At 33.3% G+C, this 115,642-nt stretch overlaps 9 protein-coding genes and 3 long non-coding RNA genes across 16 annotated transcripts; 5 read left to right on the top strand and 7 right to left on the bottom strand.

The window, feature by feature from the left end:
* Positions 1-20,422: 20,422 nt before the first annotated feature.
* Positions 20,423-21,505, top strand: LOC128292772 (uncharacterized). Its single transcript, XR_008282684.1, has 2 exons — positions 20,423-20,478; positions 21,159-21,505. It is a non-coding gene; the product is annotated as an uncharacterized LOC128292772 (long non-coding RNA).
* Positions 21,506-22,856: 1,351 nt separating this feature from the next.
* On the top strand, positions 22,857-25,041 carry LOC108450645 (uncharacterized). Its single transcript, XM_017748363.2, has 2 exons — positions 22,857-23,240; positions 24,351-25,041. The coding sequence occupies exons 1-2, from the start codon at positions 22,996-22,998 to the stop codon at positions 24,556-24,558; spliced, it is 453 nt and encodes a 150-aa protein (XP_017603852.2). The 5' UTR covers positions 22,857-22,995; the 3' UTR covers positions 24,559-25,041.
* Positions 25,042-26,837: 1,796 nt separating this feature from the next.
* Positions 26,838-28,015, bottom strand: LOC108452413 (auxin-responsive protein SAUR68). The gene is made up of 2 exons (XM_053027484.1): positions 27,753-28,015; positions 26,838-26,973 (listed from the first exon to the last, which is right to left on the bottom strand). Exons 1-2 carry the CDS (start codon positions 28,013-28,015, stop codon positions 26,838-26,840), a joined length of 399 nt encoding a protein of 132 aa, XP_052883444.1.
* A 1,588-nt stretch (positions 28,016-29,603) lies between these two features.
* LOC108450504 (NADH dehydrogenase [ubiquinone] 1 beta subcomplex subunit 2) lies at positions 29,604-31,311 on the top strand. 2 transcript variants are annotated; one of them, XM_017748160.2, is made up of 4 exons: positions 29,604-29,878; positions 30,502-30,547; positions 30,642-30,704; positions 31,149-31,311. In XM_017748160.2, exons 1-3 carry the CDS (start codon positions 29,775-29,777, stop codon positions 30,702-30,704), a joined length of 213 nt encoding a protein of 70 aa, XP_017603649.1. In that variant the 5' UTR covers positions 29,604-29,774; the 3' UTR covers positions 31,149-31,311. The 2 variants fall into 2 exon arrangements, with proteins under 2 accessions (XP_017603649.1, XP_017603648.1); XM_017748159.2 differs by having other exon boundaries at positions 31,143-31,311.
* Positions 31,312-60,717: 29,406 nt separating this feature from the next.
* Positions 60,718-65,864, bottom strand: LOC128293164 (uncharacterized). Its single transcript, XR_008283260.1, has 4 exons — positions 65,752-65,864; positions 63,737-63,805; positions 61,743-61,828; positions 60,718-60,978 (listed from the first exon to the last, which is right to left on the bottom strand). It is a non-coding gene; the product is annotated as an uncharacterized LOC128293164 (long non-coding RNA).
* Positions 65,865-69,485: 3,621 nt separating this feature from the next.
* On the top strand, positions 69,486-72,460 carry LOC108452157 (cytokinin riboside 5'-monophosphate phosphoribohydrolase LOG5-like). Of its 2 annotated transcripts, none has more exons than XM_017749915.2 (7): positions 69,486-70,571; positions 70,671-70,768; positions 70,880-70,910; positions 71,005-71,104; positions 71,228-71,298; positions 71,410-71,553; positions 71,728-72,460. In XM_017749915.2, the coding sequence occupies exons 1-7, from the start codon at positions 70,458-70,460 to the stop codon at positions 71,824-71,826; spliced, it is 657 nt and encodes a 218-aa protein (XP_017605404.1). In that variant the 5' UTR covers positions 69,486-70,457; the 3' UTR covers positions 71,827-72,460. The 2 variants fall into 2 exon arrangements, with proteins under 2 accessions (XP_017605404.1, XP_017605403.1); XM_017749914.2 differs by having other exon boundaries at positions 69,489-70,577.
* A 5,076-nt stretch (positions 72,461-77,536) lies between these two features.
* Positions 77,537-78,745, bottom strand: LOC128292800 (uncharacterized). Its single transcript, XR_008282726.1, has 2 exons — positions 78,676-78,745; positions 77,537-77,854 (listed from the first exon to the last, which is right to left on the bottom strand). It is a non-coding gene; the product is annotated as an uncharacterized LOC128292800 (long non-coding RNA).
* Positions 78,746-89,798: 11,053 nt separating this feature from the next.
* LOC108452791 (lysine-specific histone demethylase 1 homolog 1) lies at positions 89,799-92,452 on the bottom strand. Its single transcript, XM_017750581.2, has one exon. The coding sequence runs from the start codon at positions 92,372-92,374 to the stop codon at positions 90,038-90,040; it is 2,337 nt and encodes a 778-aa protein (XP_017606070.1). The 5' UTR covers positions 92,375-92,452; the 3' UTR covers positions 89,799-90,037.
* A 195-nt stretch (positions 92,453-92,647) lies between these two features.
* Positions 92,648-95,896, top strand: LOC108482949 (ATP-dependent zinc metalloprotease FTSH, chloroplastic). The gene is given in 6 exon segments (XM_017786064.2): positions 92,648-93,797; positions 93,800-94,158; positions 94,458-94,704; positions 94,786-94,969; positions 95,164-95,335; positions 95,454-95,896. Coding segments are annotated over 6 exon segments (2,097 nt in total). The 5' UTR covers positions 92,648-92,884; the 3' UTR covers positions 95,676-95,896.
* Positions 95,897-96,000: 104 nt separating this feature from the next.
* On the bottom strand, positions 96,001-100,353 carry LOC108452795 (serine/threonine-protein kinase BSK1-like). Of its 2 annotated transcripts, XM_017750586.2 has the most exons (10): positions 99,607-100,353; positions 99,370-99,505; positions 98,896-99,029; positions 98,686-98,791; positions 98,071-98,156; positions 97,410-97,598; positions 97,079-97,243; positions 96,883-96,996; positions 96,685-96,753; positions 96,409-96,529 (listed from the first exon to the last, which is right to left on the bottom strand). In XM_017750586.2, the coding sequence occupies exons 1-9, from the start codon at positions 99,967-99,969 to the stop codon at positions 96,718-96,720; spliced, it is 1,329 nt and encodes a 442-aa protein (XP_017606075.1). In that variant the 5' UTR covers positions 99,970-100,353; the 3' UTR covers positions 96,409-96,529; positions 96,685-96,717. The 2 variants fall into 2 exon arrangements, with proteins under 2 accessions (XP_017606074.1, XP_017606075.1); XM_017750585.2 differs by lacking the exon at positions 96,685-96,753 and having other exon boundaries at positions 96,001-96,529; positions 99,607-100,351.
* Positions 100,354-101,130: 777 nt separating this feature from the next.
* LOC108452793 (nitrate regulatory gene2 protein-like) lies at positions 101,131-105,581 on the bottom strand. Of its 2 annotated transcripts, XM_017750584.2 has the most exons (5): positions 104,302-105,580; positions 104,046-104,218; positions 103,135-103,358; positions 101,713-102,492; positions 101,131-101,537 (listed from the first exon to the last, which is right to left on the bottom strand). In XM_017750584.2, exons 1-4 carry the CDS (start codon positions 105,233-105,235, stop codon positions 101,742-101,744), a joined length of 2,082 nt encoding a protein of 693 aa, XP_017606073.1. In that variant the 5' UTR covers positions 105,236-105,580; the 3' UTR covers positions 101,131-101,537; positions 101,713-101,741. The 2 variants fall into 2 exon arrangements, with proteins under 2 accessions (XP_017606073.1, XP_017606072.1); XM_017750583.2 differs by having other exon boundaries at positions 101,131-102,492; positions 104,302-105,581.
* A 4,780-nt stretch (positions 105,582-110,361) lies between these two features.
* On the bottom strand, positions 110,362-111,780 carry LOC108451784 (uncharacterized). The gene has a single exon (XM_017749463.2). It carries the CDS (start codon positions 111,569-111,571, stop codon positions 110,672-110,674), a length of 900 nt encoding a protein of 299 aa, XP_017604952.1. The 5' UTR covers positions 111,572-111,780; the 3' UTR covers positions 110,362-110,671.
* Positions 111,781-115,642: the final 3,862 nt, after the last annotated feature.

Genomic DNA, 115,642 nt, shown 5'->3' with positions numbered 1-115,642 from the left:
GAGGTAAAGAGGTATACAAAAGAAGTTTCTCTAGATCAACTTCGACTTTTCCGCCAAAAGTTCAGAGATGATTACGTCGACTGTTATAATCCGAACGATCGAATAAAAGTAAAACGACTCAACAAGATGTCGGAGTAACTAAGAAACCAGAGCTAGTGCTAGTAGTGTGCAAAATATTCGAGACTTAGATGTAAAAATTGTGGTAGATTTCATATTGGTGAGTGTTGGGGAAGAGCGGAGCTTGCTATAAATGTGGTGGAACTGATCATTTTATTCGGGATTATCCTCAATTATTAAAAGAAGATAGAGAACAAGGGAGAAGCAAGCAAATACTCATCGAAAGGTAAACGTTGGGTCAAAGTAGTGCTCTGGACTGTTCATTCGGGAACGAGAGATCTGCACTCGATCGAGACAAGAGTACTGCTGCGTACATATGCTATCCGGCAAGGGAAGAAGCTTCGCTCCGGATGTGATAGCTGGTAATTTCTATCTTTTGATGATTTTGTGTATGCTTTAATTGATCCCGGATCTACACATTCATATATTTACCTTTGCATTAGTGTCGGAAAATAAAATGATTTGTTGAGTCCATCGACCTTGAATTGCAAGTCACTAATCCACTAGGGCAAAGTGTGTTGGTTAATTTAATATGTCGGAATTGTCCTTTGAAAATACAAGGTTGTGAATTCTCTGCTGATTTAATGTTGTTACCTTTCGAGAATTTGATGTTATTCTTGGAATGGATTGGTTGATTGAACACGATGCCATAGTGAATTGTAGAGAAAAACGGATTGATTTAAAATGTCGATGGGAAATAGTTTGGTGAGTTTGGGGATAAAAGAATGATGTCGAATTATTTCACCTTTATTTCGAAAATTGATTCGGAAAGGTAATGAAGCATTTTTAGCTTATATTCTTGATACTCGGGGTTCTGAATTGAAGATGGAACAATTGTCAGTTGTTAATGAGTTTACTAATGTGTTTCCCGAGGAATTACCTGGTTTACCCCCAGATCGTGAGGTTGAATTCACAATTGATGTAATTAGCATGCAGCTCAATATCAATAACACCATATAGAATGGCACCGGTGAGTTAAAGAGTTGAAGACACAGTTGCAAGAGTTATTGGATAAAGGGTTCATCGGACCGAGTACATCACATTGGGGCCTTTTGTCTTATTTGTGAAAAAGAAAGATGGTTCGTTGCGATTGTGTATTGATTACTGAGCGGTTGAATAAGGTAACAATTAAAATAAATATCCATTACCTCGTATTGATGATTTGTTTGATCAAGCTGAAAGGTCTTTGCAGTGTTCTCAAAATAGACCTTAGATCCTGGGTATTATCAATTTGAAGGTTAAAGAGTGTGATGTGCCAAAGGCGCTTTTCGAACTCGGTATGGTCACTACGAATTTTTGGTAATGCCTTTTGGTTTAACGAATGCCCCTGCTGCATTTATGGATTTAATGAATCGAATTTTTCAGTCTTATTTGGATAGATTTGTGGTGGTATTTATTGATGACATATTGGTCTATTCAAAGACAAAATCCGAACATGCACAAAGCACTTGAGAATTGTACTACAGACTTTGAGAGAAAAACAGTTATATGCGAAATTTAGTAAATGTGAGTTTTGGCTTCATGAGGTTGGATTTCTGGGTCATATTATATCAACTGAAGGAATTCGTGTGGATCCAAGTAAAGTTTCGGCAGTGGTGAATTGGAAAACACCGAAGAATGTAATCGAAGTCGCGAAGTTTTCGGGATTAGCAGGATACTATCGCCGTTTTGTAAAGAATTTTTCCATGATTGCTTCACCAATGACTCATTTATTACGGAAGAATGTTGAGTTTATGTGGTCGATGAATGTCAAGAAAGCTTTGATCGATTAAAAAATGTTAATGAAGCTCCGGTCTTAACTCAACCGAATCGGTATACCGTATGTTGTGTACTGATGATGCATCTTTAAGTGGTTTGGGTTGTGTGTTAATGCGATCGGAAAGGTGGTGGCTTATGCTTAACGGCAATTAAAACCACATGAAAAGAATTACCCTACACATGATCTTAAGTTAGCTGCAATTGTTTTTGCCTTAAAATTTGGAGACACTATTTATATGGTGAGAAGTGTTATATGTATACGGATCACAAAAGTTTGAAATACTTAATGACTCGAAGGAACCGAACTTAAGACAGAGACGGTGGTTAGAGTTCTTTGAAAGACTATGATTTGGTTATTGACTATCATCCGAGGGAAAGCTAATGTAGTTCTTGATGCCTTGAGTCGAAAGTCATCCTTGTTTGCACTTCAGACAATGAATGCTCATTTGGCTCTTAATGAAGAAGGTGTTGTATTAGTAGAATTGAAGGTAAAACCAATGTTTCTTCAACAAATTCAAAAGCTGCAGAATGAAGATCCAAAATTGGTGCTGAAACGGCAAATGGTTCGGGATAATTTAGATTCAGAGTTCAGTGTTGATGATGAAGGTATATTGCGCTATCATAATAGGATTTGTGTTCCAAATAATTCTGATTTAAAGAATGATATTCTTTCTGAAGCACATAATAGTATGTATTCTATTCATCCGGTAGTACAAAAATGTATGGTGATCTGAAAAAGACATATTGGTGGCTGGTATGAAAAGAAATTTCGAATTTATTGCAAAATGTTTGATTTGCCGCAAGTTAAAGCGAGCATCAAGTGCCAACGGGTTTATTACAACCCATTATGATTCTGAATGGAAGTGGGAGCATATTTCAATGGATTTTGTGTCGAGGATTGCTGTGACTCCAAGAAAGAAAGATTCGATATGGGTGATTGTTGATAGATTGACAAAGTCAAGACACTTTATTCAAATCGAGCAGATTTTCACTTAATAAGTTAGCGAATTGTATGTGTCGAGATTGTGAGACTACATGGAGTTCAATATCTATCATTTCGCATCGGGATCCGAGGTTTACTTCAAGATTTTGGAATAAATTGCAAGAAGCCTTAGGCACCAGATTGAATTTTAATCTGACATTTCATTCTCAAGCAGATGGACAATCGAGCGAGTGATTCAAATTTTAGAAGATATGTTAAGATGTTATATACTCGAGTTTGGTGACAGTTGGGAAAGGTATTTACCGTTGGTGAGTTTGCTTACAACAATGGCTATCGGTCTAGTATAAAAATGACACCATTTGAGGCTCTTTATGGTAGAAAATGCAAGACTCCATTGTGTTGGTGCGAATTGAGTGAATCAAAAATAGTTGGGGTTGATTTGATTCGAGAAACCGAAGAGAAAGTCTGGATTATTCGAGATAGTCTAAAAGTCGCTTGGATCGTCGAAGTCATATGCGGATTTAAAACGAAGAGATATAGAATATGCGTGGGTGATCGAGTATTTTAAAAGTTTCACCATGGAAAAGGGTGTTACGATTTGGTAAAAAGGAAAATTAAGTCCAAGATTCATAGGGCCATATGAAATTGTGGAAAGGGTTGGTCCTGTGGCTTATCGTTTGGCTTTACCTCCGGAACTTGAGAAGATTCATAATGTGTTTCATGTGTCTATGCTAAGGCAGTATAGGTCAGATCCTTTACACGTAAACTAAAATTGAGCTTCAACCAGATATGACTTATTCAGAAGAACCAGTGAAGATTTTGGCTCGTGAAGTTAAGGAATTGCGGAACAAAAGAGTACCATTGGTTAAAGTATTATGGCATCGACATGGTATGGAGGAGGCAACCTGGGAAACAGAGGAGTCAATGAGATCACATATCCAAATCTATTTTCAGTAACAAATTTCGAGGACGAAATTTTTAAAGGGGAGTTATGTAACCTAATTTTTAGTGGTGTCGGAAATGGTGATTTGAGATCACTAAATTCGACAAATAAGATTGAACAAGATAGTAATTTAATATTTATGAGTCAAGTAAGAATTTAGAAGAATTTGTGAAATGGTGAAATTAGTGAATTAAAAGAATTTATTAGGTCAAGCGGGTCAAAAATGAGGTATCAAAACCTCAAAGTTGAAAATCGAGCTATAAATATTTTTATAAATATTTATGGAGTGTCATTGAGTTAGTATTAAAGTTTAGTTAGAAAATTTTAACGTTTGGATGGCTAATTAATTAAAAGGACTAAATTGAAAATAGCACAAAATTTGTTAAATTGTGAGTAAATAGCTTAAGTATTTAAAAAGATGGATTTAAAGAGCAATTAGACCCAAAGGTTAATGGCTGGACGGTTTGGGTATGAAATAAGCAAGAAAACAATGTGAACAAGGGGCAAAATTGGAAATAGATAAAAGTTAATAGTTAAATAATGATGTAATTGAAAAATCTAGACATTTCTTCATATTTTCTCAGCCAAAACGCCATAGAAGGTCTGGAGAAAGCTGGTTTTCATATTTTTACATCATGTGAGTTTAATTCTTGCTTTTTCTTGATAATTTTATGTTTTTATGACTTTTACAATTAGGTCCACTTGTAGAATTCATTAGTTTTTGATTTTATGGGTGAAATTGGAAGTTACCCTGGATGGATAAGGAATTTTATGATGAATTATTATGAAATTTAAGTTCTAATTTCATATTAAGGTGGTTTTATTAAGTGATTTTGATAGGAAATGATATTTAGGACCCAATTGTGAAAAAGTTGTGAATTGAAGGTTGCTGTTGAAATTCAGAATATAAAAGGTTTTGAAATAGTTTATAATGATAAAATAAAGTGTTAATTGAGAAAAATTAGTTCAATTGATGGGTGAATTGAGCAGGACTAAATTGTGAAAACTGTAAATTTTGGGGTAAAAGTGAAATTTCGAAATTTGAACAGCATAAATTGTGAAGTGAAATAGAAATCAAATAAATGCTAATGAGTAGAAATATTTTATATTATAGATCAAGAATCCAAAGAAGAACGAGGAAAAGAAAAAGTTGGAATAGTCCCTAAATTTCAATATCTTCTACAAATTAGCGGGTAAGTTCATATGGTTGAATTTAGATGTTTATTTGTGAATGATTGAAGTTTATAATGTGTTACTATATACTGAATTTGTTGTGGGATTGTGTAGATTTTGTTAATGAAAGAATAAATGTGGAAATGCAAATTAGGAAAACGCAGGATTGAGTACGTTCAGTATCGTGGACGTGTGATGAATTGATTGGATAAGACCATGGTTGTTCCATGGCAAAGTGTGAAATGTAGGTATGGTATTATCCATCTTGAAATGTGAAATGTAGGTATGGTATTATCCATCTTGAAATGTGAAATGTAGGTATGGTATTATCAAATCCATCTTGAGTTAAGAAATGTAGGTATGGCATTTCCCATACCGAGTTGAAAAATGTAGGTATGGTATTTCAATGAGGAAAACCATAATGAGTTGTGAATCGTGGCATTGAGCAACGACGTACTCAATTTCGTAAGCCATTTCCTAATTTGATTATAAGAAATAAAGAGAAGTGATCCAAATGAAAGAGATTGAGTAGTTATTCTTGTTGAGCTCAACTATGTGAATTATTATAACAATGGTTGTGAATCGCAGGAAACTTTAGTAAATGTTTTGGTATTGTTTGGAAATATTATGTTTGGTAAGCATTACTTTTAACCTATGAACTTACTAAGCTTCAATAAGCTTACTTGTGTGTGTTTAATATTTTTATGTAGATTGACTTGAAGTGAAGTGGATCAACACAACAAAGCACACTATCCAGATCAATTCCGGTAGCTTTTGTTTTATGTTTGAAGATTTATATGGCATGTATAGAGTTTAAATGAAATGAAGTAAAGATGTTATAAACTAGTTAACAACATTTTGTACTAAAGCAGTTTTTGGTTAGTAGCAGTAGTTTGAGTTTGAAAATTTACCATAAATCATGAAAATCTAATTAGAGGTTAAGTAAAATATGAAATTAAATCTTATTGAATCTAGTTTCACATAGAAGAAACGGTGTAAGCAAAAGGCTTTCATATCAGGAGATATTTGAATTTTTGTGATACAAGGTCAGAGTGATTTTGAACTCCCCTGTTCTGATTTGTAAAAATCATTAAAATTTTTAAACAATTAATTAGGAGTCATACTATATATGTATGGATTCCTTATTGAGTCTATTTTTAATAGAAATAAACGTATTGGTTATTTGAATTCTGTACATGGAGAAATTTGGTTCATAGTGAACAGGGGTCAGAGCAGCCGAACCCTAAAATAGGGGAGACTTCAACTAATAAACTGTACTAATTGGCTCAATCAAAAATTCTAGAAAAAAATTAGTAAGTAGATATATGAGCCTAGATTTGGGGAAAATTTACGGATTTGGATTTCGAGTTTTGTAACTCGAGATATGATTTTTTTTTCATCTGTAACGCAGTTGGACAGCTTGTCTGGAAAGTGTGATATAAATTGTTTGAATTTGTTTAAGTGCTCAAATAAGTTTAGTGATGCCTCGTGCTCGACTCCGGTGATGGTATCGAGTAAAGGGAGCGTTACAAATAATATTAAAATCAATATTTTTATAGTTAATAAAAATTAAATGTGTGAAAATAATATTATATATATATAAAGATAATATCAATACATTGATAATTTAAGCTAAAATGTATATATTTATTTGTTTATAATATTTTAATATCAGTGTAATAGTTATTATCACTTAATTGAATTTTCATCTATATTAAATTATACTTATCATTTTAAATTAATTATCACTTAATTAGTATTACAATTATATACCAATTAAAATTAATATTTAGCACTATAAATATACGGCATTTTCATTCAAATACATATAAAGATTTATAGGAAAAAAGCACTTTTTAGCATTGTTTAATAAGTTTTGTTTCCATTGCCAAAAATATATATGATTTTCATTATTATTTAAGATATTTAGTTATTATTATTTTATATTTCATAATTTTATTATTATTTTATTTTAATAATATTTACATAACTGTAAATATTGTTTACCATTGTGTTGTGAAATATTATGTCAAAAGTAATATAATATTAAAATAATGATTCTTTGTAGATGAAATTTTAACTCATATTTGAATGTCAAGTTATTTTGCTATTGATTAGTTTTCAATTTTTATTTTCATTATTTTTAAAATTTATTTTATTCTCTCAATTATTTTTTTCAAAATAGTGGACTTTTATTATAACTTAGATCAATTCAAATTTTTTACAGATTTAATAATCTAAAATTAAAACAATAGATAGACTTTTTTACAAAAAAATGTAGAAAATAATTAGTAAGAGGAATTTATTATTTAGTCGATAATATTTTTAATTAATTAAATTTTAATTTATTTATTTTAATATTAGATTATTCTATAAAAATTTTAGGTTTAAATTTTGATTTTTTTAAATAAGGTGAAAAGTTTTTTTGAAAATAAATAAGGTGAAAAGTTAAAAGGTAAGGATAAAATGTAGAATAGATTTTTCTAAATTTTATACTCTATATTTTTAAACAATTTAATTATCTTTAGTAATTAATTTTAAGTAATATATTAAATAAATTTTATAACAACTAAATTTTTAATATTTATTTTTCAATACTAAAATTTTCAGTTTATCAAAAATACCGTAATTAAAAGTATATTTTTAAAAAATTATAAAATACATTATCCAATAAATTTTAAAAAATAAATATATAAAATCACGTACAAAACACATTTCATGTGAACTGATATAATATAAAAGGATATAAAAATATAAAAAATATTAAACACAATAATTAGCAAAAACTACTTATCCATTCCTCAGCCCCTGATTCTAAATTTGTTTTTCGAGCAAAATTACTAGGACGAGATATTTAGAATACATTTAGGTAATAACATATATTTTACTACATATTCTATCACTATATATATATATAAATTATGTATTTAAGAATAATATATAATAAATAATAAAACAATAACACATTAAATATATATCATATTAAACTTAAAAATTAGATTAAGTTGTGAACAAATAAAATTTAAACACGTAAACATATCGTATTAATAATATTAAATGCATTATAAGTATTTATCTTGATGTTGTCATTAATCTTTAGTTGGTGTCGAGTTAACTTGTATCTCTAGTTCAATTAACAGGTTTATCAATACTAAAAATTCTATTACAAGCATATGCGTGTGGAAACTACATATTTAGAACATAGGATTTGTTTAAAACAACATACAATAAATCATGGAACGTAGTGTTTAAAACTAGTTAATAATAACACATGCAATATGTACAATATTAAAAAAATTAGGTTAAATTGTTAGTGAAATGAAATCTAAACATATAAATACATCATATTAAAATCATTAAATAAATACAATTATTAAAGGTAATAAAATTAAAATGTACAAAATATTTCAAGATGAAGTTTTAATTGAGCTGCCATTAAAAACTGTCATGGGTCAAATGTAAATTATTTATTTATTTAAAAAATAAAAGATTAATTTTCATCGAATAGTATAACTTTTAATTACGGAATAATAGTTGGTACTTGATTGACTTATAACATCAATTTAGTCGAAGACTTAAACAATAGTATAAATATATACAATTGATGAATGTATTAAAGTAGGTATAAAATAAAATAAATTGTGTAAAAATATTAAAACAAAATATTGATTGAGTAGTAAAATTAAGGTTTAATCAAATCATAAATGATATGAGTTCAAATCCTTTTATATGTATTTTTTTTGTTGAATTTTTAAAATAAAAAAACTAAAATACTTTCAAATAATATGATTTATTTTAAATGTAAAATGTCATTAATGTCATTTTATAATTTTTAAATTGATGTATAAGAGAATTTTACAGTGAACACACTAAATTCTTTTACTCAAGTATACCTAAAGACCCTTTTGGATGATTGGTACGTTTACTTGTGGTTAGTATAAAAATAACGGTAGCGATGAGATTAAATACATTAACAATTCTGCAGCATGAGACAAAAAAAAATAAAGCTAAATGCACCACACTAAAAGTTAACATCCATTAAAATGAGCCCTAAATATGCTACACTCTCAAAGTCACTTTTACAAATGGGGATGAGGGTGCCAATGTATTTATAGGCAACTGCATATTGATTTATAAGTCCATGTTCACTCAAATCTGTAGCTTAAGATCATCCCAGCTCCAAAATATCTCCCTAAGGTGGTGTAATATCCCGAATTAAGGCCTAATCGGAATAGTGGTTTCGTGACCACAAATCCAAGATAAAAATAATTATTTTAAAATTATTTTGAGGTTTATGATATGATTGCATGATTGTGTGAAAATTTCGTGATGAAATTCTATGCATAAAGTGCTTAAGTTGAGATTAGGGACTAAATCGAATAACTTGAAAAACTTGCATTCTAGAAGTTTTTAGTATGAAATTGCTTTGAAATATTAATTAGGAGGACTTAAATGGTAATTTGACCAATTTTAAGTTCATGGACAAAATTAGGACATGGAAGGAATTTTTGGAAAGTTTAGTAGTAAGGGCATTTTGGTCATTTGGATATTAAATGAAATAAAAATAGGAAAAATAACCCAAAATGATCATCTTCTCCATATTGTTCTGCCGATTTTTGCTCTCCTCCATAGCTGGGGTTTCTTCAACTTTCAAACTTCATAGTAAGTGATTTCAAGCCCCGTTTTTAATAATTTTTATGTTTTTGAAATCCCGGTAGCTCGATTTAGCTTATGTTAACAATAATTCAACCTATGGTTCATATTTGGAAAAATACCCATAGGTGAAATTTGTGTATTTTGGTGTTTTATGACAGAATATGAGGTTTTAAATTTTGTTAGACAACTTCTGCTACTCGGTTTTGAGTGAAAATGAGTAAAAAGGCTTAATCGGTAAAAAAAATATTTAGTAGTCATAAATACATGTTAGAGTGAGAATTTGATGTTGCCATAGAAGGGAAAAATGATCAGCATGTCATAAAACATAATAATAAGGGATGAAGTTTAATTCCCGAGCCTAGGGGCAAAAGTGTAATTATGCAAAAGTTTAGGGGTAAAATGGTAATTTTGCCAAAGTTCGTATTAAGGACTGTTTTAATGAATGTATGTATTAAATAAGATTAATTTGGTATTATAGATCAAGAGAAATGAGATTCAAGTCGTGGTCGGGGGAAAAACAAAGTTTACGAGGAATAGGCTCGATTGTTAAAAATTTTGTACCGAGGTAAGTTCATGTGTAAATAATGTAGCATAATTGTTATTTTTAAGTTATTGATGTTAAATATAGGATATGCTGATTCTTATCATGAAATATATGCTTTGTGGTTATTTTCGAATAAAATGCAAATTAAGTGTATTATTTGTTAAATATAAAGTGCCACCGAGTATTGGTTTCGGTATTTTACAGAAGATGGCAAGGAGACGTGTTCGAGGAAAATCCCGTTTGAACCTTAGGAATAGATTAGGATACAAGTGACATGTCACTAGGATGGTTGAGCATCCGAACTCGTTGAGTTGAGTCCGAGTTCGTGAGATGTAACTAGGCATCCGAACTCGTTGAGTTGAGTCCGAGTTCACTTATGGATGCGAACGCCTGAGCTTGTTGAGTTGAGTCCGAGTTCACTTATGGGCGGGTTACAGGGTAGTTTGGCTACAAATGTGGCACTTATGTGCAAATTATCCATGTATCCGAATTATATTCCAATGTGTTCAATGGGTAAAATTTCTAGTGAAATGGAAGAATACTTAAGATGCAAGTGACGTTTTGGTAAGTGTTGTGAAATGGACACTTTGGACAGGTATGTACTTAACCCTCGGGTTGAAAATAGATACAACAACGATAAGGTGGTAAGATGATGAATGATGTTTAAAAATGTGATATATGTTTTGGTGATACCATACTAAGGTTGTTTGGTATAATTGTATGGTTATGTTACTTGTTATTTGCTTATGAACTTACTAAACATTTATGCTTACTCCCTCCTTTTCGTTCATTGTAGTTTTAACAAGCCGGCTTGAGAATTGGGATAGGTCGAAGACTCGTTCACACTATCCGAAGGCCTAAATTGGTAAAATGGCTTGTGTGTTTTGAATGTGGCATGTATGGCAAAATACTCACTTTGTTTAAATGATCTTATGATATGGCTATGGTTTGGAAAGAAAAGGGTTTGTAAATGATTAGCCATTGGAATGGCCAATCTAAGTCATATTTGATGTTATGTATGTTTAAAATGCTATTTAGTCCATGAAAATCCTTAGTAAAGTGAAATCGCCATAAAAGCAGAATCGACAGCAGCAAGAGTGATGTAAATTTGAAAAATCACTAAAATGGTAGAAATGGAATTAAATGATGAGTAAGTTATGAAATTTAATCTTAATGAGTCTATTTTCATATGAATTGAACAAAACAGGTATATGAATTATATTTTATGAGATATTTGAATTTTTGTGAAACAGGGCCAGAGTGATTTCTGGATCCCCTGTTCTGACTTTAGAAATTCACCATAAATTGTACAAAAATAATTAGGTGGTGTATTTTATATTATTAGAATCCTTATTGAGTCTAGTTTCAGGAGAAATAAACGGTATAGTTATTGAGACTCTGTACAGGGAGATATATGATTTGTAATACACAGAGGTCAGAGCAGTCAAACCCTGAAACAGGAGAGACTTTAACTAATAAACTGTACTAATTGACCCAACCAAAAATTCTAGAAAAAAAAATTAGTAGATATATATATGAGTCTAGTTTAAGGAAAAATTTACGGAATTGGATTTCGAGTTTCGGAACTCGAGATATGAATTTTTAAGTAACTGTGACGCAGTCTTGTCCGAATTTGTTTAAGTGCTCAAATAAGTTTAGTAATGCCTCGTGCTCGACTCCGGCGACGGTCTCGGGTGTGGGGGCGTTACATTTGGTGGTATCAGAGTAGTTTTAGTCGGTTCTCAGACTAATGTGTTGTATGTACGGGTTTTGCTATACATTCCATATATATATATTGTGATAGTGTGACGACTTCTGACCTTTTAAATGATTTTTTTTATAGTAAATGGATCCCGATCCAACTGTGGCTGATGATGTAGAGAGTAATGCACCAGCTCCGACTGAAGGGGCGGTGCCAACTGAAAATCCACCTCCTACTGTTGGTCAAGGAGGAGGAGAAGGGGCTCGGGAAACCTTTCTCCAAATGACGAATGCTTGGTATACTGAGTTCGTTAGTACGAACCCGAATGCACAACCTCCCCCACCTCCCCCGATTCCTCAACCTGTACCCCCGATGCCTCAAGGTGTAGATCTGATGAAATTTCATAGAACTCCAGTTTACAGAATCCGTAAACAAGGGGCTGAAGAATTCATGGCAAATATTGATGATGATGCCGAGAAAGCAGAGTTTTGGCTCGAGAATTCTATTCGAGTATTTGATGAATTGTCTTGTACACCTGAGGAATGCTTGAAATGTGCTATATCATTGTTGAGGAATTCAACTTATCATTGGTGGAAGACATTGACTTCAGTAGTACCGAAAGAGAAAGTAACTTGGGAGTTCTTTCAAGAAGAATTTCGGAAGAAATACATCAGTGAAAGATTTGTTGATCAGGAGCGTAAAGAGTTTCTTGAATTGAAGCGGGAACATGGCGATTCTTGAATACGAAAAGGAGTTCGTCGAGTTAAGTAAGTATGCTAGAGAATACATTCCTACAGAGGCTAAAATGTGTAGGCGATTTGAAGACGGACTCAATGAAGACATCAAAGTATTTGTTGCGATTCTTGAATTAAAAGAAATGGTAGTACTTGTTGATCGAGCTTGCAAGGCTGAAGAACTACTTAAAGAGAAGAAAAAAGTAGAGGCTGAGACTAGAAATTGGAAGAAAAGACCGACGAGTAGTTCATTCTCACAACAATCTAGGAAATCTAGAAATATGTATTCTCGTCCTCAGATTTCGGCTGGACAATCATATGGAAATTTTAAGAAGCAAAATGTGGGTCTTAAATCTCAGACTACTTCTGCAGCTAGTGTGGGGAATTCGAGATTTGTTAAGCCCAAGTGCCAGCGGTGTGGTAGAAATCATTTTGGCCCATGTAGAGCAAATGAATGTTTTCAGTGTGGTTCTCCGGATCATTTTATTAGAGACTGCCCAGAGAGAGTTGAGAAAGAAAAGTTTCTGAGTGTAAAAGCTGGTGGTGCAAACTTGAGAGAAAGATATTCGAGAAAAGCTGGAAATGAAGCAAGCAGCAAGAATGTAGCCAGAGATTCAGTAGCTAAATCTGAAGTAAGGGCTCCAGCTAGAACTTATGCCATAAAGGCACGTGAAGATGCTTCATCACCCGATGTGATTACTGGTATATTTTCTCTTTATGATGTTAATGTTAATGCTTTGATTGATCCCGGTTCTACTCATTCATATGTATGCATGAAACTGGTGTCTAGTATGAATATACCTGTTGAGAACACAGAATTTATGATTAGAGTGTCGAATCCACTAGGCAAATGTGTGATAGTTGATAAAGTATGCAAGAAATGCCCTTTAATGATTCGGGGTCATTACTTTCTGGCTGATTTGATGTTGTTGCCGTTTGATGAATTTGATATTATTTTGGGTATGGATTGGTTGACATTGCATGATGCTATAGTAAATTGTAAAGAAAAGGTTATAGAATTAAAGTGTGAAAGTGGTAAAATTCTGCGGGTTGAATCAGAAAAGTCAGAGGCATTATCTAGTGTAATTTCTTCGATGTCGGCTCAGAGATATTTGAGGAAGAGTTATGAAGCTTATTTGACGTATGTAATTAATACAAAAGAAGTTGAAAAGAAAGTTGAATCAGTGCCGGTTGTGTGTGAATTTGCGGACGTATTTCCAGAAGAATTGCCAGGTTTGCCTCCAGTTAGGGAAGTAGAATTTGGTATTGATTTGATACCGGGAACAACTTCGATCTCGATTGCTCCATATAGAATGGCACCAGCAGAGTTGAAAGAATTAAAGTCGCCGTTGCAAGAGTTGACTGATAAAGACTTTGTGAGACCGAGTTTTTCACCTTGGGGTGCTCCCGTGTTATTTGTGAAAAAGAAGGATGGTTCTATGAGATTGTGTGTTGACTATTGGCAATTAAACAAGGTGACAATCAAGAACAAGTATCCGTTGCCGAGAATTGATGATTTGTTTGATCAGCTGAAAGGAGCAACATGGTTTGTAACACCCCCTAACCCCAAACCGTTACCGGAACGAGGTTATGAGGCATTACCGGACATATCAGACAACTTACGAATAATTTACAATTAATATAACTTTCATAGTATAATATAATAATTAAGTCCCTATCTTGAACTCTCGAAGTTCAAACACGTATTAAAAGTAGAACGGGACTTGTTCGAGTATTCCAATTTTTTTTATAAAATTTTGTGACATTTGTGCTTATTTTTACCTAAACCTCCTGCAAATTCAAACCAAAACAACCAACACCAATATTTCACATTCATATACTAATATTTATATTATTAACAAAATTTTAATTTAATAACTATTATAGCATCATTCAAAATTGATTAAAAACTTCATTCATTTAACAACTTGATGTTCATGTATCAAAATATCATGTACTTTCCTTACCATTTCATTTAACCATCTAAATTTTATAATTCATCCTTCACTACCCAAAGTAATATACATATTCAAGTGACTAAATAACACCTATGTACATGCCACCTTTACCCAAAAGAAAAATATACATCACCAAGTTTGTGTTGGAGTCGGGATTGTTCTGGATGCTGAGCCGGGACACTTGACTTCTACTAACCTGCGCACGGAAACAACCGTACGCTGAGTATGGATATACTCAGTGGTATTACTATAAATCAAGACTATTTAACATTAATAAATTACAAACATCAACCATAAATTTTATAATTATTTAAACTACTTTTATATAAAATTATTTTACTTCATAAATCTTAAATTCATAATTTATTTTTCTCATACTAACTCAATTCATAATTTAGTTCATACATTCTTTCTCGTACTTTTCAATAGTGCTAAAACAAATAATCTCATTTTCAAAATTTCATTTCAATTATTTACCCTATTAACAAAGCTCGGACTATGATGATCGGATTCCATCCAAACACACCAGAATGTCCAACCCAAACACACCCGGAATATTGTAAATCCTCCATAACACACCGGTATAATATATCCTCCCAAACACACCAATAAGGCATTAAATGCCTATTCGGATAAACCGAAGTATATAATAACAGAAACATCCTCTCGGCCGAACTACAATCTCTTCATCACATCACAAATCCAATGGCATGCCATTTGTATCGAATCTAGTCCGACAAGTTAATAGGGTATTATTTTATTTTTTTTCTAATTTCAATTTCATTTACACAAAAATTTTCAATACTCATTCAATTCAAATATTTATTATCTTAATTCATATACAAATCAATTTTCACACAAGTGTATACCATCAACACCATACATTTGTCACAATTTATTTATTTTCAATCAATACACTTTTCAAATAATCACATATTCCATAATTCACTTATTCAATTCAATTTGAATCAATTTATATCACTTTCATTTTCACTCAATATTCATATCGATTTCACATACTTACCTCAAGTCTTATTTACCATACATAACAATTAAAATTTCAGCAATCAATAATAATTAAAATTTGAATTATAGTAATACACATCGTAATTCTCCCTTTTTAGTCCTCGATGACTTTCTCCTTTCCTTTCGATGCTGATGCTTCCGGTTCTTTGTTGGCTACGAAAATAATAGTAATTTACATTATTATTTACAACATTAATTATAATAAATAATTAAATTTCTAAACAACTCCTACCTTATTCCCAATTTAATCCTAACTAAACTTAATTATTTTCTTAATCCAATTCACTCTCTTTTTCTATTCAAATTTTGTCTAAACTTATATTTAACTATAAAATTTCCAGCATATTTTTCTAATTTCGAAATTTCTTCAATTTAGTCCCTACAACATAAAACTTATAGCCTAGTTTACAATTTAATCCCTTAATCAATTCTAACTTAGAATTCATTCAATTAAATCCCTAATTCCATAATTTTCCCAACATGAACCCTACTTGGAAACATATGAACTCTTGACTATCAACTTAATTTCATCAAAATCTTGTTTCAAAGCTCCTAAAACATCAAAATTAACTAAAAAGGACTTAATTGACTTACCAAATTAACTCCAAGCTTCAAATCCTTAGTTTTCTCTTTTATTTTTCTTTCCCTTTTTCTTTCACTTTTTCTCCCCTGCTTCCTGTTTTCAACTCTGTTTCTATTTCCTTTTGTTTCTTTATTTCTTTAATTCTTTTATACTTTATTATTTTATTAACATAATATAATATTAATATAATATATTAAGTAAATTAATAATTATATAACAAGTGTACATATTTATATTATTACAAATGTCATTATCTAATTTGCTTATTAAATAAAAATCTCATGATTTAATTAATACAATTAATAATTATAAAATGTTTTATACTTAAATTATAAGTAATTAAATATTTAAATTACAAATGTACCCATACAATTCTTACACATGTATATTTTATTACCATACAATTGTCTTCTATTTAATTTATTTATAATATATTATCAATTAAATAATCATAACAATTTAATATAAAACCATAATAATAATAATCATTATAATATATAAAACCTAAAAAAATCTTTGATTTTATTTCACCAATATGCCACCTCATTTGTAGTCAATGGCTTAATTGTCATTTTAATCCTTTTTATTTTCTATTGCTTTATAATTAAACTTTTACCCTTTATTCAATTTAATCCTTTTTATTACTTACTCTAAATTAAGTTAAATTCACTTAATTAGATCCTAATTAGACACACCACTAGGCTCATAAATATTTTTAATAATTATTTTTAAACTTATTTCACTAAGACGGAGGCCCTATAACTCACTTTTCCGGTGCCCGTGAATTTCAGGTCATTACATGGTTTTCAAAGGTTGACTTGAGATCTGGATACTATCAGCTGCGAGTAAAAGAGCTGGATGTGCCTAAAACTACTTTTAGAACAAGGTACGGTCATTATGAATTTTTAGTTATGCCATTCGGGTTGACAAATGCTCCTGCTGTGTTTATGGATTTGATGAATTGCATATTTCGGCCATACTTGGACAAATTTGTTGTGGTGTTTATTGATGATATTTTAATTTATTCAAAAGATGAGACAGAGCATGCTGAGCACTTGAAGATAGTTTTGCAAACTTTGAGAGATAAGCAGTTGTATGCTAAGTTCAGTAAAAGTGAATTTTGGCTTCTAGAAGTTGGATTTTTGGGTCACATTGTTTCAGGTGATGGTATACGGGTTGATCCTAGTAAAATTTCAGCTATTGTTGATTGGAAACCACCGAAAAATGTAACCGAAGTTAGAAGTTTCTTGAGGTTAGCTGGGTATTATCTGCGGTTTGTAAATGGATTTTCTATAATTGCTGCTCCTATGACTAGACTGCTCCGAAAGAATGTTAAATTTGAATGGACGAAAGAATGTCAACAGAGTTTTGAAGAATTGAAAAAGTTATTAACAGAGGCACCAGTGTTAGTACAACCCGAATCAGGTAAAGAATTTGTGGTGTATAGTGATGCTTCTCTAAATGGTTTGGGGTGTGTACTCATGCAAGAAGGAATAGTGGTGGCTTATGCTTCAAGGCAGTTAAAACCTCATGAGAGGAATTATCCTACTCACGATTTGGAATTGGTTGCGGTGGTGTTTGCTTTGAAGATTTGGCGATATTATTTGTATGGTGAAAAGTGCCGGGTATATACCGACCACAAAAGTCTTAAGTACTTGATGTCACAAAAAGACTTGAATTTGAGACAACGAAGATGGTTGGAGTCGTTGAAAGATTACGAGCTTGTTATTGACTACCATCCGGGAAAAGCGAATGTGGTTGCCGATGCTTTAAGCAGAAAGTTGTTATTTGTTTTGAGAGCTATGAATACTCAGTTAAAGATATCAGGTGATGGTTCGATTCTAGCAGAGATAAGATCAAGACCGATGTTTTTACAAGAGATTTCTGAAGCTCAGAAAAATGATAAAGATTTGCTAGTCAAGAGAAAAGCGATTGTGAAGGCGTCACGGGATCGATTTGAATCGGTTCGATGGTTGTTTGATGTTTAAAATCGGATTTGTGTACCAAAAATGATAAGTTGATTCAAAAGATTTTGCATGAAGCACATAATGGTTGTTTGGTAGTTCACCCGGCGATACAAAATGTATAATGACTTGAAGAAAATGTCTTGGTGGAGTGGGATGAAAAGAGATATTTCCGAGTTTGTATCAAAGTGCTTAATTTGTCAACAAGTGAAAGCTAAACACCAAGTACCTTGGGATTACTCCACCTATCATGGTTCTGAATGGAAATGGGATCGATTACTATGGATTTTCTATCGAGTACGCCATTAACTCCGGGAAGAAAAATGCCATCTGGGTAATAGTTGATGATCGACTAAATCGGCTCATTTTATTCGAATGCGTCTGATTATTCTCTTAATAAGTTGGCTGAATTGTATATCGGTGAGATTGTTAGACTTCATGGAATACCATTGTCAATCATTTCAGATAGAGATCTGAGATTTACTTCACGGTTTTGGCAAATGTTGCAAGAGGCATTAGGTACAAAGTTAAATTTCAGCACTGCCTTTCATCCACAAACTGATGGACAATCAGAGAGAGTAATTCAGATTCTTGAAGACATGCTCAGATGTTGCGCATTGGAAATTCAAGGTAATTGGGAAAGGTACTTACTGTTGGTAGAATTTGCTTATAATAATAGTTATCAGACGAGTTTAAAGATGGCACCTTATGAAGCATTGTATGGTCGTAAATGTCGGACGCCATTGTATTGGACTGAACTCAGGGAAAATTAGATTTATGGAGTTGATCTAATAAAAGAAATCGAAAAAAAGGTGAAAGTGATTCGAGATTGTTTGAAAGCTGCTTCAGATAGACAGAAATCTTATGCGGATTTGAAACGAAAGGAAATCGAGTTTCAAGTTGGTGATAAGGTATTTTTGAAAGTGTCTCCATGGAAGAAAGTTCTTAGATTTGGACGGAAGGGCAAATTAAGCCCGCGTTTTATTGGACTATATGAAATAATTGAAAAAGTTGGACCAGTAGCTTATCGGTTAGCATTACCACCTGAATTGCAAAAGATGCATGATGTGTTCCACGTATCTATGTTACGTCGGTATCGTTCGGATCCTTCACATATAATTTCACCGACAGAAATTGAGCTACAACCGGATATGACTTACGAAGAAGAACCGATTAAGATTTTAGCTCGAGAGGTTAAGCAACTAAGAAATAAAAGTGTCGCTCTCATGAAAGTATTGTGGCAAAAGCACGGGGTAGAAGAGACTACATGGGAACCTGAGGAAACTATGAGAAACCAATACCCATACCTCTTTACCGGTAAGATTTTCGAGGACGAAAATCCTTAAAATGGGGGAGAGTTGTAATATCCCGAATTAAGGCCTAATCGGAATAGTGGTTTCGTGACCACAAATCCAAGATAAAAATAATTATTTTAAAATTATTTTGAGGTTTATGATATGATTGCATGATTGTGCGAAAATTTCGTGATGAAATTCTATGCATAAAGTGCTTAAGTTGAGATTAGGGACTAAATCGAATAAGTTGCAAAACTTGCATTCTAAAAGTTTTTAGTATGAAATTGCTTTGAAATATTAATTAGGAGGTCTTAAATGGTAATTTGACCAATTTTAAGTTCATGGACAAAATTAGGACATGGAAGGAATTTTTGAAAAGTTTAATAGTAAGGGCATTTTGGTCATTTGGATATTAAATGAAATAAAAATAGGAAAAATAACCCAAAATGATCATCTTCTCCATATTGTTCTGCCGATTTTTGCTCTCCTCCATAGTTGGGGTTTCTTCAACTCTCAAACTTCATAGTAAGTGATTTCAAGCCCCGTTTTTAATGATTTTTATGTTTTTGAAATCCCAGTAGCTCGATTTAGCTTATGTTAACAATAATTCAACCTATGGTTCATATTTAGAAAAATACCCATAGGTGAAATTTGTGTATTTTGGTGTTTTATGACAGAATATGAGGTTTTAAATTTTGTTAGACAACTTGTGCTACTCGGTTTTGAGTGAAAACGAGTAAAAAGGCTTAATCGGTAAAAAAAATATTTAGTAGTCATAAATACATGTTAGAGTGAGAATTTGATGTTGCCATAGAAGGGAAAAATGATCAGCATGTCATAAAACATAATAATAAGGGATGAAGTTTAATTCCCGAGCCTAGGGGCAAAAGTGTAATTATGCAAAAGTTTAGGGGTAAAATGGTAATTTTGCCAAAGTTCGTATTAAGGACTGTTTTAATGAATGTATGTATTAAATAAGATTAATTTGGTATTATAGATCAAGAGAAGCGAGATTCAAGTCGTGATCGGGAAAAACAAAGTTTACGAGGAATAGGCTCGATTGTTAAAAATTTTGTACCGAGGTAAGTTCATGTGTAAATAATGTAGCATAATTGTTATTTTTAAGTTATTGATGTTAAATATAGGATATGCTGATTCTTATCATGAAATATATGCTTTGTGGTTATTTTGAATAAAATGCAAATTAAGTGTATTATTTGTTAAATATAAAGTGCCACAGAGTATTGGTTTCGGTATTTTTGAGAAGATGGCAAGGAGGCGTGTTCGAGGAAAATCCGTTTGAACCTTAGGAATAGATTAGGATACAAGTGACATGTCACTAGGATGGTTGAGCATCCGAACTCGTTGAGTTGAGTCCGAGTTCACTTATGGGCGGGTTACAGGGTAGCTTGGCTACAAATGTGGCACTTATGTGCAAATTATCCATGTATCCGAATTATATTCCGATGTGTTCAACGGGTAAAATTTCTAGTGAAATGGAAGAATACTTAAGATGCAAGTGACGTTTTGGTAAGTGTTGTGAAATGGACACTTTGGACAGGTATGTACTTAACCCTCGGGTTGAAAATAGATACAACAACGATAAGGTGGTAAGATGATGAATGATGTTTAAAAATGTGATATATGTTTTGGTGATACCATGCTAAGGTTGTTTGGTATAATTGTATGGTTATGTTACTTGTTATTTGCATATGAACTTACTAAACATTTATGCTTACTCCCTCCTTTTCGTTCATTGTAGTTTTAACAAGCCGGCTTGAGAATTGGGATAGGTCGAAGACTCGTTCACACTATCCGAAGGCCTAAATTGGTAAAATGGCTTGTGTGTTTTGAATGTGGCATGTATGGCAACATACTCACTTTGTGTAAATGATCTTATGATATGGCTATGGTTTGGAAAGAAAAGGGTTTGTAAATGATTAGCCATTGGAATGGCCAATCTAAGTCATATTTGATGTTATGTATGTTTAAAATGCTATTTAGTCCATGAAAATCCTTAGTAAAGTGAAATCTGCCATAAAACAGAATCTGACAGCAGCAGTGATGTAAATTTGAAAAATCACTAAAAATGGTAGAAATGGAATTAAATGATGAGTAAGTTATGAAATTTAATCTTAATGAGTCTATTTTCATATGGATTGAACAAAACAGGTATATGAATTATATTTTATGAGATATTTGAATTTTTGTGAAACAGGGCCAGAGTGATTTCTGGATCCCCTGTTTTGACTTTAGAAATTCACCATAAATTTTACCAAAATAATTAGATGGTGTATTTTATATTATTAGAATCCTTATTGAGTCTAGTTTCATGAGAAACAAAGGGCATAGTTATTGAAACTCTGTACAGGGAGATATATGATTTGTAATACACAGAGGTCAGAGCAGTCGAACCCTGAAACAGGGGAGACTTTAACTAATAAACTGTACTAATTGGCCAGACCAAAAATTCTAGAAAAAAAATTAGTAGATAGATATATGAGTCTAATTTAAGGAAAAATTTACGGAATTGGATTTCGAGTTTCGGAACTTGAGATATGAATTTTTAAGTAACTGTGACGCAGTTGGACAGCTTGTCCGAATTTGTTTAAGTGCTTAAATAAGTTTAGTAATGCCTCGTGCTCGACTCCGGTGACGGTCTCGGGTGTGGGGGCGTTACAAAGGTGGTGCTGATCAGTCTCAAGTGGTTTAGAGGTATTCTAAAGGATTCTCCCATGCATTAGTCTTGCATGGCTCATTTTAATTCATTCCGGAAATTTTTTACCCTGTTTGACATTATAGTGTTGTTTGAATTAGATTGGTTGGACAAGAAATCAGTTGAGAGATCGGTCCAGAAAGTGGCGTTGAATCGGTAAAAAATTTGTGACACATGACAATATGAGTTTCATCCATTAAATCTTAATTATTAATATATATATTATAATTACTGCATATATACTCCAAAACATAACATAATATTTTATTTTTATTTCGATAGATAAAATAAAATTATTGGTGAGAATCCAACTTTAACATTCATTAAACCAATCCAATATAATTTAAAACGAAGAATAAAAGAACAGTTATAATTAAAACACTTTATTATTACATTTTCCAACTTAAACCCTCAACTTACATAGAAGTATAGCATCAAAATGTAGCTGACCCATACCATATATAAAGCCCATTAAGCAATAGGCCGGATGGGTGGTCCTCAGATTGAAAGCTCAAAATCAAGAAAAAATTGATATTATTTGTAAATTTTAAAGGTTAATTTTTTAAAATTATGATTAAATTGATATAATATGTAAAAATTAAGGGTTAAATCTATTATTATCTCAAATATTTAACTACCACGTCACCCTCCCTTAGTGCAATTAACCGAAATGGACCAAAAATAACAATCTCAATTAGTTGGATGATCATTTAAAAAAAATCATAATTGAATGACCAAAAAAGAACATTAACATAGTTGGGTGACCTGTGGTGAAGTTTACCCAATAAAAAAAAAAAAGAGGGCAAGAAAATCAAGGGGAGAGAGAGGGTCTACGCATGGCCAACGCAACGAACCGAGGCCTAATTGAATCGATTGAGCATTGATGCTCTCCCTTGCCCTTTTTCTAGCTCCAATTCGCATCTTGCTCTGCAAATTCTCAAATTTTAACGATTTTTTAATCTCCAAGCACCAAGAAAGTACAAGGCCGAAGGGTAGGGAAAGAAGAAAGGAAACGATGATAACGCGATCCAATTTAGCAGAGCAGTTGAGAGAGTATCAGATTCGATCTAAGCACGATTGGGCTTCCGTTTCGTTTTTCTCTTCCACGTCTAATCTTACGTCTTCTAGGTAAACCTAATTCCATGATTTGCTTCTCTGTTTTTTTGGTATTTTAATTTTTCGTAAAATTTCTCATTCGAATTATGTTGAAATTATGACTGTTTTACCCTAGTTTTGATTCGTTGACAAGATCTTCGTGCTTTACGGTCTGCTTATGATATTTTTTTTTAAACCGAGCTTCGATTTACCGATTCACATACACAGGCTGCTTTATAGGATAATTAGGATAAACAGTAATTGGGGGAAAAAAGCAAAGTTTTTTGGAGCAATTATATTATCTTTTGAGAATACATTGAAATTTTAGGTGGTTAAAAAGTATAGGAAAATAATGTTTGAAATTGTCGATTCATCTTAATTTTCATCAGAAATAGAAATAAGCTAGCTGAGAGAAGCCTGTGCCGTTGGGGATAAGCTTAGAATTAGAAAATTCCTCCAGTGGTTGTTTCTTGTAGCTTCGTGGGAGTTAGCTGTTGTTACGAGTATGGCTTTTGATGAAAGCTGTGACAACAGTTTTAACTTTAGTTTTAATTTTGTTATTATATTGCTAATCCTTGCTTTTCTACTTGTGTGGTTGTATATTATATTGACTGAAGTAACTGAATGATTGTAAGAGCATACAATGCTTGTTTTTATCTTGCCATTGATTCAGCTGTTATGGTTGTTTATCATGTATATCTCCAGTCTTTCTCCCTAGATATTATGAAGCATCTACAAGAGTAGATTGCTTTCCAATCTGTTGGTACTTGGTTGCTTAAAGAATTGTTTCAGATCATGGAGGATTAGGCTAGGGGTCCTCATTATTGAGAAGTCTTGACGCCAGAAGTTGAAAATACTAAACTGTTGGCATTGAACATGTGCTTTGCAACATGTGTGCATTTGATTGTTGTGTTACTTATGCATGTGTACTAGTTCCAACAAGTTTTTGTAGGGTTATGATTTGATTAAATCAGTTGTATGAGGCAGGAGATTCTGACCTTTTATCACAGAATGTGACATAGAGAGTACTTGCCTGTGTAGTTTTTTTTTTATCCATTCATTTTACCTTTGTCCCGTTTGTTCTTCTATGTCTCTGGATTAGACCAATTCTAATCATTGTGCTTTCTTGTTTTGTGGTTACAGGGTCGATGTTGTGGTCTTTGTTATATGGGAACTGGTTATTTTGGCATTCCTGGTTTTTTCAGCTGTTTCGTTATATTTTAGGCATATGCAACTTGCCTTTATCCTAGTATGCATCACAATGCTATTGCTTCTCTGCATGAAAATCACAAAACAAGTTAGATTGGCTAGGAAAAAGAAGAGAAGGATGCTTCTTCCTTTATCAATGTAGAACTACTTGAAGCTTGAATTTGTTTAAAACAGACTTGTGTAAATTTAAGATCTATTGATCATTGCTTTTGGCCTGAGGCAAGCCGGCTGTGGTTAAAAGTATGTAACTTGGCCTGAGGCAAGCTGACGAAGGACAATCATTTCGATATGAGCACCTCAAAAGTTGGTGAACCATTGGGGAGTCTAATGAGTTGAGGTGGAAAGTTGGGATTTTCTAATTGAACTTGTAGCAGTTAACTTTAAGGTACGGTACGGTTCTCACTACTTATCTTTTCCTTGTATTCATGGTTGCGAGAAACTAAATTTTAGATGCTAATCCCGGTGGGAATGTAGTTAAACAATATTTACTTTATTTTGTAATGTGTTTAGACTTGGCCGTAGTCTAAAAGGCATAAGAGGATAGGAGTGGATGCTGTGAGTGATTGGAACATTTTTGCATGTAATTTGCAATAGATCAATAGTATACTTTGATTGAAGAGTTAAATACTTCGTTTATTTGGTTTTTACTACGATGGATCCGTTTAAACTTCTTGACCCTTTAAATTTGTACAACGGTAAACAAAGTAGTTTTACATCTAAATTCTTGTTGCTTGAGTTGATTAAATTTGGTCAAATATCAAATTTATCGGAGTATTATTTTTACAATGTTTTAGTATATGAGTTTATAATAAACTAATTCAATTGATAATATTTAGTTATTCTCATGAAATAGTTTTTGCAAAAAGAAGGAAAAATTATAGTTTATTTTGAAGAAATTTTATTTTTATAAGAGTTTTTACTCAACCTTTTATTTTCAAGTTTAAATTTATATTAATTATTTTTATTTTAGGTCTAGTTACTATTTATAACAAATAATGTTTTTTTCCGATAATTATTGCATGAAAAACCTAGCTTTTTTCTTCTTCTTCTGTATTAACTACTTATTTATCTGAAAATTATTTATTTGCATTTATGAGGATATTGGATATTAGGAAAGCCAGGAAATATGAATAAGCAAAAAACAAAATAGAGTAAAATTGGAATGAAAATAAGCAAATGTATTTGATAAATAAAGTTGTGAAAATAGATAGGTACATTGATTTACTTTCTCTATTTAAAGAGTTAAATCCACACTAATCACTTGTCACATATCTTTCCATGAAATACATCATGTTCACAAAATGAAACAAATAAACACATTTACCACTATTAATTCCATTACCTAAGTTAACTAAAAACGGATAAACACGTCCTCCACTTACAAGTTTCTTCATACCACCTGCATTTGAGAATTCCATTCAAGTAATCACAAAACCTCCCTTTTATACTTTCAAACTTCTCTAATGAAATAAAGTTGATAGTTAAAAGAATGATGAACAATCGAAAAACCTAGCTCTCTATACCATAAAAGAGAGCAAAAACTGGAATGGAAATACACGCAGGTATTTGATAAATAAATGGACGTATTTAAAGAGTTAAATCCATTAAGTCATTTTTCACATATTCACCACTACTGACTAAAATGAAATAAATAACTAAACTTGCTACTAACAATAGTCATATGAGCATGCCACTAAAAGACTTAGAAGCTGCACTAAATTTTGACTTTACTCATTCACTTGATAACATATTCAAAACCTAATGAAAAACATGTACATTCACATATAATCTTCATCAAATAAATAAGAGCTTCAACCAAATTAGCAAACTGAAATCTGAAATGAAACTCCTAATTACTCGAGAAGTTTCAGTCTAGTGAGGCTTGAAAATACTTCAGTTCTAATGAGAACAGTACAATGAAGTCAATGATCAAATATGCAACTTTCAACCCTCTCCGCATGGTATCATAGATGGTTTCTTTACTCTGGAGGGAGGGCATCGTCGCCTGTTTAAAAACCAAATTAAACATCATTTACCAACATTTTTTCCAAGCTAGCAATTTCATAATATACTGCTGCTGGAAGCCCCCAAACTCGTAGCTATATGAACAGCAGCTTAATTATTTTTACTATTTTAGTAAAATAGAAAACGTTATGTATATGCGTGCAAAGTTGGAGCATGAGGACAAAGTGTTCATGTTGTTATGCAGTGCTTCACATATAAGAACTGAAACCATGCTAGCCAGGAATGGTGACGGCCACCGGAAGTACAAAGGCTCGAATTCCAATTCCAGGGCATAGAGTGTGAAGGCTACCATTTCTTGACTCCGTGATGGAAAGCCACGCATCCTGAGGGTCTGAGCTTGGGTATCCTTCTTAATTGGATCTTGGGATGGTTTTTGGGTTCTATTTACTGGCATCTTCATGTTCCACTGATAGCAACAGTCAATTTCTTAACGGAGAAGATGAACTGTACTTCATCTGCTTGGACGCCATGCGTCTGATAAGGAGGAATAGAAGAATCATCTTCAACTACTTCACCAATCTCTATTTGTTCTCTTCATTCACAGTTTTTAACTTATAGATCGGCCAACCGCTAATTTACATTAGTTTCATGCAAAGGTTGTAACAAGCTTGAAACAACGTAATAGAAGCAAACACAGTTTCTGATCGATTATGTTCATTTGTGGTTAACAAGGTTGAAGAAGACGACGTTCGTTGACCGGCGCTATTTAACTCCTTGTTTTTTCCAAGTTCTCTCTTTACTCCCATTCTTTTTGTTTTTCTCATTTTAAATATATAACGAAGCCTTCCATTGCTAGCTGAAGTTCTCTTCCGCTTGATTTGGACCAAGTTTATGATGATAAAAGCACATATGTGAACAAGCTGGCATGCATGTTAGTAATAAACATTCTTATTTATCTACTTTCAAGTTATAATCAGTATCAGATCATCAGAAGTTCGTGAAGAGATATCTACATACAACTAAATTGATTTGCTGTGGGAGGAGAACAACCTTTTCTTCATTCAAAAGCCAAAATAACAAATATATATATATATATATATATGGTACATTAGCTCCAGTATGGTCTTCTCTATCCATCTAACCTTCCAAAAATGGAGTTCTTTTACTTATATTATTCATTTTTCGGCAGAAGACACTCAAACACCAATGTAACTTATATTTACCGTACAAACAAGTAGATTATTTTCATTGATGGTCAACCCTGGTCTTGAGAAGCCATTGTGGAACAATACTGATTCGAGCCCAATAAAGAAAAGCAATTTCTTCTCCAGCGTTTAAGAGACTTAACTTTGGAGCAAAGAAAGGACATACTCTAACACTGCTGCATCGCATGGCAAAGTTATAGGGCCATCCTTGGGCATTCCGAACTCTTCCTCCGACAATCTTAACAGCTCTTGGAAAATCTTGGTGCGGAGATATGCCAAGGGAACAACGAAACGTCTCTTGTCCGAAGAGTAGACAACAAAATGGCCTGCTCTTTCTGGCTTGCGGTTGATAGATATGGTTCTTCTTCCAAAGCCAGCCATCGTTTTCCACTTCCTTGCGAGGGCCACCACCAGCTTCTTCGACCTCATCATGGGAATAGTAAATAAGCACACCCTACCCTGCAGTGGCTGTCAAACTCAAAACAAGAAGTGGTCAGGTTTTTTGTGGTATCAAACTTGTAAGCAGGTTTTGATACGAACGACTGTGCCTGCCACCACGTACAGAACCAGAATCTGTACGTGTGTACGTATATGGTTCTTTTATAGAAATCTAAGTTTTGAGTGTCAACAAAAGCCGTGTGCTGATTGGATAGGAAAGAAGGATATGGACGCGGGTTTGATCTGAATTTTCCTCAACATGGGGTGAGGGTCCAAGCACTCCACATGGATTTTAGTCCCTACGGGCTTCTGCTTCAAGAAATTGCGATTCTAGATGAAAATACATTGATAAAGTACAAGTGTAATATAAAGTCTTTTGTCTTAGATAAATTGTTTTAGGAAGGGATGTTTTTTCAAGTTTGATCTAGTATCTTTAGTAAAAAGCCTCTCTGCCCTTGTAGAAACAAGTGAGAACCCAAGTTCCTGGCTTTCTTGTAACAGGTGATGTATCAGAAGAAATCTGATACAGAAAGGTCGGTGTGGCTGAATAAAGTATAAAACCAAACATAATTTAAACCACTACTTTAACCACATCAATGGTGAACCATATCTAATAAAACAAACTAAAATCATTAATCTATAAGATATGTTATGGGGCGAAGAGAAATGGTGGATGTCCATGTCCATGTCCATGTCCATGTGCAAACATACCTGCAGATAATGCTTAATAATTCAGTGCTTCACTCGAGTGTTTTCGAGAAGCGTGAAGCATCATATCCAACTAACTTCCAATCATGAAACCCCAACCTTTGATCGTCCAACACAAAAAATCTACGCCTTAATTATAGAACTTGCCGAAACCTAGGAGCCTGCAACGGATTCCATTACTAATTGGCCAAAATCATAACAGTTCAAAACTATCCAGATTCAGGGTATTCTCCCTTTTTTGTCCCTTTGGTTTTGGTATTATAGTAGACCTAAGCAATGGCATAACGTAATTATGCTACCTTACTTTGACAAAGTATTGGCATATGGAGCTGATTACCAAGCATTCCTTAACGAGATATAGCAATAGCACAATTAAAAACGCTTATTTCAACCAAAAAGTAGTTGAAGAAAGTGGAAGTAAAATTTTTTTTAAGGAATTTGTAATCAAATATATTTTAAATTTTTTTTATATGAATATCACTTTTGTCTCAATAAAACTATATCCAAAAAGTAAAATGATAAGTACACTTGTGGTTAAAAAGGGAAAAAAAACTTATTTTAAGACATACTAATTTGACTTGAGAAGAACTAAGCTCAAACCATAAAGTGAATGTGAAAAAAAAAAAAAAAACCTTATTTCAACACATAACCGTCTAAGGTTGATTTTGCTTTGAAACATAACAAATTTGAAGGCGTTTAGCATATTCTTTTGTAGGCCGACGACATTTTGTATTTCGGCTGAAGAAAAGTCATAATTTATTGGGCTTGGGTTTCAATACATTTGTTTAGCATCAGTTAGAACAGGACCCAAAAGCCCAGTACCATAAACGAGCTCAGGATTCTGTCCAACACATATAAGAATCACGCCTTCACTTGTGCATTGATGGACGATTTTGCATCCAACGGTTGTGATCGTTCAAATCAAAGCTATAGGCAATCTAGTGATCAACTCCACCGAGTCGAGTCGCGAGCCCCAATTCCTGCTTCGAACATTTGAGACCATTTCTGGTGTTTTACGGTTTGATCACAGTGAGAAAGACCGATGGGAGGTGGCCATGGAGGGAGCACAACTTACAAAGGTGTAACTTTGCACCACCCAAAGAGATGGCACGTCGTTACCGGCAAGGGCTTGTGCGTTGTCATGTGGTAATCCCCCCCCCTTTAATGTGATCTAATCTGAACCATCACTTGTCTTCTTTTGCATTAATCTGCCATTGTAAATCTGCCTTATGGAATAAAGCACGCTTAACAATAATCCCATTCCACGAACTTCGCTTTATTAGATTCAGTTTATCGAATGAATCTGTTTAGCTTTAGCAATTGGGAAATTGGGTGCAATTTTAACTAGCACAGCTGAAGAAGAAGAAGCTATATGGACATGCCTTTAGAGGGAAGAGTTAATACAGTAAAGGCTTGAATTTGGATCAAAATCAAATTATTTGGATTCTCAGAAGGCTCTAGGTCTTAGGTTTCGCTTGTTTTCCAGGTTAGGCTTCAAACTTTTTATTTGTTTGGGTCCTACTATGCAGAATTCGTAAACTATGCAAGGGCTATTTTAAGACTTTTTTAAACCATTTTTAAGAATAAAATCAAAAGCAATCTTAGGTTTCATGATCCATGGCTTTTGTGATTTTGCTTCTAATAATTGCTGCTCCATCATCCTTTGGATCCATGGATAATCATAAGAAAATTCATGGCAAACATTGAAAAAGATGATACTGCAATGCTGGTGGATTTTTTGATGTTTCTCAAAATCTCTGGTGTTTCAGGTTTTGGGTCCTGTACAGGGCTAAGCAGGATGGTCCTGTAGTGTTGGTAAGAAGTTTCTCTTTTCAGTTGTCTTCATAATCAGCCTTATTCACAATAACCTTATTTCATTCTTAAGTGGACTTTGTTTCTCGACTTGTAGGGTTGGCGACACCCTTGGGAGGGCCGTGATGACCATTCTCATGGCCATGGAGACAAGCATTAGGTAGTGCTTTTCTTTTTATGTGATTGCCTAGCATGATTTACTTAGTTCCTTTTTGTGTAATTTTGCATTTATGATAGCTAAGTTTAACACAAGTGGAAGGGAGGTCATTAATTTGTTGATGCTTGAATCCTTGATTTTTTATTTTTTCAGTAATTTGAGTTTATTACTGAACTTCAAGTTGTTACACAAAGGTATATGACCATAGATGTGCTTCAAGTCTAGAACTTGAAGGTTTAATGGTCTGTTGATTTTGGCATATGCATGCACAAGAATCATCATTAAAACATGAATAGAGAAGAGATAAATCTCGGACTCGCATCGGCATTATTATGAGATTTTAGAACCTTTTAATGGTTATTTCTTTTGCCCCTTTTTATGTGTTTGTTGCCATGAACAAAACTTGTTCTCCATTTCAATGATCAGTGACATTGTGTTTAGCTGCAGCCTGAAGAAGCTTATCTGCTTATGGGTGCCTGGCACAGATGCTGTTCTGGAATGTCTTCTGTTTATTTTCTTCGGTGTCAATAAAGTGATGGTGAAATGGGATTGTAAGCAAAATGAGATGAAAACTGAAACTTCATTTATGCATTATGGTTTTCCTGTTAAAGTGTGGATTTTTTATGGCCGAATGCATTTGTTTTATCGTGCACCTCTGGTTTGGCTGAATGTAAATTTTGGCCGAATTGAAGTTTTCTTGATATTTGGTCTACAGAATAATAGAAATTTGCCGGTTTGATTACCCTTTAAAAAAAAATTTATTGAAATGGGATCATGACCGAATATTAATAATGGAATCAATCTCATTGCATAAAGAACTTGGTAAGAAAAAAACATGGCATGGTATAGGTAAGGATAGCTTTGATAAACATTTCATTTCCCCTTGCAAGAGTAAACGAGAAGTCTAGTTATTTAACTGATCCCTTAATCTTTGAAAACAGCTCGCTTATTACGACCCATCAATGTTTTTCAAGGCAAATATGACCCGAGCGACCGGAGCCTCACCATATAAAACAAGTGAGTAATACTAGGATCACGTCTGCTCACTCTAGTGTTATGGTGTTAGACCTTTCGTCTCGCAATTTGTGTGGCCTTAGGCGATTTGCTCGTCCAAACTCGCTTAAGTTAATTTTTACACCAAAAAATGAGGATTCCTTAAGAATTCTTCCAATGTATCAATTTGTATAGCAGAAGCTATTGTGCCAAAAGAAGCTACAAGTAAGCAAAAGAAAGCCAAATAAAGAATGCACACAAGGAGTTTGAGTAAATGCTCAAGAATTCTATTACTCTTTCAAGATACATTTACATCGACGGACGAGATTAACAATATCTCATGATTTAAGGGATTTACAAAATATGTCTTATCAAATCTAATCTAATCTTTACAAGATATGATTTCCTCTATCTTTTAAGATTAGTTACCCAAAATAGCTTAAGTTACCATATCTTCGCTATCGGGCCACCCAGGCTTCAATTTGATAGGCTTCTCCAATAATTTTTTGAATCGAGCCAATTCTCGTGGGCTGAATGAGCCCCATCTAATCGATCAACCTCCATGGGGCGCATCTTGTGCCATGGTCACGGGCTTGGAACTTTGGCCCGTGACATTAGTGCCTTGTAAAGGGCCATCTTTTCGAGTCATATTCAGAAATAAAAGAAAATAAATATGAGTTCAAAGGATCTCATTGTCTAAGACCAATAGAACCACAATTTTGGCCATTAAGAACCGCAGAATAACAAACCAAACATAAACAATGCATAATTATGCACACCACAAAATATTATCATTATGTTCTTTATGAAATGTCTTCTCCCATTGAACTTTAAAGTGAATGACCTCCTATCTGCAATATGTCAGCCTGGAAATTTTGCGAAATTTGCAATTAGGTCACTATTTGTTTATTCACAGTTCAATACATGACTAGAAACAAAAACTAAAAATGAACTTTATCTTCTTTTAAAGAAAACAAAATGAACAAAATAAAAATAAAAATGGACAAAATAAAACCACAATAATTAGAAGATTTCCCATTTCTACGAAAACCACTATATCAATGGAAAGTGGAAATAAGAAGATTCGACACTTTTCTCGTCATATAGAGGAAGTGAGACGGAAATTTACTAATGAAAAGAAATATGTTACTTTATTTTAGCATTAAAAAAGAAATTTTATTTTTTAGTCCAAGATTTCTCATCCCCTCTTATATCTAATCCCTCATCAAAGCTTTTTCTATATGATAATAAATTTAGGTATACATACATACATCATGAAGTGAACCTTGATATCAACATAGGACTTAACATCATAACCTTTTTATTTTTAAATGCCATAGAAAAGGTTTATTAAAGATTTAATATTTAATAATTTAACAATTATAAATTATATAGTGTGATATCTCATTAATGTACTAAATAAATGCAGGACTTATATTAAACAAATATCCTCACATTCTTAAATTACTAATAATTTATCTATACACTTATCATGGGTTGAACTTGTAAGTGCAAAATTTTAAGTTTGGGTCTGATTCAACTCAAAAAATTGATTTAAATTTTTGCCCAAATCTAGCTCAGATTAAAATTGTAAAACTAGAACCTGACCCAACCCACCTGTATTAAAATTTTTTTATATAAAAATAAATCCTAAAAATATAATACATCAAATATAATAAAAACATAAAAACAAATGTTTCTCAACAAATTGAAAATACATTTAAAAATATTTATACTTAAATAACACTAAGATAGCTGCAACTTAGCAAACAAATGCCTCCAAAATAGTAGCAAAAATAAAAACAAAACAAGAGTTATACAAATATTCAAACAATAACAATAAAACAATAGCAATATAATAGCAAAATAGCAGTAAACAACAACATAAAAAAATTTTAGGCTGATTCGGGCCGGGTCTAGACTAAAAAAAATTTATCCGAGGCTTGACCTGTTTAAAAAATGGGCTTTATTTTTATCCAAGCCTATTTTTCGGACCTATATTTTTGTCCAAACCTTTCTACTTTTTGAGCGAACCTTCAGGCCTGAGTAGGTGACCCAACCCATGATCAGGTGTAATTATCTATGTAATATGAATAATTTATTTATCAATTTTAAAGATTCTTTCATATGTTGATACCAAAATGCGGTGTAAAAGTTTGAGGCGGTTCACTCAAGGAGAACAAAATGTAACAACCCATTTTCAGTGAAATTGGAACAGTGGTTTCGGGACCACAAATTCGAGTCCGTAAGAAAAAATATTTTAATATTATTTCATAACCTGATTATGATTAAAATATTGCATGAACATTTTGTAAAGAAATTTTACTGATTTTATGTTTAATCTGATAAAAGGACCAAATTGCATAAAATGCAAAAGTTGAATTCTAGTAGCTAAAAGGATCAATTAGTTATGAAATTCAAAATTTGAGGTCCTTATATGACAAATAGAACAATTAGCGGGGTTCATAGATAAAGATGATTAGTCATCCATGGAAATTTAATTAAAGAAAAGGATGAAATTAGAAAGTAAAAGATGAACAGATGATAAATTAATAAAATAAGAAAATATCATCGTTTTCATCATCTTTTCCAAATTATTTTTATGGAAACCCTAGATAAGAGAAAATAACTCAAACAAGCTATTTTGGCTTAATTAGGTATGAATCCTTGTCTCGTTTTTAATGACTTTTATGTTTCTGATATCGTAATAGCTTAATCTAGCTATCTCGGGGATTAATTTGTAAAGTTATCAAAGTATTAGGGATTTCTCATTGATGAATATGCATGAATTATGAAATTTATGGTAGAAAATGAAAGGTTGTTGATAGATAAACAACTTTTGTAAAGTGAATTTTGTTGAAATTGTGATTTAGGGACAAAATTGTAAATATGTAAAATTCATGGAAAATTCTAAAATTTATGAATTATATAGGCTGTAAGTGTTATATGTAAAAATCGGTTAGGCTTGGAATAAGGATTAAATTGCATAAATTTTATTTTTCGAGCCTAGGGACAAAATCGTTATTAATTGAAAGTATAGGGGCAAAATGATAAATTTACCTAAGATGTGAATTGGATTGAATTGAATATTAATTGTATTAAATTGAGTTAAATTTACTCGTATAGATCCGAATAACTCAAATGCGAAGCTAGATCGTGGAAAAGAAAAAGTATCGAATTAGTAGATCTTGCGAACATGAACACTGGTCGAGATAAGTTCGTGTAACTAAATTGTGTATATTTATATGTTTGAATAGAAGGATGATATATGTGAATAGTGTAGTTGTTATGTACATGAAATTGATTACATATATGACAATGCCTGACAAATATTAATTCTTGTTTGAATAAATGAAATTCGATTAGATATAGAGTTCCTGAATTAGTTGTGTCCCTCCATATGTTGCAGATACTGTAATACCCCGTACCCGAGACCGTTTCCGGAGTCGAACACGAGGTGTTAACAGACTTAATTCATTACTTAAATAGCTCAAACAATTTATTTTTAAAATTTTCAGTCAAGCTAACAATCTGCGTCATAGTCGCTTAAAAATTCATATCTCGGGTTAGGAAACTCGAAATCCAATTCTGTAAATTTTTCCTGAGACTAGACTCATATATCTATTTACTAATTTTTTTTATAGAATTTTTGGTCAAGCAAATTAGTACAGTTTATTAGTTAAAGTCTCCCCTGTTTCAGAGTTTGACTGCTCTGACCTCTGTGTATTACGAATCAGATATCTCCCTGTACAGAGTTTCAATGACTATGCCGTTTCTTTCTAATAAAACTAGACTCAATAAGGAATCTGTAAATATAAATCATGACTTCTAATTATCTTTGAAAAATTTATGGTGAATTTCCAAAGTCAGAACAGGGGATCCAGAAATCGCTCTGGCCCTGTTTCACAAAAATTTAAACATCTCATAAAATATAGCCTATATACCTGTTTCGATTCTTCCATATGAAAATATACTCATCAGGCTTCGATTCCATATATTATTCATCATCTAATTGTATCTATACTATTTTTAGTGATTTTTCAAACTCACGTCACTGCTGCTGTCTGAATCTATTTTATGGTAAATTTTACCTATTTCATGGTTTCCATGGATTAGCTAGCAATTTACATTTAGCATACATAACACCAAATATGATCATGATAAGCCATTCCAATGGCTAATCATTACCAAGCATTTCCATACCACTCAATAACCATATCATAAGACCATATATACAAAATGATTATAATGCTATACATGCCATACTTAAAATATACAAGCCATTATGCCAAGATGGTATACGGATAGTGTGAGCGAGCCTCCGATCGTTCCCGATTTCCGAGCTGGCTTGTCAAAACTACAAGGAATGAAAAGGAGGGAGTAAGCATAAATGCTTAATAAGTTCACATGCAAATAGCAAGTAACATAACCATATAAGCAAACATAAAACATCATTTGCATAATCATCACCAAGACATTCATATCACATTTTCATTTATCATCTTATCATATTGTTGTTATATCGATTTTTCAACCCGAGGGTTAAGTACATACCTGTTCAAAGTATTCATTTCACAACACTTACCAATACGTCCCTTTCATCTCGAGTATTCCTCCATTTGAGTAGAATTTTACCCGTTGAACACATCGGAATATAATTCGGATACATGGAAAGTTTGCACATAAGTGCCACATATGTAGCCAAGCTACCATGTAACCCGCCCATAAGTGAACTCGGACTCAACTCAACGAGCTCGGGCGTTCGCATCCATAAGTGAACTCGGACTCAACTCAACAAGCTCGGATGCCTAGTTACATCTCTCGAACTCAGACTCAACTTAACGAGTTCGGACATTCGCATCCATAAGTGAACTCGGACTCAACTCAACGAGTTCGGATGCCCAAATATCCTAGTGACATGTCACTTGTATCCTAATCCATTCCTAAGGTTCAACGGGACATTTTTCCCAATCATATGTCTCAACCATCTTCTATGGAATGTCGATACCGATACTCGGTAGTATTTCACATTTTCCAAGTATATCACATAATTTGACATATTATCAAACAATTGTCACAAGTATGATATTTCATAATAATTATCATATCATTTAAATAAAATTAAAACATTTAAAACAATAACTATGTTACCAACGTTTACATATGAACTTACCTCGTATGCGAAAATGGCTACTTTTACCATTTCATCCACAACTTGGTATTTTCCCCATTTTAGCCCGAATTTCAGTTTTCCTTGCTCTATCATTTAAAATATAGTCTAATTAGGACTCACATTATTCAAATTGACCCAAAATCATATTTTGGAAAAATTAAAATTTTGCCCCTAAACTTTTGCATATTTACACTTTTGCCCCAAAGCTCGTAAATTACACTTCAGCCTATTTTCTTATGTTTTATGACATGCTGATCATTTTTCCCTTCTATGGAAACATCAAATTCTCACTCTAACATGTACTTATGACTATTAGGTATTTTTACCGATTAAGCCATTTTGCTAGTTTTCGCTTAAAACCGAGTAGCACAAGTTGTCTAACATAATTTAAAACCTCATATTCTATCATAAAACATAAAAATACACAAATTTCACCTATGGGTATTTTTCCAAATATAAACCCTAGGTTAAATTATTGCTAGCATAAGCTTAATCGAGCTACCGGGACTCCAAAAACGTAAAGAACTTGAAAAACGAGGCTAGAATGGACTTACAATCGAGCTTGGAAGCTTGAAAAACCCTAGACATGGTTTCTCCTTGCTATATTCGGCCATGGGGTTGAAGATGAGCGAAATTGGCTTTTAATTTTGTATTTTAATTCATTTTACCCCTAAATGACCAAAATGCCCTTACTACTAAACTTTCCAAAAATTCCATCCATGTCCAATTTTTGTCCATAGACTTAGAAATTGGTAAAATTGCTATTTAAGACCTCCTAATTAATATTTCAAAACAATTTCATACTAGAAACTTCTAGAATACAAGTTTTGCAAATTATTCGATTTAGTCCCTAATTTCAATTTAAGCACTTTATGCATAAATTTTCTTCACGAAATTTTCACACAATCATGCAATCATATCATAGACCTCAAAATAAAATCATAAAATAATTATTTCTATCTCGAATTTTGTGGTCACGAAACCACTATTCCGACTAGGCCCAAAATCAGGATATTACAGATACACCATAGCTCAAAAGAGCATCTCGTTTTTAGCCCTCTCGAGTGTAACACCTCTTACCCGTATCCGAGCCGGGAGAGGGTTCGAGGCGTTACTGGACTTAAACATAAACATTCATACAAATCGGGCCATAAAATTTGGTCCAAATCAAATTCATCCAATCACATGCATATCGTCCTTTATACAGGCCGACGAGGCCTAAAACATATGTTGAAAGTGGTTCGGGACTAAACTGAGAACTTTGGAAAACATTGGAAAATTTTTTGAAAATAGAGGCATACGCCCGTGTCCAAGGCCGTGTCCTTCACACAACCATTCACATGCCATATTTTCCATACTTTATCATTACACACTCATTCAACCAATTCATGCCTCTCACAAAATGCATCACCATAACATATAACTTAACTCATATTAGCCAACATTGATGGCCTTATACAAAGTGAGTTATCAAATATTAAAGGCCAACATTTTAGGCCAAATCAATTATGACATATAACAAAATAACCAAGTCCTCTATACATGCCATAATTCAAAATATGAATTTCAAAATACCAAAAGAATGATGATAGTATGGATTGATCTCTGACGATCTCCGTACCCCGAGTTAGCTTGGTGACACTATAAAAGAAGGGAAAATAAATGGGAGTAAGCATATAGCTTAGTAAGTAGGTATGTAAATAATAAACAAATAAATCCTCAAAATATGTTTTCAAAATAATACAACTACACATAGATCCGCTATTTACTCAAGTTCAAAACAAGCTGTCTATTCGAGTCACAGTCACTAAATTATTTATATCTAGGGCTATGGAACTCCAAATTAAGATCTTCTAATTTAAACTAGGCTCGCATATATTCTTACCATAAAATTTTCAGAATTTTTGGTTTAGCTAATAAGTATAATTTATTCTTTAAAGTCACCCCTGTTTCGCTGTCTGATAGTTCCGACCCCTCTTCACTAAAAATTAATTATCTCCTCATACGGGATTCAGATGATGTTCCTATTTGTTTCTTTTGAAAATAGACTCATTTAGGATTTTAAACATATAAATTATAATTCATAATTATTTTTTTACATTTTTTAATGATTTTCCCAAATCAGAACAGGGGATTCCAAAATCATTCTGACTCTGTCTCACAAAAATTCAAATATCTCATAATATGAAATTCTTTTGCTTACATTGTTTCCTTTATATGAAAATAGACTCAAGCTTTAATTACATGTCTTATTCAACCTCTATTTCGATTTCCACCATTTTTGGTCATTTTTCAAAGTCACACAACTGTTACTGTCCAAAACTGTTTCATTACTAAATTTCACACTTTCATGTTTTCTTTGTAGTAACTTTCATTGTAACATTTACTCCATATCAATCTTACCAAAGTTCGATCACATATAGAGCACATTGCTCATAAGTTTACACATATGTACCTTCACTTATTCATCACATAGTCATATTCAATTACACCTAGTCATTTCCCGTTAAACACATCGAAATAATAACGGATACCTGGTGGCTTGCACATAGTACCACCCTTGTAGTCAAAGCTACCTTCTTCACAAAGTGACATTCACATAGTACCACACTTCTGACCAAAGCTATCTTCCTTCACAAAGTGGCCTTCACATAGTACCATACTTGTGACCAAGCTATTTCTTCTCAAAGTGGCCTTTACATAGTACCACACTTGAGTCACTAGTGACAATGTCACTTGTATTCTATTCTGTTCCTAATGTTCAACCGGGAAATTTCTCACTTTTTGATACTTGTCAATTTCATTCAATATTTAGCCACATTTCATAAAACATAATAAAATGTGATAACGTAAGTAAAAACGATGCATTATTTACATACAAACTTACATTGGTGCAAAATATGAAGAATTTGTAATTTAAATCATTTAATACTCACATTATTCAATTTAGTCCAAAAATCACACTACGACAAAATTACATTTTCCCCCAAAGTTTCACATATTTATAATTTTGCCCCTAGGCTCGTAAGATGAAAAGCACTTATTTTTCATAAATCCTAAGCCTAGCCGATTCATATTCCCTCTTATAGCAGCTCGCATTTTTTACTAAATCACATTTTCTACACATAATTTTATAACATTTACAAATAAGTCCTTTTATGCAATTTCATAAAAAAATCACTTTGTAAAAGTTGTTTATCACACCCTAAACTTTCATATTCTTCCATAAAACAACAAAATACATGTATATCATCCATAGGTAAATTTTTAAACACAAATCATAGCTCAAAATAATGGTGGAAATAGCTAAATCCAGCTATGAGGATCTCAAAAATGTAAAAAAAATCATTAAAAACGAGGCTAGAACGAACTTACAATCGAGCTTGAAAGCTTGAAAAACCCTTGCCATGGTTTTCCCTTGTGAAATTCGGTCATGGGGTTGAAGATGAGTAAAAATTGGCTTCTAATTTTGTTTTTAATTCATTTTAATTATTAAATGACCAAAATGCCCCTAACTTAAAAATATTCTATTTCACCTATTTCATGTCCACTTTTGTCCAAAAAATTAACCAATGGTCTAATTACCATTTAAGGACCTCCAATTTAAAATTTCATAGAAATTAGACACCTTTAGCTTCTAGAACTCAAGTTTTGCACTTTTTACAATTTAGTCCTTTTGATTAAATTGAGTGCCCAAATGTCGAAATTTTTGAACACAATTTTCACGAAATTATTCCGTGAAATTGTAGACCATAAAAATATAATAAAAATAAGATTTTCCTCATCAGATTTCTGGTCCCAAAACCACTATTTCGACTAGGCCCAAAATCGGGCTATTACATCGAGCTTTCCATTATATGGTTCTTGCGAGCTTCCCGTTAATAACTCTTCGGAGCATACCAATTGGTCGTGATCCTGCATGTGTTGTGGGCACACCGCAACACTTATGAGCGTCCCGTTATATGGCTCTTTGTGAGCTTCTTAATTAAAGGCTCTTTGTGAACTTTCCGATGTGGCTCACTTGAACTTCCCTATATATGGCTATCTGAAGCTTCTCGTTAATGGCTATTCGGAGCTACCCGTTATTGGCTCGTATGAGGTTCTTGATTATGTGTAACAGCCCGATTTTGAGCCTAGTCAGAACAGTGGTTTCGGGACCACTATTTCGAGGCCAGATAAAATTATTTTAGTATTATTTTATGTGTTATAATATAATTTTATAAGTGCATGTAAAATTTGGTAAGTTAATTTTAGCAATTTCTAGTCTAATTTCGAAAAAGGACTAAATTGCGTAAAAGGTAAAAGTTGTGTTTTAATACCTAAAGGTGTTAAATTGCCTTGTATCTTAAATTGGGGGTATTTAAAGTGAAATTAGGCCATTGAAAGTGTGATGGTCGGCCATGGGAGACAAAATTGTTGAAAAGTCAAAATTACGTGAAATTTGATCACCAATTTTGACTAGTTTTATTATTAACAAATCAAAAAGAAAAAGCTATCATTTTTCTCTTCTCCTTCATCGAAATATGCAGCAAAGAAAGGGCTTTGAAGCTGGAAAATTTCAGCAACATATTTCCCTTGCTTGTAAGTGATTTTAATGTCTTTGCTTGATGATTTTTACATTTTTGGAACCCATAAAGCATGAGCTTTCATATGAGGGGTATATTTTGCAAAATGATGAAGAGTCTAGGGGTTTACCATGAGAGTAAATGTGTTGTTTTCTGTGTTTTTATGGAAGATTATGAGTCCTAGTTGTCTAATAAACAACTTTTGTGAAAGAAATTGCATGAAAATACCTTAAAAAGGGGTAAATTGCTAAGTTGTAAAATGAGTTGTAAATGTGTGAAATAGTTGAAATTATGAGTTGCTATAGTTATGAAAATGGTTCATCTAGACTCAAGGAGTAAAGAAATGTGATAAAAATTATTTTACGAGCCTAGGGGTAATTTGGTAATTTTGGCAAAATATAGGGGCAAAATTGTAAAAATTGTCCAAGTGTGTCAATTGACTAATTTGATCAGTACATTGTTTCAATAAGTTGAATGTGATATTTTAGATGATGAAAATCGAGATTTGGACCTAGAACGGAAAAAAATTGATTAAGGGATAATTACATCTTTTTTTTTCACCTTTGTGGTATCGAGGTAAGTTAATGTGTAAATAATGTAGCATAATTGTTATTTTTAAGTTATTGATGTTAAATATATGATATGCTGATTTTTATCATGAAATATATGCTTTGTGGTTATTTTCGAATAAAATGCAAGTTATGTGTATTATCTGTTAAATATAAAGTGCTACCGAGTATTGGTTTCGGTATTTTACGGAAGATGGCAAGGATATGTGTTCGAGGAAAATCCCGTTTGAACCTTAGGAATAGATTAGGATACAAGTGACATGTCACTAGGATGGTTGAGCATCCGAACTCGTTGAGTTGAGTCCGAGTTCACTTATGGATGCGAATGTTAGAACTCGTTGAGTTGAGTCCGAGTTCGTGAGATGTAACTAGGCATCCAAGCTCATTGAGTTGAGTCCGAGTTCACTTATGGATGCGAACTCCCGAGCTCGTTGAGTTGAGTCCGAGTTCACTTATGGGCGGGTTACATGGTAGCTTGGCTACATATGTGACACTTATGTGCAAACTTTCCATGTATCCGAATTATATTATGATGTATTCAATGGGTAAAATTCTACTCAAATGGAGGAATACTCGAGATGAAAGGGACGTATTGGTAAATGTTGTGAAATGGAAACTTTGAACAGGTATGTACTTAACCCTCGGGTTGAAAACTCGACATAACAACAATATGGTAAGATGGTAAATGAAAATGTGATATGAATGTCTCGGTGATGATTATACAAACGATGTTGTATTAATTTTGTGAACAATGATCATGAATGAGTAATTTAGCCTTGACAGATTTGAGTTACTGCAGTAGTGTAACTTTGAAAATACACTAAAAATAGTGGAAAATAAGTTAGAGGCAGAATAAAATATGAGATTAAATCTTAATAGGTCTATTTTCACATGAAAGAAACAGGGGAAGAAAAAGAATTCCATATTGTGTGATATTTGAATTCTTGTGAAACAGGGTCTGAATGAATTCGAGATTCCCTATTTTGACTTTAGAAATTCACCAAAAATTTTACAAAAATTATTAAGAGTCATACCTTACATTCATGGATTCCTTATTGAGTCTATTTTTAGGGGAAATAAATGCCATGGTCGTTGGAATTTTTTACAGGGAGAAATTCGGTTTGAAGTGCATAGGGGTCAGAGTGGTCATACCCTGAAATAGGGGAGACTTTAACTAATAAACTGTACTAATTGGCCCAACCAAAAATTCTAGAAAAAAATTAGTAAGTAGCAATATGAGTCTAGTTTCAAGAGAAATAGACGAGAACATTATTCGAGTCTTGTACTATGAGATAATTGAACTTTAGTACAGAAGGGTCGGAACTATCAGACAGTGAATCAAGGGTAATTTTGAGGAATAAACTGTACTATTTGGGTGAACCAAAAATTCTGAAAATTTTATGGAAGAAATGAAAATAAGTCTAGTTTTAGGGAAAAATTAACGAAACTTAATTCGAAGTTTCGTAGCTCCAGATATAAATAATTTAGTGACCGTTGCTCAGAAAGACAGCTTGTAGTGAACTTGAGAATATGTTGTAAACATTGATAAAACAAGTTAATGAGTGCTTATTGTTTTCATATGAACTTACTAAGTGAAAGCTTACCCCCCCTCTTCTTTCCCATGTTTTCTAGAGTTTCTAGGTTAGCTCAGGTTGGAGGCCGTCAGACATATTATCACACTGTCAAGCTAACACTATTGGTGTAGTGATTTCAAGTACTTTGAGCCTATGGCATGTATAGGAGTTTAAATATTAGAGTATGTGATATGGCTTTAATCATATGTGTTGGCCTATTTTGATTATGGGGTTGTAAATCTATTTTAATTATGCATGCATGTGCTATAGTATTATGTGATGAGTTTATAATGATTATAGTATGAATGCGGTAAAGATGTGAGTAAAATCTCTGATATCTATTGCATGTGAAATTGCCATAATCATGACATGTTAGGAATGTTTAAGTACCTAATTTTGCCATGTTGTATGTTATTGTATAAGTATCGTGTATCTATTGTGAGTGTGACAAAATGGCTTGGAAAATAGCCTTGTATTTGTCAGTTTTTGGACACGGGTTTGGGACACGGCGTGTCCCTAGCACACAGGCGTGTGCTCTATACCCTATGAGCGTATGAAGCCTTGATGCAAGAGATTTTCTAAGTTTTTCATGAGTTCTCGGTTGGGTCCCGAACCACTCCGGATGTATGTTTTGGGCCTCGTAAGCCTGTATATGGGACAGATTGTATGTGAAAATAAAAGTTTTTAATTATTTGAGATTTTCTGGCCCTGTTTAGTATGGAAGTGTTAGGAAAAGTCAGGTAGCACCTCGAACCCCGTCCCGGCGTTGGATGCGGGCGAGGGGTGTTACATTATGGCTCTTATAGACTTCCTGTTATAAAGCCTGGATAAGCTTCCCATTACATGGCTCACATGAGCTTCCCGTTATATGGCTTGAGAGAGTGTTTCCTGATTATGTGCTCAAATGAGCACCCCTGAATATGAATTGACGGATTCCAGATTTGTACATTTCAAATGTACTACCTGTGTATCCATTGATATTTGTAATAAATTTAATGGGTAAAGTTCTGACATGGAATAATCTGAATTTGAAATGAATTACTATGGAAATGTACATGTTATATGGATAGATGATGTGGAAATCTTATGCATATGAAAATCTTTACATGATGAGCTCATTGTTGTTTCTTGATGTTTTCATGAATTATATGACTAATAAGTTTCCTTGAGGTTATATATATGTTTAGGCAAATTGTCAAACTTCTTTGGATGAATTTTGTATGCTTACCTTAAATGTAAATGAGTGGTAAGTTAATTTCCTGTTATGCAAACTTACTAAGCATTAAAATGCTTACTCAGTTTTATAGTACTCGAAAGCTCGTAAAGGTTGGAAGTTAGTTGGAAGTTGGTTAGAGCCACATCATACTATCCCTTGGAATTTTCGGTATATAAAGCAAGCTAATTTTATATATAATGGCATGTATAGGTTAAATTGGCCAAATGATGGCATATAAATATTTGGTTGAAAATAGCCATTGGAATGGCTTGTAATGGATATGTCTAGATATGTGTAGCCTTATCATGTTTGGTATGTGTTTGAGATGGTTAAATGATGGAAAGCTTATAGATATATTGATGGTTAGTTTGAGTTAACATATTTGGTAAAATTTGCAAATAAGTGAAATTGGTTAATTTAACAAGCATGAATACTTAGAGACATGTGATAATATGTCATGTATAAATCTTGGACTTGGCTTGGTTTAAATGTTTTGGATTGGCTTGGAAATGTGTTAAAGTGTTAATGTAAGTGTAAGGCAAAATTAGGTGAGAAATAAGGCTTGAAAATGGCCTTATTTTGTCCACACGGGCAGAGACACGGGCGTGTGGCACACGACCTAGCATATGGGTGTGTATCTTGGTCGTGTGTCCCCTGTATATTTAAAATTCAAAACAAAATGTTTAGGATTTTTCACATTGCCTGGCACATGGGTGTGTGGCTTGGCCGTGTGACCCCTGCATCTACACACGGTCTAACACACAGACGTGTGACTTGGCCGTGTGACCAAGTCAGAGAGTTACACAGGTATAGATACGGGCTGGGACACGACCGTGTGCCCTATTTTGAATGCCCATACGGCCTGAGGCATAGGAGTGTTTCTTGGCCATGTGAGCCATACGGCCTGGCCACACGGGCATGTGTCCCCTGTGTAACACCCCCACGCCCGAAACCGTTACCGGAGTCAAGCTTGAGGTGTTACTAAACTTGTCTTACCTTTTAAACAACTCTAAACCACTTATTTTAATTTTCGGAATAAACTGTTTTTCTGTGTCATGGTTGGTTAAAAATTCATTTCTCGAGTTTCAAAACTTGAAATTAAGATCCGTAAATTTTTCCTGAAACTAGACTCATATATCTATCTACTAATTTTTTTCTAGAATTTTTGACTTAGCTAATTAGTACAGTTTATTAATTCAAGTTACCATTGTTTCAGAATTTGACTGCACTGGCCTCTACTTACTACGAACCACTTCTCTCTCTGTACAAAAATCATATGACTATACTGTTTGTTTCTATTAAAACTAGATTCAATAAGGATTCTAACCATATAAATTAAACCACCTAATTATTTTTGTAAAATTTATGGTGAATTTCTACAGTTGGAACAGGGGATCCAGAAATCACTCTGGCCCTATTTTACGAAAACTCAGATACCCTATAAAATACAAAACCTTTACCTATTTTGCTTATTCCATATGAAAATAGACACAACGAGCTTTAATTTCATATATTATTCACCATCAACCCATGTCTCTACAATTTCTTGCGATTTTTCAAAATCCTGTTATTTCTGATACTTAAATCTGTTTTTAAGTTACTTTCACATTTTTCTTAGTTTTCATGTGATAGTTACTACTTAATCATACATACTATTAAACATGTATATCATCAGCCACTCTATTAGCTAATCACTAGCAAGTATTTACACATCATTCATTGATCATATCATATCAAAAGAAACCAAGTTCCTATACATGCCATACACAAAACGAAACGTCTAACTATACCAATGTGATTTCTTCGATAGTGTGATCGAGTCTCCGACGTTTCCTTTGATCCCTGAGTGGCTTGATAAAAACTCGATACAAAATGTGACTAAACTTTACAATTTAGTCCTTTACTTTTTCTTCTCCCCGATCTACTCCCGAATTTCGCTCTTCTTGATTATGGAGCTTGAAAGCTTGAAACAAACCCTAGCTATGGAGAACCCTTGAAATTTCGTGCTAATGAAGAAGATGATGAATTTTGTGTTATTTTTTCCTTTTTATTTCATTTAATATCCAAATGACCAAAATGCTTTTCCTTATTAAACTTTCAAAAATTCCATCCATGTCCTATTTTGTCCATGAACTTAGAAATTGGTCAAATTGTTATTTAAACCCTCCTAATTAATATTCCAAAGCAATTTCATACTAAAAACTTCTAGAATGCAAGTTTTGCAAATTATTCGATTTAGTCCCTAATCTCAACTTAAGCACTTTATGCATAGAATTTCATCACGAAATTTTCACACAATCATGCAATCATATCATGAACCTCAAAATAATAATAAAATAAATTTTTCTACCTCAGATTTGTGGTTTCGCAACCACTGTTCCGTTTAGGCCCTATTTCGGGATGTTACATTTCTCCCCCCTTTAGGGATTTTCGTCCCCGAAAATCTTTCCTGTGAAGAGATTTGGGTACTGTTTTCGCATAGCCTATTCGGGTTCCCATGTAGCCTCGTCTACCCCATGTCTATTCCATAGTACTTTCACAAGTGCAATACTTTTGTTCCTTAATTACTTTATCTACTAATACATGCTTGCCTAATGGATTCGATACTTTAATCACAAATTCTGTAGATTCTATAGGCATACTTGTACTAGACATCAATTTCTTGCAAACATATGAATGAGTTGAACCCGGATCAATCAAAGCAATGACATTAATATCATATAGAGAAAATATACCCGTAATCACATCGGGAAGGATGCCTCTTCGCGCACGAATAGCATAAGTCCTTGCGGGGCTCTAACATCCGGTCTCACACCGAATCTCTTGAGGTACCTCATTACTTGTTCCTACTCCGGTTGCCTCGATGATCGCCTCTAGTAGAAGCATTTCGGATCTAGCACTCTATGTTATCTCTCGATTAGCCACCTCGGACATTCTCGTACAAAATGATCCGAGCACCGCATTTATAACAAACATTTTCGCGCCCGACAAGGACCATAATGAAGTCTACCACACCGTGAACACCCCGATCTACCTCGTCCAACATTACCTACACTCGCATCGAGGTGTTTCGAGCCTTGAATCCTTAAATCATTGCCTCTATTCGACTAGAATACCCGTTTGAGAAACTAGATCCGTAGAAAACTCCTTTGGTCTTTTGGATGTAGCCTGGAATGACCTGCTCATCTGTCTCTTCTTTGTATCTTGTGTCTATAACGTCCCCTAACCCTATACCGTCGTCGAAACAGGGTTACGAAACATTACCGTCAAGCAGATCCGATTTAGTCATTAATTAAAATAAATATTCATACTCATCCTAGTTTTAAGATGTCGTCCCTTTAATGGGCCCTCGCGGTCCAATATGGACAGTAAATTCAATTTGGAACTAATTTAGAATCAATACGATTTTTTTTTTTTATATTTCAAAATTCATACTATATACCGTTGCCAACCATAATTTACTTAGTTCATCAATACTTTTACAACTTAAATGACTCTCATTAAACATCCTAGGTACATGCCATTATCAATACTCAACATACTTTACCTCATTGAATTCGGGATCGGCTCGGAATTTCGATTCGACGATCTAGCCTTAACTTAACTCGCAGACGAAACAAACCGTATCTTGAGTATACACCAGTGGTATTTTTATAATCCGAACACTTGATAATATAACAATTAAACTTAAAATCACAATAACAAATATAACTATTCATTTATTTATTTTATAGATAAGTTTCATTTACTTACCATAAAAATTCTATACAAGCCATGTAACAAACACAACAACATATTTGCTCAATTCTTTTCATTTGCTTACCGTATAAATTCTTTACAATATATTCACAATTCATTTGTATCCACACTTTACTTCTTAACAATATACCATTTTAATTCATTCTAACATCAATCATCATCCATTTGAACTTCATTCATTTCATGAACCTTTTGGTTCATGTTTTCAATCTCATATCTCAATTTCAATTCTCAATTCAATTTTTCATTTCATTCCAATAACTCAATCAATCAAATTCACTCGATTTATCTTTTCACTTATTTACCCCTATTAACAAGACTCGGACTCTGATAGATACGTGGATTCCTCCCAAACACACCAGAATATCCAACCCAAACACACCCGGAATATTATAAATCCTCCATAACACACCAATATATCATAGCCTCCCAAACACACCAATAAGACATTAAATGCCTCTTCAGATAAACTGAAGTATATAATAACAGAAACATCTTCTCGGCCGAACTACAAATCTCCTCATCACATCATAAATCCAATGGCATGCCATTTGTATCCAATCTGGTCCGATACTGTTAATAGGGTATTCGATTCACTTTCTCAATTTAATAAATCTTTCATCAATATACCATTCTAATAATCACATATATTCACACATTTTCATAATTTCATATATTTTCATTCAATTCAACAAATATATTTCAATTATTCACATTAATTCATAATTCAATACAACTCAATTCACTTTTCAATATCAAATATTCAATTATCACAAATCTCATATATTCATATCAATTCCTCATATTCCAATCAATATAATTTTTCAATATAACATTCATTCAATATTCAAATTTTTACATAAATCATATATATAATGTATATTTCAATCAATATAAATTCAATCAAAATGATTTCAATCAATATAAATTTGATAAATTCATCACATACCAAAATCAATCCATTTCGATTGTAAAACATCATAATTCTAACACTAACAATTTTTATATGTATATAAATATAACAAATAATGACTGAGTTCGGATTGTAGAAATACAAACCGTAATTTTCGAGCTAACTCCCGTCGACTTTGTCCTGTCCTTCCTTAGCCGAGATTTTCGGTACCACATTGACTACGAAATTAATACAATTCATAACCATTAATACATTACTAATTTATATCTTGAGTTACAGAATTCTAAATTAAGATCCGTTAATTTTTCCTGAAACTAGACTCACAAATCTTCTTACCATAAAATTTTTAGAATTTTTGGTTTAGCCATTAAGTACAGTTTATTCTTTAAATTCACCCCTATTCTGCCCTTCTTCACTAAAAATTAATTATCTCATAGTACAGAACTCAGATAATATTCCCGTTGATTTCTCCTAAAAATAGACTCATTAGGGATTCTAAAAATATAACTTTAACCCTCTAATTATTTTTCTCCAATTTTTCGTGATTTTCCAAATTCAAAACAGGGGAACCCGAATTCATTCTGACCTTGTCTCACAAAATTCATTATATCTCATAATTTACAATTCAATTGCTTAAACCGTTTCTTTTATAAGAAACTAGACTCAATAAGATTTAATTTGATATTTTATTCATCCTCTAATTCAATTTCTACAATTTTTGGTGATTTTTCAAACTTAGACTACTGCTGCTGTCCAAAATAGTCTTAGTGCAAAATGTTGATTTTCTACTTTTAATTTCAATTTAATCCTAACTACATTCACTTAATTTTCTATCTTAATTCATACTTTATTTCTACTCAATTTTTAACCAAACTTAGACATAATTATCTATTTTTCATCATAAAACCATAATTTCGAAATTCTTTCAATTTAGTCCTTAAAGCATAAAACTTATGAATCACTTTACAATTCAATCCTTATTTCATTTCTAACTTGAATTTCTATCAATTTAGCCTTTAATTCATCATTTTACTCAACATGAACAATATTTATAAATCTAATAACTTTCAAAATATCAATTTAATTTCATCAAAACTTTGTTCTAAAGCTTTTAAAACATCAAAATTAAGTAAAAAGGGCTAAATTAACATACCTATTAAAGTTTAAAGCTTCAAAACCTTGATTTTCCCTTTTCTCCCTTTCTTTCTTTCTTTCCTTTCTTTCTCCCCTGTTCTTCTCTGTTTCGTTTGCTTTGTTTTTCTTTTTCATTTCTTTTATTTCATTTATTTCTTTATTTTATTATTAAACTATTATAATATTTATTATTTATACATGTGTATATTTATTAGTACACATGTATTAATTTTTCACCTTACACTTGTCATAACTTTTATTTATTTAATTAATTAATATAAAATAATATTAATATAATATATTTTAATTATTATTATTTTACTTATATAATAAGTAAATACACATGTATAATACATGTGTACCATTTATATTTGTACACATTTAACTTATTTTAACCATACATTTGTCACCCTTTTTGGCTTATTTCTTATTTAGTCCCTTCACTTTTCTTTATTCTATAATTAAACTTTTACACTTAATTCAATTTAATCATTTCCACTAATTACTCTTAATTAAGCTAAATTTACTTAATTAAAGTCTAATTAACCATTCAATTGACTTCGTAAATATTTTTAATAAATATTTACGAATCTATTTTTTTAGAAATGGAGATCCGAAAATTCACTTTCTCGATAACCGTAAAATTTGGGTCATTACAATTCTCCCCCTCTTTAATGAATTTCGTCCTCGAAATTTACCTGAAAAGAGGTAGGGGTATAAAAGTCTCACTGTTTCTTTCGGTTCCCATATTGCTTCATCAGTATTGTAACTTCACATTGCAATCTAGTATCTCAATCGGTTCTTCTTCATACAATGAATCAATTTAAATTTCAATATCCCTTGTCAAGCTAACATATAAGAGATTTGACCTACATTTTCTGAGCATCACAAATTTTGTGTAGCTTCGGAGGTGAAACCAATCAATTCATTACCGACTAACTCTTTCTATAATTTCAGGTACCCAAGCAGAACGAGAATCCGACCTCTCTTTTTCAATCTCTTCCACTCTTATTCAATTTCACAAATCAAACAGCCTTGTATTTTTAATTTCTCACCATATTCAATCAGATACTGTGAAGTCTTACATTTCAACATATAGAGCTTCATGCAGTGCGGTAAACTATTATTACATACCTCAAACTTCTTATATTTGTTCTAGAGTCAGAATATAAACCATGTATTTCAATCAAAAATAATAAAAATTACCATACCATGAATCTAACGATCTCAAAAACCCATATTTCAGACAGTTCTTAAGTAAGAAATTTATTCATACCAGAACAAAATATGCAGACTTCACCATACCTTTGATGATCATTCAAATATCATCTTTCTTTTCGCAGATAGAGATGATTTCAATCCAAACCCATATAAATTCTATTCCATTTCCATTCTATTATCATCATTAGTTGTAACAGTTCTGAAGGTATTTGTATCTGATATAAACATTTATATACAAGTTCAAACTACTGCTTTTCATTCCAAGTCATCACCACATTTGCTTCGAATCACAGTACAACTTATTTCTTCCAAAATGCATAGACATGTTACTACTATAAATTTCATATAAAAATCTTCTGTATAAGTTTCTGAATTCTTTGGTACAGCTTCTATCTCTACATAACAGGCAATCATTAGATTCAATCTGAAATATTTAATCAAAGGTCATTTGTATACTATACCCATTTAACCGATAACTCGTTATCACATTTTTGAACTTTGCAGACCTGTTTTAAACAAGTCAGTTTAACTTTTATCTCAACTACACTTGAGCCATCATCAAGTAATAATACCCCCACTCCCGAAACCGTTCCGAGAACCGACTTTCAAAACATCAACTTAATTTCATCAAAATCTTATTCCAAAGCTTCTAAAACATCAAAATTAAGTAAAAATAGCTAAACTGACTTACCTATTAAACTTCCAAGCTTCACACCTTAAATTTTCCCTTTTCTTCTTTCTTTTTTCTTTTTCTTTCTTTCCTTCCCCTGCTCTCTGTTTCGTTTGCTTTTTTTCTTCATTTCTATCCTTTTTTTCTTTCTTTATTTCTTTTATATATATATAAACACATATGTATTTATACTTAAATAATAAGTATTATTTATTTATTCATGTGTATATTATTAGTTCATTTGTATTTATTTATAACCATACATTTGTCATTATTTAATATTTTTATCATATAAAATCTTATAATATAATTATTTAATTAATAAATATCTTTTATAAAATAATAAATATTTATTTAATATCTAATACATGTATTACAAATGTATGTATTTTTATCCATACACTTGTATATTTTATTTACTATACATTTGTCTTTATACTAATTTATTTATCATATAAATATCTTATAATATAATTATAATAAATTAATTTAATATCATTTATTACTAATAAATATATATTATAATTAAAATCTAAGTAAAAATATTAGATTTTTATTTTATATGTCACTCACTTATGCTAAATGGCATAATTGTCATTTTGGTCCTTTTATTTTCTTTTAATCTATAATTAAACTTTCACAGTTTATTCAATTTAATCTTTTATCCAATTATCCTTAATTAAGCTAAATTCACTTAATTAAACTATAATTGACCACTCAATTAACTTTTAAATATTTTTGATAAATATTTACGGATCTATTTTTTTTAGTAACGGAGACTCGAAAATATAATTTTTCGATAACCGTAAAATTCGGGTTATTACAGACCATGTATATGTAACACATTATTTAATTAATTACTTTTAAAAAATAGTGGTTAATTAAAAAGTTGTTTGTGTGTTAAGAAAAAGTCTAAAAATATTTTTTATTTTTTTCTAAGCCGTTTGCTTCCTATCTTTTGTTTTACTCAGCGGCGGTGCTAGCCTTCGGGCTGGTTATCACTCGTCTTTTTCCTCTCCCGTTAACCTTTCCTTCTTTATTCTTCTCATTCACTGCACATGTCTTTTCTCTTTTCAGTTTGTAGATATATTTTGTGATGGACAAATGATGGTGCTTGTTTTTCACTAAAACTCCACCGGCCACCAATAGTTTTTCTTAGAAAGTCGGTGACTTTTCGTCAACTTCTTAATTTGTTTTTGTTTTGAGAGTATTTTAGAATAATAAATGATTTCACCTGTCGATTTAGATTCGTGGTCTAAAGGTTTATATTTTTTTTGTTTTTCCATGGTTTAATAAGTTTTCAGTTTTAGAAGTTTTTGTCTGCTCTTGTAGCACGTTTTTTAGTCTTGCTTATGCATGTAATGGTAGTTTTACAAGTGATTTTAGGGATGATTTTATTGTCATCCTCTCTAGTTTGGTAAATGCTCAATTCTTTTGTCAATTTTTGCTCACCGTTTTAGACCATTCGAGCCTAATTTCCTTATCGTATTAAGTGATTGTAATCACTTTAGATATGTCGTACTTAAGTTATGATAAAGCCATTTGTCAATGTGTCATAATGTTCTATTGATGCTGAGGCTAAAATCTTTGTTATGTTGATGGAGCTTGTCCTTCACCATCTACGATGAATGTTTGCTGTTTTTTTCTTTGAATTATATTGTTTTATTCATTAAATGAATTAATTTACCTTTCAAAAAAAAGTTACTTGTAAAATAATTATTATTTTATTTAAATAAATAATAAATATGTAATAATAATATTTGTAATTTGAGATAAGTCAAGTTGGAACCCTAAATGCTTTAATTATATAAATAATAATTAGCAAGTGATAAAGACTTTGACTTGCGAAGTTTATGTCACTTGTCACACGTATGACAGGTCATCCCCAATGATCAGGATCTCCCGTATGCATGCATGTAACACCAACATAAACAAACAAAGCCAAAGGGTTTTGGGGCAAAGGGCTTCCATTACCGTTGATTTATTGCTTGATGGCACTGTTTTGGATTTTGAATCTTTTAATTTATTTCATTACTTTTTCAACCTTGCCACATGGCTTTTCTGACTCAGAATATCCTCGTCTTTTTCTTCTTTTCGTCTTTACCTTCTTTTTCTTCTTTTCGGCAATGCCATTTCAATCTTAACTTTTTTTTCTTTTAATCATTTACTACCATTTATATAAGTGCCCCCCATTCCCCCTCTACTTCCTCAAAAGCAAAAGTACATTAAAAAAAATGCAGGTCCTGATTGATTTGAGGTATACATTCCCTCCACTGCTGAATCTGATATGGTTTTTTCTATTTGTAGCATCCGAAAATGAACCTTCATTTGATCTACTTGCTGGTGCCCTCATTGGCCATCAGGTTTCAACCATGATGCTTGGGTTCTTATCCTTGTTTGTTGCCATTATATTAATGGTAATCTTCCTCTTCTTCTCTGTTGAATTCCCTCTCACTCCCCATTCTATTAGCTTGAAAGCTCGAGGTTTCTCCATTGCCTTGTTCATTTCACTCCTTGCCTCCATCTTTTTCCCCCCTTTAAGCTTCTGGGTTACCTATTTATTCATCATTCTCACAGTTCCTTGGCACAACCGACTGTTCCATCAATTTATACGCTTTATACGATACTTTTTTCTCACAATTCAATCCATTCCCACCATTGTTATCAACACTACGCAGAATAACGTCCATGAAAACCCAGCACAAGCTCCTCCTTCTCAGGTCTTTGAGCTCGAAGTTTGAACTGTAGCATTGAAGGGAAATGTTAGCCCTTAAAGGGGGCACGTAAAGTTCTCAACTTCACTGCATGTAGTTGATAAAAGAATGACTATGAAATAATTTTGAAAACACTAGACATATATATACCAAGCAAAAGAAATCACGCTATTGTTTCTTTATCTGTTTTGGAAACTTTTTCATCCCTACATATGTATTATAGATACTTGTGGAATCTTTGGCAGCCACCAGGAATTCTTTTTCAAATATTATGACTTTATATTATATATGATGTCTAATAATAACTAATAATAATTGTGGGTCTTGGTCGAAATAATACAATTGGGATTATGAGAAGTTTGATTTTTCAAATTCGAGTTTCAATATGTGTAAATATAAAGTGGAATATAAATATTGTGCATGAGTTCTTCATTAAATTATTTTAATTTAGATCTGAATATATTTAGATTATTTGTCTAATTCTAATGGTACTGATTAATTCAAATCATAATTATTCTAATATATATTATTTGTGATAGTACATGTATCAAATATTTACCTAAATAGGCTTAAATTGAGCCTCAAACATTTTGATGAATCCAAATTTAGACATTGATTTGATAATTGGATTATATTGATTGGATCAAGAACTAATTGGAGTATCAGTCTAGAGAGAAGATTAAATCAATTGACCTATAAATCGATACGAATTGGTTGAATCAACAATTGAATTAATTTTCTTTATTTTAAAATTTTTTATGCATTTTAAATAATTTATTTGATCAAGAACTGGTTTAATCACCAATAACCTAACTGATTTAATCACCAATTTGATTCTGAAAACGAAAAACCCAATTCAAAATAATAAATATTCATCCACGTTAAAGCCGAGCTAAATTAATACCAAAATTAATTGGACTTGAGATCAAATAACGAACTTAAACCATAAGCCTAAGTTGATTGAGTATTCACATCCGATCTACTTATATATATTATTTTTGTAACACCCCTAACCCGTCTCCATCGTTGGATTAGGGTTACGAAGCATTACCGTACAAATTAGAACATTTATCTTCAAAATAGAAACAATTATGCAACTTAATATAATCATAGTAAAAATACTCTTATGGGGCCTTAAATTGAGCCTTCAGGGCCCTAAAAATAATTTGAGAACAATCAGGGGTCAATTTGAAACAAAACAAAAAATTTTAGAAAAATCTTGAAGATAGAGAAATAAGGGTCACATGGCTGTGTGGCCAGGCCGTGTGTCCACCCGTGTGGGTATTCGAAATAGGCTCACACGGTCGTGTCACAAGTTGTATGTCAGATCGTGTGTGCATTTGATGTTGAGTTACTCGGCCGTGTCTCAGATCGTGTAGCATACTGACTTGAAACACATGACCATGTAGGGTAACCGTATGTGGCACACGGTCGTGTGACAGCCTGTATGACTAATCTGATACTTTGATTCTTTCTCGATTCAAATTCGATTGTTACATTTCTTGATCTAGATAATAATATTTTATTCAATTAATATAATTCTAGCACTTAAATAATCTGCTGAATTCAATTAAGTCCTTCCATAATCGATTAACGAAATGATATTTTAAATATTTAATATGAGATAATATATATATATATATATAGTTTAAAAACCTAATTAAAGTATTAAGCGTTTTCTCTTGGGAATAAAAATCTGCTGCCTCGTGCCTTGTTTGCCATCTCATAAGCGGGCAATATGCAAAATTATTATTGTTTGTTTTTTACTTTTAATGATGGTTATTAACTAAAGATTATATTGTCCACTTAAGTGATGAAATGGAAAAGGAGGCATTCATTGCTTTACAACAAGGCGGTTTTTTATCATGCATGCGTGACAGCAAAATGCACAACATGACTGTGTTCAAAACCACGATTCCGTTTTCTTAACGGTATCCCAAAATATTTTATTAAATACTTTCAAACCATTGAACTAATTAAATAGGTTTTTTTTTTTTTGCGGTTAGTGACAAATGATGTCAGTTTTTCTAATAAAAAATATTTAGGGAAACGGGGTTAAACTCTTTTATTCCCACCAATTTGTTATTTTTCATTTTATATTTTCTAATTAATTAAAGAATGTATTTATTTCATAATTACTGAAAAATCTCATACTTTTCATTTAATATTTTGAATTAACTAATTTCATGATTTTATATTTTGGAATAAATTGCCCATGGAAAAGAAATATGCATTAACTTTAGTAATTAGAAAATGACAACATTTTCTTTATTTAATCAGCTTTTTTTAAAATTTCTATGTTGGGTGATGTGGTAACTGTTAACTGCCACGTTAGCATAATTGTTAGTCACCAAAGATCAAAACTTTGTCAGCTCTGGTTGATCCAAAAGACAAAAGCCATACATACACCCGATTGAAACCTGGTATAAATAATACAGAGCACAACAATTGGGCAAATAATAATCAAAACGCTTTTCATATATGAATTTGAGGTACATCATCCTTGTTCTATTGAACCTCTTCTCTCTGTTCTTCACATCTCCAGACACTCATGGGACATCGTAATTGTTTTACACCAAAACAATGATATTCGGTACAATTATTTCAATTGTCACTTAAATTTTGGTTCGATTATTTTAGTTATCTTTTAAATTTTGATTTTTTTAATTATTTCAATAAAAAAATCGAACCAACAGAATGCACATCCCTATTATCTAGGGATGACCAACTTGTATTAAAAATAAGAGTCAATTATATATTAAGGGTCACTAAACTATTAATAACTTTACATATTGATCACTTTAAAAGTTACAAAGTGATCATTGAACTATTCAAATAGTTTGGTGACTATTTTGTAACTTTTAAAGTTGAGCAGTCAAAGTAAATAGTTTTTTATTATGTTTTGGTTATTTTAACGTTTTTAAATAATTATTTTATTGATTTTTATGCTTTAAAATAATTTTTAATTTTTAAAGCTTTTAATTATTATTAATATACTTTTGTAGATCTTATTAAAATAATTGAACCGAATGACCGATTTCAACTTTATCCTGGTTCTTACAGATAAAAGAAAAACACAAAACTATGACAAAGATTCGAGTAAGAAGTTAACGTCTTAAGGATAAAACCCAATGCATTTAAATTGGGAAAATTCTATAAGAAGGCTACTTTAAAATGAGCTTGATGAGCTCTAGAAAATTTTGTAAGAGATTTAATATTACTTGGTTATAAGTAACTTTGTAAAAAACTCAATAATTTTAAAAAAATTGAGTAATTTATATAATAAAATATTTAATAATTAGATAAATTTTAAATTTACATGTGAATTTTAATTTAATATATAATTTTATATTAGTGTAATTATATACATTAAATTTTAATTATAATTAAGATGTATACATTAATCTTGTCCAACAACAATAAAACCACAAGTTTTGCCATTAAAAACCGCAGAATAAGAAGCTGAACATACACAACGCATAATTAGGCTCACGCACCAAATCTGGTCACTATGTTCTTTATGAAATGTCTGCTCCTATGGAACTTTAAAGTGAATGAACTCCTATTTGCTATACGTTTAGCACTTCATAAGCTACCCACATATCAATACAATTCCCGACAAAACCTTTAAACCTATTTACCAAGACGAACAAAACTAATTAAAAACGTTATATTTACTTACTTTAAGGAAAAAAAAAGGGAGTATAATAATTTTCCAACTTTTCAATTAAAAATGATACATTTTCTATTCGATAATATGAGCTTTTTGGTATTTTGTTTGAGTGCGAGAAGATTCATTGACATAAATTTTTTCACAAACTTTGAAAAATATTTTGTAAAGAGTATATTTATCAAAAGTTTATATAAAATTAAATATAATGTTTTGGTTAGAACTAGAAGTCAAAGTTAAATATTTAAATTTGTAATGTCTTAGGTTTAAATCTCACTATATATAACATGTTATTAATTTTATATAAAAATATTAAAATGATAAAAAATATCATCATAATAATTTAACATAATTATTTTTAGATAATTTTTCAACTACTTTAGTATTTGATTGACTCATGATACAACTTATGTTGTAAGCTTGTATTGCTACATAACTGATAATGCAGCGTAAACAATGTTTCCTCTTGTAACATACATAAGATTTTAAATTAGGCGAGTGTAACATCCCTCGCCCGCATCCGACGCCGGGACGGGGTTCGAGGTGCTACCTGATTTTTACTAACACTTTCATACTAAACAGGGCCATGAAATCTCAAATAATTAAAAACTTTTCTTTTCACATGCAATCTGTCCCTTATGCGAGCTTACGAGGCCCAATACATGCATTCGGGGAGGTTCGGGACCCAATCGAGAACTCATGAAAAACTTAGAAAAATCTCTTGCGTTAAGGCTTCACACGCCCATGTGCTCAGGCCGTGTGGCCAAAAATAGGCTAATTATCAAGCCTTTTGTCACTCTCACACCACATGCATAGATACATACTTATCCAATAACATACAACGTGGCATAAATGAGCTCTTAAACATCTACAAACATGTTATGCTCAAGTTATTTTCTTATGCAATAAATTTTATAGAATTTACTCATATCATTACCACATACTAGACATAACTATCATTACATCACAAACCATTCATGAAGCATTATTAACTATTTACCAATCACTTAATCCTGCATTAGTTACTAGCTCATCAATGAATCTCAATTCAATCTCGAGGCATACACGTTGTAAGCCACATCACAAGAGATAATAACATATGTAACACCCCGTACCCGAGACCGTTGCCGGAGTCGAACACGAGGTGCTAACAGACTTAATTCATTTATTTGTACAGTCCACTTTAAAATTTCCAGACAAGCTGGCTAACTGCATCACTGTCACCTTAAAAATCATATCTTGAGTTCCAAAACTCGAAAACCGGTTCCGTAAATTTTTCCTGAAACTAGACTCATATTTCCATCTACAAATTTTTTTCTAGAATTTTTGGTCAAGCCAATTAGTACAGTTTATTAGTTAAAGTCTCCCCTGTTTCAGGGTTCGACTACTCTGACCTTCATGCATTACGACTTAGATATCTCCCTGTACAGGGCTTAAATACTTATGCCGTTTGTTTCTAAAGAAACTAGACTCGAAAAGGAATCTGTACATATAGGGCATGACTTCTAATTATCTCTGGTTGATTATTAGTGAATTTCCAAAGTCGGAACAGGGGATCCAGAAATCGCTCTGGCCCTGTTTCACGAAAACTTAAACATCTCATAAAATACGGCTCATATGATCGTTTCGTTACTTTCCTATGAAAATAGATTCATCAAGGTTCGATTACATAATTTATTCACTATTTAATTTCATTCCTACTATTTTTAGTGATTTTTCAAATCCACACCACTGCTGCTGTCAGCATCTATTTTTAAGGTAAACTTTACCTATTTCATGGTTTTCCATGAATCAACTAGAATTTGTCATACATAGCACCAAAATGATCATGATTAACCATTCCAATGGCTAATCGTTACCAAAAATTTCCATACCTCTCAATGAACAACATACAAAACGATTATAATGCTATGCTCAAAGTATATATAAGCCATTTTCGCATGGCTATCCAAATATATACATTACCAAAAAGTACATGACTAACAACAAAGGGCAGTCCTATACATGCCATTTTCAAAGTTCAACTAAAAGAGTACCAAAAGGGCTTTGATAGTGTGGACGACTTCGACTTTGACACTCCCGAGTCCGATAGCTGATGAACAAAATCTATAAAACAGAAAAATCAAAGCAACGGAATAAGCATTTAATGCTTAGTAAGTTTGAGTAATGAAATTATGCACATCTGAAGTATAGCATTCATATGACTAAACGAATAATTTCATATACACATATGCTCAAAATCATACTTACTTCACATTTCCAACCCTTATATTCATATATATGGGATCAACTTAACTAAAGGCCGGAAGCTTGTTAATCGATTGAGCGAATACTATTTAAAGGGAATCATCTATTCCAATGCATATACGAAACATACCTCATCGTTTGGATTTTACGAGCGTATTAATTGAAATTATTACAGCGAGATCGCTCATTCTCAAACCAAGTACCTTCGGGATTTAGCCGGATATCGCAACTCGCACAAATGCCTTCGGGACTTAACCCGGATATAGTAACTCGCACACATGCCTTCGGGTCTTAGCCCAGAAATAGTCACTAGCACAAATGCCTTCGGGACTTAGCCCGGGTATAGCAACTACTCGCACAAATGCCTTCGGACTTAGCCGGATATAGTAACTTGCACAAATGCCTTCGGACTTAGCCGGATATCATCCGAATAATTATGTACATATGTCCACAAATCATAACACATTTTTATTTCGTTTTCATTACTAGAACTCGAGACACAAGGCACTTATCTACCATTACCATTTTCGCTCAAGAGCCACATACAAAGAGCATGGTTTTGATTCGCTATATAACATGATCTAAACGAATCATGATCTAAGTTCCATTACTCGAAAACTTACCTCGGATATTTTTGAACAGTTGCGGGTAGGCTATTCGATCGCTTTCTCCTTTCCCTTGTCTGGTCTAGTTCCTCTTTGCTCTTGGGCTTAATTTAAACAAATGAATTTGTTTAATCATTTCGAATATTAAAAGCTTCTTTAAAGCATTTAACCCTTATACTCAATAATGAAACCAAACCATATACATAATTATTTTATCACATCACCTTAAGCACACATATTAACTATCATACATCCATTTCGCAGGCCAAGTTACAAATAAAAAAAATTGCATACACACCAAAAATTTAATTACCCATTTCGACCTTAGAGGGTAACTTCAATGCAAATTGTATATACAATTTGCCATACACGTACCACATTTTTAACAAGCCGAAATTACTCCTACATGTTATCCATTATAATTATTTCATAGATATAAAACATAGCTGAAATATCTTTAGCCTAAATACGTATAATAATACCCAAATCCTCAGCTATTTTAACGAACACGACACAAAAGATTAACTAAAACTCCATTCAATTTTAAGGTATTAACCCTACTAAACTCTTATCATGACCATACCTAATCGAATTCAAGTAGAGGATTAATTACAGCCATGTACACCAATATATAATTATAACATGTTTTAATATCTTATATATCTCATTCGGCCCTAACCACACAACTTAACTTTTATATACAAATTCTATCTCATGATCAATTGTAGCAATTTACACATAGGTTACATATTTGTCAAACCATGACCGATTATGTATATAAATTAAATATTTCACATAACGCATAACTCAATGACCAAAATTTATATAACCCTAAATGTCTAAATATGAATATCCCTCAATTCTCTTATAACTTAACCCTTTTTCTCCTTTTATCCTAATATCCATTAGCATTTAGTTCATCAAACCAACATTTAATCCTATTTCCTTTAACACAATTGTATTTGGCAATGACCACATCATTTAACCAACTAAAATAATAAACCACAACATTTAAATTCATCTTATTCTTCTCCCATTTGACCGAATGAATATTTATCAAATGCAACTCAACTAACAACAACATTTTTCTTTCTAAAATGTATATACACTCATACGGCCACTTTCAATTTGTACTTTTCAACCATGAATTCTACTCATTCAAACATCATTTAAGCTACTTAACAAGTAATTAACATCCCAAAAAAAAAAACTTATCAAAATGACACCAATTTAGCACTTGCCGAATGGATATTTATCTATTGACTCATGAAATTAAACCATGGGTTAAATAAGCTATGTACTTATCAATTTAATCTCATAGTCAATTAAAAAGAAAAATCACAATGCATACCTTAAACTAGGATAGCCATGGCGAATACCTTGGTTTTTCCTCTTCAAAATTCCTTTCCCCATTTCGCAATCAAGAAGAAAGATGAGCATGTATACTTTTTTTTATTGTTTTACTAATCACTTTATTTTAAAATAAAAATAAAGCCATCCCTTGTTATAATTCTAAAACAAAACATATATCTTACATCAAACATCATTTATGGCCGGCCACTAAGGAAAATTTGGTGCATTTGACATGCAAATCCCTCATATCATCACTTCATGCATTATTTAGTACTTTAAAATTTACCTATCACCCTTTCAATTTTTATCACATGAGTCCTATCTTAAAAATTTCACATACAAATAACCAAATCAAAGCATGAAACTTTCACACATGATTTACACATATAATAAACACATAATTTAATAGTTAATTATTTTTATGACTCAGTTTTGTGGTCCTGAAACCACTTTCCGACTAGGGTCAATTTAGGGCTGTCACAACATACATGCATAAGAATAATCATATGGGCCCATAGCGTCATTAGCCGACATAGGCCAATTTACATGACTAATACTACCTTAATAACAAGCCAATGCCTTTGGCTAAATCATAATATTACATACTCACATTAAAACCCTACACATGCCATAGACTCGAATCACTTGAGTTTACTTACTCCGATAACGTTAACTCGATAGGGTGATAATATCTCTGACGGCCTCCAACCCGAGCTAACCTGGAAACTCTAGAAAACATGGGAAAGAAGGGGGTAAGCTTTCGCTTAGTAAGTTCATATGAAAACAATAAGCAACTCATTAACTTGTTTTATCAATGTTTACAACATATTCTCAAGTTCACTACAAGTTGTCTTCCTGAGCAACAGTCACTAAATTATTTATATCTGGAGCTAAGAAACTCCAAATTAAGTTCCGTTAATTTTACCTGAAACTAGACTCATTTATCTTTCTTTCATAAAATTTCCAGAATTTTTGACTTAGCCAATCAGTACAGTTTATTCCTCAAGTTTGCTCCTGATTCACTGTCTGACAGTTTCAACCCTTCTGCACTAAAGTTTAATTATCTCATAGTACAGGATTCGAATAATGTTCTCGTCTATTTCTCTTGAAACTTGACTCATATGTCTACTAACTAATTTTTTTCTAGAAGTTTTGGTCAAGCCATTTAGTACATTTTATTAGTTAAAATTTCCCCTGTTTTAGGGTATGACTACTCTGACCCCTGTGCACTACGAATCGAATTTCTCCATGTACAGAATTCCAATGACCATGCCGTTTGTTTCCCTTAAAAATAGACTCAATAAGGAATCTATGAAGGTAAGGTATGACTCTTAATAATTTTTTTACAATTTACGGTGAATTTATAAAATCAGAACAGGGGATCTCAAATTCATTTAGACCCTGTTTCACAAGAATTTAAATATCACACAATATAGAATTCTTTTTCTTCCTCTATTTCTTTCATGTGAAAATAGACTCATTAAGCTTTAAGCCCATATTTTATTCTGCCTCTAACTCATTTTCCACTATTTTTAGTGTATTTTCAAAGTTACACTTCTGCAGTAACTCAAATCTGTCAAGGCTAAGTTACTCATTCATGGTCATTGTTCATAATATTAATACAACACCATTTTATCCATCATGGTAAGAACACATATTATGCATCATAGATCATCACATATCAAGGCATTCTCATAGGATTAGTATACATACTTGCACAACTCGTAATATAACTCGAGTGCATACTCACCAATGACTTACCTCATTGGGACTATCATCAACTCTTTCCTTGGATTGCCCGTTGAACACTTGGAATACTAATTGGATACTCGGAAAAGCCTTTGCACATAAGTGCCTCAATTGTAGCTAAAGCTACCTCATATCTCATGACATTTCAATGCTCATTCTCGAGCTAGTCATCTAGACTCATAATTCCTAGTGACATGTCACTCGTATCCTATTCTATTCCTAAGGTTCAAACGAGATTTTTTCTCGTCTATTAAGGCTTTGTCTTATCATATTTCTATTAATCACATACACATTAATATCTGTACAATTCATGTAATGATAACATTTAAATACATGTATAGCATGGTATTGTTTACATACGGAACTTACTTCGATACCACAAAGGTGAAAAGGACATACTCGTCCATAAATCGATTTCTTTACGTTCTAGGTCCAAGTCTCAATTTTCATCATCTATAACATCATATTTAGCCTACCAATCAGTCACAATATTCATATGGGTCTAAAAATCATATTTTTACAAATTTTCATTTTGACCCCTAAACTTTTGTATATTTGCACTTTTGCCCCAATGCTCGTAAATTAATTTTTATCAAATTTCTTTACTCCTTGAGTCTAGATGAACCATTTTCATAACTATAGCAACTCATAATTTCAACTATTTTACACATTTACAACTCATTTTACAACTTAGCAATTTACCCCTTTTTAAGGTATTTTCATGCAATTTCTTTCACAAAAGTTGTTTATTAGACAACTAGGACTCATAATCTTCCATAAAAACACAGAAAACAACACATTTACTCTCATGGTAAACCCCTAGACTCTTCATCATTTTGCAAAATAATCCCCTCTTATGAAAGCTTATGCTTTAGGGGTTCCAAAAATACAAAAATCATCAAGTAGAGACACTAAAATCACTTACAAGCAAGGGAAATATGTTGCTGAAATTTTCCAGCTTCAAAACCCTTTCTTTGCTGCATATTTCGGTGAAGGGGAAGAGAAAAATGATAGCTTTTTCTTTTTTTATTTATTTATTAATAATAAAACTATTTTGTCTAATTTTGACTTTTCAACTATTTTGTCTCCCATGGCCGGCCATCACACTTTCAATGGCCTAATTTCACTTTAAAGACCCAATTTAAGATACAAGGCAATTTAACACCTTTAGGTATTAAAACACAACTTTTACTTTTTACGTGATTTAGTCCTTTTTCGAAATTGGACTAGAAATCGCTAAAATTAATATACCAAAATTAACATGCACTTATAAAATCATATTATAACACATAAAATAATACTAAAATAATTTTCTCTGGCCTCGAAATAGTGGTCCCGAAACCACTGTTCCGACTAGGCCCAAAATCGGGTTGTTACAGGCGAGTGGTTCAAAACCATGTATTTGATTCTTTTCTTTCACGTACTATGGAGATTAATAGATGTATTTGATTATTTTCTTTCACGTACTATGGAGATTAATAGATTAAATAGGGCTTATTCGATCCACTTAAATTGATGTGATTCGTAGAATATGTGGAGAAGCCTGACTACTTTAAGCCTTGGTAGATCAGGGAAATACTTGACGTGCTTTGTTTTCTTGTGGCATTTTTTGTTCTTTTGTTACTTTTTTATTTTGAGTTGCTTTCACTTTAATTTTCGGTGTCTTAAAGAATTTTTATAAAAATTCTTATTTGTCGAGAATTAGGTTGATATTGGCAGATTTGAAGAAAAGAAATCACCTCAAACCGTATGAATTGTGAGACAAAAGTTCTAACCCCGTGACAGTTGGTAATAGATTTAAAAATTAAAACCTTGGCTTTTATTGACCCTTTTATTTTCTTTGCCCAAAATTTTTCTCTTTCTACAATCTTTTCTCAAGAAAAAGACAGTCATATCCTTCAACATCCTTGAGAACATAGAGACAGAAAAATTAATCAACATAATTATAATTAATCATGAATTAACTAATTAAACAATAAACCAAATATTAAATATTAAATAAAAAAATTCTTAAAATTTTACATCTTACTATCTATTATCGTGAAGAATAAATTTGATATTCAATCCTCGATTGAATAAATCTAATCAAATACGGATGAAAGCTTTTTATAAATTTCGTGGCACATATGTCTTTTAACACACGTTCAACTCTTGCTGTGAATAATTTTAAACTTCTTTTCTTCTCTCCTGCAGTTATCACTTGTATAAATTTCTTAACCAAATATGTATAAACTCTTTGTTTAGCTGAACAGATGAGGTAGAGAGTTGAAATCTAAGGATTTGGCTTTGATTCCTTTCAGTCACACAGGATTTAATGGTGTGTTTTTATTTTTATTTTCATAATTTTATTTGAGTTACGAAAAATTATTTTGAAAAAATTAGAAGAGAATCATATTAATAACATGTTATAAAATAATGATAAAAAGAGTAAATAATAAAATGATTAGGAGAGCAAATAAGAATATATGAATTTTATCAATCAATGAAATATTTACAATGTTTTCTATATTTATGCACATAAAAATATAATTAATATAAAATTTTATTTCTAATAAATATTACAATCTTAATATATATAAATGCATTTTAATTTTGATTAATATCTATTTAATGATGAAAATATAAGAAATATAATTAATATAAAACTCTATTTTTAATAAATATTAAAATCTTAATGTATATAAATGTTTTTTAATTTTGATAAATATCTACTTAATGATGAAAATATTTTATTAAAAGTCTCAATTATGAGGATAGAGCGTTGTATGTGGCAACACCAGAACGTTGCCTGCACTGCCGCAATATATCAAACCCAGACTTGCATTTAGTTATCTTTCTTTGCCCATGACTTGTCATTCACTCACTTATTATAAACCATTATTTCATTACCGACCAAAAAGCTTAATTTAAACAACTTTTCTCCAAGAGTCAGTCTGAAAGGCCCCTGCAAAAGGTTCCCCCTTTACTCACTACTTTGTTTGCTTGTAATGGGACATGGCATCCCATAAATGAAAACCCTGGAAAAGTTGTACACGTAATACCAAAAATTAAGTTTTCAGAAATTCTGAAGAAAAATCAAGAAAAGTAGATGTGCACGAAAGAGGCATATATACTGGATCATACGCAGTTTTCTGCTATATGGATGGATATAAAACGACGGAGTATTTCATATATATCACATAATTAAGTCAAAGTGATGTTGTCATTATATTTAGACAAATATCAGTGGTTGCTAAAAACCAAAAAACCTCTTGTTATTGCTTTGCAACGACAAGACGTGATGAATGAAAATACTAATTATCTAAAATTATTGTACAATTTGGTGGAGTTAATGAATTAATATTTATTCCCTTGAATCCGATAGTGTTGGTTGTTAGGGTGGAGCCCCTTGCTGCTCAAGTTTGAAGTAGAGGAGGCTTCCCTACTATTGACGGATTGGCTCAGAAAGTTTGAAAATTATGTTCAGGATAAGACTTGTCATCTCTTATTAATTCCTTGAACTATAAATTCAACTTAGCAAACCCTTTTTTTCTCTTTGCAGAAAATGACAAGTACATGCATGCAGATGCAATTCCTTTTTCCAATGCTTTCCTTGTACAATATCAACACTGCTTCAACACTACCGAATCTTATCATGTTTCTCCCAGGCTGAATACTTAATTTGATTCATCAATTCTTTTCATGCTTTTTCAAACTCATTTATTACCTTCCAAAATTTTCAGAGTTGATCCGATCTAAGTAACGAAGGAGGAAATTAGAATTAATAAATATTTTTTTTTGAAAAAAAAAAAGAAGCCAAAGAGTATCATAACTTGTAATTGTAGTGATTATATGTTGCTAAATCTATTATTGTTACATGGTACATATTCTATTTCATTATTTCTTTCTCTTCACTATAAATAAATAATTTTGAAAATCATTATTATCATCGTAGACAGTAGATGCATCCATTCCCATCACACTTCATTCCACCCGGCTCTATTTTAATTAATTTATTATTATTATTTTTTAATTCAAGTAAATATTTAATAAAAAATTTAAACAAGAAATATATAAATTTTCTATAACATATTATTTTATTTTATTTTATTTTTAATAATTGTATATATATGAAATAATAAAATAATAATCTTCTATACATACCTACTTCATTCCCAAAAGGAAAAAAAAAAATTCACGAATTCTGAATTGAAGCGTGCTGGAATTTTACCTTTAACCTAAGTTTGTCGGTTGTAAAGTTGGGAAAGGATAACCAAGAAAATCTTATCTTTGACACTTGTGGCAATCATAGTCGATCGTAGTACGGAACTAGTTGACGCTCAAAAGTTGAAAGATGGGCCTCACGAGCATTAAAAATAGGCTTAGGTCAAATTTGAAAGATATAAACAAACGGGCCTCCTCCAATGTGCCAGCTACTCCCCTCATAGCGACCTGCCCTCCTATCTTTTTCGTGGACCCTTTGAGCCTAATTGTCCAATGCATGTTCTTCTCTCCAAGAAAATCTAGGCCTTAATTTTGCTTCTTTTTTCTTTCTAAGGTTGTTTTAGGTAGGTTTTCTTGCCTAGATTTTGTATGAAGTTATTCTAATTTGGGATAGATCTCAAAGTTTATTCTTACATTCCTAGTCGAAATTAAGGATGAAGAAAAGAAAAGGAACCAAATCTATAGGTCCCTACGCTATGACTTCATTATTATAGGCCGAAGAAGGAAAGACATAGGTATAGTTAAATTTGCGGGCTATAGTTTTGTGCATATGCATGCAGGCGTAGGGCTTCATTATGCAGCTAAGACGAAGACAAAAATAATACTAGGGGATGTCGATTTGTTGCTTAATAATGGCCATTGCCCACACAAGTGATCCAATCATTGGTTTTAATGACACGCTGTGCTGGGAACAGGGGAACTCTTACCAATGAAATTTAAATTGCAGTGTAATATCGCCATTTGCCAATGACGGGTAGCCTCAAGAATATACACAAGGACAATCAACTAAGTTTCCAAGGTTTCATTCAAAAATATGTATGGAAGTGTATTTTTAGGGGAATCATGGAATAAATACTGTAATATAACTTGTCATACACATGAACAAATTTCAAATTGCAGTTAGACTGTCTTTCAATTACTTTGGTTATTGAATAGGTTTACGCTTAAATTTGATTTTTTTTCCCTTAAGTACGTATTTGGCATCATTCCAAATGCTCCAATTAATTAACTCGTCTTGCATGGAAAGAAAAAATGGCATCATGGTTTTGCAAATTTCTAGATTATATCCTCAGGAAACGGAGAGGAAAATGTCGTGCAACGTGGAATAAAATCAATGGACGAGAGTTTAAGAGCGGGGGAAGAATAATACTACTAAGGAAAACCCTGTCGGCGAATTTGGTAAAGCAAAAAATTTCGGGGTTTTGAGGCACCACATGATTCCACGTGTAACGAAATTATCAGCACTGCAATAGAAATAGGGGGGATCCTATATATAGTGTATTCCCACATTCCTCTTTGGGTATTGTGGCTCCTTCTATTGCCCGAAGAATCTGCCTGTCGTTGCTTTAGGTTAAATCAATCAAATAGAAAGAGCAGTAAAAAGAAAATAAACACACTCACCGAAAAGCAGAGAACAAAAAGAGAGATATGGATGAGAATAAAGCATTGAATTCCAGCAGGTTCAAAAGGGTTTGCGTCTTTTGCGGAAGCAGCTCCGGCAAGCGAAACTGCTACCGTGATGCTGCCCTAGAACTGGGAAAAGTACTGGTATTCTACTCCACTCTTCCCTCATATGCCTTCTTCGCTAACAACTTTTGACTAAGCTCTCAATATCCTCGTGGTTTTGATTTCATGTTCAAGGTGTCCCGGAAGTTGGATCTTGTTTATGGCGGAGGAAGCGTCGGGTTGATGGGTTTGGTCTCTCAGGAGGTCCACCGTGGTGGAGGACATGTTTTAGGGTACCAATACATACATATAATATATATATGTACCTGGTTGGGATTTGATTTTCTTCATCATTTACTTTCTACATATACGCTGTTTGTTGATTCTCTTTTTTTTTATCGCAGTATTATCCCCAAAACTCTGATGAACAAAGAGGTCTGTACAATCTGTGATACACCCCATTTGTTTTTTCGTCTTTCTTAGTGTAAAGTCCGTTTTCAAACCATGCTATTTGTTTTTGGTTAAGCAGATAACAGGGGAAACAGTAGGAGAGGTCAAAGCCGTTGCGGATATGCACCAAAGGAAAGCTGAGATGGCCCGCCATTCTGACTGTTTTATCGCCTTACCAGGTCTCTTTCAACTTTCAATTCTCTCTCTCTCATTAACCATTAATTATGCTAGTCATTATTCATGAAGTATGCCATTGTGAGTAATTTAATTACTGTTTATTTCATATTAAATTAATCAATCAGGTGGATATGGAACTCTTGAAGAGTTACTAGAAGTCATAACATGGGCTCAGCTGGGAATCCACGACAAGCCTGTAAAGCCATTTTAAGTCTCATCATCATCATGAATCAACCTAATGGTTGAAACTGGAAACTATTACCAATGTTAAAAAAAAATCTGGTTTTGTTTCATGTGGTGACAACAGGTTGGCTTGATTAACGTGGATGGCTACTATAATTATCTGCTCAGCTTCTTAGACAAAGCCGTGGATGATGGCTTCATTAAACCCACCCAACGTAGTATCATTGTCTCTGCTCCAACTGCAAGAGAACTTGTTCAAAAACTTGAGGTGGGTCTATTTTCAACGTTTCATATATCGTATATATATCACAAGTCAATTATTCAATTATTGGGTCCATTTTACTAGAAAGTGATAAATACTTTTTATTTATTTATTTAAGTATTGTGTGTATATATCTGTTCCTAAAAGTTAGGATAGTGTTTTGTTTGAATATATATATAGGAGTACGTGCCAATGCATGATGGAGTTGTTTCTAAGGCAAGGTGGGAGGCTGAACAATTGGAGCTCAACTCATCTTTGCAAACTGAAATTGCTCGTTAATTAAAGGACGACAAAGGTCTCTCTTTCATTTTTTTTTTAATTATTATTTACGATTTAGTGGATCTGCAAATGTAAGTAAGCATTTAGGTAGGGTTTATATCCTTTCAAATTTTGCTTCTACTGTATTACTCTCAGGGATAGAAAGGAGAAAAATCCATGGGATGAATAATAAATTAATCAAAATTCCTTGCACTGGTCCATGGCTATTGGTAATTTTCATTCATTGCCATATGCTGCTTCCTTTGTAAAAGTTGCCAGGAAATGAACACCAAGGAAAAACCAAAAAATAATTGAATTATTGAAAAACAGCTTTTTTATTCTCTTTTCCATGCCTGCTGCTTCTGTTCTACTGCTGTTGCAGATACCCCATCTCGTTTGGATGAAATGATTTCATCATGGAGCCTTTTTTTCTTAATTTATTTGTTTTATTGTGCACTGGTTCAAAAAATTAATGGACCCAGAAAGAAAATTTCAGCTCGTTGTAACAGTGAATAATAGAGCTAAGCAGTTGTAGATGTTCCAGTCTACCAGAAGACGGGAACTGTAGGGGGAAACAAATTAAAAGCAGCTTGGCAAAGCCACTGTTATATGCATTTATTTTTCCTTAAATTTTATATTATCTTACTTTCGTTCACTGTGATATTTCCTATCAAAGACAGATGGATATCTTTAATTTGATTGGAGACAGGCGGAATACTGACAGACAATGATGACTGGCCCCAAAATTATTATCTAACTAAATTAAGGCTTGGCGGCTTAACGAACCGCCAAACGGCAAGTTGAATAAACCCTATTGTGTTACGGCATCATGTGACTATATAACATAAAAATCTTTAAAATATATGAAACTGCATTATAATTTAATATTAATAAGATTTATTTAAATATTTTATAATACTAAGCGGGATGGTTTTAGTTGAAAATGCACAATGTTTTATCCTTAAGAAACACAAATTTATGTATCCTTGTATATTATTAGAAATGAAGGGTGGCGGCCACTTGCACAATCTTTCTTTTCTTTTTTCTCCTTAGAATTTCTATGGCTTTCAATCTAGTCTGTTATATTGAATTTTCTTTTGTTTTTCTCTTTACTTGGCAAACGGTGCCAAATATTAATTGGTAAAAGAAAAGAAAAGAAAATTTCTAAATCATGAAAAGTAAATAATTTATTATTATTTAAAATTTATAAGTAAAATTAAAATACATATAAGATATTCCATTAATCATGAAATACAGAATTAAAATAATAACTAGACATACAAATTAAGAATTTAAACAAAATATGGAATCAATATTACATAGAGTGCTTTCATTTATCTCATTTGGCAAGAAAGTAGCTAATAAGACATCTTTTGGATGGCTAGGTGGATTCGACACCTATAATTTATATATGATAAATCTTAATCTTAAAATTTCTATATTTATAATTCGTCAACATATATAATTTATTATTATATTTACATTGATAGTTGAAATTAGTTAACAATTTTTCATTTGGAGTAGGTATATGATTTCGTTTTAAATTTTAAAACGATGATAATTTATATTACTTTAAATCCAGTAGAAAGTTTTCTTATAATCAATTTACAGTTCAAATATAAATTTGGGGAAAAGAATTTTCAACTTCTTTGATATTTTGTTATGCTCTCTTTTTTTTTTATTAAATATAATGTCAGAAAAGTATAACAATAAAATTAAGCCTTAAAATATTGATAAAAATAAATAAAAACAATAAATTTGTCATCTTTGAAACAAGGGAGCTACCCTCTACCGCTACGGCTTCAGGCCACGCGGCATTTAAGATAGCGAGACCTGCAATAGAATTCATTGATTTTTGTTTCCATCTCATCTCACTCACCACCAGTCCCCTTCTTTTACGCGTGAACTTTTTTGCATGTCAGTTATTTGTTTGGATCAGTCTTTTTCAACCCTCTTCCTGCTTTCTTCTTGCATCAGCCCCCCAAAAAAAAAAATTGCCTTACATTTTTGGATTTTCCGTATGATTAATCAATTGATGTAATTTATCTTATATGTTGATTAACAAACAGTATTATGGCAATTTTAGCACATACAAAAGAAGAAGCACTTCCTACAAAAGCGCACGACAGAGATTCATTGTTCGCATAAAGGAATGTCTAGTGGGATGTGTTTGGGGGGATCCAGCTAATGATGGGGAATCCATGTTCAATAGGCTCAATGGATCCCCACCTGATAAGCCTGACTCATCATCATCAACCTTTAAATTTAATATACGGGGACCTCTCCACCCCATACTCCAGGTCAATAAATGTATGCACTAGGGAACTCCAGATTCAGTATGTCTTTTACATTGGGAAAAAAGTATAAATGGGATAAATGCCAAAGGAGTCGAGACAAAGGGAATGTTGCAAGAAAATACGTCTCCGTCAAACACCACACCATTTCTTGTCCTCCACACCACCCTTCTTCCCCCGGTCCCAATGAAAATAACCCAACTCATTTTTTTTTTGCCCTTTGAAAGTGATATTTGCATTGCATGGTTAGGCTGTGTGGGGGCTGCTTTCGGAGTTGAGACTGGGGAGAGTTGAGCAAAGTTTTTGGGATTCTTTAATGAGGCGGTGGTCCATATGGACCCAGACCCAGTCCAGCTGCAAGTAGTAGTAGCTGCTTGAGCCCCTACCTATGTAATTAATGCCGTTTCGCTATTTATCTACACTCCGTCGTTACTCAACCGGTCGTAACTCGTAAGCCATAACGTACTGAAATGAAGGGAAAAAAAAAGAAAGCCAAGGCTGGCGCCTGGTGTCCAATACCCACCCTTCAATTCTACGCCATAATTATGCATTGATGAAATGCTTCAAGCTTTCTCACAATCGTCTCTTTCCTTGTTACTTTTTCAAGTTTGAATAGGTAATATTGTTTAATCAAAGGTTTACTACATTATTTAGTATTTCGATTTGACTTTTTAATTTTTAAAGCCCTGCTTGATTATTTCTATGTTACTTATATTGATATTAATTTAATAAAAATTATAATTAATTAATAATATTAATAATTATTTTTCTTAAATATACCCTAAAACACGGATACAAAACCACAGTATTAATTCTTATTTGGTAACAAATTAAACACAACATTAAATATTTTTTCAATTAACATTAAATTTATTTTATTAACAAAATATAAAAATATAATTAAATTTTATTAAATCAGCCTTAAAATTCAAATTAAATATTAAAAATTAACATCACTATTAAAATGAATAAATTTTATAAAATATTAATACTATTTAAAAAAGAATATCATATTAAAAGGCCAAATTCGAATCTCCAACCAAAATTATAGATAAAGAGTTCATTAGTAATCTTTTAAATTTCAATTTAACTCTATTTTTATCAAATATTTCATTGAAGTCCAAAATATTTTAATTTTACAAGTACAGCTTGTTATTGAAAAAGTGGGACCAAATAATTAGTTTATTTTTGAATTAAATAAAATATGACATCATTATAACCGCACAATTACGTTTATTTAAATAAAAAAAATAAACTTGAAATGAAATCTATAAGTTCTAAAAGAAGTCAAAGAGATGAGGAACAATTATTCAAAGCAGAACTGCAGGATAAAAGTTAACCACTGGATTTCCCTCTATTAGGTGACGTGTCACTGTTAACAACTTTTTCAGTATTTGACCAATGTGTCATGGCCCATGGATGCGAATGTCAATTAAATTAAAACAAAAGCCATAATAATTTATTTGAGTCCACTTTTTTTTTATTAATATTTTAGCTTTTACTATTATTTTTTATATTTTATATTTTTAAATTTATATTTTTTTGTTAAATCACCTAAAATGAATGAAAAATTAAAATTTTTACTTTCTTGATATTGCATATGCTAGATTAACATGAGATGATACATTAATATTTAATTAATTTTTAATATTTTTAAATTTTTAAAAATTAATTAATATGTATATATCACATCAAGAGAGTTAACAAATGTTAATTTTTTTACCTATTTTAAGAGTGATTTGATCAGATGTGTAAATTCAAAGGTTAAAAAGACGAAATATTAAATGAATGATTAAAATGATATTTTTTATAAAATTAAAGGAAAAATGAAATCATTATGTAAAAAAAAAAAAAAGGTCAACTATTGGGCATGCTCCCTTCTTTCCTAGGAAATTTGGGGTTGGTCTCAAATCACAATCTCGTTACCGACTTTCAACAAGCTTTATCTGGAGCGTCCAATAGGGGCCCAATGTTACTTCATTAGGATTTCCACCAACCCACATGATAATAACGACTACTGCAATTTAAGAGGTTAAGACTTTAAGAGTCACAGCATAACCCAAGATGCCATTCAAAACTAGACTTAATAAAAAATCACGTTTTTAGTTATCTGGCTCAATGAAACGTGAGTAGCCAACTCTAGTTTCTGCCCAATAGCTAAATATGATATTGTACTTAACTTTTTTGTATGGTCGTTTTGACTTATGATAACTGAGAAGGAAAAAAGTTTGAAAGGGGGGTATTTTACAGTTTGATCAGTACATGACAAGCTCGTTATTTAATGCAAATGTTATTAGATCTTTTTTAGGTTAATGAGAGAATATGTTAGATCAATTATTATAGTTTATATTGTCTGTTGAAACTAAATTTGAGGAATGACTGCAGGTCACACAATGTCTACAATTTTGGACAAGTGGTTTAGGTAATATGGTGATTGTTGATAGGTAGACATATTTTGATGGAGTTCACATATAGAGAGGTTTGATGAAGTTATTTATAGTTTTTTGGTGAGTCCCTCATTGTATATCTATCTATTTAGTAGATATTTATTTTTTATGTCATAAATAAGGTTTAACATGTGTGCTTGCAATTAATTGAAGGATGTGTTGTTATACTATAATTTTGTTTGATATGTTGGCTATAGTTTTTTTGGCAAAAAATAAATCCTTTTTAAGTGAAGGTATCGAGATCATCTTTTAATTGTGATAGAAGGATAAGTTTGGATCAATAAAACTCTCTTTGGATTAGTATTTTTCTTTAATATGTTGAAATTTTTAGTTTAATTTGCTTTTTATTTCACTATAGTCTTGTTAGGATTTGGGAACCGTCAGCCCAAGTGTAACACCCCCACGCCCGAGACCGTTGCCGGAGTCGAGCACGAGGCATTACTAAACTTATTTGAGCACTTAAACAAATTTGGACAAGTTATCCAACTGCGTCACAGTTACTTAAAAATTCATATCTCGAGTTCCGAAACTCGAAATCCAATTCCGTAAATTTTTCCTTAAACTAGACTCATATATCTATCTACTAATTTTTTTCTAGAATTTTTGGTCTGGCCAATTAGTACAGTTTATTAGTTAAAGCCTCCCCTGTTTCAGGGTTCGACTGCTCTGACCTCTGTGTATTACAAATCATATATCTCCCTGTACAGAGTTTCAATAACTATGCCGTTTGTTTCTCTTGAAACTAGACTCAATAAGGATTCTAATAATATAAAATAAACCACCTAATTATTTTGGTACAATTTATGGTGAATTTCTAAATTCAGAACAGGGGATCCAGAAATCACTCTGGTCCTGTTTCACAAAAATTCAAATATCTCATAAAATATAATTCATATACCTATTTTGTTCAATCCATATGAAAATAGATTCATTAAGATTAAATTTCATAACTTACTCATCATTTAATTCCATTTCTACCATTTTTAGTGATTTTTCAAATTTACATCACTGCTGCTGTCAGATTCTGTTTTATGGCAGATTTCACTTTATTAAGGATTTTCATGGACTAAATAGCATTTTAAACATACATAACATCAAATATGACTTTGATTGGCCATTCTAATGGCTAATCATTTACAAACCCTTTTCTTTCCAAACCATAGCCATATCATAAGATCATTTATACAAAGTGAGTATTTTGCCATACATGCCACATTCAAAACACACAAGCCATTTTACCAATTTAGGCCTTCGGATTGTGTGAACAAGTCTTCGACCTATACCAATTCTCAAGCCGGCTTGTTAAAACTACAATGAACGAAAAGGAGGGAGTAAGCATAAATGCTTAGTAAGTTCATATGCAAATAACAAGTAACATAACCATACAATTATACCAAACAACTTTAGCATGGTATCACCAAAACATATATCACATTTTTAAACATCATTCATCATCTTACCACCTTATCGTTGTTGAATCTATTTTCAACTCGAGGGTTAAGTACATACCTGTCCAAAGTGTCCATTTCACAACACTTACCAAAACGTCACTTGCATCTTAAGTATTCTTCCATTTCACTAGAAATTTTACCCGTTGAACACATCGGAATATAATTCGGATACATGGATAATTTGCACATAAGTGCCACATTTGTAGCCAAGCTACCCTGTAACCCGCCCATAAGTGAACTCGGACTCAACTCAACAAGCTCGAGCGTTCGCATCCATAAGTGAACTCGGACTCAACTCAACGAGTTCGGATGCCTAGTTACATCTCACGACTCGGACTCAACTCAACGAGTTCGGACATTCCACATCCATAAGTGAACTCGGACTCAACTCAACGAGTTCGGATGCTCAACCATTCTAGTAACATGTCACTTGTATCCTAATCTATTCCTAAGGTTCAAACGGGATTTTCCTCGAACACATCTCCTTGCCATCTTCCGTAATATATCGAAACCAATACTCGGTAGCACTTTATATTTAACAAATAATACACTTAATTTGCATTTTATTCGAAAATAACCACAAAGCATATATTTCATGATAAAAATCAGCATATCATATATTTAACATCAATAACATAAAAATAACAATTATGCTACCTTATTTACACATGAACTTACCTCGGTACAAAATTTTTAACAATCGAGCCTATTCCTCGTAAACTTTGTTTTTCCCCCGATCACGACTTGAATCTCGTTTCTCTTGATCTATAATACCAAATAAATCTTATTTAATACATACATTCATTAAAACAGTCCTTAATACGAACTTTGGAAAAATTACCATTTTGCCCCTAAACTTTTGCATAATTACACTTTTGCCCCTAGGCTCAGGAATTAAACTTCATCCCTTATTATTATGTTTTATGACATGCTGATCATTTTTCCCTTCTATGGCAATATCAAATTCTCACTCTAACATGTATTTATGACTACTAAATATTTTTTTTACCGATTAAGCATTTTTACTCGTTTTCACTCAAAACCGAGTAGCACAAGTTGTCTAACAAAATTTAAAACCTCATATTCTGTCATAAAACACCAAAATACACAAATTTCACCTATGGGTATTTTTCCAAATATGAACCATAGGTTGAATTATTGTTAACATAAGCTAAATCGAGCTAACGGATTTCAAAAACATAAAATTATTAAAAGCGGGCTTGAAATCACTTACTATGAAGTTTGAAAGTTGAAGAAACCCCAGCTATGGAGGAGAGCAAAATCGGCAGAACAATATGGAGAAGATGATCATTTTGGGTTATTTTTCCTATTTTATTTCATTTAATATCCAAATGACCAAAATGCCCTTACTACTAAACTTTCCAAAAATTCCTTCCATGTCCTAATTTTGTCCATGAACTTAAAATTGGTCAAATTACAATTTAATACCTCCTAATTAATATTTCAAAGCAATTTCATACTAAAAACTTCTAGAATGCAAGTTTTGCAGCTTATTCGATTTAGTCCCTAATCTCAACTTAAGCACTTTATGCATAGAATTTCATCACGAAATTTTCACACAATCATGCAATCATATCATAAACCTCAAAATAATTTTAAAATAATTATTTTTATCTTGGATTTGTGGTCACGAAACCAATATTCTGATTAGGCCTTAATTCAGGATATTACCCCAAGTGACTGATAGGATCTGGATTTCTGACCCGAAAGAAGAATGTTTGTAACAGACTAAATTTCAGTGATGTCGGAATAGTGATTTGAGATCACTAAATCTGAAAATTGAGTAGAAAATATTACTAATTTAATGAAAATAAGTTAGATGTGAAGTTAGGAAAATGATTGAAATAATGAGTAGTATTTTATAATAAATACTAAACAATTTGGAAGTGAAAACGAGGTATCGAGAGCTCGGAATATTAAATCAAGCCAAATATTTATGGAGTGTTAGTAAGTTATTATTAAGGTTTCGTCAAAAATTTTAAGGCTTCGGTAGTCAATTGGGAAAAAAGGACTAAATTGAATAAGTTGTAAAACTGTGGGAAATGATGAAATATCATAAGTAATAAATAAGAAGGATTTGAAAAAGAAATGCATGAGGCGGCATAGAAGAAGAAAAATCTGAAATTAGGAGTGAAGTAAGGGTAAATTGGTAATTTAGTTAAAATTTAATAGTTAAAAATTTGGCTAAATTAGAATATCTAGAGTTTTCTTCATTTTTCTTCATCCTCTCCAGAAAAAACACCATTGAAGGGTTCTTTTAAGCTGGTCTCTCATATTTTTATTACATGTAAGCTCAATTCTTGATTATTTCTAGTAATTTTTTGTGTTTTTGAGACTTTTACAACTAGGTCCACTTGTTTAATTCATTAGTTTTAGATTTCATGGATAATTTTGAAAGTTTCCATGAATAAGTGCTGAAAGTTTATGATGATTTATCATGGAATTGAGGTTTTAATTTTGTTATATGATGATTTTATGAAGAGCTTTTTATAGAAATCAATTTTTAGGATTTAATTGTGAAAGTTATTGGAATTAGGGTTTTGTGATGAAAATTTGAGTGTTAAGGGTTTGAAGTAGTTTATAATATCTTGATAAAGTGTTATTTGAGAGGAATTAGCTCAATCGATGAATAAATTAAGCAGGGACTAAATTGTAAAAATTGAAAAGTTTGGGGTAATAGTGTAATTTTAAAAATTAAAGGGCATGAATTGTGAAGTAGAATAGAATTGAAATAGATGCTAATGAAAGAATGATTTTGTAATTATAGATCAAGAAAGCGAATTGAATCGTGGAAAGGAGAAATTGTAAGAATAGTCCTTGAATACCCCGATAATTCTTCAAAAAAAGAAAGTTCAGAAGAAAACATCATTTAATCCCACTGAAATCAAATATAACAAGATCAATATATCTTCCCATACATATATATCAGATGAAGCATCAAGTAGAAGAAACAGAATCATAATATCATACGTATTTTCTCATCAATTCTTATAAGACGAAATGAAATAGAATACCCGATGAAATAGAGCAATATAATTTATAAACCAGTCAGACTACCAATGCTTTCATCCAACACCAGAATTAGAAGACATTCCCATATAACAAGAATTTCTTCAGAAGATCAATAGCCATAGAAATATTTCTGAGAACGGGTAAACACATAGAACATCTCAAAAGAGACTGCTAAATCTGTCTAGTCATAACTGTCACACTCAGATAGTTCACATTTCAATTATCATTTCCCCAACTAGTTTTGCCGTCACAAATTTCATATTAAACCATTCACTAAAGAAGGCCAATTCTGAATAAATTTCGATTTACACTTTTCTCGACCTTGCACCTGAGTAATTCGGTTTACCAAGGAGAATTCCTTTTCTAACTGGGACAGTGCATAACTCCAATAATCTTTACGTCAATCCGATACTTTACTGGCTCTGACTTTACTTATCAACTCATTTTCAATCTCTAACCATACTTATAATTATTCTATCACTGTACTCTTTGGGTTCTCAACCGGAAACTTATTCAATACAAATCTCATGAAATTCCATTATAAGTACCACTTCGGTAAGGGGGAGGGGTTGTAGGACCTCTGACTCGACTTTCTTATACATACACATATGACACAACTTCCATCATCATAGTAACATCATCAAAATCATGTCATTCATTCATGTTGGCTTACACCAATTTTCCTATTGTCCCATTTAGACAATATACTTATGCATACATTCTATGTTTTCTAGACAGCTTTACTTATCCATTCATTTAATTAAATTAATTCATGCTCATAACATTATATAAGGCCAAACAAACATAGATATTTGCATCACAATCACAACTTTCATTTCGTGCATCATCATGTACATATCATTACAATCATATAATTCAGGTCCAACAATTTAACATAGATAAGTTCATTTCATTATAATCCTTTATCTCATAAAAATTATATATCATTAACATTTATCAACATTCGACGTCCAAATCAAGACAAGGACATTTTCACTCGTATCATAATATTATGACCTTTATTCATACCTCTACTACTTTCTATTTATTTCGTTCATCTTATCAAGTAAGCCACATACACTACATCATATGAGCATTAAGCAAATATGAATATTTATCACAACATGAACTTTCATCTCACGTATTATCACATATGTATCATAAACTTTTATTCATACTTTTCTGAACCGAGACTTATCATAATCATAACTTTACTCAAATACCTTCACATAACATTGAACATGGTCGGCACATTTCGGTTGGAGAGTACCTGTCTAAATAAGACGGTACTCATACGCCGTCGGAAGACATCACACTATCACAAATCGGTGGCATGTATAGCTAAACTTTTACACATGCTCGGTTAGTCCGAGAACCGAATAAACCTGCTCTGATACCACTAAATGTAACGCCCCGTACCCGAGACCATTGCCGGAGTCGAACACGAGGTGTTAATAGACTTAATTCATTACTTAAACAGCTCATACAATTCATTTTAAAATTTCTAGACAAGCTGGCTAACTGCATCATAGTCGCTTTAAAAATCATATCTTGAGTTCCGAAACTCGAAATCCAATTCCGTAAATTTTTCCTGAAACTAGACTCATATATCTATCTAATAACTTTTTTTTAGAATTTTTGGTCAAGCCAATTAGTACAGTTTATTAGTTAAAGTCTCCCTTGTTTCAGGGTTCGACTATTCTGACCTCTGTGTATTACGAATCAGATATCTCCCTCTACAGAGCTTCAATGACTATTCCTTTTGTCTCTAATAAAACTAGACTCAATAAGGAATCTGTACATACAAAGCATGACTTCTAATTATCTTTGTAAAATTTATGGTGAATTTACAAAGTCAGAACAGGGGATCCAGAAATCGCTCTGGCCCTGTTTCACAAAAATTTAAACATCTCATAAAATATAACTCATATACCTGTTTTGTTCCATCCATATGAAAATAGACTCATAATTATTCAATTCCATATATTATTCATCATCTAATTGTATCTCTACTATTTTTAGTGATTTTTCAAACTCACGTCACTGGTGCTGTCTGAATCTATTTTATGGTAAATTTTACCTATTTCATGGTGTCCATGGATTAGCTAGCAATTTAGCATACATAACACCAAATATGATCATGATTAGCCATTCCAATGGCTAATCATTACCAAGCATTTCCATACCACTCAATAACCATATCATAAGACCATATATACAAAATGATTATAATGCTATACATGCCATACTCAAAATATACAAGCCATTATGCCAAGATGGTATACGGATAGTGTGAGCGAACCTCCGACCGTTCCCGATTTCCGAGCTGGCTTGTCAAAACTACAAGGAATGAAAAGGAGGGAGTAAGCATAAATGCTTAATAAGTTCACATGCAAATAGCAAGTAACATAACCATATAAGCAAACATAAAACATCATTTGCATAATCGTCACCAAGACATTCATATCACATTTTCATTTATCATCTTACCATATTGTTGTTATATCGATTTTTCAACCCGAGGGTTAAGTACATACCTGTTCAAAGTATCCATTTCACAACACTTACCAATACGTCCCTTTCATCTTGAGTATTCCTCCATTTCAGTAGAATTTTACCCGTTGAACACATCGGAATATAATTCGGATACATGGATAACTTGCACATAAGTGCCATATATGCAATCAAGCAATCATGTAACCCGCCCATAAGCGAACTCGGACTCAACTCAACGAGCTCGGGCGTTCGCATCCATAAGTGAACTCGGACTCAACTCAACAAGTTCGGATGCCTAGTTACATCTCACGAACTCGGACTCAACTCAACGAGTTCGGACATTCGCATCCATAAGTGAACTCGGACTCAACTCAACGAGTTCGGATGCCTAGTTACATCTCACGAACTCGGACTCAACTCAACGAGTTCGGACATTCGCATCCATAAGTGAACTCGGACTCAACTCAACGAGTTCGGATGCTCAACCATCCTAGTGACATGTCACTTGTATCCTAATCTATTCCTAAGGTTCAAACGGGCTTTTTTCCTCGATCTCACATTTTTTCCGTCTTCCACGGAATATCGGAACCGATACTCGGTGGTAGTTCATACTCATCAAGTAATTCACATAATTACATATTATTCAACAATAACCACAAAACATAACATTTCATGATAATAATAAGCATCATATCATATAAACAACATTAAATTCCTTAAAACAACAATTATGTTACTACATTTACACATGAACTTACCTCGTATGCGAAAGTAGCTACTTTTACCATTTCGTCCACAACTTGGTATTTTCCCTATTTTAGCCCGAATTTCAGTTTTCCTTGCTCTATCATTTAAAATATAGTCTAATTAGGACTCACATTATTCAAATTGACCCAAAATCATATTTTGGAAAAATTACAATTTTGCCCTAAACTTTTGCATATTTACACTTTTGCCCTAGGCTCGGAATTAAACTTTATTCCTTATTCTTATGTTTTATAACATGCTGATAATTTTTCCCTTCTATGGCAACATCAAATTCTCACTCTAACATGTACTTATGACTATTAGGTATTTTTATCGATTAAGCCCTTTTACTCGTTTTCACTTAAAACCGAGTAGCACAAGTTGTCTAACATAATTTAAAACCTCATATTATATTATAAAACACCAAAATACACAAATTTCACCTATGGGTATTTTTCCAAATATGAACCCTAGGTTGAATTATTGCTAGCATAAGCTTAATCGAGCTACCGGGACTCCAAAAAACGTAAAATCATTAAAAACGGGGCTAGAACGGACTTACAATCGAGCTTGGAAGCTTGAAAAACCCTAGCCATGGTTTCTCCTTGCTATATTCGGCCATGGGGTTGAAGATGAGCAAAATTGGCTTTAAATTTTGTATTTTAATTCATTTTACCCCTAAATGACCAAAATGCCCTTACTACTAAACTTTCCAAAAATTCCATCCATGTCCAATTTTTGTCCATAGACTTAGAAATTGGTAAAATTTCTATTTAGGACCTCCTAATTAATATTTCAAAACAATTTCATACTAGAAACTTCTAGAATGCAAGTTTTACAAATTATTCAATTTAGTCCCTAATTTCAATTTAAGCACTTTATGCATAAAATTTCTTCATGAAATTTTCACACAATCATGCAATCATATCATAGACCTCAAAATAATCATAAAATAATTATTTCTATCTTGGATTTTGTGGTCACGAAACTGCTATTCCGACTAGGCCCAAATCAGGATATTACAATGCCTATGAGCTTACTAAGCTTTTATAAGCTTACTTGTGTATGTTATTTGTTTTGTAGATTGACTTATATACAAACGGAGGATCGAATCTACATCAAGGATCACACTATCCAGATTCATTCCGGTAGATTTTGTTAAACAACTTTTTGATTTATATGGCATGTATAGGGGTTGATTTGTTGATGTAATTGCATGAATGATTAAGTATATAAGTAAGTTGAATGTAATGTTTGTGTTAGATAATGAAATATACATGTTTTGGCTTGAATTAGTGGATTGGTTGGACTTTATAAGTATATAATTGTGTTTTTATGTAGGAGGTTAGTGTGAGGGTGAGAAAAGTGGTTTTAAAGGGCCTATTTTCGTCTACATGGGTAGACACATGGGCATGTGTCTAGGCCATGTGTGACACACGATAAGCCTATGGACGTGTGATATGACCGTGTCCCCTGCATCCTTAAATATGAAGTTAGGATAGTACACGGGCCAAAGACACGACCGTATGTCTTGGTCGTGTGAAGGACATGGGTTTTAAGCATGGGCGTGTGTCAAAATTGTGTGAAAATGGCTTAAAATGGTGAAAAATCAGTTTACCACACGACCTAGCCACATGGGCGTGTGCCCAGGCTGTGTGCCCCTCTGATACTTAAGAAACGTAAGTCAGAATTCCACACGGGCTAGCCACACGGTCATGTGATCCCTACGGGCTAGCCACATGGCGATGTCCCAGGCCATACGGGCGTGTGCCCTTATCTTCAAGGAAAAATTTTCAAAGTTGCTAGTTAGTTCCGAACCACTTCTAAAGCATGTATTGGGCCCCGTAAGCCCATATTAGGGACTTTATGGTGAAATTTTAAAAGAATTGACTTTGGAATGATTTTTTTTATGACTCGGTTTTGTATAAATGATAATGTATAAGTCCGGTAATGCCTCGTAACCTTATTCCAGTGACGGATACGAGTTAGGGGCGTTACAATGTTCGTCTATAAGCATAGTTAGTTAAGTACCTTGCGGGAATATTTTGCAAAGATAGCTCGTACGAGAAGCCCGCAAGGGGAGCTCGTGTAAGCCTCACAAGAATGAGGTCACGAGAGGAGAGCTCGGGTAAGCCTTGTAGGGATAAGGTCGCGAGCTATGTCCGCGGAAGGTGTAACGCCCCTAACCCGAATTCGTCACCGGAATAGAGTTACGGAGCATTACCGGAGTTACCGATTCATTTATCAGATATTTCATTAATCCGATATCTTTTCTTTTCCACGTTCAAGTCTCGTATTCAAGTCATCTGGATCTTTATAAAGAAATTTGATCGTCGTTTTCATTTATTTCATGTTATAATACATTCAACTAATGCTCTAAACAAAATTATCATTTTACCCCTAAACTTTTAATTAATGACGATTTCATCCTTAGGTTAAAATAAAATAAAATTATTGCAATTTAATCCTTATTTTCACCGTTATTCTCTCACAAATTGATAACAACCTATGAATTCTATAAAATGTCAGAATTTTCCATAATTTTAACACTTTTTAATTTAATCCTTAAAACATGTTTTTCCCTGATCTTGAGCTAAATTAATAATTTCATTCAATTTTGTAATTTAAATAATAAAATAATCCATTTCATGCAAATTGGTCATTTCTAACATTTTTTTTACAAAATTGCCCATAAAATTTTACTTTTATTCAATTTAATCCATGAGCCTAAAACATACAAATTAGCCATGCTAGCTGAATATTCATACATATTTTCGTCCTCCTCCTCTCCATTCCACATCCTTAATTTATATAACATGCAAGAAGTAACATTATCAATAATTTCACTATTTACTTATGTATATTCAAAACTGTCCATTTGCGTCATAGTCACTAAATTATTTATACCTTAAGCTACAGAAATCGAAATTAAGATCCGCTAATTTTCCCTAAAACTAGACTTACTTATCTTATTACCACAAAATTTTCAGAATATTTGGTTTAGCCAATAAGTACAGTTTATTCTTTAAAGTTGCTCCTGTTCTGCTGTCTGACAGTTCTGACCCTTCTTCACTTAGAATTAATTATCTCATCGTACAAGATTCGGATGATGTTCCCGCTTATTTATATTGAAAATAGACTATTTAAAGATTTTAAACATATAAATTTAATCCCTTAATTATTTTTCTACAATTTTTGATGATTTTCCAAAGTCAGAACAGGGGAACCCGAAATCATTCTGACATTGTCTCACAAAACTTATTATATCTCATGATTTACAATTCCATTACTTACATCGTTTCTTCTATAAGAAACTAGACTCAATAAGATTTAATTTCATATTTTATTCATTCTCTAATTAGATTTCTACAATTTTTTGAGATTTTTCAAAGTTAGACTATTGCTGCTGTCCAAAACTGTTTTAGTGCAAAATGTTGATTTTCATTTTGCCCCAAATTTCACAGTTCATGCAATTCAGTCCTTACTTAATTAACCCCTAAATTAAACTAATTTTCTCAATTAATACTTTTCCTAGACATTATAAGTTATTTCATAACTATTGAAATTCAGAATTTCCACATAAAACTCTAACTTCAAACTCTTTTACAATTTAGGTCCCAAACATTCACTTTCTATTCAATTCTTTCAATAAAATCAGCATATAAACAATTTAAAGCTCTAATTCTATGTCAAATCATCATATACTTCCAGCACATATTCATAGAAACTTTCAATTTCTTTCATAGAATCAAGAACTAATGAATTCAACAAATGGACCTAGTTGTAAAAGTCATAAAAACACAAAAAATTCAAGAAATAATCAAGAATTGAACTTACTTGCAGTAAAAATATGAAAAACCAGCTTAAGGTAACTCTTCCATGGTGTTTTTTCTGATGAGAATGCAGAAAAATAAAGAGAAATCTAGATAATTCCACTTTAGTCCTAGCTTTATTAAGTAAATTTTGCAATTTTCTAATTTTGCCCTTATTTTCTTGGTGATTTCATGCTCTTGCCGTCCAGCCCAAATAGACCTTGGGTCTATTTTCCTTTTAAACCCTCTTTCTTTTATCATTTAAGCTATTTAATCATTTCCCACAATTTTGCATTTGATACAATTTAGTCCTTTTTGTTCAATTAGCTATCAGTACTTTAAAATTTCTTGACAAAACTTTAATACTAACTTATTAACACTCCATAAATATTTATAAAAATATTTACGGCTCGATTTAAAATTCCCGAGGTCTCGATACCTCGTTTTCAATTCTAATTATTTTAAAATATATATATATATATATATATATATATATTTGTACATTTCACTAATTCAAAATTTTTCCTAACTTCACATTTAACTTATACCCACTAAATTAATAATATTTCCTACTCATTTGTCGGATTTAGTGATCTCGAATCACTGTTCCGACACCACTGAAAATTAGGCTGTTACAGAAGGGATCGCGAGCCCTGCAAAGGATCCCTGCTCATAACTGGCAGGTACGAGGTTCGCTGAGGGAGTCAATCCTAGGATCAAAAAGGACCGCGTGCTCCACTGGCACGCGTCTAATAAGCCAAGGGATGCCCAAATAATGTCAGCACCAGGGACAAGGAATGCCAGTACCATCAGCCCAAAGGCCAAGACAAAACAATGGGCCCTATTGGGAGCTGTAATAGTAGCAGTAGGAACATGTAGAAATAAATCTTATATTTCACCTAATACGATGCGAGAAAACATTACTCAACAAGCCTCAATGGCACTTTTCTTGAGTGGGAGAATGTGCCTCACTAGAACTTAAATTTTTATTGGGGCTTGAGGCTTCTAGTGGTATGATTGTTGGAATCGGATAGAATAGTTGGACCAAGAATTAGTATACCGGTCTCAATAATTAAGCCAACTGTTTGGAATCGATTGAAATTGGCTAAAAACCAATTAAACTTGCTTTTTTTTTAATAAATTCTATTTTTAATTATATGTATATAATTTATATAATTTTAATATAAATATATTATTTTTAGATCAAATATAAATATATTATTTAATACATGATTTTGATACCTTCTTTATATATTTACATTTTTTGAAGTTTTATATACTCATTTTTAATATTATGTCCTTAATGATTTTTTTTTTTTACTTTTTTGTACTTTTACTCTTTTTTTCTTAACTCAAACGTAGATCTCATCACAAAATTTGATTTGACCTCTATAATATTCAATCTAATTACTAACTAATTTCACCACTATCAAAATTCAACTCTAAAACCATATATGAAGTGTTATCTAGGGCGTTCTTGATGTTGGGCCCAGCATTGTTTGAAAAGTCATATGTCCTTCGTGATGCTTGAATTCCTCTTCAAATGTTGTAACCAAAAGCAAAAATTAGCAGTTAGCCTGAAGATACATTTTAACTGGAATGTTGTTTTCCCTCCAAAATTCAGATCCTAGAGTGGTATGCGCCACTGCCACACACAACATTTGAATGATTTCCCAACAGGGTACACAAGATTAAATGGCAATAGGGTCCCACTTTCCTTCCATAATACTGGAAACAAACAAGAATTTCATTCAATAAATAATTCAACAACAAGAATAGCTGCACATTGATGAGAGAAGGCAATTAAATGAGTCATTTCGATATTCCTATGAATGTCCACAACTATTTCAATCAATCCAAGGAAAAAACAAGACATGTCCACTACTCAACAGCATCTTCGTATTGCTTGAATTGATGGTGAGGTAACTAGTATTAGCCTTTGTCGCTTGCATTTAGGTTGGTTTAGCTGCTTTGATGCGTGATATCAGCAACTCCGCAACATTTGATAACCCTTTACCACCAACCAACTTCACCCCAAAGTCACGATGCAACGAATTCATCCTGTTCCCATCTCCATTCATTTCACTTAACTGAATGGCTTGCTTCTTCGTAATCAAGCCATAAAGACACAAGTGACTCGAGTTTAATTTATCCCCATGGAATTTGACCCTTATAAATGCATGCGATCCAACATCATTAGAATGGGGATCAAACAAAGCTGAGAAGCTCCCGAATGTCAGGTCAGGGTTCTCGAACAACTTATTCAAAGTATCACATTTCTCCAAGTCGTTAATAACTTTGTCAGATAGAATCAATGACCTCCTCCTGGCCACTCTAAGCATGTTAGCGGCCTCTCTCATGCCACTTAAAAAGGCTCCATGCATTGTGGCAGGATACTGCTTATTAGTTGCCTCACCTGCAAAGAAGACTCTCCCATCTCCAACACTCTCAGCTAGAATATCATAATCATCGCCGGATGAACCAATAGCAACATGAGAGTAGGATCCATACGTGAAGCGATCCTTTCCCCACCGGGTACAAACAGCCTGGACAGGATCTGGTACAACAATCCCTTTTGGATGAAAAATGCCTCGCAATATGTTTAAAACCCTTTTCACAGACTCAACAGGAGACATCAGTTCAAACTTGATTGCTGCATCTCCGGCAACTAGAGCAACAAGGAGTGGACCACCTGACACAGAAGAATAGCTATAAAACAAAAAGAACTCGCCTCTCATACTTGGGTCTTCTGTCAGATGGCCAAAAGTATCAATCTCTCCGCCCCAAAAATTGTATGGAAACAACATAGCAACCTTATTCAGCAACCCAAATCCCAGTCTCTGAATGGCATCCTTCTTTCTTTGCGGAAGCTCAGGAACAAATTCTATCGATCCCTTCTTGAGAACTCCTAATGGAACAGTGCAAAGAGCCATATCCCCACAAAACTCCTGCCCACCGGCGTAAACCCTAACACCATCGATACCATACCTGATACTCTGCACAGTCCTCCCATAGAAAATGGGAAGGTCCTCCGCAAGTGCTCGAACAAACCTCTCATTGCCACCGGGTATGAAACAGTGATCGCCGCCCATCTCATATGGATCATCTTGATCCCAATAGGCCATAGACAAATTAGCCATCAAAGAAGCATTAGCATATTCAAGGTTAGCAAGATGCCAATTCAACAACATGCTCTCCTGTGAATCCTCAGCAACCTTGTAAACACTCCTAAAGGCTTCTAATGCTGTCCCTAATGGAACATCAACTGATTTAACTTCCTCAATCATAGAATGCCTAAGTTTACAAACCCTATCCAATAGCTGATTAAATGAAACCTCTATCCTAGAATCAACATCAGCATCTACGGCCTTTCCATCTGGCAAATACAAAGGACAAATATCTCGCACCTTATGAAGCGGTAATCCCATTTGCCTTGCAAGAACCCCAAGTGGATTTCCATTTATTCCCGTGAGAACACTCCCACCAAGATCCGCTGCAGCCACCACCCCATCACCTTTCATCTTCCTTGTCTTTACGCGCCCTCCAGGGCGCGTCCTACCTTCCAAGATGACAACTTTAAACCCCATGGAAACTAATTGCCTCGCCGCGACCAAACCGGAAAGACCCGCACCTACAATCACCACATTGGCTCTTTCTACACCATCAAAAGACTTCAATTTCGCTTCTTTAACAGCCGGGGCTAAACCGAAATTAATGTAACCGTGTTCGAGAAGGAAATTGTATGCTGCGTTCACTAGGTTCTTGTGCTCAGCTCGGATTGATTCGAGGGCGTGCTCGAGCGTCAGCCAGACGGATACATTGGATCTCCAGCGAGCCAGAATGTGATTTCTTACAACGATGTAGTTGGCTTGCTCTTGGCCTCCGATTCTGGACACCACGTTGGCTTCGATTTCTTCTTCGGTAAGAGAATCAACAGGGAAACCAACGGAAATCGCGATTAAAGCTTCGGTGTCCATTTCTCTAGCTAGGCCCGATATTCTAGGGCGCCGGTTCTTGGAGAAGGATGGATTGGCGATGAGTTCTGTAAAGAAACGCTTTCTGCGGCGGCGCTTGCGTGCAGGTGGACCAGGCTCGGCGGGGTTCGAATTAGTGTTTTGGGGTTGCTCGTCGGGGACGGGATCGGAGGATTCATCTTGGGTATCGGAAATGGGTGGGTCGAGTGTCGTACTGGGGATTTCTTGATCGTCGGGATTGGTGTTTTCCGGTGAAGAGTCGTCGTCGGAAAGGACATCGTTAGGGTTCTCGGAAGTATCTTGGGGAGGCTCCATATTCGGGGTTTTTCAAGTTATTGGGTTTATCACGAGATTACGGTGAAATTGTGAAATCCAAAAAAAAAAGGATTTTATTTTTAATTGTGCGTTTATTTTCTGCCCATGAAATGAGGTGACATTGGGCCAACTTAATTGATTTGTTAAGCCCACGAACACTTAAATTTCATTACTCATTTTGGACCAGAAATGGTTTTTATTAATTGGGCTATTTTTGTAAAGCCCATAGAATTAGAACTGTTTTGGGTGCTGGAGTACTTTAATTCTGTGGTTCTTCGTTTAGCACGAAGTCTTAATTTCTCCCTAAGATTTGAATTGGTTTTATGAGCTCCAAAATGAAGCATACACACACAGGGGCTAGAAGATATATTTGGTGGATAATAGGATGAACACGTGGCGCAAAACCTGCAACATCAAAATCAAAACCCCAATGAACCAACAACCTCGGCAGCCATAGTACATATAACTCACAGTTCAGACTCAGTTCTCCATCCCTGCCCAAAGGTATCAATGGCTAACTCATTCCTTTCATCAAACTTTTTCGGAACCCAACTCTTACTCTCTCCTCCAACTCCAAAAACTACAAGAAAGTTGCAAGTAACTCAGTCCATCCTCAACAACAAACCCAACTCAAACCATACCTTTAGAGCCCTCCAATCTCATGCCACTTTAGCTGCCTTATACTTCTCTTCCGTTACGCCGCAAGCACTAGCGGTGGATAACGCTCCGCCCACTCCACCGCCTGTGATCGAAGCCCAGCCAACCAATCCAAGCCCTTTGAACCAGTCACCCTTCTCTCAAGACCTGCTCTTAACTGCTCCCAAGCCTCAATCTCAATCCTCTGACCTTCCCGAAGGCAGCCAATGGAGGTACAGTGAGTTCTTGAACGCAGTCAAGAAGGGGAAAGTGGAGAGAGTCAGGTTCAGCAAAGACGGTTCCTTCCTCCAACTCTCCGCCGTTGATGGTCGTCGAGCCTCTGTGATTGTCCCCAATGACCCCGATCTCATCGACATTTTAGCCATGAATGGTGTCGATATTTCGGTGTCCGAGGGTGAATCCGGTAATGGGCTTTTCAACTTTATTGGGAATTTGCTTTTCCCTTTTCTTGCATTTGCCGGATTGTTCTTTCTCTTCCGTCGGGCTCAAGGTGGGCCAGGTGGCCCCGGTGGGCTCGGCGGACCCATGGATTTTGGACGCTCCAAATCCAAGTTCCAAGAAGTGCCAGAGACTGGAGTTACCTTTGCTGACGTAGCTGGAGCTGACCAGGCAAAGTTGGAACTCCAAGAAGTTGTCGATTTCTTGAAGAACCCAGACAAGTACACAGCTTTAGGAGCTAAAATCCCGAAAGGTTGTTTATTAGTTGGCCCTCCTGGTACCGGAAAGACTCTATTGGCGAGAGCCGTGGCAGGGGAAGCCGGGGTGCCCTTTTCTCATGCGCAGCTTCGGAGTTTGTGGAGTTGTTCGTTGGAGTAGGCGCGTCCAGGGTAAGGGATTTGTTCGAAAAGGCAAAATCCAAAGCGCCTTGCATTGTATTCATAGATGAGATCGATGCTGTTGGGAGACAGAGAGGAGCTGGGCTTGGAGGAGGAAATGATGAAAGAGAGCAGACAATCAACCAGTTGCTGACTGAGATGGATGGATTTTCGGGGAATTCCGGTGTCATTGTTTTGGCAGCAACTAACAGGCCCGATGTTCTTGATGCGGCTTTATTGAGGCCCGGTAGGTTTGACCGACAGGTTACAGTTGATAGGCCTGATGTTGCTGGGAGAGTGAAAATTCTTCAGGTGAGTCCTTTAGAAACTCATTTGCTTCCATATTTTCAGTGTAGATATGTAGTTGGCATAGCCAATTTGAGTGAATGAATGCGCTATTCTGTTTATCTTAATGGAGTCCCACTTCTGATTTTGTAAGAGTCTCCATGAATTGCTCATCATTCAAAATCTATGTTATCATGCATTAGAATTTTATAGTAAATATTTGTCGGTAGCTTGCAAATGCATTGAATCTATCCAAATCAAGCTGTTGTCCTTGACTTCTTTGTTGAGTTGCTCACCTTAGATCCTTTCGTTGACTCTTTTTGTAGGTGCATTCCAGAGGAAAGGCACTTGCAAAGGACGTGGATTTTGAAAAGATTGCAAGGAGAACCCCGGGTTTCACTGGAGCTGATTTGCAGAACCTGATGAATGAAGCGGCCATTCTTGCAGCCAGGCGTGACCTCAAGGAAATAAGCAAAGATGAAATATCAGATGCCCTAGAGAGGATCATTGCTGGACCAGAGAAGAAAAATGCTGTGGTCTCCGATGAGAAGAAGAAATTGGTTGCCTATCATGGTAGCATTTGCTCCCTGGGTTTTGCCTTGTCTATAGTCTGATCCTAGGTATTTGACTTTTTGTATGCACTCAAATTCACAGAGGCTGGCCATGCTTTAGTTGGTGCACTCATGCCTGAATATGATCCTGTGGCAAAGATTTCTATCATTCCTCGTGGTCAAGCTGGTGGCCTTACCTTTTTTGCTCCAAGTGAGGAGAGGCTTGAATCTGGTCTCTACAGCCGAAGTTACCTACAGAACCAGATGGCAGTTGCACTCGGTGGAAGGTTAGTTTCTCAAGTTTTATCTTAGTACTCATGAACAATTGGTGCGAGTATGCCCAACCATCTTAATCCTTGTTAGCTGCTGGATTGGAAATGATCATCAGATAAAATTCATTTGAATGTAAGGACAAGAATTTTAGTTTTAATGTCTGCCACCAAACCTTATTCAAGGAACTTTGGTCTCGTTAATTGCGCAGGATTGCGGAAGAAGTAATTTTTGGTGAGGAAAATGTGACAACAGGAGCATCAAATGACTTTATGCAAGTCTCACGAGTGGCAAGGCAGATGGTTGAAAGATTTGGGTTCAGCAAAAAGATTGGACAAGTTGCCATTGGTGGACCTGGTGGAAATCCTTTCTTAGGACAACAGGTGATGGATGCTCTTTCAGTACTAGCAATATTGTTTTGATACCTGGAACAACATCCTGTTATCGCTGCTTCTTTTTCTGTTCTTAATACATAATCTGACTTTCAAAATCCCATTGTAGATGTCTTCTCAAAAAGACTACTCAATGGCAACTGCTGACGTGGTGGATGCTGAGGTAAGGGATCTAGTAGAGACAGCGTATTCAAGGGCAAAGCAGATAATCACAACCCACATTGACATTCTCCACAAGCTTGCTCAACTTCTAATGGAGAAGGAAACTGTTGATGGAGAAGAGTTTATGAGCCTCTTCATTGATGGAAAAGCTGAGCTATATGTTTCTTAGATTAAAGATTGCACCTTTTTTGCTTTAGTCTCTATTGAGTCTTTTGTGCTAGTACTAGTATCAATTCAAATCCCATACCTTTTTCTTCTGTAATTAAACAAAATCGATGAGGCTGGCTGCAGTAGTTGCACACAATGTATCTATTATTGAATTTAGTGAACAATAAGAAAGGAAAAGACAATGACAGGGTTCATATTAATAACAATGACCCTTGACAGGAATCAGAATGGAATAATTGCACCCTTGAGAGGGTTAATTTGCACTTCAGTTCGCTTGTTTTTAATTTGTTTTTCTAGGCAACATTTCTATGGGATGAAAATGAGACTTTCATGAGCAAGCAAAATCAATTATTTCATTAAGATAACAGCAAAGGAAAAAAAGAAGAGGTGATATCGGTGCCTAACAAAAGTTCCAGTGCCAAAAACAATTGCCTCCCCTACCTACCTCCGTGGATAAATAGAACATGCCATATTTGGACGAAAACCACAATTCCAACTCTCCACTATACATGAATCTCACATGTTTGATTACAACCACCACCATAATAGTTGATCTCAGCACCACCAAATAGAATATTACAGAGCCACAAACTTGAACTCTCAAGATCCTTTCCCACCCCGTTGCTTTTTCTCTTCTAGAGCAGCAGCTTCATTCAACATATCAGCAGCATCCTTGTGCATGTCTAGCTTGGCAAGGGCAACAGCCTGCATATAAAATGCTGTCGACCAGTCTGGGTAGACACATTGTGCTTGCATTGCATCTCGGAGTGCAGCATCTGGTTGATCACACAGAAGATGACATAGACTTCTCCGTGCATACACAGTTGGAGAAACCATGGTTCCAACATCTATGAACTGCAAACAAAATGGGATCAAGTTAACCAGCCATTATTGCATAAAAACGCTTGTTTACTCCTTTGGTTAATTATCTATATGCAGAATGCTATCCATATAGCTTATCCATGAAGCATAAGAAGCAATAAGGGTCTCAAAATTTCCAATTTGCTTACTATATTTCATTGCTTGGCTCAGTATCAAAACCCTCATTCATCTATTGAGCCAAAATCCCCAGGGTACAACTGATACGATACCAGAATCAACATTAAGTTAATGAATTAGATCGGTAAGGTCTAAAGTTCTTTTGGGACCATATAATTGCTGTGCATAAATTTCATCTATTCATTCCAAGCGCGAGATGGAAGGTGTACCTGAGAATAACACTCTATAGCGGTTTTAAAATCTTTGTCACGAAATGCTACATCTCCACACTTTCTTGCCTCCAACATATCTCTCATTTGTTGGGTCCACTCTTGGAAGGATAGCTGAAACCAGTCCATATCAAATGGGATTTAGCACCACATGATAGATAGGCATCCACAAATCAATATTTCACAACCCAATTACCTCATTTGTTCCTTCATCATCTTTATAATGTGTCATTACCAAAATTTGATGAATAGCAGTCAGATCCATCCTCGAACAGGCATCACCCATTGGAGACAGAGGGTGCTGAGGAGTAGGAGGCCCTTCCTCATGTTTGGGAATTCCCAACATCACATAAGATGGAACCTGCAAATGAAGACTCAAGATCTTCAGAGTCTGGAAAAATCCAAATTATCTCTTTCATAAGAACATAACTGCAAATGCAAACAAGATTTCCTTGCATGGGCACATCCCATGAAGGAAAATGAGGCACTTTAGAGAAAGGGTGAAAAGAGTATGAAAGACAGTTCACATCAGATTTATTTTGCAGTGGGGCAAGTGTAGCCACAAGATCTTTCGTATTTGGCCGCTCCCTTGGTTCATATTGCAAACATCGTGAGGCAAGATCAAAGACCACTGTCGCCTCTTCAGTTGAAAAGTTTCCCTCTAGATGAGAATCCATCAAAAGAAGAATGTTTTTTCCCCGAATCATATCAAGGGCCTGCATGCATACAAACAAAATATGAAAAATTAAAATTTTATGAAGTATACTCCTAAAATTACAACTTTGGATTAATAAGGAGGTAGAAGTAACGACGGGAAAAAATCAGGTGGCAACAGAACTAATATTTTCACCCTTATTTTTCCTGAAGAATCTTCATATATAAATCAGGTGAAAGACATTAAGTCTAAGAGTTGAATGATTTATTATCTCAAAACAAAGCCAAATGTGCCTATAGCTTTAATCTTAACATCCATGAGAATCAAAGTTCGTTCGGACCCAAACATCCAACACTTTCAAATAAGAACCATGTTCTAGATGACTATTCAATTTTTCTCTTGGCTATTCCGCCCTAGGTTTAGCCACCACAACAGTATGCAGCTGTGATGATGGAATCACTTCATTATGCATGTCCATTGTAATATTGTATCTCTCCAAGCTAAGAAGGAATACTAAAAGGACAATTACTTACATGACTTGGGGGAATGTGCTTTCCACTGAGAAGATCCAAAAGGACGGTTCCAAAGCTGAATATTACACTTTCAGGAGTGACCCTTCCTACAACATAGACATTAGTTAGTCAATCAAATCAGAATCAATCATTCGAACCAGGAATGACTCCCAGACAACTAATCATGGTAAAATTATCAGTACTAGAAACTTCAGACTTTAAATATTCAATTTTTATGAGAGACTTGGTTCAGTTTCTCTTTCAAAAATTCTACTAATTTCACAGCTCAGAATTACAGATGCTCAATGCAATATGATTATCTATATATATTGGAGATGGAGAGAACTTTTACTGTCCATTAGTGGTCTAACAACTCCAGCATCACACTCTCCCCACCTATCCCCCATATTTGCTAAAAAGGAAGTGATAGCAAGAATTATGACAGAGAGCACTCAATTACAACAGGTATTTGCAGAAAGTCTATTTCTGTAATGAATGATAACACAAATCTAAACATTTTAAAACATTGACTAAACGACTAAAGTTTAGACTTATACAATGCAATGGAAGAATGTTTTCATTTTTTACACTGAGAGCAGAAAAAATAAATAATAACAAAAGAGTTAAAGCAGTTACCATTTCTTAGATACTCAGGAGGTGTATATGCAAGATTGGTACTATAGCTTTTTCCATCCCTACTGTTTTTCATCAAGCCAAAACACGAAAGTCGAGGATCACCATTCTGCCAAAACCAATATCAAGATTACTGATTCACTCTATTAAAGATCATAAAAATACCCATACCTAAAAAAAGAAGAAAAAAAACAAAGATATTTGTTGCAACACCTCATCAAAGAGAACCCTATATGCATTCAAATCATGGTACAATGGACGACCTTCACTACTACAATAATCTAATGCTTCAGCTATAAATAAAGCAACTCGCAACCGCATGGCCCACTCGATAGTCTGGTTCTCCCCTGTCAAACAATTAAATAACTGAAATTATCCCCAAGCCAAAAAATGAAAGCATCAAAAAAAGGAAAGAGTAGACCAAGAATTATGTCTACATTGGACAATAATATATGGCCAAAAATATGACGTCATTTGCTTTACTTGAAAAAAAAAAAGAGTTACGATAATATTATGCAGGATCTAACTGATTGAGATTTAATTAGGTGGAAACAAATTTAATGAGAACAATCAATAAACACCCAACAACAGATCAGAAGAGGAATGATGGGCACTTAAATTGAATAAACTTTAATTTGTTCTCTTCTTTTTTCAGGAAAAAAAATGGTAACTACAGTTGCAACATACAATGAAATAAATGCTTTGCGAGGGTATCATTGGGCATGTATTCAGCAACAAGCAATCTCTCGTCACCGTCACAGCAATAGCCAATCAAATTGGCCAATCTCTTATGTCGCAGCTTTCCAACACCCCAAGCTTCATCCTTTAAGGAAAACCCCAGAAACAAAAAATGAAGAAATGAATCCCTACAAATTCGAAATAATTCAATAAGTTGGTGAAAAAGAAGGTGCAGGGGGAACGTACGGCGAATTGTTTGGGATCGGGCCAGGCTAATTTAGCGAACTTTTTTATGGCGATCCAACGGCGATTAGTATCGTTTTGGAGGCGCCCTTTGTAGACCACATTGGGAGCCTTTTCGCCACTTTCGGAAACAATGAAATCGGAGCTAAAGTTGTTGGTGGCAGCCTTAAGCTCAGCTAGAGAGAACTCCGAGAAATGAGGAACGCCACCGGCGGCAGCGCCAAGTGAATCTGTTCCGTAGGAGGGTTGAGCAGGACCGTTACTTGCCTGAGGTAGACGGCTGCTGCTGTTGTTGTTGTTGCCGTTGTGATTGATTTTGTGGTCCGAGTCGTGTCCTCTAAGAAAGGAAGACCCGCAGCAGCCCATAACTCGGGGTGGGTGAGAGCTGAGTTGACTCGAACTATTAATAAAGAACCATAAGGATTCCTCTTCTTCTCCTTCTTCTTCTTCGTTCTTTAAGAAATATAATGAAGAGGGGAGAGAGAAGTAGAAGCTCAGGGTTTTTGGGAGATATGAAGGAAAAGGAGGGTGTGACCTGAGTTAAAACAGAGATCTAAATACAGAGAAGCTGCCGCAGCTTTCTCATTTCCTTTCTTTCTTAGTTTCTACTGTCCCTTTCTGCACTGAAAAAAAAAAACACCTTTGTCCCTCTCTCCGTGTTTTGTTTTTTCTACTACTACTATTCGAATTGTCCTTTTTACGTGCTTGAAGGGGTGGGGAGGTGTCTGTTTGTCCTTAACGTCTCTTTTTTAAAATTCTAATTATATATTTCTTTTAATCCTGAATCTATCGACAATGCTAAATCATCCCACATCTCCCTTTATGTTGTTCCATCAAAAATCCATGTTTAATGGCTACTTTCATTTTCACTAACCAACACTTTCGATTATGTCACGTTTATAATAATAAATACTCTCCTAATATTTTTAAAACTATTTTTATGCTAAATTATTAATTTTTTATTTAGCCTTTTAAAGATTTTTTTAAATTTAAGAAAATATGACATTTTTAGAGTGCATATGAAAGTACGTTTAGATAAATATGTATAAAACTAAAATGGCCTATTTGAAAAGCACACTATATTCTCTAAAAACAGCCTATTTTTTTAAATTTAAAAAAAAAATAAACAAGGTCGAATAAAAAAATAACATGTAAGACTAATTTAACACTATTTTTAATGTGAATTAGCGTTTTTCCGATTCCAATTAGTAGATGCATAATCACAAACCGCGTGCGTGGCTTGGAAACGCCTGCCCCCCAATTCTCAAGCGTTTTCCTTTCCCTCTCAAAGCTCTCCAATTATAGCCAGGGCTACCCAACTGAGGAATTATTTATATAATAAATTGTTATATCATATATAATTCAATTCAGTGGTCTGAAAACTTGTTGAAGCCTTACCAGTTCCGGACATAATGGAAATTTTTTCGGTGCTATGAGTGGAATTTTGACTCCGATTAACTGTACCAACTACCAACAACCACACGACAGTCCAACATCTACTCATCTAATTACTAAACAGGCTTCGGCTTATTTAAACAAATATTTATATGTGAGGCCTCAAATCCAGTAAAGATCAACAAATCAATATCAATAAAATACTGAGAAAAAATAATTAGGTAAAAAATCACTACAAAAGACAAAAAAGAAGAATACAAGGAAGTAGCACCCTATTATATACATACATACACACTTAAAAGCTTTTTTCAGCAGCTTTCATTTAACGGATAAACATGAAGCTTGTAACGATAAGGATGCCTTTTTTTTTTTTTTCCTATCAAATCTTGCACGCTCAACCCAAAATTTCAGTACCTTATCTTAATCAAAACGGCAAAGACAAAATGAGGGGAGGATGCCTACTGACCATGACTTTACAGTCCAGTTTGTTGACTTTCAGCAATGGGAAGGCAATCAATCAGCCAACAATCAGAAATCAACTGTGCAAAACATGTTTCAAACAAACCATTCTTAATTAGACATATGAGATGTTATCATATGGGGGTTTATTGGATAAATATCCCCCCTAGCAAAACCACAAATGAAATGAATTCTTCTTTCAACTAATAATAATTAAAGCTGCAGAGCTAAGTAAATTAGAAGCCGTCCCTGTACCTAACCATGGAATTGGATCGATAAGGACATTAGGGGTTATCTCGAGTGGCCTTGCACTTTTCAGTGCATTGGTGGAGGCCCCCATAAGCTTGCCTGAAATGGATAGCAAGCTTTTCCATTGCCATGAAAATCTGCTTTAACCCATGCTGTAAACTAGCAGCCTCCCTAATGTTACTGCCATCCGTGGTACTGGTATCTCTTGGTTCAAGAACGGCACTTTCTTCCCTTGCCAACTCCGTCATCTTTTTCACTCGAGCTTGCATCATTTTCTGCATCTTTTGCTCCTCTTTTTCCAAGAGTTTTACTTTCCTTTCCATGTCCTTATCAGCAATAATCCTTTGCCGCAGAGTTGAATTATGCTGCTGTTCCAGAACTTGGTTGATGCTAATGAAAAACGTATTCACTGCTTCAACTACTTCTTTCTCCAAAAGTCTATCCATGACTTCAGACCACTGGTTAAGGATCACAAACGCTGGGGGTACTCCGCATCCACTGGAAGAGAGAGATGAAACACCATCTGCTGCTATTTCCTCGGGTTCATATAGGAGACATCTATGTAACCAACCATTCAAAGCTTTGACATAGCCCCTCTGGGTTTCAATCCAACTAGATAAGCTAAGAACGAAGTTTTGAAGTTCAAGCTTTAGTTTCACTGCCACTTCAAGATGAGTGTCATTAAGGTTTTCATTCAGAGTAATGACATCCAAACATTTGGCTTCCATAACCTTTTGGCACTGACAGCTATGGCAATCTAGCATTACCTTCCACATTCCAAACAATCTAAAAACAAGTAAATTGCAATCAGCCACATTTTATCAACCAACTTCAGAAAATCGTGCAATTCATTGTCACTTTAGAAATGAAAAAGGAAAAGAAAATGAATGACTGAATGAATGAGAATCATCTAATCACCATAATGTGCTTGATTTTCACCCATCCCAGTTTAGATCCCTCAGATATTGAATTCCCTAATCCTGACTATCAACAGTAACTGAGGACCATGTGAAGCTCCAGAGAATCTAAGGCTTCTCTTCAAACTCTACAGTCTATTTTCTTTTGGTTACAATTGATTGCACGGTTATTCCTGAGATACTAACCAGAATCTGCACTCTGCAGTCTTGACAGTGAATATCTAAATCTAGCACGTACCTAGGAACTACTGAGAGCTCAAATCATTTTATTAGTTTAGAATTCAATTATTATGATAAATGAATCAATTAAAAGTATATCTGGAGAAAATATGGCTAGTTGCAAAAGTCTCCTAGTAAATTCAACTCAATCCAAACCTAGTTATTTTCTCTTTCCTATATAAATTTAGTGTATTGACAAGTTGAGTACTGATGTACTCTTTAAGTCTTCTTGTTATGTTCTTGATAGTTGCACAATGTGACACGGATTAATTTCACTAGAGCTACAATTTACCTGTGAATTAGTTCATTGATCTGTGGCCACAACTCTTCATCCATCACCTTATTTATAGTAATCGCTATGTTGTCAATAACTTGAACTGCAACTCTCATTTTAGTAGATAAGGCCCTAATCGAAGTTCGTGTGGAGTCAACACGGTGAGCATCAGCACCCCTCTGATCCAAAATCCTCATCTGGCTACGCCTCTTTGAATGAATCATGCGCAGCTTTTCCTCAGCCTTCAAAAAATAAGTACACAAGGCTTACCCATCTTTAAATTCATAACATTGTTAAGAAAATTTAAATATATCGAACAATAATCCTATATGCACATCGCAATATCATGTTTCTATCCAGCCTTAATTTTAGTGAAGAATTCCAAAACTGGGTTTAGAAGAACTGCATGACAAAAAGATAATGCTTTAAATTTATATTCTTGACCGTACTATAGGCGCTGCTTAAATCATTGTGAAACACTGTACTTGGAGGAACCATATCTATTAAATCAAAGTAAGTGATGTTCGTACCCTTGAGTTCTAAAATTTCCACAACCCCCATACTGAGTTGATCTCAAACAATTCAAACATATGGCTATGGTTTTTTTCCAATAGACATGTTCTTGTCCAAATAAATAACACCTGATTTGGTTGAAAACATATCAATTTCATAGATTACATGACAAGAAAGCAGTTTAGATATCACTCTCATCTAACCATGCTTGTAATCATTTGAGAAATATATAAGCCATAAAACACTTTAATGCTGCCTAAAAAACTACGGTTAAAGTTTTTCAAAGAAAATAAACTCTGATAAAGTAATTCAAAATTTACCGAGTCATTCATCTCTCAGACACAAAAACATGAACTAAAAGAAAAAGGTGAAAAAGTAAAGTAAAATCTAAAAGCATATTGATTCTTGAACCATACCTTGACTTCATCATAGAGCTTCTTTTCCCACATACCCAGTTTCCTCAGAGTAGAAGACAGGTTCTGTGAACTCACAATCTCATCATTATCCATAGAACTAAACTTACCTTTCGACAGTAAGGACTCTGTTTCCCATGAATTTGAAGTAATCATATGAAATACCTTAGTAGTACCTGAAAGAATTGCGGAAACCATAAAAAAAATGTAATCGAAATTTCAAACCCATGGTCAGCTAAGGGAATGTTTAAAACTATACCTTGATAAACAGATTTTTTGTGATGATAGCGAAATTTTCCAGTGTCAAGCATATTTAAAACTCCATTTCCGGACTCCGAAACTTTCTCAAATAGGACCTGCAATTCTTTGATTACCTCAGAAGCACTTTGTTTACCGCTTCGATTTTTGGGTTCATTTATGTCAGTCTTCTTTTGAACCTTGTCAATATGCGATGAATCTGCTTTCTTCTCATTCTGTGCATCACCGTTCTTAACTGGAACAGCTATTCCGCTCGGATTTTCTCTTTTTTCTTTAGTACAATTTGCACTAGATTTCTCATCTCCATGAACTTGCTTTACTGCTTGTGCTTCAAGATGTTCATGAACTCCTCCTTTGTCCTTCACTTCTTTGCTCGAAAAATAAGGCAACTCGTATCTCTCGTAAATTTCATCAAAAAAGTTCAAGTAATCCCAAGCCGCACTCCTCGGAGCCGGAGGTGGAGGTGTTTTCCAGCCTGAGCCACTGATTTCTCTGCTTTGATTCGTATTAGAATGGTAATCATCATTAGGCAAAGGATACGATGTTAGGATCCCCTGATTAAGATAATTTAGATGGATTTCGTTAATATATTTACTAAAATCTTCGCCCGTCTCTTCGTCTTCCAAATCAGTATCGAATTGAATGTGCGAATCTGAGTTTGAACTCGAAAAAGAATGACCGGGCGAGGACAGAGGCGAACGTCGCTTCGGCGGTTTCTCGTCAGATACGGCGGGTTCATCGCCAGACGAAGATTTAAGACATTGATCGAAGAAACGGTGGAGAGCGGGGCCGAGAGTCGTGAGCGACTGCATGTACGCCACGTGTGCATCGGCGAAGGCGTAGCTTTGCAGGAGAGCGTCCTGGAGGAAATTGCAGCGGTCGCCGCACAAAGTGACCGCCGGCAACTGGTCGAGTTTTGAAGTTACGCAGCCCATGAAAAAAAACGCAAAAGAACGCTGAAAATCATCAACTAAAGCAATATTTTGAAGGGTTCTGAATTTTATTTTCCCTAATAAAGACTATGTTTTAAGTAACGGCAACGGCTCTTGGAAAACAGAATTGAAAAGGAGGATTAATGGAGGGTGAGGGTGCCGTTACCAAATGAGCTATAATTTTGTGGCGCATTTAATAGGAAGCAAAAGAAGGGGTGAAATTCGAAAGAAGAAAACAAAAGGGAGTAAAGAGTGGTAAGCAGAGTGGCATTTATACAAATGGGAAAGAGTGGCGGGATACGCATAACGTCTCTTTGATATTTTCCTATTCTTGCCCTGGTGGTCCTCCTTTTAATTTTTGCATTTTTATACTTCTCTTTTCTTTTCTTCTTCTTATCATATACTACTACTATAGCAGTATATATATTTTTTAAATTTTGCCTATATATAGATAAAAGAATTGCCTATATAATATATTCTTATTTTATGGAATAAGAAAATGCATTTCTGGGCTTAATGTTAAAACGAATAAATATTAGATGCAATAACGACATACATTATATTTTTAAAGAAATAGTGCAGTTTTATACTTTAGAAATGACTTTATGAAGAAGAACAATTGCAAATTTCATATATAGATCATAAATCAAATATGAATCAAGCGATAATTTTGATACCATTTTTCTTTAAATAAAATGACATTTCGTGATAAATTTGATACCACCCAAAGTTAGGTGCCATTTTTAGACAATTTTGGGGAAAATCTTGCTTGCTAAGGCCTATGTTCATCTACTCTAAAAGCCAGGGATGAATAATGTTTAATTTTAATGAAAAGTTTATGGGCAATTATGAGGCTGTGATAGGTAATATTGTTTTAGTAAAAATAGAAGGTTAGTAATGATAATATATTGTAAAGAAAAGAGAAATAAAATAAAGAATATATATATATATATGTGTAAATTTTTTTAGGAAAAAATTATAGGTAGAGGAGAAAAAAATTTACTATGTCAAATTCGAATGACTACAAGAGGAGTTTCGACTACATTTATTTATAGGTAGAAAAAAATTAATTTTAATCAAAGTCAAATATATTATACTAATAAATGCTAAATATATTATACTTATAAATATTAAATCTTCTAGAAAGAAAATATATTTTGTTTAACTTGAATAACTTTTTCAGTATCAACGATCCATACCAGTGAATAGAATGGGGTTCGTCCGTTCACTATCTAAAAAAGATAGATCTATCATATCCTTCTATTGTGTATGAAATTTATGGTTTCCGGCGTAAATCCAATTTTAGAATTTAAGATGAGAAAAAATTCCCCATTAGTAGCAAATGCTTATCCATTAAGCGGGAAAAATTCTATTTAAAAAGCAAAAAGATTATGCTTCGACTCTTGCAAAGAACGGATTAATAGGGTCAGCTGCCCAATTAGTCCTCATCTTTACATACCGTTAAGCAATCTCTTAAAATTTGGGTCACACAACTCTAACAATTTAGATTGTTATTGATCATCTTTGGGGTAATACAACTACTACCGATTCTTTTGTTGTTTCACCTGCTCAAAATCTCCTCCTTTTGCTAATTATGTTTGGGAAATTTCTTCAACCCTAAACCCATGCTACTTGTTTGAATTAGCAGGGCGAATCTTGGCGTCACCTTAACTTTTTCTAGTTTTTCATTGCTACACATCAAATCTTGCCAAACTTGTCAAATATTTTGCTTTACTTCCTAAACACAATTTTGCTATCTACTTTTATCATTGGTTGAACCAAAAGTGAATATACCTCTGCACATTGCACAATTACAAGATCTTATAAAGCAAAAGTCATCGTGAACAACCTTTTGCTAAGGATAAAATTACAATGCCTGTTTTCAAACTTGTAAAACAAACAATATCTTTCCATGGACTTAATCCAATAATCCTTACATCAATATGGAACTTACATCTTTGAACTCCAATGGATAGTGTGGAGGAATTCCAACTCAACAAAATCTTTGTCTTATTATCTGGTCTCTTTCTTTTGTTCTTAAGGTGGGGAAATGTGTGGATGAGGAGAAGGCATGGCCCTCATTTTCATCCCAAGCTTTTTACAGGATCCCAATTCCTATGAAAGCCTAGCTTTTATTAGTGCCCTTATAAAATATATATATTTTGATGTGTCATTGCATGCCATCACATGTCCGTAGCTGTAGCGCTACTTCTACCTCTGCCCAAATCCTTGCGCTACTTTGAATATTATTTACTAAGCAACAATTGCAGGTGCCATTCATTTTCAAAACCTAAGTGCACGAATCAGGGGAAGGGAAAGTGCTTTTGTCCCTCATAATATATAACAAAGATGTTTTAGCCTTTTCATGCTTTCTGTTTTTTGAGTTTACTTTAATGGAAGATTTAAAATAAAAGATTAACTAATCAACAAGACATCTTTTTAACACACCCCTAACTTGAACCACCATGTTAATTTCTTGTACTGCTGTAAGGGGTCATTGGCCACCATTTCCGTTGGTATCATAGTTTGTCTCGTTTGGGAAATTATTTACAAAAGTAGACATTGTAATCATGGAACTAATGAAATGCTCAAGTGGAAATATGCCAATCCATGATGTTTTTTAAGCTTGGAAAATGGAAATAAGGGCAATGTCACTGTACATGGGAGCTGCCTGTCCTACTCTGAACGATGGTAGGTGCATTATGGAGGGGTCCTTTCCACCCCACCCCCAATTTTTAATACATTTTCCGTCTTTATACTTTATATGGTCTAGAAAGAATTAAAGCACTTCAATTATTTTCACTTTATTTCGATTCAACTTAGAAATCATTTATGCCACAAAAGGGCTTTAAATCCCATTAAAGGAAATTAGGTGTTGTGAGAGTGAAAAGCTTTTGAAAAAAGATGCTTAAAATAAGTTAAGAGGCCTACCTGCTCGGCAAAAGGACAGATATGTAGCCCAAAGCTTGGTTTATTTGGGTGGGAAAGGTCCACCTTTGATCACCAATTGAAGTTTATATAGGTTCAACTACGGTCCTTCCTTGTCACTATTGCCTATTGCTAGTCTAATAGGGCCATACCCTGATCCTAGCCTTAGGACTATAAATGTATAACAATTGCATTAAAAAAGTCAAAATAAGGATCCAAACATAGATTCAATTACTGATTTTTATTCAATATATATTTATTTTAATTTTTATGATATAAAAATAAATATTTTATATTTAAAATCATAAAATAATTAAAAAATTATTTAGAATTTTTTATTAAAATAGATTAAAATTTTAGTTAAATGATATTGAAAATCATTAAATAAAATTCATTTTTAAATAAGTCTAAAAATCTAAAAATCGACGTAATTAAACTAATATCACCTTTTATTAATTTCTATTGAATCAAGTGTAGAGAATTTAATAAACCTTAGATAAGGTTTTAGTTTAAATCTTACTAATGAAAAAATAATGTGAGAAAGGTCCGATCAAAATCAACTTTTAATTTAGTTTGAGCATAATATAGTTACCCAACATTAAAAGATTTTAAACCAAAAAGAATAAATTCAAAGGACTTCATGGGAAATTACTGCATTTTTCAACCCTTGAATGATGAATATTACAACTTTATTCCTGGAAAACATGAAATGATGGGGTCCCTTAAAACATCATTTATTTATGGCCATAGAACACAAGACAAATCAAAATTCCCAATTATTCAGAAGGATAGAATAGACGAATGAGATAACATTTTCTTTTCTTTGTCAAATAATTTCACATTTTCTTGAATTATCCACGAGATCAGCATCTTTATATATATATAATTGAGACCAACTAACTAAAGGGCCCACCCTATTAGGTCTTGGCTATCTTGATGCTTCGCTTTTACCGGGAATGCTAACTTCTCACCACAAACAATCATCTGCCATTGCCGGTGCAGAATCCATAATTTCTGATCGCAAGTTGAAGGGAATTGAAGCAGTCCCAATTATTTGCACTACTTATCACTTATAATTTCCTTTACGATTTAACATTTTCTTCAGCATAACTAACGATGAAGGAATGATTGGCACACGACAACTCTTTTCTTTTGTTTTCCTTGAAATAAAACCACCTGATCAAATTCAAACATTATCTGACAAAACCATGTGCTGTTTTCTTTAATTCCTTGCCCTACCTATTTTATTTTCATAATATTCAGCTTTTCTCTTGCCGATTGGTTGCTTTTCTTTGTATTCTTTTAATTGCCGTTAAGGCATATAAGAGCTGTAGTTGTCACGTAGTATATATGTTTCTACTGCCGGCAACGTGCAACGGAAAAAGCTTTTTGTTTCTTATTAAGCTAATGAGCAACACAAGAGGGTAATTAATATAGCTTTTGATGCTTTTGGCCATTTATTTGAATATAAAAGGGAAATTTATTTATGGGGAATTAATGCTATTCCATCCCAACAGGATGATGTATATTTAATACATTTGTTAAAAAATTTATATATTTTAAATTTTTACATAATATTAAATTTAGCTTTTTAACCCTTGTTCGTTTTGTTCCTTTTTTTTAGTTAAATTCGATATTAATCTTTTAAATAAAGTCTAATTTGACAATCTATTTTTGAAAAAGTGTCTAATTAGTTTTTTTAATAGAAATGCCATTTAAAATGTTAAATTTTCATACACGTGCTAGTTATTTTGAACTTTTTATAGTTTTTAAATTTTAAATATTTTTAAAATTTTAAATTACTTGTTGACGTGATAATATAAAACAAATAGTGTCATCTCAGCATGAAGTGCATATGGTCTGACATACTAATATTGTTAAAAAAATTAATATTTTAACCAACATTTTGTTAAAGAAAAACAATTTAACTATTTTTAGAATATTAATGATTAAATTTAATTTTAAAAATAAAGGTTAAATTCACATAAAGTGTAAAAGTGTTACACTTTAAAATTTAATCAGTTAATAATTATTTCAAGTTTATTGGCACATTTTTTCTAGATCTGATCCATTAACAAAACAATTAAAGTGAAATACCCCACAGTTGCAGTCGGTTTTTTGGATAATCACTGCCGTCGAATTTGGTATATAGAGCAAATGTCGGGCAGATCTAAGAACCATATGAATGAAGCTAACTCAGATTATAAAGATAACGCCTTTGGATTTTTTTTTTTAAATGCCTCTCAAAATTGTACATATTGTTGCCAAAATGCAATGTTTTGAAGACCAAAATGTTTAAGAATATGACGACTATACACCATTGAAAACCTCTCGACTTGGATGCACTTTCGGACACTAATTTTTCACTTCTTTCTACTAGGGAAAAGAACACAAGAATAGATAAAAATAAAAAGAGAGAGTTCACAGAGATAAAAAGGGTAAATTACGTCGCTATTTTGTTTGTGAGACGATAATTACGTGAAATAACTTTTTCAAATTTCCTTCCTACGGCTACATGGTGAGAGTATTGAGCAGCGAAACCCTAGTGTTTATCAGACTCCTAAAGGCTTTGTCGCTTCCACTTTCGATATCAGCAATGCACCTTTCCAAGTTTTGCATTCTCTCCAAAACCATCCTCACTTCCTCGTCTCCCTTCCTTCTCAGGCTCCACACGTTGGCTTCACCCATTTCTTCAAATTCTTTGATGCTTCCCTCAATCTTAACCTTTTTGGATTTCTTGGTCAACGCCAACCTAATCCATGACGATTTGCTTGAAGTATAGGCCATGGAAATCCCGTTGAAAAGCGCCACCGATACTGAAACGGTCACTTCGATAATGTCGCTGATAACACCGGTCAGCTCCGTGTCTAAAATGGAAACGAAAGCCGATGCAGGAAATGAGTATCGCCCAATGCATCGGATAGACGATACGAGTTTTGCTATCTCTTTAGCCATCTTCTTGCGACCTTTCAGGTACACGGCAATCCTGGAGTCGTCTTTTCTCCTTAGAGCCACCCGCGCAGAGTGTTGCTCTTCTTTGAGAGAAAGAAACGAGGTTTGGAAGATGCCGTAAACATCGACGAAACGGAGGAAATCTTCGAGGAGCTTCTCGACCCATTCACGCTTATGGCTTAACAACTGCTGGGTCTGGGGGAGCTGAAGAATGTCGTGGAGGGAATCTTGAAGGTCCTTTAGACGGAGCAAACCGTCACAAAGCCAAGCTGAGGTTGGCTTCTCGGGACTGCGGGACCAGGTTTTGAGGTCGGTGATTTCATCTTTGATTTGAGTAATCAAGGGATGTGATCTGCAGGGGAGAGAGATGGACCTGATGTGGTGAGAAATTTGTGGTTTAGGTGGACGGGTAAGGGTTTTGTTTGGAAAAGAGAGGGAGCGCCTGAAAACGCCTACCATTTTTTTGGATTTGGTGTTTTAATTGGGTCTCCTCCGAGTTGTGTGCTTTTGATAAGAGAAATTGAGAAAAAAATGGAGATGGATAAGTAGTATATAAAGGGATGACAACTAAGGCGCACGCACGAGGGGCAGGGTGAGGATCGGGGCCGAGGGCACTGGATCCGCGAATAATTATATTAGCTGTTATTGTTAGATTAGAGCCGCTAAAGTAAATAATCAGTCATATCATGTGGGTTTCGAGTTGCAAACCAAGGTGATTATAGCTGAGTTGAGACGAGACACCACGTGGTTTTGACACTCTGGCAACTCTGCTCAATACTCAATATGGTAAGTTCCTAAAATAATCTATCAAATCTAAGTCATTTTATCATCCCTGTATTTAATTTGACTCAAATTTCATCTTAAAACCTAAAATCATTTAAATTTTAATATGAATTTTTTTTGAAATTACTTAAAACCCAAATAATTTCTCTTATAAATAACAACAAAACTCAAACTTGTAATAACTTAATTTTTTTAAAATTCGGTGGTTTGACCCAAAACCAATCTCCTGTCAATCCAATGACTGATACGACAGGAGAGGCTTGTTTGTTATTCAAAGTTCCTGGTCTTCATTATATAGCTAGCCAGCTCATTGTCTCATAGTGGCTCTAAATCATGAAGCCATACATTAGTACTGTTATATAAAACTTCACCTACTACCCAATTCTTCCTCCAATCAATCCAACAAGCTCATTTAACCTCATATAATGCAAGAAGATGAAGCTTAGTTGTTCCTTCAAGTGTTTTATGCAAAACAGCCATCATTAAGATGAACTTAACTCTTGGATTTTATCATAGGTACTTGGAAATTTAATTAAAGTAGACCAGCAATTACATCACTACTAAATGAAATTACAGCTGAATTTCTCACTGAAGAAAAAATAAAATAAAGGATAAAAGGTACGGACAGGGCATGAGGGCTAAGCCATCCCTAGGCATATGCCAGAGCTGCTCTCAGTTCCCTTGTTCCCAACTAACTAAATTATACAAAAAACAAAGTTAGAAGGGCTTTAGCTGTCACCATTAAATATAACAGGACCACGCCCCTCTACTTGCATCTCCAATCAGAGATGCAAATCTGCCCTTGGAAACGCGTGAGGGTTGTAATCGCTGGAAAACGAAGAAGATTATGCAGCGCTAAGCAATCAATGTTTCACGCGGTACAAGAAGATTATATGGATGATGGAGGCTTAAGAATCTTCCAATAATATTAATTATTATAAACACTAACGAAAAAATATTTTTTGTTTTTCTTTTTTAGGTTCTCAACTTCTCAGCAGATTAATAGTTCGATTACCCTTTATTCACGGATGAAATGCATAATTGCATATCTTCTACCAATAATACGCTTTCTTATCAAAACCAATAATGCGTGGAAAATTATTTTTGTCTATTTTAATTGGCCATACCGCCATTCACGAGATTATGCCGGACATGCTCTGTGGCTGTATCTCTGTTCTTCTGCCACGAGAGGTCTTGGATGTTGCAAAGTTTATTGACTATGGATGCTCTACAACATGATTGATTATCACACTACAGCGACTCTTAAATAATAATACCGTTAAACATCGGCATTCATCTGTATATTTTCTAGCGTTTTTGAAAGCCGTGTTTGCATGTTGTATTTGGATTTAGACTGGTAAAAAGTAAACCTTCATTTTTGAAGAAAAGAAAAATTAACCAATTTATTTTTATGAAACGAGGCAGATGATTGAATATTGCGTCCGTCGCAATGTATACTCTTTTTCATGTCAATTTTTATCAATAAATACAGCAGAAGCTGTAAATGCCATTTCTGTTACCATAAAACTAAAATCATTTTTTTCTTACAGTCCAATTATGTAACATTTGTCATTTTAGCTAACAAAATCCTTTTGTACTCCATTTTTTCATATTTATTTTACTGTATTTAATCAATGTGATCATGTTAGTATCCTCTTAATTACCAAAAAACATGTCTTTCTTTTCAAGTTTTCTCATTGCGGTTTACAACTAAAAAAAATGAAAATCTTGCCTCGCGGATTCTTGTGAAAAACCATTCCTTGGAGTAGTGAAAGTCAGCGAAAGCTGTATGTTTGACCATCTAGAACTCCATGACATTTTCAATTTGTCACCATGTCTTTCTCCTTTGTTTTATTTATATTCAAGTTTGAAAGCTTAGACAAAACTATTTAGATTGAAAAGTAATGATTTCAAATAAATAAAATTGATTATAAACAAGTAAATTAATATTGAATTTTTAACCCAAGTTTACAAGTAAATATTTTTAACTTTTTACCCTATTTAATGAAATTATTTTTTTCATTAAATATTTTATTTTACAATATTATATTTAAAATAGATGTTTTATATTCATAAAACACTTTTTTACGACAACAATAAATAGTGCCAAACTTTGGAAAATATTTTTAAAATAAATTTTATCACACTTTTCAACTTTAATGATAAACTAACCATTACTTAAGAATGACAACGAGCCCACTAGAGATGTTCATAAGTCGAACCATACTGAATTTGCATTGGCTTAAGCATAATATCAACACACCTCATGTCAGGATCCAATGCTATATTCGTCAATTTATATTTGTAATATTTCGAACAATTTAATTTAAATAAAATTTTATTATACATTAATATCATTTGTATATGTCCTGAAAGGTTTCTACATGCAAAACAAAATGTAACGAAATATTGGCTCATTGATTATCTAATTTTTAACTAATATTAAGTTGCATTATGTGATTGGACCATAATACTAGAAGACAATTTATATTAGTAGATAATCTAAACAATCAGTAGTCCAATCAAAATTGAGTAAATCGATTGAAAAACTATTATCTCTCTATCAAGTCCAATTAGCAAATGTTTTGTCTTAAACATCGGAACGAATAACTCCTCGAAAATAAAGACATAAATTTCAATGTCTGAACTAACAATACATCGAACAAGACCAAAGTTGAATTTATCCTATATCTGTTTATGAATTTAGTCACTTGTGACGTTCATAGTGTGACATACTTACATGGGTTATGGGCTATGTATGTGTTACTCGTATATTTTGATGTAAATGAAAACTTGAGCTCAAATAGTTAAGGAGCTGAAAGTGGGTGTGTTGAGTATAAGACTTTTGTATTATGTAACATCATTCCATCATAATAATATTCATAACCCAATAAAAGATAAATGATGTCATCTCATTGGTATTGCATGATTCATGACAAAGGAACATGGTCACATGTCATTTGTCATAAAACAAATGATTTAATCACTATGTATTAATAATTGACTTTTTCATATTGAAAGATGTAAAATGAAAATCATGAAATAAAATAAGAGCATATCGAGAGAACAAATTTTATCTCAAAAAGATTAAGAATATCCCGTGAAGGTAACACATTTATGACAAGGTCATTGAAAGAGCAATTAATAAGATATGTTTCGTAATAACAAATAATAAGGGAGAGTTCAGTCATGGTATTGTAGTGGAATGACTCCACGATTAAATAAGTTGTAATTAATAGGTACAGAGCCTGAACTTAATTACAATTTATTTAAGTTCTAATTATATATGTCAAACCGGTTCCTCCTCTAGCTTGAGATAACCCGAAACGAATTGCATGTAGAACTGATAGATTGTGGAATGAATGAATGAAAACAATAAGTAAAAGAAATGGATCGCATGCATCACTATCCGTAGTGAATGTGTTTTCTTTCTAAGTACCAAAGATGACTTAGAAATAAATTTAAATTCTTTGAATTATTATCTAATTTATTGTAATTAAATAATTGAAGTTCAAAGTGAGAATTAAATTAATTAGTTATCATAGATTTGTTGAATAAGGTAATTAAATTAATTTACTCATGTATACTAATATGGTAAAATTGTCATTACTTTAATGTAATTAGAATTGAGTTGAGAAAAATAATTTATTTGAGAAATTAATTTAGTTAAGTTAAATAAATAAATAATATTTTAAATGATAAAAATAGTTATTGGCTTGGATAAATTATAAGTGCTAGATAAAAGTT

Source organism: Gossypium arboreum, chromosome 5 (assembly GCF_025698485.1).
Source record: "Gossypium arboreum isolate Shixiya-1 chromosome 5, ASM2569848v2, whole genome shotgun sequence".
Classification (NCBI taxonomy): domain Eukaryota; kingdom Viridiplantae; phylum Streptophyta; class Magnoliopsida; order Malvales; family Malvaceae; genus Gossypium; species Gossypium arboreum.
This window is presented reverse-complemented; position numbering and strand designations above follow the sequence as displayed.

Excerpts from the sequence above, each read along its gene's own strand:
- LOC108450645 (XM_017748363.2), top strand. The coding sequence starts at position 22,996 with ATGCTCTCCCTTGCCCTTTTTCTAGCTCCAATTCGCATCTTGCTCTGC. Across the intron at positions 23,241-24,350 it reads TCTAATCTTACGTCTTCTAG|GGTCGATGTTGTGGTCTTTG; the intron begins GTAAACCTAATT and ends TTGTGGTTACAG.
- LOC108452413 (XM_053027484.1), bottom strand. The coding sequence starts at position 28,015 with ATGAGGTCGAAGAAGCTGGTGGTGGCCCTCGCAAGGAAGTGGAAAACG. Across the intron at positions 26,974-27,752 it reads TGCGATGCAGCAGTGTTAGA|AGAACAAATAGAGATTGGTG; the intron begins GTATGTCCTTTC and ends CTGTGAATGAAG.
- LOC108450504 (XM_017748160.2), top strand. The coding sequence starts at position 29,775 with ATGGGAGGTGGCCATGGAGGGAGCACAACTTACAAAGGTGTAACTTTG. Across the intron at positions 29,879-30,501 it reads GGCTTGTGCGTTGTCATGTG|GTTTTGGGTCCTGTACAGGG; the intron begins GTAATCCCCCCC and ends CTGGTGTTTCAG. Across the intron at positions 30,548-30,641 it reads AGGATGGTCCTGTAGTGTTG|GGTTGGCGACACCCTTGGGA; the intron begins GTAAGAAGTTTC and ends CTCGACTTGTAG.
- LOC108452157 (XM_017749914.2), top strand. The coding sequence starts at position 70,458 with ATGGATGAGAATAAAGCATTGAATTCCAGCAGGTTCAAAAGGGTTTGC. Across the intron at positions 71,105-71,227 it reads CTGTTTTATCGCCTTACCAG|GTGGATATGGAACTCTTGAA; the intron begins GTCTCTTTCAAC and ends TTAATCAATCAG. Across the intron at positions 71,554-71,727 it reads AACTTGTTCAAAAACTTGAG|GAGTACGTGCCAATGCATGA; the intron begins GTGGGTCTATTT and ends ATATATATATAG.
- LOC108452791 (XM_017750581.2), bottom strand. The coding sequence starts at position 92,374 with ATGGAGCCTCCCCAAGATACTTCCGAGAACCCTAACGATGTCCTTTCC.
- LOC108452795 (XM_017750585.2), bottom strand. The coding sequence starts at position 99,969 with ATGGGCTGCTGCGGGTCTTCCTTTCTTAGAGGACACGACTCGGACCAC. Across the intron at positions 99,506-99,606 it reads CCGATCCCAAACAATTCGCC|GATGAAGCTTGGGGTGTTGG; the intron begins GTACGTTCCCCC and ends TTTTCCTTAAAG. Across the intron at positions 97,599-98,070 it reads AGCACATTCCCCCAAGTCAT|GCCCTTGATATGATTCGGGG; the intron begins GTAAGTAATTGT and ends GTATGCATGCAG.
- LOC108452793 (XM_017750583.2), bottom strand. The coding sequence starts at position 105,235 with ATGGGCTGCGTAACTTCAAAACTCGACCAGTTGCCGGCGGTCACTTTG. Across the intron at positions 104,219-104,301 it reads CAAAAAATCTGTTTATCAAG|GTACTACTAAGGTATTTCAT; the intron begins GTATAGTTTTAA and ends CAATTCTTTCAG. Across the intron at positions 103,359-104,045 it reads AGCTCTATGATGAAGTCAAG|GCTGAGGAAAAGCTGCGCAT; the intron begins GTATGGTTCAAG and ends TATTTTTTGAAG.
- LOC108451784 (XM_017749463.2), bottom strand. The coding sequence starts at position 111,571 with ATGGTAGGCGTTTTCAGGCGCTCCCTCTCTTTTCCAAACAAAACCCTT.